Source organism: Peromyscus californicus, unplaced genomic scaffold, assembly GCF_007827085.1.
Source record: "Peromyscus californicus insignis strain IS unplaced genomic scaffold, ASM782708v3 Scaffold_6__1_contigs__length_162567912, whole genome shotgun sequence".
Lineage (NCBI taxonomy): Eukaryota > Metazoa > Chordata > Mammalia > Rodentia > Cricetidae > Peromyscus > Peromyscus californicus.
Genome location: NW_026294584.1, coordinates 141,872,345 through 142,015,463, shown reverse-complemented (window position 1 = coordinate 142,015,463; position 143,119 = coordinate 141,872,345). Strand labels below are relative to the sequence as shown.

The 143,119-nt window shown below is 49.0% G+C and overlaps 2 protein-coding genes across 13 annotated transcripts in view; one reads left to right on the top strand and one right to left on the bottom strand.

Annotated features, from left to right (window-relative positions):
• Positions 1-13,680, top strand: part of Tspan9 (tetraspanin 9) — a 185,477-nt gene extending 171,797 nt beyond the window's left edge. For all 9 annotated transcript variants that reach the window (XM_052720237.1, XM_052720234.1, XM_052720236.1 and 6 more), the window contains 6 exons: positions 7,586-7,777; positions 8,025-8,099; positions 8,327-8,428; positions 9,076-9,207; positions 9,615-9,698; positions 10,509-13,680. In XM_052720237.1, the coding sequence (XP_052576197.1) occupies positions 7,586-7,777; positions 8,025-8,099; positions 8,327-8,428; positions 9,076-9,207; positions 9,615-9,698; positions 10,509-10,580 (657 nt within the window). In that variant the 3' untranslated portion in view covers positions 10,581-13,680. The remainder of the gene's footprint in view (positions 1-7,585; positions 7,778-8,024; positions 8,100-8,326; positions 8,429-9,075; positions 9,208-9,614; positions 9,699-10,508) is intronic.
• A 12,510-nt stretch (positions 13,681-26,190) lies between these two features.
• Positions 26,191-93,853, bottom strand: Tspan11 (tetraspanin 11). 4 transcript variants are annotated; one of them, XM_052720429.1, is made up of 10 exons: positions 93,559-93,852; positions 67,614-67,673; positions 67,174-67,268; positions 56,531-56,722; positions 40,551-40,625; positions 39,631-39,735; positions 37,181-37,339; positions 36,766-36,852; positions 36,572-36,607; positions 26,191-30,496 (listed from the first exon to the last, which is right to left on the bottom strand). In XM_052720429.1, the coding sequence occupies exons 2-9, from the start codon at positions 67,651-67,653 to the stop codon at positions 36,584-36,586; spliced, it is 777 nt and encodes a 258-aa protein (XP_052576389.1). In that variant the 5' UTR covers positions 67,654-67,673; positions 93,559-93,852; the 3' UTR covers positions 26,191-30,496; positions 36,572-36,583. The 4 variants fall into 4 exon arrangements, with proteins under 4 accessions (XP_052576389.1, XP_052576388.1, XP_052576391.1 ...); XM_052720428.1 differs by lacking the exon at positions 36,572-36,607 and having other exon boundaries at positions 93,559-93,850; XM_052720431.1 differs by lacking the exons at positions 36,572-36,607; positions 36,766-36,852 and having other exon boundaries at positions 93,559-93,853.
• Positions 93,854-143,119: the final 49,266 nt, after the last annotated feature.

Below are 143,119 nucleotides of genomic sequence, written 5' to 3'. Positions count from 1 at the left end.
TTTGGAGGAGAATTAGGCTTAGAAATATGGGTGTGATCTTCCCGTCACCTATAAGCTGGGGACTGTGAAGTGGAGCTGTGAAGAAATTGGAGGCTTGTGAGAAAAACAGCATCCAGTGAAGAATGACCAAGGAACTGTTCTGTTCAGCTTGAAATTCTGAACACACTCAACGTGAGGCAGAGCTGCTGTGGTTACCGGGCAAACCTGGGACTCAGGCTGGGTTATGAGAAGTGTGAGCTGAGTGTGGGGGTGGGGTGGGGGAGAGGTATCTTTGTCTCTGCTGGCTCCCCCTAGTTAGAGTGACTTTCAGTGTAAGACAGATGAGCAGCAGAGGGTGACTTAGAGGTGAAAGATGTAAAAGCCCTTTCCTAGGCCAGGAGGAGACTTGGGAGAGAGTGTCGCTAAGTACACATGTTCAAATATTTAAAGGCCTGTCACACTTGTTCCTGGTGAGCTTCTTGGAAGTGAGGACTGATGCATGTTAGCCACAGGGAAGCGGGATCTGAAGTTACTAGACTCCTTCCCTGGAGTTATGTGGAGGGACTGGAATATGCACCGCAGGCCAACGCTCAGATCCTGGGGCCTTGCATGGCCGCCTCCCCTCTGGCCCTACCAAGCTGCCACAGCCAGCCGTCCTCCTGCCGGCTGGGTGACTTTGGCAGAAGTCTCTGACTTTGTCCTTTCTTTTCCCTGGGTATGGAATTGGAAGCGTGCTCCACGGCTCCCCTCCACACCAGCCACCAGCCCCGTCTGTCTCTCTTTATGGCTATGAGAATGAATGAGCTGCAGAGCCCTTGGAGGGAGGGAAGAGGGCCGCTTGCAATACAAAGTAGCAGCCCCTCTTCCACCCTGGTGGATCCGCTCTGCTCCCCACTGCAAAGTTCTCAGCAGGTTGGCATCGCTCAGGGCCAGGCAGGCTCCTAAAGGAGCCAAGGTGTCAGGCTGTGCAATTAAAACCATTTTGATTGCCTCTTTTATTTGCCATATCTGCTAATTTATTAAATGCCATTATGCCTTGGGCCTGGCCCCAGCTCATAGAAAGCACTGAGGAAGCTGTGAGCCCTTGTGTTCTGATGTCTTCTGCTGGCCAAGAGGGGTTGAGGAGGCCTGGGTATGGTGCAGGGCCACCGCTGGTAATCTGTTCTAGAGCCCATGTCTGGGGCAGCTGTCTTCAGATGTAGGAGGCAGTGGGGTTTAAAAGGCTCGTGGTGTGGAGGGCTGTGCTAGGCTGGGGCAGGCGAGCACACCCTGACCAGGATAGGAGTAGCTGAGGGGGCACTGGGCCTTCTAGGAGTGGAGAGAACAGGGTATGTAGAGAGCTTCTTTTTTGAGTGGGAGTGCGTGTGTGTGCGTGCTCCTGTTCCTGGGCTGTGGCCTGCTCAGGCCTCCCAGCTACCCATCCACTCACCCACTCACTCATCCACTTACCCACTCACTCACTCACTCTCCCACCCATTCAGTTGCTGAAGAAAAATTTAGTACCCCGAGCATTTTCTGGACCCTAGGGTGGAAGAAAATAGAAGACAGTGAATCTAGTCCCTGAAAAGAGCTATGGTTTTGGTGAAGCCTGGTTTGGGGGCTAGCATGCACTCAGGGGACTGTCCTGGCTCCATCTACCCTGGGAGGGCCCACATTTTCCCTTGTGAAAGGCTGGAAAGGTGGAGATGATATGGATGGTATCTGTCCTGAACCAAACTGGATGGGGATAGAAGGCCCAGAGTGAGGTGAATTTGGAGAAGTCATGGACCTGGAGAAATGGGATGCCTGTGTGAACGTCCTACCTGGGGGCAGAAATGTATATTAACCTGATCTATCAGCATGGACGCCACTGAAGATGAGATGTGGCATGGATATGTCAGGCCAGTTATTACTGATGCTGTGTATGAGGAATTTGCTGGCAGGGCTATCTTGGTGTGGTCACATGCTGCCTGGACCTCAGTTTACCTGCCAGACATGCTGGGTGAGCTCCTGTGAGTTGAGGATGCCTGAGACAGCCATGAACCCATCTCCCCTATGCTATAGGGCATGTCCTTTCCTTCTGCAAGACTTTACCAGGGCAGGTTCCAGGTAAAATGGCCCTGGAGAAGTGGCCCCAGTGTGTGGACAGGGTTGGGGTGCTATTCTAGGCCATGGAGATGTAGAATGAACAAACAGACGTAAATCTCAGCCTTGACAGGCTGTGTACAGACATTAGGGTAGGGTGTCTCTTACCAACTTCATGTGGGTTTCTTTGCTGCCCTGAAATGAAACTCTTGAAAGGCTCTTGATTGAGGGAGTTACAGAGGAAGCTTGTAACATAGGAGCCTCCTCGGCTTGCCCTTGGAGGGTTGGAACCTTGGAAATAGGTTCCAACCAGGCCTGGACCACATGAGGGGGCTGATGACCTCCCTTAGTTGGTGCTAGTATTGGCTGGATCCTGATGCCCCTGAGTCACTCTGCCTCGCCCCAGATTCTTCGGCCTTGGACTGTATGGTAGCTCGGTCATCTCAGCTGAGATAACCCTCTGGTTTTAGAAGGGAATTTTCTCGAATGCCACTTACTAAGCTCTCTGGCACCCAGCTTTGGCAAGGCCACCAAGGCCTTATGCTTCCTGAATGGATCCCACCTTAGGGATGGAGGTGGTTCCCTGCCCTTCTGCTGCCTTACCCTGGCCATGACCCTGCTCTGACATCAGAGCTGGCTTCCTGTCTTCATGTCCTCCTACCTACCCAGGGCAGGCCTTGTTCCCTGACTCCACAATAAACCTGTGTCTGCAGTCACCTCCTCTCTCTTGCCCACAGCCATCAGCTCGATCTGAGCTCTGGCCTGCTTCTGCCCCAGCTTGAAGCCTCCCAGAGAGCGTGCGCCGCCGCTTCCCCATCCTTTTCTGGGTCAGCAGGGAGAAGAGGAGCTCTCCGTAGTGGCAGTCAGTGTTCTCGAGGAGTTAACTGGCACCTGGCCGGAGAGGGGGCTCAGGACAGGGTTTCCCAGTCTCTTTGGTACCGGGGGCCAAATAGTTCCCTGTGGTGGCCTGTCCTGAGCACTGTGGCTTGGTCAACTGTGTCCCTTGGCCTTTGTCCTCTACATACCAAGAGTATTTCCTCTGTCCTCTCCTACTTCAGTTGTGACAACAGAAGTGTCTCCAGACATGTCTGAGGTCCCCAGTGAGCAGGACCTCTCCTACCTGAGATTCACTGGTCTAGGAGGTGAAGGCAGCATTCCTGAAGCTTGGCTAGGCCTAGGCTAGAAGTGACCAGAGCAGTGGTCCAATCTGAACCACACAGTTTAAAGGGAATCTGGCCTCAGAGGCCTACAGAATATTAAAGGCACATAGACCCATGTGAGGAAAGAGGCATTTTGGAAAAGGGGTCCTGGCAGCTTTCTATAGCACAGACTGAAAAGCAGGGCCAGGACAGAGGAGTCTAGTATGGGTAGGGGCTGAGGCAGGATGTCTTGGTGCTTGTCAACTTGGCAGTTAGGTCTCCTAGGGAGTAGCAGAAACAGGAAGAGCAGCACCTGAGTGTCCCAGCCTGGCAGTGTCTCTCATGCCTTCCCCAGTGTCATTTGCTGTACGATGAAGCCCAAGTCTTTGTTTTCTTCTTGCCTGGAGCCTCAGGTGGGGCTGGGTCATCTGTAGCCACTAGTGGAATGTCAACTGGAGACCCCGAGGACGTGGGTCACACTGTGCATGCCCTGTGGCACAGCAGGTTGCCCGAGAACTAGGGGTGGGGGCCTGGTGGGAGGTGAGGAACTGGTATGGGGGTTTTGAGAGTCAGGCTCGGGTTCTGATGTGCTGGGACTGCCTAGATGTCAGCCCACTGGGACCTCAGGTGGGAAGGAAGACGAAATGCAGTGTGGCGTTCAGCTCTCATCCTCTAGGTGGAAGAAGGTCCCTGAGCTGACATTTGTGAAGCTTAAAGACCATATTGACGGACATGGAGTGTGAAGTCAGAGAACCAGTTGGGAGAAACATGGCCCTGGGAGGCTCTGAACTGCTGAGGTTTCCCAGGGAAACGCTCCTGGTCACCATAGGAGCTCCCCAAGATAGAAGTGACCCTAGTAGCTTGCTCCTGATGAGTAGGATGGAGAAGGCTCTGCCTTGAGGATTCCAGGCCTGGGGTATAGACACCATGGAGGCTGCAGCAGATGGGGGTGGGGGCATCTTGTAGCCCCAGGAGTCCCCAGGCCAGGCTCCTCCATCTAAAACGAATACCTGCCCCGGAGGGTTTTCTGTTTCTCATTCCAGGGTCCTATTTCTAGAGCCATAAATCTTTGGTTCAAAATCGTGAATTTTCCAGGGTATGATTAATGAAGGAAAAATTGAGATGGCAGCACCGAAAACTGACCGGATTGAAGAAAGTCAGGGTGACAGGCTGGATGCAAGTTTAGGGCATCGCAGGCCAACCCCACAAGCTTCTGAACCAGGCAGGAGCACCACCTAGTGGTCACAGAGGGCATTGGCACACACTCATTCTCTCCATGGCTTTGAAGGGGTGGTAGCTCTGGGCCTTGTGAAGGCCAGAATCCTAGGATCCTTGACCTGGGTCTCACTTGAGGTCACTCTGGTGCAAAAGCCATTATGTGACCTAACTCTGGTCCCTTACAGATCCTTGAATCACCTGTGGCTTAGTAATAGAGCATGTGTGTGTGTGTGTGTGTGTGTGTGTGTGTGTGTGTGTGTGTGTGCCACCTTTCTGTTTTCCCATTTATCAGAATTCTCTACGGTCCTCAAGGCCAGCTGACTTCCGACACTGCCTGTCTCCCACTGAACCACGTTTCATTGCTCCTGCACAGTCACCTGATGTGTGGCCATCAGCTCTCCCCAAGTCACTGCCATAGTCTCTGCATGTGCTGCCTGTCTCTTGCCTCAGTGGCCTCTTCTGGGAACAGCAGCTTTGATGATTGTCAAAAACATTTGTTGGATCATGTCATGCTCAGCCCTGGGGCAGAACACCCGCATTTTCCTACCTTCCAGGTTCTGTCCTATCTGTCCCCTGGCTGCATGGCCTCTTTTATCTTCTGCCACATGTCACCACAGTCATTCTGTGGCAGCCACACAGCAGCTTACTCCTCCTTGACAGACAGGCTCGGTCCTAACTTGAGGCCTTTTAACTTGATCTATCCTTTTTCTGAACATCCTTGCATCTTTACTTATATGGCACACTGCATCTTTTTATTTTATCTGTGCTTGTATTGGTCATGTGTGTGCGTGCCCATGAGAATCTTCTTTCCATCAGGCAGGCGTTGGCCAGGACTGTTCACAGCTTTCTCCTTGGCCTGGCATTTGAGAACCATGTGCCTGGTTAGAGTCTGTGGGCTGTATGAGTGAAGGAAACGTAACTCCTGGAAGCCGATGCCCTTTCCCCTCACCTTGAGTGCCTGAGCATGGATTGCCTTGTCTGTCTGTGTTCCTTCCCCACCGTGAGAGCAGCTGGCAAGTGGGAGCTGCACTCACTTCAGACAGTCGGGCAATCAGCACAGTCCCAGCACCCAGTAGCTGCTCAGGAAATGCCTTTCAACAAACAATGCTCCATATTTATTAGTTTTATTAGTTAGGGTTCTCTAGAGAAACAAATTATAGAACGAACACATACATACACACACACACACACACACACACACACACACACACACACACACACACACACACACAGGATTTATTAGAGTGGTTTATAGACCATGGTCCAACTATTCCAATAATGGCTGTCTTCCCCAAGAATCCAGTAGTTGTTCAGTCTTTGAGGCTGGCTGTCTTTGGAATACACAGCTGGTCTTTAGTATACACCAGAATCCTGAAGAAGTAGGCTCTAATATCAGTGAAGGAATGGAGTGGCCAGCAATATTGAGGGCAGGCAGGCAGAGAGCAAGCACTCCTTCTTCCATGTCCTTTATACAGGGATATAGGCTGCCACCAGAAGGTGTGGCCCAGATTTAAGGTGGATCTCAAAAGATCCTCAAAAGATCTGGATTGAGAGGGAGTCTTTCCACTTCAAATAATTCAATCAAGAAAAATCCCTTGCAGGTGTACTCAGCCTCTTGAGTTTTAATCTTGATGTCGTCAAGTAGACAATCAAGACTAGCCATCTAATTAGCCCATGGAAGGGCACCTGCACCCCTGAAGTTTGTAAGGTCACAAAGTCAGGGCGGGCAAAGCTGAGTGGTAAGTCCACACCTGTGACTCAAGTCCTTATCATTTACCCTCTCCCTGTGTGTGGAAAATTCTTGTCTTCCACCTGCCTTGTGTCCACCCAGCCTTTGGTGACTGCTCCCTCCAACTGGTGTCTCTGACCAGGACAGTGATTGCCTCTTCTAAATGCCTGCAGCTGTTATTTGGCACCACTGTATACTGGTAGATGCTGCTTTCTCATTGCTCCCATTCAGCTCCATTCAGAATGGAGGCCCCTGGAAGGCAGGTCTCTAATGTGGCTGTAGCTTTTCTGGTATAGGACACTGTGCTGTAGGTACTCAATAAATATTGGCTGACTGATGGATTGGCTCCTCAGACTCAGCACACTTCCCTGGAGCTCGGAGGGAGCAAAGAGTGTCGATTAAACAGAGCATAAAACAGTGCAGGTGTGGAGGCTTGCAGCTGTGAAAGGGATGCTTTCCCAGGTTTCAGTCAGAGCTCCAGGGGTGCTGGAGAAGAGGGTCGGTTTACAGGGCCATCGTGCACACAGTCGGCTTAGTTCCGTGGATGGTGAAGTGTGTCGACCTTATTGCTTTGAGAAAATAGCTGACAAAAGCCACTGTAGGGGATTTTTGTGGCTCACGGTCTGAGGGGACAGCCCATCAGGGTGGGGAAGGCATGACGGCGGGAGCATGGAGGCAGCTGATCACAGTGTGCCCTATAGTCAGGGAACAGAGAGAGAGGGATGCCGGCACTCTGTTCCTTTCTCCATTTATTAACCTCAGACAGGAGGGTGCCGTCCACATGCAGAGTGGGTCTTCCCACCTGAGTTAAGGCTCTCTGGAAATACCCTCATAGACCCACCTATAGGTGTGCTTCCATGGTGGCTCCCACAAAGATGACATTGAAGATTCACCCACACGGGAAGACAGCATGGACTCCTGTGTCCTGCCACGTAGCCAGCCCATGAGTACCTTTTGTTCTTTTACCCATGGACTTGCTCTTCAGACTTCAGAGAACAGTGGGTATGTGGCCCTTCTGTTCAGGGTAGTGGGAGATACCCACCGAAGTCTTGGCTCTCTGAGCCAGTGCCCTGGGTCCTCTGCCCTAGACCAGCCCTTCCTTCTCCAGTCACAGCCCCACCCCCAGCCGCCATTCTGAGCCTCCCTCCATTCTCTGCCCAGTGGAGAGTAAACTGAGCTGCATGTTTGTGTATTTTTTGTTTTGTTTTCCCCTTTGTCTTATTTAACTTGCTCTTCAGAGAGACTTTGTGAGGTTTATGAAGCTGCCTCGTCCATGTATAGGAGGGGAAACTGAGGCATGCAGTGGCAAAGAGGGTGTGTCACAGGCTTTGGATCTCTGACAGTACCTGCCTTTTTACAACCTTTGTGTAGCTCAGCATCAGGGGTGGGGTCTTGGGGGGTTCTGGGAGATGAATGCAGGAGCAATGCTGGTCTAACTGGCTTCTTCTCTCTCCAGCTCTGTGGCTGCGGGCTGCTTGGAGTGGGCATCTGGCTCTCCGTGTCCCAAGGCAACTTTGCCACCTTCTCCCCGAGTTTCCCTTCGCTGTCTGCAGCCAACCTCGTCATCGCCATAGGCACCATTGTCATGGTGACAGGCTTCCTGGGCTGCCTTGGGGCCATCAAGGAAAACAAGTGTTTGCTCCTCAGTGTAAGTTGGACCCCATGCTCCTTGCTTCCTGGGGCTCCCTAACCTAAGTCTGTGGAAATTGCTTCTATAATGTTCTGTCCCTCTCACTCTGTGACATGTGGTCTGTCTGGGTTTGCTTAGGAGTAGGTGAATCCTCCCAGACCTGAGAACCCTGCCCATCCCTTGTCTCCCTCCCCTCATGCTCTGTTAGCACCTGCCCCTGGCCATTGCCACTATCCCGAACCCATGTTTGGACTTCCATTTCCAGTTCTTCATCGTGCTGTTGGTCATTCTCCTGGCAGAGTTGATCCTGCTCATCCTCTTCTTTGTCTACATGGACAAGGTAAGCCTTCAGCGGGGAGCAGTGTGGGAGGTCACACAGCCCCGGGGATGGGCCAGGCCAGGGGAGCCATGGCTGCAGAGCCTGCCGAGTGCTAGGCAGGAGGCCTGAGGGTCCTCCTCTAGCCACTTCCCCTCCCCATCTGGAAACACCACTCCATCATTTCCTCTGGGGAGGAAAGCCAGTGGCCTGGTCTCAGCCACCTTGTGGTGTTGCCCCTGATCTACCAGGTGAACGAGAATGCCAAGCAGGACCTGAAAGAAGGGCTGCTGCTGTACAACACCGAGAACAACGTGGGGCTCAAGAATGCCTGGAATATCATCCAGGCTGAGGTGCGGCTCGGGTCTCTGCATGGCCTGGGATGGGGCAAGCCTGGGGTACCCGGGCTGTTGGGGAAAGCACTCCCACTGGGGCATTTGCCTAAACTCGAAGTGTCGGACAATAGCGTGGGATAGTACTGGGGAGGGGTGAGTACAGGAGGTGCCATGACGTGCACGCAGGAGTGGACAGGCCTGAGGAACTGTAGTGAGTGGTTAAGCTTTGTGATGAAGGATAGGAGTTACCAGATCGTGTTTGCTCAGGAGACAGCTTCTGATGTTGACTCTATTCCCCAATGCGTACCCCACATAGACCCTCGGAGGGAATGGCGGGTGGATGGGCTGGCATTCGGCTAGGGTCCATACCACAAAGCAAGGAACTTAAGGTGGTGGTGAGCAAGTATTGGGCCAGGCTCTCTTGCCCCACATAGTGCCCAGCCCCAAGGGACAGCAGCCTTGCCCCACCCCACTGGTCTAGGAAAGAGGAATGGCGTATTACCTCTGGGGGAGCTTGCTGCAGCTCCAAGAAGAGACAAGAAGAAGCTCCTTTTCTCCTTCCTGCTCTGCTCTTGGGTGGCTGCCTTGGTGGAGTTGGCCTGAAAGAGGAAAGCCTCGGAAGATGGGGTCTGCAGTGGCATATCCGGCCTCTCTTCCTCCCACAGATGCGGTGTTGTGGAGTCACCGACTACACAGACTGGTACCCAGTGCTGGGGGAGAACATAGTTCCTGACCGCTGCTGCATGGAGAACTCCCAGGGTTGTGGGCACAACACCACCACCCCCTTGTGGAGAACGGTGAGGCTGGGGAGCCGTGCCTCGGGCTCACTGATCCCAGAAGCCTGTGTACTGGATGGGCCGGGCTGCAGGAGTGATGGGAGTTAGTTACTGTGGGATGGGGAGAGGGGTACGCTGGAGTGAAGCCAGTGGCTCTGTGTGTGTGTGTGTGTGTGTGTGTGTGTGTGTGTGTGTGTGTACACGCACACACGTGCATGTGTGCTGGCACCACATTTGGGAGGGAATTAGATGGGTTGAGGCTATGCAGCTGAGTTTTGCAGGTGGAGCCTGGGGGTTGGAGGCTGATACTGGGGGTGGGGGCTTAATGGAATTAAGAGCACAGACAGGGACTGGGGCAAAACATGTGGGGCCAGGCTCCTGGGAACTCAGCCTTGTGCCAGGACCTTAACCCGTGGTTCACTCCCCAGGGCTGCTATGAGAAGGTGAAGCTGTGGTTCGATGACAACAAGCACGTGCTGGGTACAGTGGGGATGTGCATCCTTATCATGCAGGTGAGGGCACTCCAGGCACACCGACCTCTGGGCGGGTTAGAGTCTGAGCAGGGCTAACCTGGTGCTTACACAGCCTTCTGTGTGAGGGAGCAGAGTGTCCAGGCCCAGCAGTGAAGCCATCCCGGTGCAGTGAGCGAGGTGGCACTCAGTGCTAAGTGGGGACCCTGGACTAGATGTCAGAGCCAGTGTCATCCGACATGCTTTCCATGAGAGCCAAAGATACGCAGTGCCCTGGGTCATCAGCTTTAATAATAGGACACTTGGCACCTTGGGTGACGGCACAAGTGGCCTCTGCCTGCACCTCTGTGTCTCCACCTGCTTTCAGGATTCTGCTTGAGGAGCATAAATGAGATTTAATGTCGTTTAAGATGCCTATGCCCAAAGAAATCACTTCATGTATTCTAGAACCAAACAAGGGGTTGGCATGAGTTCTAATGCCTCCTACCACTCTGTTTCCGTCCTTGCTCTCCTACCTCAGCTCCTCTTACCATGTGGAGGGTCAGGTCCTGTATGCACTCTGCCTTCTCCCCAGGCCTCTGAAAGGTTAGCATGTGAGTAGCCTGGGGATGTGTGGCCTTCTGCACATCTGGCTCAAAGGGATTGAACTATATTCTCCTATGTGGAGTTTCAGCTGGGCGTCCAGGAGCGTCTCCTAGACTATGCTTTCTCTGTTTCCCAGCTCACTTTCCAGTACACTGGGTTATGCCCACTCTTACATTAGATTCTCTAGAACAGTCCCAAGCTTGTGAAACTGAGGTCAGACCCCAGGCCACTAGAGCATCCCTTTAAAGTCCTTTCTTTGTCTTTCAGATCCTGGGAATGGCTTTTTCCATGACTCTGTTCCAGCACATCCACCGGACGGGTAAAAAGTATGATGCCTGAGCGTTTGGCAGCGCCTGGCCCCACCCGGACACTGTACGTGCCAGGGGAGAGGACCTGAATCTGTGTCTCCTGTCTGCCCTCCGATGGCCACCCTGCTCCATCAGCCAGCCTGCCCTCCCCTGCCCACATCCTTGACCTTGGACCTTTTGGAGGGCAGAGGCCCAGGGAGGAGGCATCATGCAGAGACCTCAGGGCTTGGGCGCCTGGATTCCTGTACCTGCATATTTGCCAAAGACACCAGGGTGGGCAGGGTGTCAAAGAGGAAGCCCCTGCATTGATGGGCTTCTGCCCCTGCCCTTCCTCACGCTGACACTTGTCCCTGTGTGGGGTGGAGAGTCTGCCCCACCAAGGCCACTGCCGTCCATGGCTGCCCAGCCAGAGAGCCGGCCAGGGTGCAGTGTGGCACCACCAGGTTGGGCCCCCTGGAGCACCCTGCCTGGGTTTTTATACTATAGTGTAACTTTTTTATTTTACTCTGATTATGATTATTCAGGAATATTATCTCTCAGATAAGTTTAGGATTAGCTTTCTGATTTATAACTTTTTACTGTGTTGATTTCCATAACGGTTTGAGTTTCCTTTTCCTGTGGGTGGGGATGGGTAGGGAGAAAGGACCCCCATCCACTTTCAGTGAGGACACATCACTGTGCAACACTCATGAGGCTCTAGGGTGAGAAGTGCCAGGTTTTCCCTCCCAGAACTCACCTCAAAGAGAGGGTGCAGCCATGATACCCAGGCCTGGCAACCATGGGTAGGGCCAGAAGAGACAGGTGTGATATAAAGCATGGTGGGACATCCTACTCAGGAGTGATGGGGTGGTGCCTGAGCTGGGGGGGTCACATCTGTAGGGGATGCTTAGGACGGGGTAGTGAAATGCTTTGCTGGGGGGCGGCAATCCGACCAGTTTGTGTCATTTCCCTCCTCCTCTCTCAGTCCTCTGCAGGCTTCCTTCCTGACCCACATGCATCCTGCATCCCAGATGGTCACTCTCACACATTCCTGCTACGGATTCCTCTGGTTCAGATCCCACTCTGCCCACCCTGTTCTGGGCAGAGGAAGCTGACGTGTTCAGCTTCCCAGACTGAAACAGAGTCTCAGGACTACCAGGAGGGGAGGCAGAGTTGGCATCTGTGGTCAACCCCACCTGACTCACTCAGACTTCCCTACTGAGGGGAAGGGAAAGGGCCATAGGTCTCAGGACCCTCCCTCCTTAGGATCCATTGCTGTCCACATTGGGTGGCAGGCATCACATCCCACGTAACCTCAAAGACAAGACCCAGAACTCTGAGAAGTCAGGCTCACATGGCCACAGCAGTACTGGGGAGAAGGCCCTCGTTTTGGACGCCCCGTGCCGGGCGGAGGAGATGGAGGCAGGCCATATTCCCAGCTGTAGCCGCAGTTCTGCCAGCACTGATACCCAGTTTGCCCTTCCGTGAGCAGAGTAAAGGCAAGGCTGTGGGACTGGCCCAGCAGCCGTCTGGGATCCAGAGTGCCACGGGCTTCATGTGGCAGCTGCTTTCCCCCTGCCATTTGACTCCTTACCACTCTTTCCCACCGGGCCAGGTCTTCCCCCACCTAGCCACACCACCCAGCCAACCGATAGCCTCTCTGACTTCCTTGAATAACAGACAAGGCAGGGCAGGGATGGGGAACTTTCAGTGCGTCCAGGGTTCACGTTTTGGGGGTGAGAGAGGATACCAGGGGGCTCTAAGCAACTTGGACAGAGTTGGCCAGTTCCAGGAGATGGACCTGTGTTATTAGGGGAACAACAGCCACCTCCCTGGGGACCCCAGGATACAGAGTTCAGGTAGACCCATTCAACAATCGGAAGGAAAAAATGTGGCGCCTGCTGCATAACAGGTTTGTGTGGGCGGAGTGGGCGGGTTTGTTTGTACCTATCAGTGGGATTTTTAACTTCCATTAATATCAACAGTACATCTCCCGGGACACCGGGAAGGATTTAGCCTCCCTGCCACCTCAGGTCTCTAGAGTGCTTCAGGGTGGTGCTAGTCCCCAGAGGAGCCGCAGCCGAAGTTCCCCACCCTCAGCAGCCCCACCTCAGCTGTCTGTTCAGCAGAGCCAGACCACAAGTCCCAAACTGCCTTCTTGCTTTAGCTGGGTGTGGCTGTGCGGTCATCTGCAGAGTCTACATGGGACAGAGGTCTCCATGCACAGGGTGGGTGTCCTGAACCCCTTGCCTGTCTCGGGGAATGGCCCCCATACACTAGACGGCCACACCAGGTGAGGCCAGCTCTGATCCTCTTGGCTGTGAGTTCACTGAGGACAATCCCGCCATGAGACCTCCCTCACCTGCTCTTGCCTTGCCTGAGGCAAAGCTGTTTCCACTAGGTCCCCCACGAGCAGTCTGCAGACCAGACTCGGAAAGTCCTCTTGGTTTGCAGGTGACTTCAAGGAAATGCCCGGCGTAGCTGTGGCGTTTCTCCACAGCCGGCTAGCAGAGGGCCTCAGTGGGCAGGGTCTGGAAACGGCTCTCAGGTGCCTGACAGGTGTCAAGGCGCAAGTCTCCTTGTGCCTCTGCTCTTGGAGCTCGGACAGTGTCATCCTGTCTCTGGGCCAGTCTGGGCCAGCACCTCAGCTCTCCCCCTCGCACGTGTTCTGGCCTAACTTAGAACTGAGTGGCTAAGCCTCCAGGCACTTGAAGTGGATGGAATTGTTGCCCCCTTCTCTGGCCCCCTGCCCACCCGCTGGTGGAGGTGCTAAAGCAGGACATGGCACAGGAAGGGGAGCCGGGTGCCAGGTGCTCGGGGTCTGTTCCGTGCCCCTCAGCCCCTTGGTCCGGGGTCCCCTCCCATGTTCCTGTTCTCTCATTTCCCTTCCCTCCTCCATGATGGTGGGGTCCTGGCCTCCTCTCCCTCAGTGGGCATTCGGAGGAGTCCGGCCTTTGGGCCTCCACATGCCTTGCTGTCCCCGGGTGGCCAGAGAGCCAGGAGTGCACGCTTATTGGTTTCGAATGCACTTTCTGCTTGCAATGCCTTGTCCGCATCTCCTACATCCCAGGCCCTGCTTTACCGAACACCATGTTTTTAGCATGTTTTTAAATAAAAACCAATAATGTGTCAAAAGCACAAGCAGACTGTTACTCAGTGGTGTGTTTTCTTCCCTGAGCCGTGACCTGTTTCATGTAGCTGTTGGTGGAGGGACCCAGCAGAAGACCAGACAGTCCCCTGTAAGAGGACCTCATCTCTTTCTCATGGCCTGGGTGTCAGATTTGTCAGAGTGAATGGATCTCTGTCCCCTCTGTGGAGACCTGGAGACTAATCAGGGGTTTCCAGTGACTCAAAGCCTTCTGCATTCCACCTCAGTGACTGGTCACCCACAGTTGGCTGGTCCTGTGGTCAGATGTGGGAGGAGTGAGAAACAGGTCCTTCCTTCCTGTGGGGAAGGCTGTCAGGATAGGTACACCCTTGCCCCAACCCCTCTGTTGCTCCTGAAGGTTCCTTTGAGCCTGCTGTCTTTTCCAGGAGTGTGGGGACCTCATGATGCCATTTGGCCCAGGCAGCATCCTTCCAGGTAGCACCAGACAGCCTCCAAGAAAGCCTGGACATAAGAGTCTGTGAGGATGGTCACGGGGGAGGCAGAAGCATAACTTGACTGGCAGGCATGTCAGCCAATCCTGCGGGCCTCCGTGCTTCCCTGGTGTGGGAGTCTCCTGCTGCCCCAGTTGGGTTCTAGCTTTGGGGCTTTCTTAGACTGTTACAGTGAGAAATTGCGGATGAGGGCAGCCCAGAGTTCTCTTTGCCCTGGCTCACTGGGTGCCATTATCTCCAGTGAGGAAGCAGAGATGGAATTAACAAGTGCAGGAGTCTAGAGGCTGAGATGGAGGTGGGGCAGCTTCAAAGCCCTCCAGATGTGTATCAGTGTCTCCCTCCTTCAAGAGAGTGGCCATGTTGACACCAGATTGTCCCAAAGCATCAACCTGCAATGGCTTGCTTCCAACATCTCCAGGACTTTATCCCAAGTTTTGGATAAAGTCCAAAGGTCCAGCTAGAATGGCTTCTTGTGAACCTCCCCAGACTTATCCAGAGCAAGGAGCCAGATAATCTCTCAACTGTCGAGGGCCGACTGGGTCATTAGAATTGGCAAGGAAGCCACTTCTCATCTGTCCATTTGCTCCTACACCTGCCCCCAGGGTGTGGCCACATTTGCTGGTATCTGCCAGGTCAGTGTGCTGTCTGCTGGTGGTTCATAGGTTGTAGACACAATAACCCCTTGGTTAGTACATTGGGTAAATGAGCCAAGCCAGATTAGTCAGGGGCCTTCTGGAGTCTTCTAATGACAGGTCTAAAGTTAAGAGGATGGGTCCTTGTAGATGTAACTGTCTTGTTAAATAAGAAACACAGAGCCAATGCAGAGATGAAAGCCCAAGAGGTCAGAGTGATAGCTAAGCGCTAAAAGCCTTACCCTACACTGCTGCTCCTGTCCTTCCCTCCGCAAGAGAGGTACTGTGTGTAAGTTTGAATTCACTCTTCCTTTGTGTTTGTCCTTTTTATTGACTTTCTATTCTGCCTTCTCATTGGTTGTAAACCCAACCACATGACCTCCTCATCACTGCCCATCTATACAGACCTCCAGGTCTTCTATGGTTGGTATTGAGATTAAAGGCGTGTGTCTCCATGCTGGTGGTATCCTTGAACACACAGAGATCTGCCTGTCATGTGATCGGGATTAAGGGCGTGTGCTACCACTGCCAGACTTCTGCTATGGCTTGCTATTAGCTCTGACCCCCAGGCAACTTTACTTATTAACATACAAATAAAATCACATTTCAGTACAAATAAAATATCACCATAGGTCCTAGCTCTTCTCTCCATGGGAGGGAATGGCTTAGATCCCTCAGAGGACCCCTCAATTAATCCCCCATTAGCCTTTGATGTGGGAGAACAGCCTCCCATCTGTGCTTAGTGAAGGCAAAAAAGGACAGCTCAGGATCAATAGCTAAACAGGCCTGACAAGACCTTCTGACAGACCTCAGAAGCTAGACCAGGGTGGCACAGAAAGATGTCAAGTCACTCACAGACAAGAATTCAAACTTACACATAGTACCTACTACAAGGACTGGATGTCACAGAGCTGACCTTTGCCCACAGAGCCAGACATCTAATGGGGCCACAGGAGAGGCCACACGATTGCACTTCAGTACTAGTAATGGTATTCTCAGGGTTCAGGGTGGCCATGGGGGTCAGGCAATGACCCCCAACTTGCCTAGTGAGAGCCCTTCTAGGGGATACTGTTGAGGCTAATTGAGGGATAGTTAACTTGGCCAGGAGTGCAAGGGGGTGTCTGAGCACAGTGGGTAGAAGGAAAGTGTCTGCAGGGACAGACCCCTCTCCTCTGTACAACCTCATGAACAAGCTCAAGAGCCCAGACTTCTATGCAGGAAGAATAGAACTTCTGAGGTTTTCAGACCCAATAGAGGTGTTTAGCCTTGGCCTCCAGTGAGATGTCTGGCTGCAGATGGAATGTGGTCAGAGGGAGAGAGAGTAACTACAGGGGTGTAGATGGGAGATGAGCCCGGGGACTAATTAGATCTCCTAGAGGAGAAACATCATTCACCCTACAGCGCACTCAACCGGGACAGGCGGGTGACTAATTCTTTGCACTGATAGGTGCGTGTATTAGCTACCTGGAAGGAGCACCTTAAGGAAGGAAGGGTTCGTTTGGGCTCACAGTTTGGGGGTGCAGCCCATCGTGGCAGGCCAGGCATGGCGGCAAGATGTGAGGGAGTGGGTCACATTGTGTTTGTAGTCAGGAAGCAGAGAGAATGAATGTTGGTGCTCAGCTAGCGCTCTCTTTTTAATTTGATCCAGGATCCCACCCATGTAATGGTGCCATTCACACTCAGGGTGGGTCTTCTCTGTTACATCCTCACAGACATGTCCATGATTCTAAATCCAGTCGAGTCGACACTAAAAGATGAACCATCACAAGAGATTGTATCGTCTGGCCCTGAGTGCAGGAGGTGGTAGAAGTTCTTGTGTTGTCAACATAGTTGGATCTCTAGCCCGGCTAGCTCAGTCGGTAGAGCATGAGACTCTTAATCTCAGGGTTGTGGGTTTGAGCCCCACGTAATGCAGGAAAGGAGGTCGGGATAAAGTCAGGTTTTTTCAATACAGTGCACTCACGATACAGAAACGAATCAGTGACGCTGCTGCTGAGCCAGCTGTTACCGCCTGTCACTCCAAAAGGAGATGGGGAAGGTCCAAAGAAGGTCACTGAGCTGTGGCTTCAGCAAGCCCTCCACAGTCCAAGGTGGGGGGGGGCACCTCTTCTCCCTAGTTTTTATCCGGTCACATATCTCCAGAGAAGACCACGCCCATTGGACCAAGCTGCTTCAATACAATTGGTTATTGGACTGAATTCCCACATCTCTCCATGTGTCTGTATTGAACTTCATACTTACAAAATACTCCCACAAACATTCAGGATCCTCCTGACCCCAAACATCTTCCTTGTCTTCATGCCTTAGTTTCACCACTAGAGATACACCATAAAGAGTGGCAGGGCCATAGTTTGGGAATTGGGAGACCTGGATTCACTTCCTGCTCGGCACCTGGTGTCCATGGGAGCCTCAGCCAATCTCTGAACTTTTCTTGATCTTTGCCATCTGCTAATTGAGAATAATGCCCATCATACATAGCTACGGAAATGACATAAAAAAATCATATTCCACCAAGCTTTATCCAACATAAAGAACAAAATCATGGGGTTGGGGGAGATGGCTAGTAGTTAGGAGCACTTTCTCCTTTTGCAGAGGACCCAGGTTTGGTTGCCAGCACTCACATGGTGGCTCACAACCAGCTGTAATTTCAGTTCCAGGGGATCCAACACCCTCTTCTGACTTATGTGGGCACCAGGCACACATGTGGTGCACATACATTCATGCAGGAAAAACAATCATACATGCAAAAGTAAATCAATCTTTAAAACATGTTTAAAAGGACAAAACCATGTTCATTGGCAGGAAAATGATTAGATCATCATATTAAATGAGACAGGGTCATACAAATGTCACACATTTTCTCTGGTATTTGGGATCTAGATTTGATTAAAAGATATAAAAATATAAGGTGGACTCTAGAAAAAGGAAAGGGGCCAGTGAGAGGGAAAAGGGCCCACGAGAGGGTGATGGAGGTATGACCAAAATAGGACCTAACCTCTCTTTAGTACAATGGATGCACACTATTAAAATTAGAGGGGCTGGAGAGATGGCTTAGTGGTTAAGAGCACTGGCTTCCAGATGTCCCAGGTTTGATTCCCGGCAACCACATGGCAGCTCATAACTATAACTCCAGCTGCAGGGAAACCTAGGCCCTCTTCTGGCTTCTGCAGGCACCAGGTATGCACATAGTGAACAGACACATGCTGGCAAAACACCCACACAAAAGAAAAATAATAAGAAAGGTATAAAGGCATTCAGCTTGTGCAAATACTGAGTTCCCAAACTAAGGCAGGGTCCATAGAAAAGCATCATCCGGGCTGAAAGCCAGGGACACAGGAGGGTGATGTGGAGAGAGGAGTAGGTGCTTTTAGGGAGAGAGAGCTGAACAGACCTCAGTGGATAGGCGTACTGGGCCTCAACTCAGTTCTAGCTGGCTCAGCACCGCTACTCAATAATCCACAGAAGTCAGATTAAATAAATGTCATTTGGACGCAAACGTATTGGCATTGCACTCGTCCCTTCAAGCATTCAGCAAGATTGGGAGGCTTCTTCAGTCATGAGATGACCTATTGTCTCCTTAGCCAAGAAAAAGAACAATGTTCTGCAGGCCTGCAGGCCCAGCTCTCCTGCCTAAAGATTCCGCCTTGTGCCCCAGGGGCCAACAGAGCAGAACCCACGGGGGTGACCCAAGACATGGGCCAGTCCCTCTTTGGAGCCCTTGGCACAGAATAGAGAGACAAGTTGGTTGAGAAGCTGCACGGTGCTCCTGTCTGGGTCTTGTGGTTAGCATCTGTTGCCCAGAACTTTTTTTCTAGGTACAGAGTTTTGGAACTTAGTCTGGGCTGATGTCCAGTGCAGTCCTGTACCATGTGGTTAAAGTGAGAAGCGGCTCATGATTTGTAGCTTAATGACATCAGGAAGCCCCCCCCATCTTTTGTCTGATTCTTGTCCTGACTTTCTACACAGAATTGGGATATATCCTTAATATATAGAAATATAGTTCCCCAGCAAGGCCCACTGCCCTTCCTGAAGGACTACCACCTGGCCACCCAGAGCAAGTATGCTGAATGTGGTATCTGGTCTTTAGGGCTTTTTAAAACAATAAGGGATTTTGAAAGTCTGGTGGAGGCCTGGGGTTGTGGCTCAGTGTTAAAGTACTTGCCTAACATGTGGAGACATTGGGTTTCATCCTCTAACACCATAAAAACAGAACAACCCAGAGTCCGGAGTGGTTTACTAACCCTCTTGGCTCTGGTTGGCTGTTACGGTTTGAATCTGAAATGTCTTTCACATGTTCATGTCTTGAATGCTTGCTCTCCAGTTTGGGCCTCTATTTCAAAGGCTGTGGAGCCTTGAGGAGTTGGAGCCTGGCTAAGGGAAGGACAGCAGTAGGGAGGGGTCTTGAAGATCAGACCTACCCATGGTGTCAATCTTGGTTTCCTGTTCAGTCACCATGTGAACAAGCTGCTACCACATGCTTCCACTGCCACAGACTCATCTCTGATCTGATGAACTGAAATCCCTCGGAACTTGGGAGCTAAAACAAACCTCTCCTCTCTTAGGTTATTTCTGCCAGGCATGTTGTCATGGTGATGAGACAAGTAATGCACTGGCTTTGTTAGATTCTTACTGCAGTGATCATGTTTGCACCTGGCTGATGGACAGGATGGATGCAAAGGCTCTGCCTGGGCCCACAGCTGTGTCTCCCTCCTGATGAAGTCATTAGGGTTTCAACCAGAGGTAGAGACAGGAAAAGGCAGAAAATGCTTCCTATGTGTTTATGTAGCTTCGGCCTCCATGTCCATCTTCCATACACAGCCTGCTTAGCCACTTCAGAGAGGCAGTGGGAAGCAGGATCCCCAGACATGACAAACTAGGGCCGCCATGAGTACTGGCATCTGCTAGGAAGTAGTGGCATGTGACAGGCTGGCCTGAAGCCTGCCCCCAGGGAGATTTTGACATTGCTTCAGTAGCAGCCTCATGCTGCCTGCCCTCCTTGTCTGCTCCCAGGGCCATTTAGATAGTAGCTGTGAACCACCATAGAGCTGCTTGTCTATAGTAGGGAAGAGTGTGGAGTGCTCCTTACTTTTCCTTGGGTATGTCTGTGCATTTGTGTGCACACTTGTGCATCCTCATAGTAATACTGAAGGGTGAGCAGAGATCTCACTTCAGTGGGATAGAGGACAATAAATATGTTGTGGTGGTTTGAAAGAAAATAGCCCCCAAAGGGAGTGGCACTATTAGGAAGTATGGCTTTGTTGGAGTGGGTGTGGCCTTGTTGGAGGAAGTGTGTCACTGTGGAGGTGGGCTTTGAGGTCTCATATATACTCAAGCCACACCCAGTATCTCAGACCACTTCCTCTTGCCTGTAAGTCAAGATACGGTAGACTCAGCTCCATCTCCAGCACCATGACTGCTTGCATGCCACCGTGCTGAACCATGATGATAATGGACTAAACTTTGAAAAGCCACACCAATGAAATGTTTTTCCTTTATGAGAGTTGCCATAGTCATGGTGTCTCTTCACAGCAATAGAAACCTGAGCTAAGACATATGTCTTAGGCCAGGGCCACTCCCTCTAACTCTCAAATATCAGAGGGCTCTGCTGTGATTGCTTGCTGTGATTGGCCAGGCCCTGGAGCTCCTCTGCCAGGTGGATCCACATGTAGGGATTTCCTCAGGTGGGCCAATAAGATCTGCACACATGGCGAGTGGCCAGACACCTTCCAGAGCTCACAGTGAGCATGGAAGCCTCTTCCTAGGAGCCTCTCAGGTCCCGCCCTTCACCCCCTGGAGTCCCTAAGTCTTAGAGTTCCCAGGGCTCAGCTTACCCTCACCAGACTTCAGCAACTTCTAGAAAGAACAGTGGATTTAGGAGACTGTGTGGTTTTTTTGTTGTTGCTGTTTGTTTTTGTTTGTTTGGGTCGTATTATCCTTTACCTCTTCACTGGGCAAACTGGTGCTTGAGCAAACATTCAAGTCTGGTTTTCCTTTGTGTTTTTGTGTTTTGTTTTTTAAATTATTACATTTGTGGGAGGGGACATGTGTGCTGTGGCTTACATGTGGAGAGCAGAGAACAACTTTTAAGAGTCAGTTCTCAAACTCATGGAAACTCTACTGAATGTAAGTCAGTCCTCTACTGAATGAAAACTGGGTCAAGACATAAATAAAGGAATTAAAGACCTTCTGGAATTCAATGAAAATGAAGGCACAACACACCCAAACTTACAGGATACTATGAAAGCGGTGCTAAGAGGAAAGTTCACAGCACTAAGTGCCTACATAAAGGAGTTGGAGTGATCTCATACTAGTGTGACTTAACAGCACACCTGGAAGCCCTAGAGCAAAAAGAAGTAAGCACACCTGGGAGGAATAATCAAGCTGAGGGCTGAAACCAATAAGATAGAAACAAAGAGAGCAATACAAAGAGTCAATGAAAGAAAGAGTCGATTCTTTGAGAAAATCAACAAGATAGACAAACATTTATCCCAAATAACTAAAAGACACAGAATATCCAAATCAACAAAATCAGAAATGAAAAGGGGAACATAACAGACACTGAGGAAATCCAGACAATCATTAGGTCATATTTCAAAAACCTGCACTCCGCAAAGTTGGAAAATCTAAAAGAAATGGATAGTTTTCTCAATAGATACCACTTACCAAAGTTAAATCAAGGTCAGGTAACAACTTAAATAGATCCTATAACCCCTAAGGAAATAGAAGCAGTCATTAAAAGTCTCCCAACCAAAAAAGCCCAGGGCCAGATGGTTTTAGTGCAGAATTCTACCAGACTTTCAAAGAAGAGCTAATACCAATACTCCTCAAATTATTCCCCGAAACAGAAACAGAAAGAACATTGCCAAATTCATTTTATGAGGCCACAGTCACCCTGATGCCCAAACCACACAAAGATTCAACAAAGAAAAAGAATTGCAGACCAATCTCCCTTATGAACATAGATGCAAAAATACTTGCAAACTGAATCCAAGAACACATCAAAAAGATCATCTACCATGATCATGTAGGCTTCATCCCACACATGCAGAGATGGTTCAACATATGAAAATATGTTAATGTAATCAATAAGCAAATTGAAAGAAAAAATATGATCATCTCATTAGATGCTGAAAAAACCTTTGACAAAATCCAACAACCCTTCATGAAAAAAAGTCCTGTAGGGATCAGGGATACAAGGGACATACCTAAACATAATAAAAGCAATATACAGGAAGCCGACAGCCACCATCAAATTAAATGGAGAGAAACTCAAAGCAATTCCACTAAAATCAGGAACAAGACCAGGATGCCCACTCTCTCCATATCTATTCAGTATAGTACTTGAAGTTCTAGGTAGAGCAATAAGACAACTTAAGGAGATCAAAGGGATACAAATTGAAAAGGAAGAAGTCAAACTTTCACTATTTGCAGATGATATGATAGTATACATAAGTGACCCAAAAAATTCTACCAGGAAACTCCTACAGCTGATAAACACCTTCAGCCAAGAGGCTAGATACAAGATTAACTAAAAAAAAAAATCAGTAGCCCTCCTATATACAAATGACAAACAGACTGAAAAAGGAATCAGGGAAACAATACCCTTCACAACAACCATGAACAATATAAAATATCTGGGTAACCAAGCAAGTGAGATACTTGTATGATAAATACTTCAAGGATTTGAAGGAATAAATTGAAGAAGAAATATCAGAAAATGGAAAGATCTCCAATGCTCATAGATAAGTAGGATTAGCATAGTAAAAATGGCCATCCTACCAAAAGCAATCTACAGCTTCAATAAAATTCCCATCAAAATTATGACACAATTCTTTACAGACCTTGAAAAGACAATACTCAACTTCATATAGAAAAACAAAAAACCCAGAATAGATAAACCAATCCTGAACAATAATAGAACTTCCGGAGGTATCACCATCCCTAATTTCAAGCTATATTATGGAGCTATAGTAATAAAACCTACATAGTATTGGAATAAAAAAAGACAGGTTAATCAATGGAATTGAATTGAACACCCAGACAGAAATCTGTACACCTATGGTCACCTGATTTTTGATAAAGAAACCAGAAATATACAATGGAAAAAAGAAAATATCTTCAACAAATGGTGCTGGTCTAACTGGATGTTGGTATATAGAAGAATGACAGATTCATATCTATCATCCTGAACAAAACTGAAGTCCAAGTGGATCAAAGACCTCAACATAAAACCAGGTACACTGAACCTGATAGAAGAGAAAGTGGGGAATAGCCTTGAATGCACTGGCATAGGAGACGACTTCCTGAACAGAACACCAATAGTGCAGACACTAAGATCAACAATTAATAACTGGGACCTCATGAAACTGGAAAGCTTCTATAAGACAAAGGACACTGTCAATAGGACAAAATGACAGTCTACAGAATGGGAAAAGATTTTCACCAACTCCACATCTGACAGAGGGCTAATAATCCAAAATATATAAAGAACTCAAGAAACTAGTTATCAACAAACCAAATAACCCAACTAAAAAATAGGGTACAGATCCAAACAGAATTCTCAACTGAGAAATCTCAAATGGCTGAGAAACACTTAAAGAAATGTTCACCATCCTTAGCCATCAAGGAAATTAAAATAAAAATGACTTTGAGATTCCATCTTACACTTGCCAGAATGTCTAAGATCAAAGACACAAGTGACAGCTCATGCTGGCAAGGATGTGGAGTAAGTGGAACACTCCTCTATTGCTTGGTGGGGGTGAAACTTGTATAGCCACTATGGAAATCAATATGGCAGTTTCTCAGAAAATTGAAAATGGATGTACCTTAGGACCCAGCTATACCACTCTTGGGCTTATCTGCAAAGGATTCTCTACCATACCACAAGGACACTTTCCCAACTATGTTCATAGAAACTTTATTCTTAATAGCCGGAAACTGGAAACAACCTATATGTCCTTCAACTGAAGAACAGATAACGAAAATGTGGTAGATTTACACAATGGAATACTACTCAGCTACTAAAAAAATTATATCATGAAATTTTCAGGCAAATGGGTGCAACTAGAAAAAATCATCCTGAGTGAGGTAACCCAGACCCAGAAAGACAAACATGGTATGTACTTACTTAAAAGTGGATATTAGCTGTAAAGTAAAGGATAATCATGCTACAATCTACAGACCCAGAGAGGCTAAGTAACAAGGAAGGATCAAAGGGGAACACATGGATCTCCCTGGGAAGGGGAAATTGATTTTGTGGGTGGATTGTAGGTGGGTGGGGATGGAAACAGAAGAGATCAGGTGGCGGGAGATGGATGGAGGGAGAGTACTGGAAGAGATAACTGGAATTGGGGGTATTTTGTGGAGTGAGGTAGAAATCTAGTGCAATGGAAACTCTCTGGAATCTATGAGAGTGACCCTAATGAGGACTCCTAGTAATGGAGGATATGGAGCCTGAGCCAGTCACCTTCTGTAACCAGACAAGGCTTCCAGTGGTGGGACTGGGACACCAACCCAGCCACATAACCTTCAACCTACAATATGTCCTGCCTGCAAGTTGTGCCAAGGCAATGGCACAGAAATTGTGGGAGTTGCTAACCAATGACAGGTCTAATTGGAGGCCCACACCATGAGAGGGATACCGTGCTGGACACTGCCTGGATGACCAGGAACCAGAGGCTGGATAGCCCAGAGACCAAGGGTAGAACCAAGCATGACTGACAAAAAAAATCAATGAAATGATTCCTAATGATGTTCTGCCATACTCATAGATCGGTGCCTTGTCCAGTCATCATCAGAGAGGCTGCCTTTGGCAGCTGATGGGAGAAGATACAGAGACCCACAGTCAAACATTAGGTGGAGAGAGAGCCCAGGATGGAGGTCTCCATCAGGTCCCTCCCCTCCTCAGAGCTCAGAGAACCACACTGAAGGTAGGAAAGAAGGAAGTGTGGGAACACACTGGTAGAGCGTAAGGGCTCGCAGAGACGGAGGCAGCAATCATGGAGCCTACCTAGGTCTGCACTAGGTCATCTGCATATATGTTATGGTTGTTGGCTTGGTGTTTTGTGGGGACTCCTGACAGTGGGAGAGTGGGTGTGTCTCTGGCTCTCTTGTCTGCTCTTGGGACCCTTTTCCTCTTACTGGATTGCCTCGTCCAGCCTTGATGTGAGGATTTGTGTCTGGCCTTATTGTATCTTATGCCATGTTTGGTTGATGTCCCTGAGAGGCCTGCTCTTTTCTGGGGTTGGGGGAATGGATCTGGGAGAGAGGAGAGGTGGGGTGAACTAGGAGGAGCAGAGGGAGGGGAAGCTGCAGTCGGGATGTACTATAAGAGAGCAGAATTTAAAAAAAAAGACAGTTCTCACCGTCTACCGTATGAATTCCTGGCACTGAACTAAGGTCATCAGGCTTGGCAGTATGTGCCTCTACCCACTGAGACCTCTCACCAGCTCCTGTTTTGTTTTTAGTAACTTTTTAAATTTTGTTACTTCTATTTTTGGAGGCAGGGTCTTACTATATATATAGATCCCTGGCTTGCCTGGAGTTCACTGTGTAGACCAGTCTGGACACAAACTCGTAGAGATCCACTTGCCTCTACCTCCTGGGTGCTGGGATTAAAGGTGTGCTCCATCACACCTGGCCCGTTTCACCCCCCCCCATGTGTGTGTGTGTGTGTGTGTGTGTGTGTGTGTGTGTGTGTGTGTGTGTGTGTGAGAGAGAGAGAGAGAGAGAGAGAGAGAGAGAGAGAGAGAGAGAGAGAGAGAGAGAGAGAGAACCTGTGGTCCATGGTGCATGTATGGAAATCTGGAGGCAGACTTGGGGACTAGGTTCTCTCCTTTCACAGTGGGTTCTGGAGATCCAACTCAGGTTGTCAGGTGTATGCACTAAGAACTTTTACGTGCAGAGTCATCTCACATATCCTGAATTATTATTATTATTATTATTATTATTATTATTATTATTATTATTATCATTATTTTTAAACAGACTTCTACACTAGCTCGGGGTGGCTTGGAACTCACTAAGTATCCAAGCCTGGCCTCAAACTTTCAGTAATCCTCCTGTCTGTACTGCCTGAAGTACTGCCACAGGAGGAGGCGGATTCAGTGCCAGCTCATAAAGCCGGCAGGTGGCAGGAAAATACAAGCATGCTCACGGACTGAAGACAGGAAGCTGTGAGCACAACTTTCACACTGGTTTCAGATCAGCCCTTGTTAGCGGCCCAAAGTGTCAAATTAATGACACTCACGAGCAGAAGAGATCCTTCCAGACAAATAAATTGTGAGATGGTAAATGAGGGGGCAGCAGGCTTCTGGTGGCTGTGGTCAGCACTGTAGGGAAGCCATGACCAACACAGAAGTGTCAGTGTTTGTATTTGGCGAACAGAGGACCCGAGGCCTCCCCACAACACCAGATCAGCAGAAGGCACTCTTGGGTATAAGTCCTTTATTATTGAGTCCACTAGCACAAGGCAGCGAGCTACATTGAGGTCAGTGGAGAGGTGCACCTCACATCTGAAGTTTCACTGTAAGCAGGTTTAAGGCAACTTCTGTCTTTGTAGAATATCAGACGTCTCACATCCATGGGCCTGCTAGATCCAGGAGCCCGTCTGGACTCCTAACAATGGGCTCCTGAATTTCTGTCAGTACTGGCGTAGAGTAGAAGCAGGCTTCACAGGTATGTAAGCAGGAGGGGAAGGGTGAGGGAGGCTTGATGTCAAGCTAGATATGCTGGAGTGACCAGGATGCAGCAGGGTCACCTAAAGACACACAGAAGAAGGTGGTATCTGGGAGTATAAGGGGCCCCCTTCCAGGAAGAAGACCCAGGCATCTGGCCCACTGGCCAAAGTCATAGTCTCAGTAGGGGCAGGAGTGCCGAGCATGCTCTGCCAACAGGCATGTGTATGTAAACCACTGAGGGGTTGGCTTCACCTCACCCTCTCTGTGGACCCAGTGGGAACAGTCTCAAGCAGCTCCACATGTGACTTATGCCAAATGGCCTGAAGTGACTTTTGACCTTTGAGGGTTCAGACATCTGAAGGAAGGTAGCAGTGGCCTCGTGGGGTCCACACTGTGGTTTAGTGTGGTTGCCAGTCAGTGGCATCGCCACCACCTGGGAACTTAGCAGGAATGCCAACTGTTGGATCTGGCCTTCCTTAGAGCAACTATGGGGAGGTAGCATCCTGTTCTGAAGGCTCCCTTGGAGGTGCTGAGGGGAGAGAAAGTGTAAGACACATCTCTCCAGCCATGGAGGGCATACATGCCACCTGGCAGTCACAAAGATGGCTGCTTTTCTTCTGAACAGCTTCAGCCGCCCTCCCTTCTCTTGCCTCTTTGCCCCAGCCCAGCAGAGCCAATAGGCAGAGGGCACTTTCAAAGCTGGAAGGGTTCTAACTGATCCATTCATTCCCTTGACTTTAAAACCTTGGAAGCTGTCCAGAGTGGCAGAGTCTGAGCTCAAAGTGGCTCATCACACTGACCTGCTGCACATCCTCCCTACAGCCTGTACCTTTTGAATATGAACCTCTGTGGCCATTCAAAGGGTGAGAAAGCTCAAGACAGAAGTCACCCTGTGTCCACTCCAGAGCCTAGAAATAACGAATGTTTAATATAGCAGAGCGGGAGGGGGCAAGAAGACAGAGAGGTCCTTGCCTGAAGGGGAGGCTCAGCATCACCAGCCAGGGCACCCCCATACCTGGGGTGGCTCTAAGAGTGGATATAATCTGGGGTTCCCTCCTGACCTCCTTATGGGGCAGGGAGAGACATTTCACATCCCAGCCAATGATCTTCACATGGTGTGGTTCCCATCCATGTGGCGGCCGAGCACTAAAGATAGTCCCTGCTCTCACTATAATGGCTGCGATGCCCCCTCCCCCGAGTGTGGCCTGGACCATTTCTAGGGGCTGTGGCCTCCTTAGCTTCCAAAATAAGATAGGTGTCTGCTTCAACTGTGAATGCAAGAAGCTGCTGGTGTTGGACATGCTGGATGGTTCCATCCAACCTGGGAGAGTTAAGGCTGCCACTATTCGGCCATACCACCACTGTTCTTGAATGCCAACTTGACGGCTGGTGCTGGGGGGAGAGGGGCTTCTAGTCCTGCTTTCTTTGAGTCCACCTGGCTGGTGCCATGGCAACAGCCATCACCACTGATGTTCAACTTGACCAAGCCTTAGGTTCTTCATCTGCAGAATGGGGACGAGAGCACATCCCATTGGTTTCGCTGTGGATAACACATTGAAGGAGGCATACAGGTCCTTAGTGAACATCCCCGAAGCAATGTCAGAGGTGCTGTGGGGACACACCACTAGGAGGGAAAGGGACAAATGCATGTAGACACCCCATCTTCTTATCATAGACTAAGGTTCACCCTTGTTCCCCAAACACTGGCCACCTGGGGCATCTGGGGGCATGCTGTGTTTTTGAGGTAGTCACTTTGAGCTTAGGGAAAGGTGACTCATGCTCAGGGTGAGGATATGCTGGCTTCAGCCATGCTAAGTTCAGGGCCTGGTGTGGGACCCCAGTATGTCTGTGCTGACCCAGGACTGAGGATGACACTCTATAGGTATGTCCTTCCCTCTCTCTAAGGAACTCAGAGTGACACCCTCTGAATAGGGACCTGTCCCTAGGGCTAAATAGGAAGAAATATCCTGAGCACTGGACATACCTCACTACAGATTCCATCCTTGGCTCCAGCCTTTGCAGCACCAAACCTGGCCTACTACGTGTTTCATGTCCTCTAATCCCATCTTGTCGCCAAGGCTGTTGTGATCAAGGGAATCACATTTGGGGCTGTCCACTCACTCTGCAGCTCGGACTGAGGCCAATGAGCCATGCTCTCCTGGGCTACCTCTGCATCAAGGCTGTAGAAATGGTACCTACTTGTCACCTCTGTCCTCATTTCCCCAAGGATTGAGGGAGTCTACCAAAGCAGATGCCTGAGGCCAACAGTGTCCCTTTGTACACTATCGATTCCCTCAGCGCCTCTTCAGGAGGAACATGGTTTGGGTCCCACACCTTTTTTGTCTCCAATCCTCCCTCTATATGAGTCTATGGAGTCTATAAGCTTGGAGATCAAAGCTAGTCTTTTAATATCTGCAAGAATCTGGGAAGACAGAGGGCAGCTAAGATTGTCTCTTGGCCATGATGTCGTCTGGAATTGTTGGGAGTGTTTTCTTTTTACTGAGCTTGCACAGACAACCCAGGGCCCTTCAGGCAGATGACATGAGCGAGCCTGGGCTTCACGTAGTCCCTGGAGAAGCCCAGAGTGGAGGAGGCTGACCCGATGAGAGCCTGATGTTCCCTCTGTGGATGCAACTACCTGCTGCCCTGCGAATGGAATTTCAAAGCAATGCTGGTGACAGCAACCAGTGCCCGTTAGTCTACCCATGTATGACTGGGAGCTCATCTCTCCCCAACAACCGACCCAGCTCAGCAGGATCCGGATGCTCTGCAGTAAGAACTGGGTCAGGTATAAGGCAAGCTGTGAGTGCTTTTGGTCAACAAGATGCCACTGGTTCATGGGGGGAGCTGAGGTTTGTTATTGTGGAGAGATGAGCAGGACCCACGTGGAGCAGCAGCTGGATTGGAGTCCTGGTATGCAAAGCTGCCCGAGGCAATAATCACCGGAGAGGGGATCCCCTATGGTTGTCTCCGAGTTGATACCTGCTCCCAACCTTTACTTTTTTCTAGGATTTTCTTCTGTCTCCTTTAACGCCTGGGGAGTTCTTCCTGAATAGTCTCTATTTCATTCAGTGACTAAAGAGAGAGGCAAAGGAGGGAATGGTGTCTAGTCCAGGACAGTGGAGAAGGACGCAGAGAGCACAGTGGGCGGCAAACAGTGGGGTCGTGAAGGAACCGGGAAATGGGGTGCAGGCAGAGTAACTCCCTCCTCACAGCTTCCTCTCCTCGGCAGCTCTGACTTACCAGTCCGAGGTGTGGTCCACGGGACAAGAGTTTTACATTCACTAACATTTTAAACCTGGCGTCCTGGGAGTCAAGACTGGGAACAGGACATATCCCTGGGGGCTGGGACTCGTGACCATCAGGTGACTCTCTCTAAGGTGCCACACACCCTGCTGTTACCAACCTGCCTCCTTAGTGCCCTGTCCTGGTGGCTCCAACAGCCTGGCCTTAAGCTGCCCCATCTTAGACCACTCCTGTCCTAGGCCCTACAGGAAGGGCATGGCCAGCTACTGTATGGAAAGATCCGGAAACCAGCTAGGTTTTGGGAGGGGGTGAGCTAACCCAGTCTGCCCAAAGTGGAGAGCTGGGTGGGATCCTCTGCCAGTGGGAATCACACACCAAGTCCTACAGGAGTCTTGGAAGGACCCATCTTCCAGCCTTCTATCCCAGACTCAGGCAATGAGATGGTACAGAGGATGCTGAGCTCTGGCTCTCCTGTCGTCCAGTGTTTCATGCCTGGCAAAGGACTCTGGCTGCCTCTTGCCAGGACCATCCCTTGCCAAGGATCCTGGCAGTGAATGAGTGCTAATAAATGGAGGAGTGAGCCGAGGACCCTGCCCAGGTGGGACGTGCAGGAGCCACAATCACAGGCACTTGGTGGGTTCTGCATAGGGTGGGGGCAGTCCATGACCCAACTGCTGACTCTGCAGGCCTGGTTCAGGATGTGGGGACGAGGGCCCTTGTGCGGGGTAGTCAGCAGGCTACAGGGGCCTCCTTTAATAAAAGTGTTGCTGGAGCCTTCGGTGGAAGCAGCAGGTGAGAACCATCCCGCAGATCTGCCAGATGGAAAGAACAGAGAGCACGGAGACATGAGAAGCCTATAGGCTGCTGACTGAACGCGGGAGGCAGTTGCTCACACTGGAGAGGGCTGGATATCTACACCCCTTCGAACGCTGCCCACCTGGAAGGGCCTGTGTTTCTCGAAGGATCCCAGGAGATGCTGATGTGGTAGGGGGAAGCTCTGAGAAGTGCTCCCCAAAGAGTATGACTGTGCTATAGCCTAGTTACACAACACATTTCAGTTCTGTGGGACTGGTTGGGGTCCAGTGGCTGCCATCCTTCCCAGTACTCACCCAGTCTGGGCTGCTGGCCTGTGGGCCTAGAGGTTCTCTATATACAGCTCTGCTTATCTGACTCTTCTGTGACGACATTGCCACTCACAGCAGAGCTGTCTGAAGCATCTCTACTTCCTGCTGCCCCAGGGTTCCAGAACCAAACCAAAGCCCGCCACAGTTCTGGGAGGATCGCTCAGTGTTCCTATGAGCTCATTGTGGAGACTCTGGCATCCTGTCTTCTGGTACCCCTACTGGAACCACGGCCTGAACAAAGACACAGAGGATCCTACCTGCCCAGTATATAGTTTCCGTTCCCAAACTACAGAGGAACTGTGTTCTCCACCCCATGCTCTTTGCTCTCCCACCCCTGAAGCTACCCTTCCCCTCTCCTCCTTCCCATCTAGGGATGCCTTGGGGACAAGGAGATGGGGTTGTGTCAGAACAGGTGCCCCATTGCTGTCATCCTGGTCCTGATGGTGATGGTGTAGTGGCTTCGTCTCCACTCTGTGTGTAGGACAGGAGCCCTGTGTAGCGGTCCCACAACTGTCACAGGGCACAGGGGATGAAGTTGAGTGCTTCTAGGTGAATCCTGTCTTTCCCTGGCTTATTCTACAGATCTGGCCTTGGCTGTGCAGGCCTGGGTGCTGATGGAGCTCCAGCCAGAGTGGGACTAGACCTGTGAAGATGAGCATAGCCTGAGGCAGCTGCCTGTTTTCTCAGGTTATCTTCTGGTCATCCTGGACAGGTTTATCTCTTTACCTTCCTGGCCACTCCCCTGCTCTAGGCCCAACAGGGTGAACAGCAGCCGAGGCTACATGTGCTGCTTTCGGCTTTAGCCTCATGCTAAGAGCCTGCTAATCCACCTCAGGGGCTCAGACTCAGAAGCCCAGAGGCAGCTTAAGAGGTTATCTCACCTCCACTGGCTTTAAGCAGGCATGGTCACAGCAGTCCACAGACATGCACCCAGGGATTGTGGCATGCTCCTGTCTCATCTCATGGTTGGATGCTTTCCCCATGGGTTATTGAGCAATCCATAGACATGCACCCAGGGGTTGTGGCATGCTCCTGTCTCATCTCATGGTTGGATGCTTTCCCCATGGGTTATTGAGCAATCCATAGACATGCACCCAGGGGTTGTGGCATGCCCCTGTCTCTGTCTCATGGTTGGATGCTTTCCCCATGGGTTACTGGGTTCTTTTTGATGCACACAAAGGGGCAGGCGGGAGGAACCTCTTGGACTGGTCTAACTGTGTTGTAGGCTGTATTCAGCTCTCCTCCGTAACGTATGCAGTTACTCTAGATGGTCTTGCAGGAGTCAAACTCCCTGACATGCATTATTTATTTGAGATGGGTGTCTTTAACAATCGTAGCAAGTGCATGGGGTAAGCACTGTCATTAAAACATGTCCATGCACACATACATGCATATGCCTACATACTTTAGTTTGAACTCTACGGGATGATACACTCATTAGTGTTTGCACACATGCATGCATACATGCACATGTTACACACACACACACACACACACACACACACACACACACACACACACAGGTGTATACACATCCACCCTGAAGTATCCAGAGGGTAAAGGATAGCAGCCCATGAGGTACCAAATGAGTACCAGTTTCTCCATTTTGGCAGAGGTCACAGAGAAGCCAGCATGGGAGGTCCGAGCAGCCAGCAAGGGACATGAAACAAGAGAGAGAATGCAACATAGCCAAGGGTAGCCTGTCTCCTGGGTTTGGCTCCTGCCACCAACTCCACTTGCACAGGACACAGGGCTCCCTTGGGGAGCTACTCGGGACAGCACTTGGCTACATGTGGGCATTTTTAACAGGGAGGCTGTGATGCTCTTGGTTTCTTAAGAGGCTTCTCAGCCAGCACTGGTGGTCTCCAGACAGCACAAAAGAAGGGGTGTGGCCCACGTGACCTTTCCATCCCAGACTCACCTGTTTTCTAGGCTCTAAAACACATCGACGTTCTACTTGTGGGCTGTCAAGGTAGGTTCTGTTTCATCTAAGCACCTATAGGCTGCGTGACCTTGGGGTGGTAACGTCCCTCTCTAAGCCTGTCCCAGTAGACAAGATTCTTCCCAAGTTAGAACGTCTCATGTCTGAGAGAGGCTAGCAGGGCCTCCAGGACTCAAATGACTGACCATGTGAGGCAGTCAGGCCTTTCACATGCTGGCTGCTCCCGACTCCCCACTCACTCTGTAGCCACTTCCTGCTATTTCTTGTCAACCCCCCTCAGAACTTAGTACCCATCGCCTCCAAGAATGCTCCCTGGCCTCAGGGATGGCCAAGGCAGCTTTCATTTTTCTCCTGTGAATCCAGCGCACGAGCGAACGCTGCTTGACTGCAGGGCAACGTCCTGTGTACTTGTCCGTCCCTCCCCCACAGGGATGAAAGCCTCCACACCTGCCCTCCATGGACAGAGCATGCCTGCTACAAAGCCGACGACGCAGAGTGTGCCGCTGAGCCTCCTCAGAGTGTCCTCTGGGCGGGAGGTGCGTCCTCTGTGTGTGAGGACAGCCAGAAAAGATCCCTGAGCTACTATAACCTTTTTTAAGTTTCCCAGATAGAATATTCTATAAATTACTTTCTAAGATTACGCCGGAGTGGAAAGCCACCCACAAGAGAGGAAGCCGGTGGAGAAGAAAGAGCACCCGGAGTAGGAGGCCTGGCTGGCGCTGCCACAGTGGCTGTGTGATCCTCAGCGAGCGACTTTCCATCTCTTGCACTAGTTAGTCATAGTCAGCGTGTATGAATAAGATGGGGGGCCCCACAGCCCTCTGCCCTGCGTGAGCACAGGTTTGACGGCCTGACAGGACCCTTGGTGTATGGAGCCACACACTGAGGCCATGGCAAGCCTGGGAATGCTAGTGAGAGGAGCAAGTGTGTGCCCAGAGGACAACCTCTCTGAGTGGAGGGGCTCCTCCCTTTAGCATTCCTGCGCTCAACTTCTGCTCCAGCTTGCAATCACAGAGACAGTGCTCTGTGAAGGTCACAGCTGGGCCATTCCATCTGCATTCAGAGGCTTCTGATGGGCCTCTTTGTACATTCTACCCACAGTTCCCATCTTGCTGCTAGACTCCCAGGGACAAGTCCCCATGTGACTTTCTTCTCGCACGTCCTAAGCCCCCCATAACTTATCTTTAGCTCCAGTTGTCTCCGCTGGAGTCCCTGAAATCTGAGGAAATTTGAAGACATACCGAGGTCTGGCGGCTGCCTTGGTCATTGTATGTACACATACTGGAGCATAGCCCTGAGCCTTGGATGGGTTCAAAATTTGTCAAGGGACCCTACATGTGGCCAAGGCGATAATTTCTCCTGAGCATGCATGTCATGGTGCAAGTGTCATGACTTCCCCCGAGCATGTACATCTTGGTTGACATGTCCGTAAGGCAGTGATGGACAGGCCACCAGACACCTGGCTGAGATTAGAGTGAATAGCCCGGTACTTCTTGCCTAGTTTCCAGAGTTCACAGACCATCTGTCTAAGGTGGCTGGTCAGTGAGATAGGAACCTTACCAGAATGTCTGGGCCATAGAAGCATAAGTTGCTAAGGGATGGGATAGAGCAGCAGATTCCAAGCTGTTTTGGAAACTATATGTGTACCTCAGGGACATGAGAGCAGTGGGTGGTGGCCCTCATATTTGGCCTCCCTCCTGTTTCAATGCCAACAGCTCTGCCTTCTGAGCCTAACAGACCAGTCTCCTCTGTGCCATTGCCCATTGGTTGCTGCTTTATTTGTCCAGCCTCTCTATCCTACTGATAAGGACACCAAGGGATACTGTCTTAGGATGATATCCTGACCTTGGTGTTTGTGTGTGAGTGTGTGTGTGTGTGTGTGTGTGTGTGTGTGTGTGTGTGTGTGTGTGTGTGTGTGTGTGTATGGCTGGTGTCTGCTCTGGAGGAACACTACTCTTCTGGGGAAGGGCTGATTTGGGCCCTTTCTCAAGGCTGCCTGGAGGACCGGGTAGTTAATGTCTGTATTTGGCCAGTAGAGGGCACTCTAACCGAGGCTTGGCCATTATCAGCCTCCGCTCAGTGACCCACAAGGGAGAAACCTAGGCAAGGGGTGAGATGCAGAGTCATAGTATGGAGCGGTGTCATGGTCTGCAGGTACATTGCCTGCCCAGTGGCCTGGCCCCTGGACATTCGACTTACATAGCAGCACTGATCTGCTCTGACTTTGGTCTCTAAGCATTTGCAATCCTGTGCCTGGTCCTCTGGTTCATTGTCTTTGGCTACAATTTCTGCAGACAAAGGCCAGGAAGAAGTGGACAGAGGTGGACCAGGTCTGGTCAGTGTCTTTCTAGGGCAGTCCTCTAAAAATCTGTGTGATGGGTCTCAGGAAACCTCAATGAGCCAGAAGCTGGAGTGACGGGTAACCCCTGCCTGGTCCCAGCAGCAACTCCTCTGGGTTCACTACAAGGGAAATGCAAAGAAGGGCTCTGTAGTGCCCCTGGGTTCCCTAGTCTAGCATCAAGGAGACCAAGGAGCCACTGGGGGATTTTGGAGAGATGATGGACCTGTGTAGAAATAAAAGCTATGAGCATCTTTTACGGGGTACCTGCATCTGCTTGGCAATGAGGCCCACGATTTGTACGTGTGACCAACCACCACAGGAGGCAGAGGTGGTTTCATTTTATGAACCACTGAGGCTCAGAGATAAAATAATTGGCCCTAGGTCATGTGGTCCAGCTCATCAGTGGCAGAATCAAGAAGGCTCTCCCCTGAGAGGCTGGCAACTGTCCTCCCAGCATGTGAGGCTGTAGCTGGCGACCTCCAGTCCCCCTGGGAGGGGAGTGGAACATGGTCTGGAGACACCCTACACTGGGAGTCTCCTCCAGCCAGGTGACATTAGTCTCCTATGCATTTCCTCCCCACAGGCCTCTGTGTGGGGTAATGCACTTGGGAACGCCAAGGGCCAAAGCCAGGAGCTATGGCTGCTGGTTTAGGTGGGAGATCTGTGTATAGTCTCTTTGGGTCTCAGTTCTCTGGTCCAGGAAGTGTGGAGAGTACTTTGTCCACCTAGCTTGGGTCTGGGGTGAGGATCCATTAGAAAGAAGCATCTGGAAATGCTCTGAGACCACAGAGAATCAGATAAAGCCAGCTCGCACCTACCTAAGAGGCATGTGTGTGCACCAGGTACCCTGTGTGGGCCATGTGCTCTCCTGTGCACCCCTAGCTCTTATGTAGGCAATGTGAGAAGAGGAAATGGGCCTCATTTTGCAGATGAAGTTGAAGGACAAGGAAGGTAAGCAGTGGGTCAAGGTCATGTAAAGCCAGAGCCAGACTGGGACCCCAGTGTCTGACTGTTCAGCCCCTTTCCTTCTTGGGATGCCACTTTACAGTGCTGGGGTGGGAGGGGCAGAACAGGGCAGCAGGATGCCTAGGTCCTTTTAGAAAGGCGGGGCCACACAGCTCCCACTATCGGAAGGAAGCAGGAGTATACATGAGGGATGAACCAGCTCAGCCTCTGAGGACTCCCTCCCTCCCTTGATTGGAGCAAATGATGGCACTGATGCTCCCTTCTTGGATGGAGGCTAGAGGAGGGGCGTGTAGGGAGAGGCATTGAGAGTAGAGTGCAGCTTTGCCCATCTTCCTGAAAGCATACATGTACATACATGGAATGACGTCAGGTACATGCATGCATATGTGCATAGGCAACTTAATCACACACGTGTGCACACACTCCATACCACGTACACACAGACACATGCAGCCAGTCAGATGTTTACAAACCCAGCAGGCTGTGCTGTGCACACAGGGCACAGGCTACATACCTGATCCAACACTCAGGTCAAGTTGTTCAAAGCTCTCTGGGGAATGAGACCAACAATGTGGTTCATCCTCGGTTGGAAAGGGAGGGGACAAGGGTGGGGCCGGGCCCGGCATGCATGGGCGAAGCATCAGCTACTTTCCCCAAGACCAGTGTCTGAGACGTCGGCTGAAGGGAGACATCCCCTACTCCACTTACCTGAAGACAGGCCACCCCGATGCCCACTGCACCCATGAGCAGCAGGTGCTCAGCCAGGAACTGCTCCAGCTTGGCCATGCAGCCTCCCTGCAAAGTGGAAGTGGGTTGCCCAGGCCTTAGCCCAGCAACAGGCAGGGGGAGGGGGGAGATGAGTGGCTGTCATCTCGGGTGCCGCTGAGACTGCGGGATGCCAGCCTTGAAATTCCTCCTGGCCATTTGGAGAGCCTCGGGGGCCAGGCCACGGTGTCTGAGACCTCCAGGAGGACCTGTTAGCTCTTAGTACTCTGTCAGACCTCGGAGTGCCCCCGGCTCTGTGATCTCAGGCCAAAGCTTGTGTTTTACTTTTCCACCCCTGCCGGCTGAGCTGGACTTGCCAGGGGCCCTCCTCTAGCCCCTGGGGGACCTCAGCACTTACCTCTACCTTGTAGATGTTGGAGGGGTGGGCCCGCTGGCCACAGCGCAGCACCACTGTCTTGCAGCAGCTGTCCGGCACCAGGCGACCCTGGGCTTCCTGAGACAAGATGTATGCGCTGTGCTGCCAGTCGGCCGAGCTGTTACTGCCGCAGCATTTGAACTGAGAGGAGGAGATGAAGCCGGGGTGAGAGGGCTCTGTGTGGCACTCCCGCCCCTGTGCTCCAGGGCCACTATTCAGGTTTTATAGTCCCTCTTTCCTCTGTGATTTCCCTTTGGAGAGGGATGGGGTTTCTCTGGGACCTTTCTCTGCAGGACACCCACTGGCGACCTTGTGCCAAGTATTCTAGGGGCAGGGATTATCTGTGAGATTGGGGGGCAGACAGATGTAGGGCTCTCACAGTTGTGAAGATGGGTGCCATTAGGGTGTACAGCCAGGATCCAGGGCAGGGGGAAATCACAAGGGAGATGTTCCCTGCTCATCCAGGAAGTAGTAGGACTTGGGGACAAGGACTTAACTTGCCAGAGGTTTCAGGATGCCTGTTTGGATTTTGAAGTCCAGAACCCCAAGACTAGAGGGGCATAGAGTGTGTTCCAGAGGCCAGGCAGGACACAGGGCAGTCAGCACTGACCACAGAGGCTGGTGTGAAAGCCAAGTACAACCCAGCAGGTCTGCACTTTACCACATTCAGAGTGACTCAAAGAACAAATGGTGGTCACTTGTCCCCTCTGTAAGTCAGGACACTGAGGTCCCAAGACCTTGCACAGATACGTGACACAGATACATTGAGTCTGTCTCCTGGGAATGGGTGCAGGGACATTTGATTCTAATGGTAGCCACCTACATGCCAGGAGTGGTGCCGAGGACCTGGATCTTCATTTACCATTTCTTGTCCTCCAGAGGGGCGCAGAGGAGGAAGGGGAAGTGGTTTGCCTGGGATCAGCAAAAACCTCTAAGTGTGAACAGAGAGCCTGCACGTACCTGTGCACACTAAACACGCTCACAGCATGAGAGAGCACCCGCAGGGCATGCACAATGTAACAGCAAGATGGGAGCACACACACGAGAAAGCAGCTAGCACACGGAGAACATGAACACTGCATAATATCACACCCAGAGCACACCCAGAATAAGTGTGAGAAGAGCATGACCACTGCTCATGACAGCACACACAAAGCAACCACTGGGGTGGACTGTGCTGAGAGTCACATGCAGTTGTACACTGTGTGTACTCTGTGTGTGTATGTGTGTGTGTGTGTGTGTGTGTGTGTGTGTGTGTGTGTGTGTGTGTACTGGTGCCCCTGAGCGCTGCTACATCACTTATAGAATGGGGGAAATAGCCTCTGTGGTGGGAATGTGTAAGGATGGACAGAGCGGGTGCTTGGAGAGCACTTAGCATCTGCGCAGAGCCAGCAGATACCGAAGTGCAACGGTCACCACCCTCACTGTGTGAGGGGTGGTCCGTGTGCACATGTGTCGTTTATGTACATGTGGCCCAGGTGAGGTCCTGGCTCTGATCCACCACTGTCTCAGGCTCAGTCCTTCCTGCCTGGATGCTGGCTGGGACACTCACTGCCCTAGCTTGAGGGAGGCCTGTGTTACACATATTGATGCCGTGGAGGCAGATCAGTGGCAGGCTTTACTTGAACCTGTCCCTGTGTTTGCCCACCTCGCACTTAGGCAAGCCTTGCCCTCCTGCAGGCCGCCTCCGGCCCCATCCCCCCTACTTTCTAGTCTGAGGTGCCCAGGAAAAACTGCTTGGTGTCACCTTTTGTCCACAGTTCCATGAGTGAGACACCCCAGTCAAGGCTCCTGCCCTACCTGTTGTCTCACACAGCTCCTTACACGTGGGATCCAGCAGGTACATGCTGCTTGCAATAGGTCACCCACAGTGTGGGTTGCCCCGTCCCAGCTCGTGGGCTAAGTATGTGGGGCATGACTGCATATGTCATGCGTTACCTATGTGTATACACATGCCCCTGGTCATTTTCTCTGGGATCTGCTGAGTATTCTTGCAAACAAGACTTTTTCTTGTCCCTCATGTACTGTTCAATGGCTCACAACCAGAAAATTCTTTCTTGCTCCGAGCCACAGTGGCCTGACACAGAACACTGGGGCTTTGGTGTCCATCTTTCAGAGGAAAGATGAAATTAGTTCGTAGACAGGAGGAGCTGAGAGCAGCTTTCTGTCTCGGTAGACCCAAACTGGAAGGCAGCAGGGATGGGGTTTGGACAGAGTGGAGGGAGTATGAGGAGGCCAGGGTTCACTGAGTACCCCCCATGGTGTCAGGGGCACGTCTGGAGGTGATCCTCACTGCTGCATCCCTCCACTATATGGCTTAGGTTAGGGATGTGCAGCAGGAGCTCAGAGAGGGTGAGTAAATTGTCCTGGGGTCACACAGACGGGGAGAGACAGAGGCAAGATGTAAACCTGCGTCTCTCTGTGTGGCTTACGTCCTGCTGCAGCCGGTCCATGGAGGCTGTGATCTCTGCGGCCCTCGGCTGCCCGTAGCGTTCAGTCAGGGTGCTGTTCAGGTGCTGCTTCAGCTCATCACTCAGCTGAGGAGGGGCGCATGAAGGAGTGTCAGCAGACCCCCCGCTCCGCCCCGCCCCGCAACCTTCCTCTATTCCTCTAGGACCCAGGTGTCTCTGAATCCTCCCCAGCTGGCGTCAGGACACCTAAGGACTCGGGCAGTGTTGTGAGCTGACAGGAAGACAGGTGTGAAGGGCAGAGAGCTGACAGGGGGGCTGAGGCTGACACAGCTCATGCTGTGTCACGTGGGAGCTGCTTTCCACTTGCTGTGGATTTTAACTTTGATTACAAGATGAGGCTCAGTATGTGGGCACTTGTGACCCCGGGCAACTGTGTGCACACTGGCTTCAAATGACCTGCTTGATGGGGCATACGGTCTATTCCAGCCCAGTGTCACCCTGTTCTTGCCTTCAGATCCTGAACCTGCAGCTGTATGCGTGGGAAGAGAGAGATTCTGATTCTGACTCTCCCCCAGCCAGGTAGGCAGGGCCTGCTCTGGTCTTTTCTGGTCAGTCTGCCATTTGACACTTTCTGATCCCTTCTAAGTGGCTGTCTTAGCAAGTGGGTTCCTTGTTTCGGGATCCCTGGAGGGGAGAAGGACGAACTACCTCCCTGAGAAACTCTCACCCAGGTTCCCTCATGGAACCCAGCAGTACCAAGAAAGGCAGAAAGATCTATTGGATCTGGGACAGGAAACTGGGGTGCAGAAGAGCGTCATCCCAGGAAACAGAACTACCTGTCTAGACATCTGCCTCGGCCACTAGGGCAGCATGAACCCCAGCATCTTGCTGTGACTCCCTCGGGGCAGCAACAGAAAGCTGCAACTGGACCTGGTACTTACTCTCTGGTAGTATACGTGCGCCAGGACCCCTGCCACCAGCTCCACGAGGAAGATGACCAGCAACAGGCAGAAATACTAGGAGCAAAGAGAGGAATGGTCACCCTGGGAGCCAGCGCTCCCCTGTAACAAAAGTCTCTACAAAGAAGCGGGAGGTGGCAGAGACACCTGCCAGGACTCCTATCACCCCCACCCTCCTCTTTTTACCCACATCTGGACATCACAACCCCTGCTGGCTGCCACCATCAAGTTTCTTACTCATCCCTCTGCTCACTGGTCTACAGATGTCCCAAGAATCCAACTGCCCATCCAGACTTGAGTGGACACTGACTGGATGCCAAATGCCAGGCACTGTGGATAAGATACTACCGGCTCATGAGCGAGCGGGGGGGGGGGGGGGGGGGGCGCGGTGGGGGGAGTAGGGGCAATATGAAGTTACCAGAGTGCTGTATTGTCAGTGTTTCTGTGGGGTAACCCTAGAGGCGCCTGATGTGGTGGGGAGTCAGAGCAGGCTCTGTGGAGGTGGTGGCACCTGAGGCACCTCTCTGAGAGGGGTACAGAGGCACTTGCCAGGCAGAGAATGGGAGGACCACATTCCAGGCAGGAGAAAAGCACCAACCCAGGAAGTGCAGGGGCATTTGAATTTGGACAATGGCAAGCTGGAAAGGAGAGGCAGGCTGGGCCCAGGAGCTAAGGCTCTGGAGAAGGCAAAGACCGAAGTCCCTGGATGGTGATTTGAGCGATACCTTCCAGCCCTGATACCTGCTTCCCATTCTTCATAGCTTCCTCCCGGACTTTCGGCGCCCTCGCCATGCCTGCCTCGCCCAGGCTCCCTGGGGCCAGCCCTGAGCTTCAGATACCTGTTTGTGCACTTCTCTCCTGGCTCCCACCCTGCTGTGTACTGCGAGCAACACTCCTGAGCCTTGTCAGAGTCAACAGGTCAGGCCCATGTGGTCTGGGAGAGGGATGGGGACATGGGGGGAAAGCAGACCACAGGCACCCAAGGGACAAGGGACAGAGGAGAGGGTGGAGAGAACAGAGTGAAAGTGAGGGAGAGGAGGGCTATTAAGAAGAGCATCTCTCCTCTCCCTGGAGCCCCTTCTAGCCACAACAGGGCAGCAGCCAATGGGTATTGGGGTGACAGGGCTTGGGGAGGTCACCTATGGGTGCCATTTGAGATGCCAAGCTCATGAACAAGGGAAAGGCGAGTGAGCAGGAGGAGGCAGTTGTCATGGGCCCTCAGGAGAGCAACACAGAGTCTGTAGACCTTTCCTAACCTTGAGTCTGGACCACTAGATGAGGGAGACTACATGGATAGTGCTTGGGAAACACAAGGGGGTGGGATTTCTTTTAACTCCTAGGGAAACCTGGGCAAAGCTGCCCTTTAAATTAATAGACAGCTCTCAGTAATATAATTGCATCCACTTCTTTCAGCACTGTGACAGGCCATCATCGATGATCAGGAAAAGTTGCTAGTCTCTGTAGATGGGGGTTTAGCCTGCCTGTCACCCATGGAGCCTGAGGAAGAGAGAATAAAAGATGTTCCTGATCACCCTTCCTTTTTTCTACTATGTTGTCATAGAAAAGAACACACAGTCTGATATCCAAGCTCTGTCTGTTCCTCTCTCAAGCCACACGCACCTCACCACTCCATGGCTGAGGATATGGGGAAGACAGAGTGGGATGCTGTGAGGGGTACAGGCTAGGGGCACACATTCAGTGATCCCATCTGCTGTAGGCTTTGTCTGGAGCTCTGTCCCTGTCTCTCTGTCTAAACAGGGCTTTCCAGACTGTGGGTGTCAGGCTCAGGACCAGGAATATGGCAAGGGGTGTAGGCTTCCAGTGCACATTCCTCATCCCTAGGACTCTTTAACCTGTTTGGGAAGGTAGCAGTGAATGGGATCTAGAGTAAGCTGAGGTGTCTAAGAGGTCTGTGATGCCTGCATCTGCTCTCAGGAATGAGTCTGAAGACATGGAGAAAGTTGGTAACAAGCCTGGCATCTGGGACAAGCCCAGGTTCTTGTGCTCACTGGGACTGACTGGATGGGCACCATTGCACCAAACACCTCAGACAAAGGTGGTGTGGTTCAATAAGAGCTTTGCAGGAGGGATGCTATGGTCCTCATATGTAGGATATAGGCTTTGGGGTAGTCTGTGGTAGTCCTGACCTTGGGGTTGGGTTTTTGTTTCCTTGTCAGTGGCAATGGTGGTGGCGTCACCTACACTGCCCACCCTGACTGGTTGGAGAAAACTGGACTGTCCAGAGCTCTGATCTGCTTCCTCCCAGAGCACAGCCAAGGGTAGGCTTGAGGTAAGCAGCACTTATCAGACAGTATCAGGGACCAACAGCTTAGATCAGTAGAGGACAGTCCTGGAACTACCTAGCCCATCACAACGTGTGGCTGCACTGTAACCCACTCAGGAGACTGTCCCACCACCTCACAGTCCTCAGGGCCCCAGGGCTCCTCTCTAATATGTGCCTTTTGGTTGGATTGAAGTTGTCCTGCACTCCTCTTACCCAGATGTAGTACTGAGGGTAGCCTTTGTCCTGCCACACAGGACCTATAGGCAGGGACTACTGGTCAACCCAGGCCTCTTGAATGCATATCAGCATGTCCCTAAGACATCATGGAGGAGGTGATGGAGTGCCTGTCCCTGAACAGCGGGATTGGGCTTCTGGCAGCTAGGAGACCATATCTTGCCACCTGCTTTCCTGTCAGCTGTGAGTCACTCAGACACCAGTCCTGAGGAGGTGGCCATTTCATATTGCTTCCCTGGGGAAATCACTGCTGTTGTAGCTCCTGAAAACAGGTGGGGAAGGGGGAGGAGAGAGACATGAAACCATGTCACATCTCTGGACTCCATGTCAGGTGAAACTAGCACATGCTGCCACTGGGGACTGTTCAGAGGATCCCACAGGTCATTTGACATGTTGGGTTGTTCTGCAGAAGTGGTACATTTATAGTGTGTGGAATGCCCAATGGAGCAAGAAGTGATACTCTAGCATGAGCAGGTGTCCCGTGAATTAAGGGTCGATGGAACCTGGTGCTCCAAGGGAACTGACGTGGCCACAGGTGACAGTTCAGGCAGCAGTTTTTACCGCAAGAGGGTTGCAGGTGTGTGACTCACCTGGGCGGGGGAGGCCCTGAGTCACAGCTTCCCGTGACAGATCCCAGGAGGCAGGCGAAGGTCTCAGAGGATCCTGCAGCTCTGAGCATGGGACTCATTGGTTCCAGAAGGCTGCTGGATTTGTGACAGGAGGCCATGAGCCCTAATAAATGTCTCACTCATTTCACTCAGCTCTTGCAGATGCTCAGCCCCTCTGTATGCGTCAGAGAAGCTCTCCTTGCAAACCTGTGCAGTTCCCACACCAGGCCATCTGTCTAGCCTTCAAGCTTTGCCCTCACCAATCTCACTGGCAGTGCCTACATGTCCTTCATTCCCCAGTTCAGCCCTGGCTCTATGATGTCAACCCCTGAAGATATCCTTAGCATCATTTGCATAACATCTGCCTGACTCAGCCTTGCCTGCTTGGTCCTCTTCTCTGGACTCAATTGCTTCTGATTCCTCCACTGCTGGTCTGCTGCTCTTCTGCTGTGGGTGGGCCTTCACTTGACTCAGCTGTACTCATGGCTGTCTCAATTACTTCTGCTGCATCTATCTGTCCTGTCTCACCAGAGTAACTGTGAGCTTCTGGGGATCAGAACCACATCTTGAAGTTCCCTGGCTCTTTCCATGGTCCTGGTAGGGTTGGATATATGCTCAGGGAAACAACCCTGGGCTGAAGGAGGAGTGCGAGACAGCAGGAGCCGGCAGCAAGGTCAGCCCCATGCTGGCGAAAACAGTTGAATTTTCTATCTGTAGACGACACAGCTGCTACCTCAGTTCAGGTTACTCAGTGGTTCACACAATCTGGAAAGGTTTTGCTCCGGGGTCAGTTGGCAAACTCTAGAGACATTATTCTGTTATCACAGCCAGGACAGAAGATGCTATGGACTTCCAGAAGACAGAACCAGGATACTGCTGACCATCTTTGAGACATGGGACAGTTCCCGCTGCACAAAACTACCCAGCCGACATGCCAGTGAGTTAGAGGTTGGGAAAGCCTGAGACAGACTCCCCTTCAGGTTCTCAGGCTGATGCTGAGCCTTGATTTGCATATGTGTCCCTAGGCACTCTGGGACACACAGAGGAAGACTGGAGAAACCGACTCACTTGCCAAGAAGTCAGAGATGGAACCCAGAAACACAAGCATTAGAGGGATTTGATTCTGCCTGTCTGGAAGGACACATCTGCACATGAAACTAGTCAGCTTGACCTAAGCAAGGGTCAGGAGGCTGGAGTGATGATGCCCTAGTGTTCCTTTATACTGAAGCATTTTCTCATGGCGCAAAGAAGTTACAAGATTCATGGCCTCTGCCCAAGGTTACATAAGCAGGAAACAAGCGCTGGAGAGGGGGACCTTTGGGTGGAGCACTCTGCAAGCTGTCCAAGGAGCACCAGGGATTCTGCCTCCTCTGTGCTGGGGTGGGCTTTTCAGTCAGAAAGCTGCTTTTTAGTCACCCATGCTCCTGTAAGGAGAGCCAACCAACTCACTGGTTCACTAAGCTGGACTTGAGTGGAATCGTTTCTTCAGTCTGTTGTTGGTACCCTATGTAGGGTGACTAGACATGTGTTCACATCTCCCAGGAAAAGCCATTTAACCCCTGGGAAACTCTACTCTCTGAAGCAGTGGGTCCCTCTGTTTGCTCTTGGTGACCTGGGGAGAGGTATATTGCCATAGGGATTTCATAGGAGTGGCATTTGCCTGGGTCCTGGGGACCCAAACTCTGGTCCCCACGCTCACATAGCGAAGCCTTTATTTCTTGGAACAATCTACCCAGCCCCCTTGATAGCTCATTCATGGAACAGTTTTAACTAGAAACAAAGTTGGATCCTTTCTAAAATGACAGATCTGCAAGGAATCTGGGATTGCACAGTATTCTCTGAAACAAACCAGCATATTTTATAATGAGAGGCTCTGCAGGAAATCTACAGAAATATGTGTCCCTGGGACATTAGGGCAATTAATTAGAAACAGGCTTCAGCTGGACTCACCCGGCACTGGGGCAAGCTGAGTGCCAGGTAATTTCTAGGTCAGATTCGCAGGGGCAAACCACACCGGGAAGCAGCAGTTCAGCATCTATTTTGCCATCTTGGTGGTCAGTTTTCAGAACCTGATAAAATTGGCATTTCGGACTTTCTCTGTTACATGGACTCTGCCACAAAGAAGGAAGCCGTGCCAAAGCGCTCCTCTCTTGTTCCTGTCACCCCTCACCATTCTGCACAGGGGAGTAAAACAAAAACAGTTTGCAAGGCTTGCCACTCGGCCACTATGTAGCCATTAAGGTGCTGGTCCAGGAGGGCTGGGACAGGTGGAGATGCCAGGCTATCTTCAGAATAGTCTGGAAGAATGAGCAGCATCAAGACATGGCCAAAGTTAAGTGGCAGTGGGAAGGGCCTCACAGAAAATCCCAGCAGCTGAGTGTGGGGAGATTATAGCAGCCGAGGGAGGGAGGGTCAGGGACTTCAGACCAAGCCAAACTGGAAAAGTCAGAGCCAGCTGTTTAAGCAGCAAGCGACCTTGGGGCAAATTATTTTCTGACAATTACCCACCAGCTGGAGGCATTTGGCTATTTGCAGAAGAGAGAGGATGTGGACTTGGGAGCATCAAGTCATTCCTCTAACAAGATGTCACTGTTGGAAGGTCGAAGGTGACCTCTAGGCCTCCTGGAGCCAGTCCAGTACTCACAGACTGGGCCAACGGACCACAGCCTAGCCTTGCTGGATGCTGGGCCTCAGCCATCCCACCTGGAGCCGTGAAGTTGTGCCAGGAGGTAGCTAGTTCTCACAGTCAGACTGCTGGGGAGACTGGGCATGGACAGCACCAGGGCTGGCATGGAGATAGCTGACTGACAGCTTGTAGGGAGACTGAGACGCAGCAGGGAGGGGGCTGGTAAGCCCTGTGGAGGAAGGAGGTGTTCCAGAAACACGTGAAGGAAGTGTGACAGAGGTCATCCAGGGTGCAAGGCTAACTGCTGGGGCCAGAGAGGATCACCTTGCATGTGTTGGGGCAGCATGGGAGCAAAACACAGTTCCTGTGAGACAAGCCAAAGACAGATGTCTACCAGGTTTCATTTGGGGACTTCCCAGGGTTCCATCCCAATGGGCTGAGTGACAACAGGATCCAGAATGGGCACAGGGCCTACAGCTGGCTGCAGGAGAAGAACAGGCTCCCCATGGGGGCCACATAGCCCAGGGAATAACCCAGAGGATGCTATTGCTGATAGACTCATGCATGAGGACCTGACTAATCACTGATACTATGAGCCCCTGGAATGGCCTGCCTTTCCCATTTTCTTATAGGCTAATGGGGAAATGGAGTAGCATGTACCACCTGTGCATGGGTAGAACATGATGAGGGCATGGCAAAGACGGTGGCCAGGGCCCATGATGGGGCCACAGTGTGGTCTCTAGTGGTGAGAATTCTAGGACAAGACGAATGATGGGGAAAGGGGAAATACGGAGGAGAAATTTCTACCAAGAACAAGAGAGGGGAGACCTTAGGCTCCAGGGAACAGATAGCCTGTGGGTTAGGAAAGGTCCTAGGCCTTGGAGGGCAAAGTATCAGAGAGGAACTCTTTCAGCACAGGGTCCTGTATTCCCCACTAGACTTCAAACCAACAGCAAGGTCACAGTCCTTTTTCTTGTCCCCTCACTGTGTCCAGAAGAGAAGGAAAATCCGGAACAAATGTGCTGCAAATACCTGTTGAGTCTGATGGCTCAGCCTCAACCCTTCCCTGGATAATGAAGCATTGGCTGCAGAAGTTTGGAGGTGAGGGGTGCTGGAGGAAGGTAACTGGCTGGCTGTAAAACCAAACCAACCCCCCCCCCCAAACTGCTTCTATAGAACACGATGCTGGAGGTGGCAATGATTGGGTACAGAGAAAGGTGGACTGGTTTGGGAGGTAATGGCACAGAAGGTGGCCTGTCTTGGGAGTCCAGTCCTAGCTTGCCTCTGTGATAAGATGCTGTGTGACCGGGGTGACGTTCCCACCCTTTGGTGTTGTGGACTATTTTATGATGTAAAAGATGGATTACATGTGTTTATGCTTCGTAATATTACTTTAACTGTGTAAAGGTGTGCTACATTTGCTTCTGCTGCCTTTGTGAATGAGTAAAGACCTGTTACATTTGTTTTTGCTACACTTGTTTAATTATGCAAAGATGTCTTGCATTTGTTTCACTTTGCCTGCCCAAGGTTACTAAACTGAATGGCCAATAGCTAGGCAGGAGAGGGATCGGCGGGGCTGGCGGGCTGAGAGAATAAGTAGGAAGAGAAATCTAGGCTTGATCGAGAAGAGAGGGGAGAATGAGGGAGAAAAAAAGGGAGATGCCCAGGGCCAACCAGGCAGCCAGCAGACATAGTGTAGGACATAAAGAAAGAAAGGTAAAAAGCCCGAAAGCAAAACATAGATGAAGAGAAACAGGTTAAGTTATAAGAGCTAGCAAGAAATGAGCCTAAACTAGGCTAAGCATTCATAACTAATAAGAAGTCTCCATGTGTTTATTTGGGAGCTGGTTGGTGGCCCAAAAGCAAAAGCCTGGTACACTTTGAGTCTTGCATTAAATGCAAGCTGAGGTGGGAAGGGTGTGTTTGTGCAGCATGCTCACAAAGCATGCCAGGAAGAGTGTGATAGGGCCTCCTTCCTCCCTTGTACATCCTGCTGTTGTACATAGCTTTCCACAGCAGCTCCAGCTCCTCTCTGATGAGTAGGTCTTGTGTCCTTGCTTTGGGACAGCCTGTCCTTGGGACATCACATTCTCTACTCTAGTGGGTTGAATGAGGCACATAAGCTTGTCGAAACTAGAGAGGCTGAGGCTGCTGGCTGCAGATGGAAAGCCATGTATTTTAGGCAGCTTTATGAGTTATTATAGAATGTTCCAGTCCCAAGACCTCTAGCTTCAGGGTGTTACATTTCAATTGATTGAGGTATCACTTAAACCCCAGTGTTGTTTAGGGCACTGACCACCAACAGTCATCATGAAGGCTTTTCCACAGTCAAGTCCAGGACTTAGATTGAAGGGGACGCAGCCAAATGTCTGCTGCCACCTCTCCTGGTCCCAAGGCAGAGGGAACCTCAGCCCCAAGGCCCGCTGCGATGTTTCTGACCTCAGGAGGAAGGCAATCTTTCTCTCTTGTGTCGCTATTTCCTCCAAATTGAAGCCTTCCCTCCTAAAGGGGCGAGCTGACTCATAAGAGTCCGGAAGCTCAGGGAACTTACAGGGATCAGGAGACTCAAAAAGATTCACAATGTCGTTCCCCAAGGTTACAAAAATAGTATTTGCGAGGGAGAGGAGGCTCTTCACTGAGCCGCCTGCGAGTTACAGGGAGCTCAGACACACAGCTCTTTCCAGTTGGCATCCATACTGGGATGGGTCCTTCGGTGAAGCAGCTCCCTGAGGGTCACCTGTGTTCCTGTAAGTACCTGGGATTCTTGTAACAGTAACAGTAAGTTACTGGGGTGCAGCTACTGCCTCCACAAGGTAGGGTGAATTTATTTCTCTGGAGTGTCATTGGTGACCATTTGGAATAGATTCTTGTGTCTCTAGGAAAAGTAACACAACACCTCTGTTTGTGCCTGCTTCCCAGGGTGGGTGTGCGAAGACTCAGTGGCTTGGATAGAGCCAAGTCGGGGAGGGGGTACAGTTCTGTAAATGACCCCTTCTCTCCACTGTCCACCGCTTCCCTGCTGTTCTGACATCTTCCCTGGGGTGCTTTCTACAGCCTGGCTCATGGGCTCAGTAACGAGAGCCGGGCACCCAAAGAAGGGAGCTATCTTTCAGGTTGCCAGGCATGGGGACGTGTGCAGGGATGTGCACCACTGCTGCCCATGCTTCCAAGGCTGGGCTGCAGCAGTGGTGCACGGAGATATGGTTAGGTACAAGAGGGCTTCTTGCAAGGTCCAGCCAAAGACCTAGGGGAGGAGGCAGGAACCTGGCTACAAGATCGAGACACATCTAAGGGCTTTTTTTTTGCACCACCAGAAGTTAGGTAGAAGTAAACAACACTCCTGGGTTGATGCACACTTGGCTAGGAGGGACCTGAAGGTGTCTAATACCCATCCAGAGACTGTATGTTTCAGAACCTTGCCTGGGAGACAGTGTGGGTCAGTACTGGGAACAGAGTTCTTGGCATCTTAGGAGACCAATTTGTCATAAAAGCTGTCCTCTAGGCAGTCTTACAGGTCAGAGGGAAGCCATTGACACCTGACTCTTCACTTCACACCACTGTTATCAGCTCCTCCTGCTTCCTCCCTTCTTTCATGGTTCACACAACCAACTGTCCAACCATCCACCCACCTTTTAGACCAAGTTCTCCAGCCTCCTCAAGTACAGTCTAACTGTCCCTTGGTCTAGACTGCCTTCCCAGAAGGGGACCAGAGTCCATAGATGGTTGTGCAGGAAAGATGTTGAAACTGTGAAGCCAGTGCCCTGTGCTTGGAGGTACTCCTTAGGCTACTTCGAGCTTCAGGGGTCCAGCCAGCAGCTTTGTCATCTTGGAACTTGTCGACAAGAGACTAGGGCCCAGCAGCTGTTAGACATGTCTGTTTGATGTGTCTGCTTTGTCACAGATCTGCATCATACCCTCTGTAGACACCTGCCTGCTTTCATGAGCATCCCACACCGTACTAGTGATTTCCCTGGCTCTGAGCCACTGTTCAGTGAGGACAGGAAAAGTGTGTGTGTGTGTGTGTGTGTGTGTGTGTGTGTGTGTGTGTGTGCTCGCGTGCACACCGTATACAAACACGACTGCTGAGATTCACATCTGCACCAGCAGGCTCACAAGCACCACAGCCCAGAGCCTCCTCTCTCTGTGTTTCTGCCCTGCCTAGTATAGAAGCAATGACTAAGGTAGCCCAAGGACAGATGGGGACAAGTAGAGCACCCAGAGTCACCCCCTTCCTGGCTCACTATCCTTTCAAGCATTGAACTCTGACTTGTTTAACCAAGAAGTTAACGTCAGTGCTTTCTTGAACTAACACAAGCAGATTTAAAGCCCAGCTTTGGCTTAAAGAGATGGATAAGTTACTTTAGAAGTGTTCTGTTTTCTGCACATGACCGCCTTGCCTTTATTCATCTCCCCCGCCCCCACCCCGTCTTAACTTCCTTGTGAAATCTTGAATCAGATGAAGGCGGCAGGAAGCCCCAGAGGAGAAACACAGCACAGCCAGCTCTACACAAAGTGGTCCCAGAAGAGAAAAGGGAAAAAATGAAAGACAGGCATTGGAGTGATGGGCACCCAAGTCGGACTGCAGTGGGTAGGAGTGGCATCGAGCATTCCCAGGAAATGCCTTGAGAGGGGCTAGCCTACTTACACCGAGGCTTGCTATTCCTCCCTCCTGCACCCTTTGTCCTGGCATCTCTGCCACCCCTAAAAGTCACTTTCCTAAGAAGCAGACACTCCTTGGAGACAGGAATAGCTCATCCTTTCGGACGCTGAGGCAGTGATCGGCTTGGCATGAGAACTCTGCAGAGGGGAAAAGGGATGGATTTTAAATTATTCACACCAGGTCTTCTATTTTAGCTAAGACTACAAGAGAGAGACAGATAATTCAGGCCATCTGAGCTGAAAGCTGATGACCAGGACCCATGCCATCCAGATCAAAGGAGGGGCCTATATTTAGAATTTGGAATGTGGGCCCCGCAAACTTCTATCCTCAGCCAAATGAAGAGCATGATGGATGGCTCAGACTAAACTGGGTCTTTGTCAGGAGCTTTTTTTATTTTTAGGGAGGGGATGGATGAAAAAAGTAAGTTCTAGAACCCAGTTTCTGAAAACCAGGGACCCAGAATCACAACGCTTCCATCCGGGCTTCTGAGGCTTTGTTGGCCGGGAGGACAAAGTCTAGAATTCAGGGCAGATGTATCTGGGCTGGGGCTCAAAAGCAGTTTTTACAGCAGCTTGTCCACCTTGCTGTGCAACCTCCAGCCTGGATGAGTCACCCAGCTTCTCCTAGCCACTGTAGTAACCCCACTGTTACAGGGGAGACGGTGTGAGGATAATGAGGAAGAATAAGATCCAGGGAAGCCACGTTATGTAAAGATCATAAAAACATGGCTCCAATCAACACATCATAGCGGAACTCCTTTGAGAAGGGACCTAAATTAGCAGTTATTTTTAGGGCCACTATTCCCAGCGTGCCCACAGCCTGGGTGAGGCCACATCCTCCATAGAAGCTGTAACGGGAAGATGTTTGGAGGGTACCAGGACCCAGCCCCCACAGCCTAACTGTGACTCCCTAAGTTGTCTTGCTCTGCCCTCTACTCAGCCACAGAGTAGTCCTCTGTGCACTTGAAGTCAGTGACCTAGGAAGTCCCCAAGGATCCGATCCTATAGCTAAGGCTCTAGTTCCCAGCAGAACTGGAAAGTATTTCCCTGATCAGCACACAGGCCCCAAAGAGTAGACCTTGCAATGGTTTTGTAGAGACCGAGTCAACACAGCTGGCTCTGTTGGGCTCACTAAGAAAGGCCCCCAATTGAAATGCACTCAGATTGCAATGAGGAAAACCTCACAGTGGCCTGCTGGGATGAGCCCTCCTCTTCTGAAGCCCCAGCGCACTTCCCTATCAGCCCCTTCCTATAGACATTACTCTCCATGTCTTTCTTAGCTAGAGACACTTGCCTGGGCCCAGAAAGTCTGGTGAATTCATAAGCTCCGGGGCCTTGTCTACTGCACAGACAGGCTGTCTTCTCCACCTATGTGCCTCCTAGCAGGTCTCAGGCTCATGTCCTTCTCATGACTCAGGACCTCTGGTCTCTTTCCAAATGAAATGCAAAGAGTGAGGGTGATTTCTGGGGTCCTGTCCCTGGCAGCTCGTTCCCTGATTCACTCCAAAGTGGAGCTACTAGCCATGTGGTCAGTGCTGCTGGGGTGCCACAGAGAGCATGCGGCCTGGTGAGGAAGGGTGGCTCTGGAATGTGTGGGTGGGTGATCTTTGAAGGGGGCTCCTACATCCCACCTCAGGTGGAGCTCTGATAAAGCTTCAGAATGTGTTGAAAAAGAAGGTTCAGAATGTGTGTGCAAGTGTACGTGCATGCGAGAGTACGTGCGTGTGTGTGCGTGTGCGTGTGCGTGTGCGTGTGTGTGTGTGTGTGTGTGTGTGTGTGTGTGCATACATGTGTACACGCACATGCAGTCGTAGGTGGACAGACAGCCTGCCACATTTTGTATCTCTGATCTGAAAGCATATCTGGAGATCATGCTCTGTTTAGCTTTCTGGGCAGACTCTAGACCTGACTGTAGAACCATTAAGCTTAGGGGAAGTGGAGGGGGTCCTGCGTGCTGGGTTCCCTGTCACTCCACATCTCCAGGCCTAGCTCCTCAGCTGTAAAGGTGAGTGAATCTTGCCTCTCTGGAGATAGATGTACCAGGTCAGAGTACAGGAAATGGACCATTTGCCCCGGCCTATAGGTGTGCGTTGTATGTTTTCACTGCCTCAACTCCTCAATTGTGAGCACTCCAATAACTAGTGACCAGGTGGATCAGACAGGTAAGACTGGGCCCTGCCATAAATTTCTCTTCCCAACTTCCCCACTCTGACCTGCTGACATTCAAAGGCACCAACGACATCCCTCTGGCCTTTCTTTGTGTGTCCCACCCCTCCCTGACAGGTTGATTGCTTCCTGTCTCCTTCATGCCCCTCCCAGTGACCCCTCTCTAGGCAGGTCACTTCACCTGTACCTGCTCCCCGGCTCCTGTCAAGTGCACATCATGAGTCTGAGTGTGTGGGCGTGTGAGGCCTGAGTGAGTTAGCCTGCACCAGTGCTGGGAACAGTGCAGATGGCCATGCCTTCGCAGGGTTGGTGGAGTGTGAGCAGCAGCGGGTGGTGCTCAGTGAACAGTGGCCATCTGTGTCGTCAGCAAGCTGTGCCCCTGAGATGGATGGCTGAGTCAGAAGCTGGGTCCCCAAGGGACAGTGTCTGCATTCCTTCTTAGTGTGACAAAAGGGAGCCCTGGTCTTCCCAGCAGAAGGCTCCTCCTCTGTTTCTTGTTCCCTGAGATGCCCTGTAAGGCAGAGGCCATGGTAGGAAGGAAGGAGGCACAGGGCTTAGCATCCTGTTTTCCTGGGACAGGTCCCAGGGGCCAGGGCAACAGCTCACCTAGATCTCCCTGCCTCTCTGAGCCCAGCAGGACAAAGACCCAGGAGCTGAGTCTGCAAAGGAAAGAGGTCTTTCTCTAAGACTCTGTCTCCATGAGGTCTGTGTTGTTCAAATCTTAGATGGTATTTTAATAAAAAGCCCAGAGCCAGATGTCAGGGTGAAAGCTGAAATATCAGAGAAGCAGAACAGCCAGCCACTAGTTCTTACCTCTATGAAATCCTCAGCCTAAAGAGAGTGAATTCCTGTTTCCTCACGCCTTGTATACCTTTCTCTGCCCTGCCATATTACTTCTTGGGATTAAAGGCGTGTGTGCTTCCCAAGCAAAGGCATGGTATCTCAAGTGCTGGGATTAAAGGTGTGTGACTCCACTGTCTGACCTCTATGTCTAATCTAGTGGCTGGCTCTGTCCTCTGATCCTCGGGCAAGTTTATTAGGGTACATAATACATCACCACAGGTCTGGTCTGTGAAGCACAGGACAAGTCTCTGCTTGAGTTCTTAGCTATAACCCAGTGTCTTCTTCCAGCTGAAATGGTCAGATCTGGGACATACCAAAGACTCTCATGGACCTCAGGTGGCCAACTCTTCACGATCTGTTGGAGACAGAGTTGGCCCTCTACATCCATGAGGTCAACCAGCTTTGGGTGGCATGTGAGGGAGACTGGCCTGCTATGGTGTGTCTGTACTTAGTGTGTACAGAATGTCACCCTTAGCCCTTAACAATAAGACACAATTATTTACGTGGCATTTGCATGGTGTTTGGTATTATAAGTAGCTAAAGATGATTTTAAAGAGATGTATAGACTATATGGGAATACTGCACCATAATGTATAAGGCACTTGAGCATCCCCTAGCTCTAGCTGTGTGTGTGTGTGTGCATGTGTAGGGCAGGGTGTGGGGGCTTTTCCCAGGACCCATTCCTATGGGCTTCAAGAGATGACCCTGCTCTTGCCAGGCTGCATGAGAGATAGCCAGGCAAGCTGTGGCTGCCTCCCAGCACCTCCGCCTCACTGCTGGAAAGAGGCTTAGAGTACACACCCTGAAGGTTGATCCCCCATGGAACTTTACCCTATATATCACCATGTACCCTGCCAGCACCCTGGCTCCAGGCTCTCCCTCAGAGCAAAATGAAGGAATTCTTCAAAATGGGAGCACCATCCAGCTGGGCCTGCACAGAGCGGCTTTTATATCCAGGCCAAAAACTAGGTCGCTGCTTTGAAAGCTGCTGCAGGGGCCAGGCCTCAGGCTCCCCACAGCAGCCCCTACCTCCCACTCCCAAGGACAAGTGCAAGACGGAGCTGCACAGTGTATGGTGGATATTGGGAGGTGGGGTGCAGAGTGGATATAGGGAGCTCAAGAGTCCTGTGGGGCTTCTTTCCATTGCCTGCTTCCTTTCAGGCTCACCCTGATTTCTCTTTGAAATCTGGATCTATTTTTTCAGCTTAGGTTTCCTTGCAAAGCCCAGGCATTTGTCAGTCTTCTCTGTTTCTTCTCTTTTGGACATCAGACTTGGTCCTCTGAGGTGGGTCCAGAGAGACCTCTAGGTTATGGGAAGTAGCCACAGACAAGGGTACTGGGTGTTAGGGGTGGTCTCAGCCTCGGAGTCTGTGTGGATTCCTCCTTGGCCTTTTTCCTGACCCCGAGCAGCTCCTATGGGTCTCCCCCAAACCCTCAGGAAAAAGTGTCATGGAGTCTATGGTGCCTACAAATGCCAGCCATGAAATACTCTCTACAAATGACCAAATCAGTTAAGCCTGATCAAGCCTTTCCAAGGCACTAACTGCTAGGAGTGTATGTTAAATAACATACAAGGGCATAGCAAAAAACAAAAACAAAAACAAAACCCAAAAAACCTAAAAATCCATAAAATGAAGCATTGGATCTTTCAACAAATCCAGAGGTAGAAAGAGACTTCAGAGACAAATCAACACATGGGCTAATTAAACAAACTTAAAAAGAAACACCACTTTGTGGGTCAGCTGGGGGAAGTCAGAAGCCACCTCATTATTCCTGACGTTAAGGACTGGCTATTGATTGCTTTTAGCTGTGATGAAGGACCCTTAGGCTTGAGAGACGTGTGCTGGAGTACAGATGACGCAGTGTCTGGGGCTGCTTCACAACAGAGTGCAGGACATGGGCAGGACATGGGCAGGACATGGGCAGGACATGGGCAGGGTGGGTGTGCACCCGATGAAGGCGACCATGAGAGGACTAGATGAACTCTGGGTGATGGGACACAGAGGGTCACCATAGCCCTGTTTTCAATCTTGGCATCTCTGTGAAAATTGCCTGCTAAAGTCTGGAAGGGGAAGGAGGAAGAGATGGGGGTGTGGGGGAGAAAGGGGAGGGAAAGGCGGAGAAAGGACAAGATGGAGGAGGAAGGAGGGACAGAAGAAGGAAGAGGAGAAAGGGAAGAAGATTTGGGGGGGAGAGGAGGAGGAGTTAAAGAGAGGAAGAGAAATAGAAGAGAGGAAAGGAAAGGAGAAGGGGAGGAAGAAGAGGAAGAGGAAGAAGGAAGACTCTAGAAACTGCCGTGGGAATTGCTAAGGCTGACCTCCTGGCTTAGGTCCTACGTACCTGGAGAGCATAGCCACCACAGTCCCCATAGCAGCCACCCCGCTCTGGCTCCCCAGGATCCCAAATGCCCTACCTGGGCCCAACCTGGGGGACACGTGTGATGCTTCCCTGCCCCCACAGAGCACAGGCCTACACTCGCTCTCCATGCACGAGTCCTCACCGTGGAGAGACAGTCTCCACAGAGGGACAGAGGGACACTCACCGTGGAGAGACAGCTCTTCTGCTCCCGGATGATGGCCCCGAAGCCCAGGAAGCCAGTTGTCATGACAAGAGCACCAGCGAGGATGAGGATGTAGGCAGAGGCAGCGAATGTGCTGGAGGCCAAAACGCTGAGGTAACCGCTCTTCTCCACCAGTGTCCAGATACCCACGGCCATGACAGCTGCCCCACCTACCTGCGGAGACACAAGGGGGATCAGGTGGCACCTGAGGCTTCGCCAGCTGCCACCTGTCTAGTGCCCACTGGGCACCAGACCCTTTTCAGTCACCTTGTCAATTAGTTTCCCAGCGGGCCTAAAGGAAGAATTCCTGTTAGTTTCTAAATGAGCAAATGGGGGCTTCAGGTGTTCGGTGGACTTGCCAGGCCACACACCCCCCAGATGCAGAGAGATTTCGAATCTAAGCCTGAGTTCAAATCTATGCCTCTTACCGACGAGGGGTAAAGATCCTTTGCCTTCCCCATGCCATTCTGGGTGGTCTTTTCCCCTGAGTGCTCCTTGGTCTCTCCAATTTTCCCAGAGGGCCTTTTATGCTGGTCCATGCTCACATTTGGACAGTGGGTAAAGAAACAGGCTCACTAAGGAAAGGTGCCCTGCCTGAGGCCTTGCTTCTAGGAGGGACAGATCCAGGAGGGATCCCTGGAAAGGGGTCCATGTTCCTCCCACTCTTACACAGGATTGGGAGGGAGCTGGGTTTCCTTCTTTGCTAACTGGCATACTCTGGTTGATCCTGAGATGGGGCCAGATAGGAGCCTGCTCACTTGCTGGTCTGAGAACTGCTTCTGAGGAGGGGTGTCACGGAGCACAGCCAGGGCAGCCTCCAGGGATTATGAGGCCGAAGAGCCATCTTGGTGGGTGTGATGCTTAAGTAGAATGCATGTATACACCACACGTGTATTCCAGGTGCCACACATGGAATATGAAGACCATTTGCGCAGGACTCACACACCTCTGTGAGTTACCTCAGCGTTTTGGACTCCAGTACATTCAGCACATTCAGTTTTGCCTCCTGATCCTGGGAAGGTCAACTTCTCCCTGCCCCTAGTTTCCAGGTCTCCATTTCAAAATGGACTCTTTACTCCAGATGGATAGTGGAGGCTTCCTTAGAGGTCTTAGCATGGTTAAAGCTAGAGAAACCTGCTCTTATCCCACTCCATCTCTGCCCACACCTTGGATGCTCATCCCTGCAAAAGGTTCCACATCTGTACCACAGTGACTCTGTGGTCACTTCCACACTCTCTGTTCTGTGCAGTCACAGACCTCAGTGGAACAATGCTTGGGGGTTCTTCTTAGCAATTAACACACACCAGGTACCTACATCATGCGATTGGCATGTACTCTGCCAATTTCTTGTCTAAATATTACAGCCATCCTGGGAGGGTGGGGAAGGCTGTATTACCTCTGTGTAGCAGACGAGGGAAGAAACTGAGGCTTACAGAGAACAGCAGCGTGCCCAGGATGACACCATTAGCTTCAGAACTGATTCAGGGCCAGGTCTTTTGAGGACAGAGGCAGGACTGTCCTTGGATCCCACGGAGTGGGTGTGCCTGCTCCTCCGCTTCTGCTGTTCAAATGGATGACTCCTTCCAAGCACTCTTTTATCTCCACTGGTACCTCCAAGTGAGAGAAGCCAGCAGAAGGGCACCACATAGGACCACAGCCGTGCTGTTAAATGGAACTGGAGAGGCTAACAGTCTCTCCATTGTGTGATGCGTGGTTTCCCCCTTCTGCTTTTACCTCTCTAAACTTAGGGTGTATCTCTTGATGAATGGCACCTTACACTGTACTGGGAAACACTTTTTCTTCCTGGAATAAAGAAAGCAATGACAGCCTACAAATGTCAGGAATCCCAGGGCACAATTGACTTTTAGAGTCCCTGTGAGGGGAGGTAATCGAGGCCCCACACAAATTCTGTGAACATGGGTTCTCTGAGTCTGGGTTGTTGTAACTGAACAACAGATGTGACTGACTGACTAATGGATACCCCTGTTGGTCAGCTTTCATGGCCACTGGGAACTTAGAGTAAAATATTACCCCCACCATCCCCTTATATAACTGTATTGGCTAAAAAGCTTGAGTGAGGATCTCAACTTTGAACGATTTGGCTGGGAAATGACTCTTTAATCTCTTTGGCCCTCAGTTCTTCCATCTTTCAAGTTGAGGGGGCCTCATTAGATTGGTGGTTCTAACCTACAACTACTAAAGTCCCCTTGAGTTACTTTCTTCCAAGGATCTTACATTTTGAGGTCTTTGCCAAGCAAACACAGTACATTAACTAAGAACTTACTAATCTCTCTCTCTCTCTCTCTCTCTCTCTCTCTCTCTCTCTCTCTCTCTCTCTCTCTGTGTGTGTGTGTGTGTGTGTGTGTGTGTGTGTGTGTGTGTGTGTGTGTGTGTCTCCTCTCTCTCCCCATTCTCCTTCAAAACAAATTATCTAAAAATAAAGGATACTGCCAAGCAGAGATTCCGAACATCGTAAGACAGTCAGTGTGACCATGATGAGTTATAATGCCATTAAAAAGCTGGGAAACATAGCGTTTAATGGGTGCAATCTCTGTATGGAAATGGGGGCACATTTTCTACTAGGCAGGTTAAATTTGAGCCCCCACTCTTTCCCAAGTCAGGGAGTAACCTGAGCACCCATACCTTGGACCCGCAGAAGGATAGACTCAGACTGGCCTTGGGACAGTTAATCTGTTGGGGCACAAGAAGCCACTCAGAATCTGATAAAAGAATCATTTAACGGATAAGGTAATGCATTTGGGCAGGGCTGGAATCTGCTCATACACCGTGGGCAAGGCACACATCCAGGTAAGTCTCCAAGTTTTCACCAGATCCTCAGAGTTGTGGCTGCATAATCACCTGGCGATCCATGAAACACCAGGGCAGGGACCCAGTCCAATCAGCACCACTGGGAGTAAGACCCAGGCAGGGACATTTTATAAAGTTCCCAGAAGCCCCTCTGGAGAATCACAGCATGGGTTTAAGCATCCCATCCTTCTCTTCCCAGTAGGTGGCGCTGTGTGAAGTACTGCAGATCACGGCTGTGCCCTTCCCTAGAAGTAGGTGCTCTAAGAGCTGTTGACTTAGGTTCAGGGCTTGAGCAGAGTGCTTTGCCCCAGTACTCGCAGATCTTGCAAAGCAGCTGATCCTGTAGGGAAGCTGGGTCCCCAGCCACAACACAGGGTCTAGACAAGGTCTAGAAGACAAACTCACGCTAGGTCTGATGACCTGAAGACAGCAAGAGAATAGTCTGAATCAATGGGTCTGGGACCCCAAGATCCCCCTCCCCAGGGAATTCCAGCTAATAGAGTAGGGTAGTTACTGAGGGGCCAGTACTGTAACTAGCCATGAGGAATGGAACGAGAGGGTCTTAAGTCCTTCGGGGCCTTTGATTTCTTGTATGGGACTTGGTCACCTCTGAACATGAAGTAAAAACGTTCAGTGTCGGGATGGGTTACCAGAAGGTGTCACCAGAGGGCAGAAGCCAGCAAGACTGGGCCAAGTTCTTTTGGTTGCACAATTAGCTGTATGGCAGCTGGACAGCAACTTCTTTAAGTCCTGTTGTGTTTATCTGAAGAGTGAGCCACTGGACAGGGCTGTAGGGGTGGGGCACTGACCCCAGAACCCATTTCTCCAGCTGTTTGCATCAAGTTGATTCTGTAGCATTCAGCTCTTTGTAGGACAGAGATGGTCTTCTGTCAGATAGTTACTGAATTTCTCAGCCATGGCCTGTAACCAGTGGGCCAGAAAACACTGTGGTAGGTGAGTTGGGTGGGGAGTGGGGCTGATAAAGACACGGCAAGACAGGAGGGGCAGAGATGGTCACCCACACAGGGCCACTGAAGAAACTGTTCATTTATAGAAGAGTCACATTGCCAAAAGGCTGTTTGTGTGATCCAGGGCACTTGGTCGAGCGGGAACAGCCATCCTTGCCCAAGGCCTGATGGAACTAAAGTGCAGACCTGTAGGGAAGCAGGTGGAGGGTGTGAGAGCAATTACAGAGCTTTTCTTCCTCAGGATTTCACAGGTAGGCTTTCTCTGCTGTGGATACAGGAAGAACTGTGGGGCCTCTAGGGAGAAAGCCTTGGGCAAAGTTCTCTGCCCTGTGCTGGGCAGCCTGCAGCATGGAAAGGCAGAAAACACATAGGGTGATGGCATGTGGGGTATGTGTGTGTGTGTGGGGGGGGGGGGGCAGAGGCAGAGCAGGGCTGCTTACTACCTACTCTGTGGCATTCTTTAAAGGTTAGATAGGGCCCATTCAGGACCACAATCCTCATTCATGAACAGCCCTTGGGTAGCCTCTTCAATGGTACCATCACTCATATACCTAGCAGCCCTTGCAAGGGCACTGATGTGTCTCTGTGACATTTACACACTGACTCCACCTGCTGTTTGGCCCACCTCCCTGTCCTCACTGTACTGTCCACCTTGGCTCCTGTCCCAGGTCAGCCTCCAGCTCTTGCTCTACCCAGAGCTGCACCAGGCTACTTACTGATGTGTGCACCTTCCCCCAAACCAGAGCCTCAGGTCCAGACTCTCCTGCATGCCTGGAGGCCTTTAACTATCAGCTCTCACTTTCCTTCCCCTGTACTCTGCCTTTAATGGCCACGTAGGAAATGTCCATTCTTATTTTTTTAAAACCTGTTGTTTTTTAATTTTTGTACGTCTGTGTGGTATGATGTGTATGTGGGGTGTGTGGGGATGTGCGTGTGTGAGAGCATGGCTCCACAGTGTGTATGGAGGCAAGAAGCCAACCTCGGGTGTTGGCCCTCCTCTCTCGCTTTGCCCACTGTGCGGAGACATGGTCTCCCGCTTGCCACTGCACACACCAGCCTAACGGGCCCTCTAGCTTCCGGGGCTTTTCTTGTCTCTACCTCCCCTCTTGCTGTAGGAGTGGTGGTATTACAGACTGCGCTCTACTGTAGTGATTGGCTTTACATGGGTTCTGGGGATTTGAACTCAGGGCCTCATGTTTGTGTGCTTGCCATCTCCTGATCCCTCTCCTAAATGCATGACTGCTGCTCTTGGACCCACTGTCAGTACTTCTAAAGTAAAGCTGCGCCAGTGAACAAGACTGTGAACTTGGGCAAGGTGACAGTCTGGGTGCCTGGCGTCGTGGCGGTATGTATCCAGACACACTATACTGCCACTCATCAGGCTCCACATTTCTCTTCCCTCTTTCTTTCTCATCCCTCTTACACTATTCTCTTTATCCCAGCAAACTTCTTCCAAGCCCATCACAAGTGTGCACCTACTTCCAGCTCTGCGGGAGAGCTCTGAACTCCTTACTCTGGCAGCCCTCTGCCCACCCCCTCCTGGCATACAGGAGCTCCGTGATGACACTTAGGTGGAGGGCTGTGCTCACATCAACTGGACTTTCCCCTAGCCCACTAGGAAGCTCCTAGGAAGGCCTAGGGGAGTGCCAATATATAATGTCAGATCAATGCTTTATCATTCTGTCTTTTCACTAATGCCTACTGAAATCTCTTAGGGCCAAGCCTGCCATAGCCCCTGCCCTCGGGTCACTGCAGGCAACTGGGTGGAGGGACTGTGACTTTAATTACTAGAGTCTCGTTTGAAAAGGAGATAGATGTAACCTGAGGTTGGGACCAGGCTGAGGAGACAGCTGGGGTGCCTGGTCTGAACCAAGCTTAGTCTCCTGGGCTACTTGGATCCTTTTGCTTTGGGGTGCATGCTGAGATGGAGCTCAGGGTCTTGCAGACACTAGGCAAGTGCTCTACCTCCAGTTCTGCCACAGCCCCAGGGGGGCCACCTTTAAAACGCAAACCTCCACTCGCCCGTCTGTAGTCAGCTGAGTCTCTGGCTGAAGCTTCAGTTCTCACAGCACTGGTTGAACCCAGAGCACACAGGTCAGCAGCACTCCAGTACTGCCTGAGGCTGGAGCCTCCTGGATTGCAGAGGGCCAGAAGGCTGTTCTGCATCCTGTTAATGAGCAGCACTTCTCAAATACCAGGTAGGCATCTCTCCTGGCTCTGTCCACGCGCAGGTCCTATTGGCTGTCGGCTCTGGAGCAGTTCTGTGGGATCACCTTTGTAAGGACGGATTTGTTACGCGCAGGCCTAGGAGTGGCTTTCTACCTGCAGCTCTTCACAGCTGTTTGGTTTTAGATACCCCTAGATGACATGAATTAACGCATCGCTGACCCTCTCATCTTGAGCCTCATCTGTCCTGATGAGTGCAAGATCTCACAGGACGCAGAGGGTTGGAGCTGGGAGGAAGGGTCCCGACGCTGCCTCACCTTCCCAGGAAGCCACAGGAAACCTTGTTTGGAGTCGGGCATACCGAACCGAACACCCAGCCCGTCATGCTATCCCCCCTGCCAGCACCGAGCCTTGTGCGTGTTTCTATAGTTACGCTCCTCACAGGAGGTATGTTTTACTCACTACACCGTCTCCCCACTAGCCTCCTGATTAATCTTCGTTTACCCTGGTATCCCAGGGAGAGTGCTAGAGTGAGGGCAGATGTCGGGTGTTAGGGAAGGAAGAGAAGAAAGGAAGGAAAAGAGAAAGAAAATAAGGAGGGGAGGAAGAAGGAAGGAAGGGAAAATAGAAAGGAAAGTTCACATTCTAGAGGGAGGAATTATGGCCCAGACAGAAGCGGCATTTCCGTGGTCACGCAACTAGAGAGATCCAAGAATCTTACTGTCCCATTGGATGATGTTGCATTGGGAGATGTGAACAAACTCACTCCAAATAGGGCCTTGACACCAGACCCAAGGGCAGTTCCGCCCAATACCCTCAAACAGCTGCTTCACTGAAAAGCCTGCCCAAGTACGGGAGATGGCTCCCTCATGGGTGCCTAGATGGAGACCCTTTCAGGTAGCTTTCCACCCTCCATGTACTCCAGCACCCCAGGCCATGTGGGGCTAGGCAGGAGCGAGTAAGTGCTGGATCTCAAGTGAGGGTCTCCTGAGGGATATTCTCCGACCTTCCCTGTGGGTGGTGCTCAGTCTTCCATGTTTCTTTCAGCTCCCACTCTCAGCCTTGAGTCAGTCTCTCTCTCTCTCTCTCTCTCTCTCTCTCTCTCTCTCTCTCTCTCTCTCTCTCTCTCCCCCCCCCTGTGTGTGTGTGTGTGTGTGTGTGTGTGTGTGTGTGTGTGTGTGTGTGTGAAGTGTGTGTCAAGGCATGCATGCCCACACATACTCGGAAGCCACGGGAGGAGTCTGGATGTCCTATGTACGTGACAGGATTTCACATTGAACCTGGAGCTAGCCTGCACCCAGCAAGCTCAATGATCCTCTTGTTTCTAGCCCGTCTCTCTGACTTTGTCATAGTGCTGTGGATTTGAACTCAGGTCCTCGAGGTTGCACAGCAAGTGCTCTTATCCACTTGGACATCTCCTTAGCCACCTATGTGTCTTTAAAGAGGTCCCCATTGGTAGCACCAAGGCCTGGGTGGACCCTCAAGGCAGGACAAGCTGTGAGCTGAGGCAGCATTCCCAGGCTCCTCCCATAGCCTGGCAGAGCTTCTGGGAGGTTGGGAACATTTTGATTATTAACACAGCCAAGCAGCTAATTAAAATAATAAATTAAAGAACAACAGAGGGGTGACGGGAGCTCCGTAAGGAAGCGGGAGGAAGAAAAGTGTTTCTTTGGCAGCCATGCAGGAAAGCTGGGGATGTTTACTTTTCAGCGTCACCCAGGAGGTATGTCAGTGGTGGCTTCAGAGATCCCTGACCAGACTCATCCAAGGAGGCCTCAGGGACAGGGTGATGGGAAGGCTGGTGCCTGAGTCCTGCTAGGCGTGAGTAGAGTGGGGTCTGCTCTGTTTTTCTCAGATGTGGGAATGTGGTCTGCTCAGGCCTGTGTATAATAATGTATGTAATAATGACACTGTTATTGACAAAACAGCAAAGTCCCAGAGACATCACACCCTATGCAGGCAAGTTTAGCTTCAGAAAGCAACATTTCATGTGAACATTCCTTGTTTTCTACGCAGGTCATGATGCCGGAGCTCTAAGCCCAATGCTAGGAATGGAGGAAACTGCTGAAGAGATGGCGATCACTGGTTCATCCCATCCCATTAACAGCAGGGCAGCAATACAGACCATCAGTTGTGCTAGACATTTCTGTAATAGCAAGTTCTAGTTCTTACAGTTCTAGCATTCCTATTCTACATACAAAAACAAAACAAAACAACAACAATAAAAAAACAACAACAGCGTGAGAGTAAGTGATTTGCCTAGCAGCTCGATTGCTGTGGGTGGTTTGAATGAGAAAGTCTCCCATAGGCTCATAGGTTTGAACTATTTAGTTGGTGGAACTATTTAGGAAGGATTAGGAGGTGTGGCCTTGTTGGAAGAGGTGTGTCACTGGGACTGGGCTTTGAGGTTTCAAAAGCCCACCCATTTCCATTGAGCTCTCTCTGCTCCATGCTTGTGGATCAGGATGCAGCGCTCAGCTACTGCTCTAGAACTCTGCCTGCCTGCAGCCATGCTGTCCACCATGATGGTCATGGGCTCACCCTCGGAAGCTGTAAGTCCCAAATGAACTCTTTTTCTATGAGATGCTCTGGTCATGTTGTCTCTTCACAGCAATAAAGTAACTAAGACAACTGCCAGTGGCTGACCTGGTGAGCCAGGTCCCCATCTATACAACAGGGACACTGGTAACACTGACTACTATAGTTGAATGGAAGGTCACTGGGGTGTCCTATGCAGAATCCTTCAATGCTGGGAATTATGGCCACTGAGATGGCCTCCTGGGCTTTTTGCTCCATGCTGGCTTTTGGCAGAGCCCTGCAATGTGGACCTGCACTCAAGAGGTGCTTTGCGTTAATGAAAGAGGACTTTGTGCTTTATTGCACTCGTAGCCCGGGTGGCTGGGCTGTGCTCTGTGTCCGTTTCTGTATTTGGAAGGTAAAGGGGCAGTGGGCAGCAGGCTGGAGGATGTGGAAAGATAGTATTGTATGTAGTTCTTTCAGGAAGGCAGAAGCCATGGTGACCCCAGGGGTGGGAGACATGCAAACACTGATCTCTCTTATGACTGGGGTTCAGGTAAGCCACAACAATTGGACTTTGGAATGTGTCTCACATAGGAAGGGACCTTCTCTGTGGGGAAGGAGTTCACTCTCAGAACATTCCCTCCCTGGTAAATTCTGTTCAATTTAAGGGACCTGAGCATCACGCTGGGTCATGGCATGGACTTCTAGGCCTAGAACAGCGAGTAAAAACCATTTCTGCTGGTTAACGCCACCCCGACTGTAGACTGTGGTGCTCTGTCCTGGTCACCCTAGGAGACCAACATGGTAAGATGTGGGTAATTAATTTTTTTATACTTGTCAGTCTTTTGGAGATTATCTGAGGTGGGCACAGGAGACGTTTATGGTCAGGAAAAGGAGTCTTACAAAAAAAAGTCTGACCCAGGCAGGGTGGCTTATGCATGTCACCCCAGCTAAAGCTAAGAGGATTGCCACAGGTCTGAGGACAGCCTGGGTTACAGTATGAGATCCTGTCGAAAAACAAAACAACAACACCAAACCTTAAAAATACCCAAAAAAGGAAGAAAGGGGAGGGGAAAGGAGGAAGAATGATTGCTCTGCTAGAATTCTAAACACTGGAAGTGTTTCCTGGGACGATCAAAGCAAGTTATTTTGTTTTTAGGAACTTTATAGAACATAATTAAGCAAACACCATGTCCACCATTTTAACAGATAGTATCTGATGCCTTCAGTCTTCCCAATGCTTTGAAACCACCCTGAGCTTGGAACCAGTGACTCTATGGTCCCTCTGTGTTTCTGAGATGGGGGTGGAGGGGTTGTTTTTTGCCTGGTACCTGGAACCCAGCCCTACCTCATCGGGATGTTGATTCGGGGTCATTTTCAGGCTAAAAGGCTAGAGATGATTGCCAAACTAGAACATGAGAAACAGACTCAAAGATCTGGATTAAGTCGCCCCGGACCACAGCATCCACAGCTGCCAGGGCCCCTGCTGGCTGCAAACCTTCCCTCTTAGTCTTTCCAACATCCGGTGAGACCACAAAAGGAAACACACAATCAACAAACACCGGATGTGATGGCAAGCCCCTGTAAGCCCTGCAGTTGGGAAACTGAGGCAAGAGGATCACCAGTTCAAAGCCATCCTGCACTACATAGTGAGACACCATCTTAACAAATGAATTAGAGTAAAATGCAACATCTCTACAGGCCCTCTGGGGATTGATGGTATCGAGTTTCTAATTAAACAGATAAGCCCCTCTGAGAGACAGGCCAGACTGCTGTGGGAAACCTGTGTCAAGTGCCATAGAAACCATCCCTGCCACAGTGCAGCTCTGAGACCATGGCCAGGCAAGGCTAGTGGGTTTCAGTGCAAGGGGACATCATTTCAGCACTGAGGATAACATGGGCATGATGTTCTGGAGACAGGGAGGATAGATGAGGTTGCACACAGACAGTTTGACTTGGGTCTATTGTGATGGATTCCATGAAAGCTGCAGCCTGGATTCTACCCGCCTTCATAGCCAGGGCAGGGCTGACTCTGAGCAGCAGGGCAGGATGGGTCCCAGCATGGTCTTTGACTTGGAAGAAGTCAACCCTGGTACAGTGACTCAAAAGTGAAAGTAGCCAGTCTGCAGGTCTGGGGAGGGGTATGACATAGCCTCCACTTACCCAGAAGAAGAAGTTGAAGATGAAGAGCAGATATTTCAGGTGGGCCAGAAGCCAGTCATCCTGCTCGGTCTTGCAGTGTGCCATGGTAGCTGGGCCTGTGGAGGACACAAGGATGCTGGGTAGGGGATACCACGGGGATTCTTGGTGTCGTTCCCACCAAAGATCTCCAATGGCTTCACCAGTCATTGCTTCCCAGTGAGTCTGAGGCTGAAGTGCTGGGTGTACATGTGTGCAGCTTGGACCCCAGATGAAGTTGTACAACCACGGAAGGGTGATCTGGGTGGAATTTTCTAGACGTTCGGATCTCAGTTTTGTTATTATGATACAAGGCTAACCCTCGGGTCTCCAGAGTCCTTTGTCTCCCTGTCTCACTACCATTGCAGGACATGTTTTCTTTTCACATGAATGCACACACGCCCACACTTGCTCATGATACTCACACATTTGGCAAAGCTGCAGATCTGAGCAGGACTTCTGCATGCGTCACTGTGCACAAGTACCTGTTCGGAAGAGGAAGAAGCAGGTCCAGTTGGCTAGTGGCTCTGCCAGAAGGAGTTAGGAGGCTCTGTGTGCTGACGGCCAGCTTCAAGTCCTCAATGTGTACTGTGGGAAAGTCCACGCCCTCCCACCCAGAGACCTCATCTGTAAGCACAGAGGTGATGCTCTGCTGCAGGACCCTCAGGAAGATCTGAGAGATCCTCCTTGTTCAGGGTCTAACTAGGCTTTGGAACATAGTGTGTGCTCAGTAAATGAGAGCCCTACTCCACTTCCCAGATGTCCCATTTCTGACTCAACACCATCTTGTCTTGTTCTGACCCCTGGATGGAGGATCCGAGAACTGTGAAATCAGTGGGGCTCCAGAAGGCCTGCTGGGCATCGGCCCTCTTTGCTTCTCAGTAGGTACACACCTCAGCAGGTTGTCTCTGCTCCCGGGCTCTGGCAGGTCACTTAACCTCTCTGTGCAGCATCACAAAGTGAGGAGGCTTGGCAGTACTTCCTGGCTAGAAGGCAGCAGGGGAGGTGTACTCATTCTGTTCTCTTGGAAGAGAACCTTTCAATTTTAGCTGGGGACTTCGCCACCTGGAGTGTGTTGTTATATCCCAGCCTCTCGGTGACGTGTGGTCAGGGTTAGCCACAGGCAGGCAAATGATAGGTGAGAAGAAGGGGCAGATAGGTTTCTTGAGGCATTGTTTTTTTTTTGTAGGGGAGGGGGCTCCCTTGTACTTGGAAAGAATGTGGATCCATTTTTAGAGGTGAGTTTGTTCTGATTCTGTGTCGGCTTGTTTCATTGGTTATTGGAGGGTTTTGGCAGACTCCTGCATTCATATGAGATTTGTCAAGCTCTCTAACTCTGCTGATTTTCAGGTCATATATCTCCAAGCAATGTTGTGAAGTACACACAGATTTGGAGCTGTGACATCATTCTGATAGGTCAATCTCTCTGCCATTAACAAGCACCATTCCCTATCTCCGACAAAGTCAGGCACATCTGTAGACTGAGAAAGGCTGTATCTTTCTTTACCTGGTCCTGATCACTTAGCATGCTGATGCTATTGCTGGACTTCAAGCAGCCACTCTGTGCCCCAAACTGTAAACCCTGGGTTGAAAGGGCAGTGCAGCATGTCCAAAGAACTCAGGGCTCTGATAATTTTGGAGCTGCTATACTGTCCCTGGGCTGGTCACCTCTAGCAAACTTGGAGTTTCTTTAAACCACATGCCTGAATATATGATAACTAACAGTTACTTCTCTGCTCTGGTAGGACAAACAGTAAAGACCAACGCATGTGCCAGCATGTGCCAAGTGTGCTACAGCTGAGTTATGCTCAGAGCATGATGTTGGCTGTGGCCACCGAATATCTCATGCATGTATTTGCCTATGTGTTTCATTCATAGACCTCATACATATGGATATTTGCTTATACATTTTATTTGTGTATCTCATACATATGGATATTTGCTTTGCATTTCATTCATGTACTATCATCAATGTGCACTGGAGATACTAATCACAGACTAATTTTGCCACTGTCGAAGACCATAATGGTTAGGAGGAGGAGTTCTAGTGATATCTGCCTATGCCCAGGGGACTGTCAGTGTCTCCTCCAGTGTATGAGAAGGATATGGGTGCAAGGCTCAGGACTGAAGGTCCATAGAGAGCAGTGGTCCCAGCATGGTTACTACATGCAAGTTCAGGAGCTTGGGAATGTGTCCAGGAGTGTTTAGTGGGTAGTTCCACATTTCCCAGAGTTCTCCAGTAAGGGTGAAAATGTGTATCTGGCACTGGAGTCCATAATGTGGAGATGATATCAGGATAGTGGACAGGAGACAGAGTACTACTACTGAGCACAGTGGATAGTTCCCTGTGCAGATCAGAAGCAGGGAGAAAGAAGGAAGGTGTGGCCTGGGAAGGAAAGATCAGAGGAATGGGAAGCAAGGAGGAAGTTAGTAGGCAGAGGTGAGGAGAGGGGCTAGAGGGTGAGGACACAGGGCCAGGTTCTCAATGAGGGTTGACCTCGGCTTTGCTAAGCAAGGGTGCATATTGGAAGGGGCAAGAAAGGAGATTTTCAGTTGGGCAGGGGGAGGGTTGGGGGGTGGGACAGAGGGTACCAGTGCCATAAAGGAGAGTTGCTTGGCTCCCTGGAAGGTTCCTGGCTCATGCACTGGCTCTCAGCCCCTGTGAGGAATGGATGAAACTAGTCCCATTGACGACGAATGCCCCACCATCCTGTCCTGGTGCATTTACCTCTATGTGTCTTTATTTTCCCTAATCAGATAGTGGGAGCAGAGGAGGGAGAGGGGAGGGTAGACATGGTATCACAGAGACTCAGCTCCCAGCAAGACTGTGGATAGTCCCTGCCAACCACTGGCATCCTGCTCTCACTCAGCTTCCAGTTCCCAGGAGACAGGCTGAGTGCCCACATACATTTCATTTCTGCTCATAAGGGTTGGGAGCTGGACAACCTGAGCCACTGGGAGAATCTGTCACCAGGGGTCGGGTCAGACTGTGGGCGCATGTAGGACTCCTGGGGATGAAGGGATCAAACAGGGTATCTTAGTTTCATTTATGTTCCTGTGATAAAACACCCTAACAAAAAGCACTTTAGGGGAGATGGGTTTATTGTAGCTTACGGTTTCAGGTTAGAGTCCGTCATTGTGGGGAAGGTGGAGAAGTGAAGGCAGGAACTTCAAACAGTGAGTCACATCACATCCAGAGTCGATAACAGAAAGGAATGAATTTGTGCATGTTCACTTGCTGGCTTCTCTGTGCTCAGCTCTGTTTCTCCACTCTTATATAGTTCAGGACTCACTGACTAGGGAATTGTGCTACCCATAGTGGGCTGGTTCTTTCCACATCAACTAAGTCAATTAAACAATTTTCAACATGTCAATCTAATGTAGACAATCCCTTCTCAGATGATTCCAGGTTGTGTCAAGTTGGCAATAATGATAACCATCACATGGGGTTTTGCTATATCCCAGTCTAGCCTGGAATTCGTAATCCACCTGCCTCTGCCTTCCTGATGCAGATATTACAAATGTGTCTCACCATCCCCCTATCAACCTCTGATGCAGAATCATAAGCAAGCATCTGAGTATGAAAGAGGCAAGTGTTCCCCAGACCTCCTGTTTCATCAAACTGCTCTTTAGGGTTGAGACAAGACTCAGGCGGGGGGTGACCAATGACCCCGATTTCCTAGGACAGTGATGTTTCTTGGAAGACAAGGCTTTTGAGTGCTGGATCAGGAAGGACTTACGTCATCTTGATACAAGATGCTGCTGATCTCAGGACCTGACCTTGACTCAGAGTCTTGGGAGCCATGTCTGGGGACAGTCAGGCATCACCCAGTCAAGTGTGGTGGGAATCAAGCATTGTGGGCATGTCCTCTCATGGAATTCACATATAGGACAGTTTCCACCAAAATGCTAAAGCTTTTCCACTGATCACTGGGGCGCAGTGGCTTCAGGCACCTTCCCTGGGTCATCAGTGTTGATAGAGGAACAAAGATGGATTCAGGGGCTGCTGAGGTCACAGGCATGCCACAGGCCATCTCAGAAAAGCAAGAGCAGATGCTTGGGTGGTGATGTCATGTTCTGGGCCATTCCTGAGGACTGGATGTATAATGTCATCAGCTGTGAGGCTTGGGGACTACTATCTCTCTGCTGCAAGTCCCGCCCCCTACCCCCAGGAAATGAGTCTCAAAGAGCTCAGAAGAGGAGAGGCCATAGAAGGAGCCCAGATGGGTCTGCTGTCCTGGTGAGCCAGGTATGGTTCTGACAAGGCCAAGAAGCTAGGAGTGCAGGGCTCTTAATGATTCCAGAGCTGAGAGCTGAAGGGGCAGCTGGAAGGACCCACAAGGACCCCTGGCTCTGTTCTCTCTCTCTCTCTCTCTCTCTCTCTCTCTCTCTCTCTCTCTCTCTCTCTGTGTGTGGTCAGAGGACAACTTTAGGTGTTGATATTTACTTTCCACCTTTTTTGAGACAAGGGCTCTGATTCACAGTTGCTAGCCCTTGAACTTACAGCAACTCTCCTGCCTCTGTCTCCCATTTGTCAGTGTGAGCACGCTGAGATTACAGGCCCATGTGCTACTCTCTGTTTCTTTTTACGTTGTGGGTCCTGAACTGAGGCCACCAGGCTTTCAGGGCAAGCCCCTTGGCCACTGTGCCCTCTTTCTGCTTCCTTGAGAACTGAAGCCAAGCCCTGGGTGGCAGGAGAAGCCAGAGGTCATGCTGTGGCTTTGTGGTCTACAGAAGGCCTCCACTCCTGATGGGCAGTTCTGACTGAGGGCTAGAGAGGGAAGCGAAGCTAAGGGCCCATGTGTGCCCCTAATTTGCTGCTCAGTCCCCTGGTGGGAATATTGAGGGTGATCCCTGGCAGGGCAGTGTGTCTTGACCTGAAGCTCTAATTTTGGTTTCTTGCAGATTCCTTCAGCTTGGTAGTCTCATGTGAGAGCTAAGAACATGGTGTCTGTCTTGGGCACAGACTGTAGTTGGGTCTGTAGGAGGCAGCAGGCCCCTGAATCAAGAGAGCTACCATGCTGTGCACTACAAAAGAACCAGCTGATGTTCACAGAACCTTCTAGAGGGAACCGCATCCTTGTTTCTGGCTGCCTGAGTTTGAGGTTTGGAGTCCTGTGGTTGTGAGCACCACAGTGAGGCATGTTCTTGAGTCTCTGGGGAGGCTCCACTTTGTCAACATGTTGATGTCAGCTACTGCACACACGTGGATGGATGTGGGCCACTGTTTGGATCAAACTAAGGGTTGATGGCTAACTATAGAGTCCCGTGGATGGTGCTGTAGGTGGACCTCGAATTAAGATCCTGGCAGTAAGAATTCCTAGCCTTTTTGTCCTGAGCAATGTTTTTGTAAGCACAGGACGGGACTTTTTTTTTCTTTTCCTGTTTCTGGCCTCATTTGCAGCATCAACATGCATTATATGCAGGAGTCCACCCTCTGCTCTGTCTTTAGCTATGTGCTCTCATCAGGTTCCAAATGCAAAACATATGCACATGTACACACACACACACACACACACACACACACACACACACACACACACACACACACACACACAAGTCTCCTCAGGATCTGTTTGCTGTCACTTTCTAAGTGCTTCTGATTTTTTCTTTTTCCTTTTAAAAATTTCAACCTGATCTTTGAAACGGAGACTTCTTGTACACATGACAAGAGTCAGTGAATGAACAAATACAGCAGCAGCACTAATTGGGTGTGAACACCAGTTGTCACCCAGCACTGTGATCCTTGGCAAGCCAAATGACCTCCAGGTCTCAGATTCCTGCTTTGTGAATTGGAGATGATGCAGGGCCAATTCTGTCTCCTTCGGGTAGTTTTGAGGATCAAAAATGGGCTGGAGAATTTGCAAGAACTTTGTGTACTGAAATGTTTGAGGGATGATTGAACCCAGACCTCCAAGGCCTTCCTCAATGAAGGTGAGTGGAAAGTGGGTGGCATGTCAACTCTCTGTTGCTGTGACAAAATGCCTGAGGAAAGTCGGCTTACAGGAGGAGAGATTAATGCAGCTCATGGTTCTGGAGATTCCCATGCACAGATACTGAAAGGCAGGCTGCAGCCTGGGCGACCTGCAGCCAGGGCTCCAGCAGCGGCTACTATACTATACGGCCTCGGCCATCACAGTGGGCAGGAGGCCATCAAGTCCAGATGGTAATATCTGTCTTGGTGCTTACATCAGCTTCCCCAACCCCTGTGACTTCAGGAGGGCAGGCTTAAGGAGACCTGGGTTCTAGCCCCAACCTTGTGTCTAACTTTCTCTGTGATGTCAAGCTGTAATTTTCCTGTGTATTCAGCTGCAAGTATGACCTCCCTTACTGAGTCAGGCAAGGTGTCATTTTTAAGTCCTTTGTCCACATGGTCATCTCTGACCATTTCTGGATCCCAGATGGAGTTGCCCAGCAGCCGTCATGGCTGTCAGACACACCACATTTACTTCATAAGTAAATCTCTTTAAGGCTCACAGACACCCCGTGAGATGGGCTTCAGAACCATTTCCTGCCACAGATGCAGAAAAGGCCACAGAGGTGCTGTGGATATCGCTCTGTATGCTGTGAATGTGTTTCTCTGATTGGTTAATAAATAAAATGCTGATTGGCCAGTAGCCAGACAGGAAGTATAGGCAGGATGAGCAGAGAAGAGAATGTTGGGAACAGGAGGGCTGAGTCAGGAGTTGCCAGTCAGACACAGAGGAAGCAAGATGTAAAAGTACTGGTAAGCTACAAGCCACATGGCAACTTATAGATTAATAGAAATGGGTTAATTTAAGATATAAAAACTAGATAGCAAGAAGCCTGCCATGGCTATACAGTTTATAAGTAATATAAGTCTCTGTGTGTTTACTTGGGTTTGAGTAGCTGCAGGAGCTGGGTGGACACAGGAAAACTTCAGCTACAGAGGTCACACAGTTAGTAAGCTAAGGGTGGCCAGGCAGTTTTAGCAGGTGACATGTTCCTGTGTGCCCACACACCACCCCGTTTACACCTATTGTGTCTGGGACAATGCCAGTTGATATCTATTGTCTTGCTATTGTAATTATTAGTAATGTTCTGTTCACTTAAAAAATGTCCTGGCTAGATAGATGGGTGGATGCTAAATGCAGGCTCATCACCACTGTGTCAGGCCATCTGTCTGCAATTGTCTTCACTCCCCAGGCCTCTGTATCTTCTCATCCCATCCTTTCCACCTCAGTGGGTTTCTCCAACTGTGTACTGCTCTGAAATCCGTGGTCATCAAGCCCCTTTAGTGAAGCCCAAGCTGCAACCCTCAACTATAGTCATAGTTGAAACTGGAACTCAGTTCTGGATTCTGAGCACAGAATAGGGTGCAGAAGGTGTGAGCATCAGTTGGTGGAACCATTGGGCAGATCCACTGAAGAGTCTCCTGAAAGCTCTCAAACTTCTTGAGAGTTACTCAGATACTTCTCTGTCCTCTCCCACAGTTCCTCAGGGGAGTGGAGCTGAAGATCACAGAGGGGAGAGAAGTATACTTTTGCATGGCTTCTGTGACCCATGCCTGTGTTGTGCACAATGGGAGTTCCTGCAGAGATGGCTTCGTGAAGCGAGGGCTTCCCAGGACAGCCTCACCCGGGCCAGCTCTGGGGACTCCTGCCTTCCCCTTGGGTATTCTCTGTCCGTCCCACAACATCCTCTTTCTCCTCTCAGTTTTATCCTCAAATAAGAAATCCAGACCTATGCCCGCCACATATCAAAATAGACAGCCCTTTTAAATTGGTCTTGACAAGACCCCCTGGGAACAGGGCATTTCCCATTCCACAAATGGGAAACATTGTAAGAATGAACAGTGCTTCCTGAGTGAGTCAGACCACAGAAGAACCCTAGCTGGGGTCAGGCAGCTGACAGACCTTGAAAATGTATGTACAGTCATCCCCCTGCCTCAGCTCCTGAACCCTCTCTATCTGGCCATTGTTATAGTCGTTAAGCTGTATCCACAACAAAAGCTGGGGAAGCCTAGGACACTGACAGCTTCTCACAAGGGACACTCAACATAGATAACAGAAAGGGCTCCCTTGTGTCTTCTGTCTCCCTTCCCATCCTTCCTTTCTCTTCTGTATCCCAAGGTTAGAGATATCCTGTGCTCGCGGAACCTAAAACAGCCCAGGATGTCCACAAATGCCAAATCCAAGGTAAGTAGGTCATCCTACCTTCAGCTCAGGAATGTATGGTTCCTTTAGTCTGCAGACTAGGGAATTAAGGGCCTGAGAAGCCATGCAGACTGCCTGGCCAGGGGTCTGGATCCTGAGCCTTCCAGTTTCAGGTACAGGACAGCAGCTCCCCAGGCTAGGGGTCTCTTGCACTGTCTCAGTGAGTGAGGCTGGGCCACAGTTTCTGTTTTATGTTCAGGGTAGATCGAGAATCAAGTCTGGGTGATGTTGAAGCAGTGGCCTCTCAGGCTTGGAGGAGAGAACTCCCACACATTCCCTTCTTGGATCTTGAATCTGGGAACTCAGAGACCCTCCTGTCAAGCCCCTCAGACCAGAGTGATGTTTCAGGTGACCCCTTTAGGACGCACCAAGGATCTGTAAGGTGAAAAGCATTGGCTACAGGAAGACCCAAGAGCTTGGGGTATATTGGGTTAATCAAGGGAGTGAGACAGATCCCACAGCTCCATTACCCAGCTCTGGGAAGAGACAGCCTCCTCATGGTTCATGTGCATAGCTACTCAGGATATTGTGCAGTATGTGGTCCATACAGCTGTGAAGTTAACAAGCTCCCCACCTTCCTTCTCTCCCCCATTTCCAATCAGCCAGCATTGCTCCATACCATCCATCATTTTCTGCTAAACATAGGTGCCCTCCTTCTGTTGCCAAGCAGAGGCTGGGCAGTGTAATCTATAATGGGTGGAAGGAGTCTAAGACTTGGGCTGTGCAGTCTCAGGAAAGATTGGAAGACAGTTGGGGTTGCTATATTTGACAAAACAAAATAAACACACAAGCAACAACAAAATGAAAATAGAAGACTACAGATACCTTCAAACTGGGCCTGGAGAGTGGTTCTTTCTTCCAGAGATGGGTAGTGGCATCAAACGTACTTACGTTTGAGTCATAATGTGGCCTAGAGGCCTAGGACCTCTAGAAGTTGCTCTCCCCTTGTCCCATTATCATGGGTACACAGCTGCCCAACCACAGTGCTCCAGGCTGAAAGTTCTGGAGCTGGAGAGAGTGGATGTATGGTGTGGCCTGAATCTTAAATGTCCAACAGAGGCTCACACTTTGAATATGTGGTCCCCAGCTGGTCTCTGTTTTGGGCAGCTGTTTAACCATTAGGAAAAGGAGACTAGCTGAGGAGATAGGTCGCTAGGGGCAGGTCCTTGGAATTTGTATTCTTGGCTTTCAAGATCACCCTCTTCTTTCTGGTCTGTTAGGATGTGAACAGCGTCTGCTACTCACTCCAGAAGCCATAGCTGATTTTCTCTGCTGTGCCTCACCCCTCATGATGGACTGAAATTCTCAGAGAAGTATCATTCCTCCTGTCTTAGTCAGGGTTTCTATTGCTGTGAAGGCAACTCTTACAAAAGAAAACATTTAACTGGGGCTAGCGTAAGTTCAGAGGTTTAGTTCATTATCATCATGGCAGCATGCAGGCAGACATGGTGCTGGAGGGCTGAGAGTTCTACATCTGGAATGGCAGGAAATAGAAGAGAGAGTGCCACCAGGCCTGGCTTGGGCTTCTGAAACCTCAAAGCCCACCTCCAGTGACACCTGTCTTCCCGCAAGGCCACACCTCCCAATAGTGTCACTCCCTGTGAGCCTATGGGGGCCATTTTCATTCAGACAACCACACCTCCCTAAGTTGTTCCTCTCAGTTTTTTTCTGGCATTTGGATGCAAAGGTAACACATACAGAATATACTCCATGCGCTCTGTGCCCAGGCACTTCATAACCTTTCTTCCTAAGAGCTGGAACACACATACCCCTGAAATCCAGTTTGAACTGCCCAGACAAAGGTAGGAGAGGAAAGTGCAGCGGCTCTCAAATTCAAGGGCATTTTAGAATTGTCTGGGTGGTTGCAGAAACACAGGGAGATCTGGGCATGTGGCTCTATGCCCATATGGTGGTTTGAAAGAAAATGGCCCCCAAAGGCAGTGGTACTATTAGGAGGTGGGGGTCTTATTGGAGGAAGTGTGTCACTGGAGAGGCAGGCTTTGAGGTCTCATATATGCTCAAGCCATGCCCAGTGTTTTAGAGCACTTCCTGTTGCCTGCAAGTCAAGATGTAGGACACTCTACTACTTCTCCAGCACAGTGTCTGCCTACATGATACCATACTCCCAGCACCATGCTCCCCACCATGATGATAATGGACTAAACCTCTGAACTGTAAGCAAGCCACCTCAATTAAATGTTTCCTTTATGAGAGTTGCCTTGGTCATGGTGTCTCTTCACAGCAATAGAAACCCTAGCTAAGACACCCCAGAACTGCAAAAGCCACACAACTGCCACCGCTACTCCTTGAGCCAGACCCTTCCCTAGAAATCTCACTCAGAAAGTCTTGAGGGGAGCAGGGAACATTTGTGTCTAGCTGATGCTGGTGCAGCTGGTCTGGGCACACACACAGTGCCCTTTGCATGACAAGGAAAGGAACCAGACCATGTGTCCCTGGATCTGAAATGACCGTGTGCAATGGAACTACCTACCCATCTTGGACTGCTACACCGGAGACAATTCTTTATTTTTCAAGCTATTGCCCTGCTGGGTTCTGGTTCAGCAGCTCAATATTTTTTTTTTCTTACTGGATTGCATCTCTGGGAGTCAATCTTCTCTGGTTAATGTCTCTCTCAAAAAGAAGAAATGAAATTCTACTGTGGCTCTGCCTCTAGATGTGAGGAATTAGACTTCCATTAGAAATAATGACAGCCATGGTGTGAGCTCAGGTATAAGGTTCAAAGTTGTGTCTGGTCGCAATGCTCCCTGTATCTCAGGTCTCCCAGGTGGCCCCAGGCCCTGCTTCCCTCTAGTATTCCATGAGGTATCACGTTTCCTGTTGCTATGGTGACATATCTGCCAGAAGCGAGTCAACAAAGGAAGGGGAACTTGGGTTCGAAGTTTGAAGGATAGACTCCATCATGGTGGAGAGATATGGTGGCAGAAGTATGCGGTGATTGGTCACACTGTGTCCATAATCATGAGGTGGGGGGAGGGGGAGGGCAAGGAGAGAAAGAGGGAGAGAAGGAAGGGGAGGGAGGGGAGGGAGAGAGGGAGGGAGGGTGGGAGAGAGGGAGAGAGACAGAGTCTAGCTGGCTTCCTCCTCCTTTCTCCTTTCATCTTTATTCAGCCCAGGACTTCAGCCCACTGGATGGTGCTGCCCACACTCAGGGTGGGTCCTCCCTCCTAAGTCAAGCCTCGCTGGAAACACCCTCAAAGACACACCCAGATGCATGTCTCCTAGGTGATTCTAAACCCAGCCAGCTGACATTGAAGATTAATCCTCCTGCACCACTGAGGTCGGAGGTCATTCCCTCGTCCAGACACTCAGAACTCACTGCTGTCTGAAGTTCACCACTCCATGATTCCCCGAGTTACATCTAACAGCCAAGGAAGTGACTTTTCGGTCTTCTCTGATGGAAGTGAGACACCGGCACACCTTCATTTCCCAACCCCTTGCTCTTGTGTGTGCTGGGGATGGAACCCAGAGTTTCATGAGTGCTGGACTCGCTGTTTAAGCCACTGAGCCACAACCCGACCACACCTTCCTTCTGAAGCACCCTCCCTGGGGTCCGCTGAAGCGGCCTGTGGTAGTTTGAATAAGAATGGCCCCCATAGGATCATGCATTTGAATGCTTAGTCGCCAGGGAGTGGCACTCTTTGGGGAAGACGAGAAGGATTAGGAGGAGCGGTCTTGTTGAAGTAGACTTGACCATGCTGGAGGAAATATGTCTCTGGGGGTGGACTGTGAGGTTTCAAAAGCCAATGCCAGGCCCAGTATCTGCCTGCTGTCTTTACATCCGATGACAGGACAGGTCTCAGATACTGCTCCAGTGCCTGTTTACATGCCACCATGCTCCCTGCCATGATGATGACAGACTAAACCTCTGAAACTGTAAGCGAGCCCCCAATTAAGTGCTTCTTTTTAGAAGAGTTGCCTTGGTCATGGTGTCTCTTCACAGCAACAGAACAGTGACTAAGAGACGTCCTCACTGGTTTCATGATTCCATTTTCTTCAGAGGCTTCTTGTTTGCCTCTAATAAGCCTTAATTGCTATGGTTTGAAGATGGCTCCAAAGCTTATGTGTAAGAAGCTTAATCCTCAGTACAGCGGAGAAGGACCAGACAAGAGCCCATTAATGGCGTTCTCACAGGGTGGGCTAATTTTCTCCTGTGGATTTGTTGTGAAACAAGATTGGGCTTCCTCTTGCTCACTGCCCCTCATCTCCTTGTACCCTTTTCTCTGTGGCTTGAGAGGACATAGCATAAAGGCCCCTTCCAGAAGCCATCGCCATACACTTGAACTTTCTACCTTCCAGAACTGTGGCTAAATACATTTCTGTTCAGGGAAATTTAGGGACGGCTATTAGAGCCTGCTAAGATCCAGGCTCACCCAGGACCACAATCATTCAAAATAGAGTCATTGGTTTTCCCTGCCACCCCTCTAGCCCTTTGGTATCCTCTCAGAAGGGACCTTCCACCTACCTGTCCAATGTTCATCCCTCATCTTCACAGTCCCAGCGCCCCCCTTTGCATCCTCCTCAGTGAGCATCCTGGGAATCCGCCCTTTCACCTCCCTGCCTCAGGCCTCTCCTCACTTAGCATGGGGAAGTTATTTATGTATCCGTTTCCCCTGAGATTAGATAATTAGTCTATTAACTCACCAAATGTCTAAGGTCCCCATATGTGTACATATGTGCTAAGGTGGTAGAGATTGAAAAGAATTAATGAGGCAGTCTCTAATAACCTCCAAACACTCAAAGCTGGGGCAGCGGGCAGAGTAATATCACTTTAGCAGAGTGTAGGAGGTTCAAGGCCAAGATGTACTTACAGGGGTGCTGAAGAGGGAACTTTGGCGATGGTTTATAGGAGAAGGGGCTGGAGAAGGGTGTATACCAGGCTCAGAGCCCTGACCTGGGTTTCATAAGCAATGGGGATCTGTCACCTCTGGTCCCGGGGTAGGAATCAGAATCACCACTTAGGAGGGTAAGGTAAATAAACTCAAGTGCCTATCAGAGTCCAGGGGTGGGAAATGAGCATTCATTTAAATGAGTTCTGAAAAATACTGTTATCTGAAGGGACCATCAGGCATACGTTAATCGACATCCCGTGGCTCTGCTGGACATAACAGAGAGCCCACAAGGGGCTGTCCAGCCCAGCCTCGTGCAACCACATCAGTCCCTAACAACTGCTCCAGGCTGGCAACTGCATGTGTAGATCCAGCCAAGGAAGTGGAGGAAACTTAGGATGAGAAGGCAAACTCTGACCCCCACCTAGAGAAACTGCTGCACAGCAGACTGAATTTGAACATGCCAAGCTTCAACCACACTCCGGAAAGCTTAGGAGCCTTGCCATAGACTGAGCACTCTTAACAAACCCAGCATCATTCAAGTGAAGATAGAGCCTATGCTTTCCCCCCATTCAGAGAGGTACCTATGCTATAATATCCCTGACTGTCTTCACTGGAAGGAGCTACATCTCCTTGGAGGAAAAGCCACTCTTTTCTTTGTCCAGGCTGGGCAGGGTTCAAGCCCCATACCTACAGGAGCTGCTTGCTTCTTTCTTTGGGTGAAGTTTGGGGTGTGTGTGCTCCTGGACCCCAGGAGAGGGAAGGGGCTGAGGGAAGTCCTCACTTCACAGGATTACCAAAGGAAGGGACTCCTTATGGGACTGTTTGGAAGTCCACTGACCTCACGGCAGGATGGGGGTAGGCAAGCCGAAGGCTGAGTATCAGGGGTTCCTTCTGCTCTATACTGGCTAAAAAGGGAGCGGGGTGCTATCCCTTTCTCTGCCTCAGTTTGTTTATTTGTACCTGACAAAACCTGGTTGGTGTTCTGGAAGTATGTTCTTCAAACAACTTTTTCAGTAGACTTCAATATATAAGACTAAGTCAGGTGGAGCCTTGCTGGTGGAGGGGGGGTGTTGAGCACCCCTCCAAGTTAAGCTTCTCTTGTCACTATCTCCTCCTCCCCTCGCACTTCCCCCAAAGCCGGGATCACAACACAACCTCAGCTCTAGGACTCTGAGATCCTACCTTCTGATTCCTTAATGAGCGTTATCACTGCATATTGTCCAAGGTTAAAATGACTCCGGGCACAGCACGAGCTGAAGGACACCTATGAGGTCACCTGCGAAGCTGCTGCTATTATCTCTGGGCTTCAGTCACACCCACCTCATCCATTTTCATAGTGACAAAATCCACAAAATATAAAATTGACCACAGTAACCATTTTAACACATACAATCCAGGGACATGAAATACATTCATAATGTTGAGTAGCTATCATCCTCTTACATTTCTAGAACTTTCTCATCACCCAAGCTGGAAACCCCACTGACATGGATTCACAACACGCCCCCACGGTTAGGCATGGTCACGCATGCCTGGTGGGACCTAATCACTTCCGCCTAGTCATTTCCGGGTCAAAATGTCTCGCGTGACAAGGACCCTGTGGCTTTGCGTGGTTGCCTAAAGCGCACAGCGCAACCATGTGATCTACGCGCATGCGTGGAATAGCCACATGGGCCTGTGTGCACAGGTGCAGCCCAGCCTTTATAAGCCAGCATGATTCCTGGCCCCACTTCACTCACGTGTCTTTCCTGCAGGCCTGTGCACATCTGTCCCTCTCCCTTATCTTAATAAAACTCTTGTTAGTGGATTCTGTTGTGTTTCATGACGTTTCCTTGCAGGGTAAGAGCACCGCAAAAAAAACCAACACCCACACCTTGAAGTACTCATTCCTCAGCTCCTCCTGTAGCCTTTGGGGTCCTCTACTCGGCTTCCTGTCTGTGATTTCCTTAGTTTGAGTATTTCCTATCCACAATGTCCTATGTCCTATGGTCTGTTGCATCTCGCCTCTCTTACCGTAACATTTTCAGGACACTTCTGGACAGCCATCCCTTGTGCTTGGCCCTCAGCTTGGACCCCAGCACCAATAGGCTAAGGATGGGTGCTGGATCACTTCTCTTTCCCAAATGCAGCCCCTGGATGGACCCACACTGTTGCCACATTTTTCTGGACCCTGTCCTCAGCTGAGGGCACTGAGTGGATTGACTCTTGGGGCCCCGAGCTCTGAGTCCATGTAACCACAGCATGATGGCTGTTGGGCGCCATTCCAATTGTTTCTGCACTGTTCTCTCGAGGGCAGAGTTTGCAATGAAGCATCAGAGGCAGGAGTTCCAAACCCTGCAGCCAGGTGTTAACACCTCCTAGAAATTTACCAGACCCAGAATCCCCCCAGTTTCAGCACAGCAAGAAGGGGCCCCAGTTTCTACGTTATGTGCACTATGGTGCTGTGGGATGTTCTGTATGTTAAATGTGTTGCTCTGATTGGTTAATAAATAAAACACTGATTGGCCAGTAGCCAGGCAGGAAGTATAGGTGGGACAAGGAGAGAGGAGAATTCTGGGAAGTGGAAGGCTGAGGCAGAGAGACGTTGCCAGCCGCCACCATGAAAAGTGAGATGTAAGGTACCGGTAAGCCACGAGCCACATGGCAACTTATAGACTAATAGATATGGGTTAATTTAAGATAAAAGAACAGCTAACTAGAAGCCTGCCACGGCCATACAGTTTGTAAGCAATATAAGTCTCTGTGTGTTTACTTGGTTGGGTCTGAGCGGCTGCGGGACTGGCAGTGAGAGAGATTTGTCCTGACTGTGGCCAGGCAGGACTGGAGAAAACTTCAGGTACACTATGGGGAGAAGGAAGGCTAACCCCACAGGCTTTCATCATGTATACATTATTCCTTGCTTAAGTGTACTCATAGCCTGCTGGCTGTGAATTAGATGGGCACACACTCTGGGTGATAGGAATTGGACAAAGTGTCCCAATGACACAGAAAGTCATCTTTCTTCCCAGACAGAGGGATTTGTACAATTTCTCATTTACTTTCCAAATAGTGTCTGTCTTATGTCTGGAATAAAGCACTATGGCTTAGTGGTGAGCCACAAGACCCTTCCTTCCTAGGAGTGTGTGTGTGTGTGTGTGTGTGTGTGTGTGTGTGTGTGTGTGTGTGTGTGTGATTGTTCAGTCATGTGAAAAATGTTACCACTGATTGGGTTCTGAGGGATTCCACAGAACCAAAGGCTCCCTTACCTGAGGTTAAGGGTCACTGACACTCTTCTCCTTTGAGGGGCAATAGACAAGCCTTCCCATTCCAAAGAGAAGGCCCATGCCTCAGGGACAAGACCAGACCTGGCAGGTTCAGGGGTGCTGCCGAGTCAGGGTTACCTCTTCAGCCAAGGATCCCACGAATCCAGCTTCCTGGTTCAGTTCGCTGTCTCCTCACAACATAGATTCGTGAGACTGTGTCTGTGCATGCAAATGCAAGAACAGTCTTGTGTCTAAATTTCAATCTGAGTGTTCACTTTGGGACTCAGATATGAATCTTCTGGGTCTAAAGTCCAGAAGATGCTGTGATTCATTGAGATGAGCGTGGAAACTGCTTAGGCTCCTGGTAAATAAACCATGGTGTTCCATCTCAAGTCATTGGAAACGTATTTTCTAGGGACTTTGTAACTCCTAAGAAAAGTATCTGAATCCTTTTATTGGTGAGCCAAGCATATAGATATTTGTCTTTTAAAAAGATATTTGACTTCTCTGGGCAAGGAAATAACACATTCTCCTGGCCACTGGCCAAAAACAATCATAGTCACCCTAACTCTACCCCAAAACAAAAGACATGGCTTTAGAACACCCTGGCTATTGCTGAAATCTGTCCCCTGATCATGTGTAACCCACCATCCCTGCATCATCATTACCCACTGCTTCTAAGGTTTAGGAAGCTACCTGCATGTCCCAGGTGAGGATGAAGCCCCCTGTTTATCTTTTAATTTACTAACTTGTGGGAGGTACTTATTGCTCAATGCTAGGGTTCAAACATAACTTCTAAACTCCCCTGAAATAATTCACATGCGTAGAGTACATGCTGAGAAGTAGGAGAATTGGCCTGTCCACTGGTGGAGAGATTCTATTCTCCTCCCTCCATGGGAAGGACAGATTCCTGACTCCCATCCTCCAACAATGTAGTTTATGAATCATTTATATGAGGATGTATGTGAGTATCCTTAGTATTGAATAAAGAAACATACAAACAAAGTGAGAGTTACTTGGCAAGGCAATTTCCTTTTGTAAAAAGAGTATGCCATGACTCAAACCAGGCTAGTGAGTGTACATGACCAAGATGCTGTTTGTCTTTCCTCCCTAACTCTGGTGGTTTGAGTAGAAATGGCTCCATAGACTCACATGTTTGAATGCTTGGCCCATAGGGAGTGGCACTATTAGGAGGTGTGGCCTTGTTGGAGTAGGTGTGGCCTTGTTGGAGGAAGTGTGTCACTGTCAGAGCAGGTTTTGAGGTCTCAGATGTTCAAGCTAGGCCTAGTGTGGCATTCACTTCTGCTGTCTGTGGATCAAGATGTAGAACTCACAGCTCTTTTTCCAGCACCATGTCTGCCTGCATGCCGCTATGCTTCCCACCATGACCATAATGAACTAAACCTTTGGACTGTAAGCCAGCCCCAATTAAATGTTTTCCTTTATAAGAGTTGCTGTGGTCATGGTGTCTCTTCACAGCAATAAAACCCAAACTAAGACACTAACACAGGTGGTCTGTGTCACATCCCATTGGTAGGATCTTGAAGGGGAAAGATGTGACAGAGCTCGGTAATGTTTAGTGGTTGGGCACATAGGCATGTTATAAGATGAGAGATATTTAGGCAATATTGATCCTTGGTAGGCTACCTGCCTTTGATAGAAAAAAATCATTTCTTACATGTATAATCATCATAGCCCTACAAAGTCAGTGTTTGTTTAGTTGATGGGTTTTGTGTTTTTGTTTACATTTTGTCTTTTGAGACAAGATCTTCCTATGTAGCCCAGGCTGGCTTTCAATTCTCCTGCCTCATCCAGAGGGCTGGGGTTATAATCTATCTCACGGAGTCTGCATCATTATGTCTGATGTTTAGAGCACAGTTATTATCTCCGTTTTGCAGATGGGGCCATGGCTTGCATGTGGAATGCCCCACAGGTCCATGTGTCTGAACACGTGGTGTGCAGATGGTGGCACTGTTTGGTAGATCATAGAACCTTTGGGGTGGGGAGAACATAGCGAAGGTGGGTCACTGTGGTGGACCTCTGAGGGTTACCACCTAGCCCCATTTCCTGCCTGAGCTCTCTGCTTCCTGTCTGCGCTATGATGTGACCGGCAGCCTCGGTCCTTCCACTGCCAGGGACAGGAGAATCTGCTGCCATGCTCATGGTCATGACGTACTACGCCCTTTGAAACATGAATGTTTGAGGGCATAGTCAAACATGCCACACTAGGCCTAGCTTGAGGATCTGAGACCTCAAAGCCCACCCTGACAAGACAATTAAAATGGACCTCTTTTCCCTTAAGTCACGTCTGTCAGATAGTTCATCACAGTGCTTAGAAAAGCACTTGAAACGGGGGCCCCGGTAACACGGCTTCTCCATGCTTAACTTGCACCATTTCTCTGGATTGTTGCCTTTTCTAGTCTTGCTTTCCTCTCTACATTAAAAAGGGAGGGTGCTCCCCCCTAAATCACACCCCCCCTTTCGCTATACTAGTACTTGCTTTCTAGAACTTGAATAGAATTTTAGTTTTGCCCTGAGTTGAAAGCCCTGAGCCACCTGCCCAGTGAGGTCATCACCTACCTCTGTTTCCCTCCCTTTCCTGTGTTTGTGCTCTTCACTTCCTGTATCATGCTTTTCTCCCCTTCACAGAAGAGTTATCATCTTCTAGAAAGCCAGCTGCTCTAGGGCTCTGTGTGTATACAAAGCACCCCCAAATTGAAGTTATGTGCTATTTTTTCATGGCCCCTTCTCTGCTCATCTCTTTTCCTTAACCCAAAGAATATTCTCTTGATGACAAAGCCTTCATCCCTCTTGTGTTTTCAGCCTTGGTGCAAAAGTGAGCATGCTCAGACAGGAAGCAAGTATCCTGAAGGTCAAGTGAGCATGCTCAGACAGGGAGCAAGTATCCCGAAGGTCAAGTGAGCATGCTCAGACAGGGAGCATGCATTCCCGAAGGTCAAGTGAGCATGCTCAGACAGGAAGCAAGTATCCCGAAGGTCAAGTGAGCATGCTCAGACAAGGAGCATGTATCCCGAAGGCCAAGAGTGAGGAGATTTTACTTTTCAGTAGGTTTCAAACCTCAGACCAAATGTACAATGCTGCTCACCTCCATCCCTACCCTTTATTGTTTTCTCTGGGAGCTTTGTTTTGAGAGAGGGCTTGCTATGATGTACAGCCTATTCTTGAATTCCAGTAATCTTACTGCTTCAACCTCCTGAGTAGCTGGGACTATAGGCATGTGCCACTGTACTGGACCTTCTTCTGAGTTGTGTATGTATTTTCTTGTGTATGTATATATGTATATGTTTAGTGACATTGAGGACATGCTAGGCAGGCACCGCCCCCGCCCCACACACAACACAAATGTAAGTAATGACATCGGAAAGGCAGAGACTCAGACATAGAAATGGAAGCACCATGTTCCCATTCTGCTGAAAGGGTTTGTTTTGCCCTAACTGGGATACCATCTGCCTCAGTTAGGGCTACTATTGCTGTGCTGAAACACCGTGACCAAAGCAGAATTTGGGGAGGAAAGGATTCATTTAGCTTACTCTTCTGTATTACTGTTCATCACAGAAGGAAATCAGAACACGAACTCAAACAGGGCAGGGACCTAGAGGTAGGAGCCATGGATGGGTGCTGTTTACTGGCTTGCTCATCATGGCTTACTCAGCCTGCTCTCTTATAGAACTCAGGACCATCAGGACAAGGATGTTACTACCTGCAATAGACTGGGCCCTCCCTAATTAATAATTAATTAATAAAATGCCCTACAGCCAGATCTTCTGGAGGCATTTTCTCAATTGAGGTTCCCTCCTTTCAGATGATTCTAGCTTGTGTCAAGTTAACATACAATGAGCCAGCATAGCATCTTAAAATATGACCCCAAACAAGGCCAAAGTATGGGGCTAGGCAGCTTCATGGCTGTGCAACCAGAGTAGGCTCACCATTGCCTTGGGTTCAGAAGGGGCCTGTGTTGGGCTCACTGCTCTGCTGTTGACACCTTGAGATGTTTAACAATGTTATCTTTGAACTTGTTCTTTTTTAGTGAAATCCAGTGATCCAGTGGGACATAGACATGAGAAAGGGACACATTTACACACATTCCACTCTTCCATGCTGTTCCACGTGTACAACATTGATAGCTGCCCATGAGCCCAGAATTCCAAGAGTCCATAGAAGATAAGACGTTTCACATGCAACAGAGAAAAGGTTGGGTTAGTTCTGAGATTCTGTGCTGGAACCAGAAACTGCTTCTAATGCACACGGCAAGGCCAGCATCCTGAGAAGCAGGTTACCATGCCCTGTCTTCCTTATGAACGGCTTCCTGTGAGAGCCAGCTATTTACACCACAAATGAAGCTGGCACAGACAGTGGGTGAGAAGACAGTGCCCGACAGATCCATAGCTCTCCTCAGCACTTCCTTCCTCCTCAGAGCAGAAGGCTGAGTGCTACCACCAACTGTGTCTGTAGAAGGATGTGAACTACAGTTGAATTGGTTTCATGCATCATTGCTACTCTTTTTTTTATTTTTATTTTTTATTTTTTGCTTTTTGGTTTTTGGTTTTTTGAGACAGGGTTTCTCTGTGTAGCTTTGCACTTTTCCTGGAACTCACTCTGTAGACCAGGCTAGCCTCGAACTCACAGAGATTCACCTGGCTCTGCCTCTCGAGTGCTGGGATTAAAGGTGTGCGCCACCACCACCCAGCTCATTCCTACTCTTTTGGTAAGAATGAAACACACCTATGATCTCTGAACTGTGGGATTTGGGTGAATCCACATACAACTTAAATGCTTCAGTGTTTGCCTTTTAAGTGGGCACTGCATAGTAGAAAGGTTGGTGGCAGGAGTTATGCTGGTCACTTACAATCAATCTTTCTTTACTCAATGTCATTTAGTACCAGGAAATAATAACATGACAAGCCCAGAGAGAGCAAGCAAGAAAGGAAAGGCTTTTGGTTTCTGTGCTTTTATTGGCGTCTCCTGCACAAGGGAGTAGACGTCTGTGTTTCCAGCCTGCACTGGCTCCCCCAGATTATATAGCTGGCTCTGATGAGTGAAAGAACTCTTCCCAAGACATATCTTCAGTGATGACTGGCACTCTTCCTGAAATGTCCGTGCCATGAGCATTTAGTGGATACTACCTCCTTGAGCCAAACTTTGTGCTAGTTGATAGGGCTAAAAGAACCAACCATCCGATCCCATCTCTAGCTGATGCTGAGGGACACAAGTTCAAAGCCAGGGAAGAGGACAGTGGTTTTCAAGTGCAGGGAGGTTGATGCTCTCAGAGAGGCAACTCTGAGAAATAAGCCTCGTTGCGGTATTTCAAGAACACTCAGAGAAACGGAGACCCTTACCCGCCAAATGGGCTTCACAGTCTGACCTAATTTTCTTCATTTTTGCAAGCCTCAGACATACTGGACAATTTCTTCTCTCCCCTCCCCATTTGCTTTTCTTCTCTTTAAACATCCTCACACCTGCCCTCTTAGTGAATGGTGTAAACTGATTGTCTAAAATGAAAACAATATAACATAGAAAAGAGAACAGACATAGTAAAATGAAACCACCAGGTACTGAATCTTTTAAGTTTTTTTTTAAACTAGAGAAACAAATATCTTGCATGTATTAAAAGTTGATTAACAAAGATCTTTTAAAATATGAACTCCATGTTGACAAAGGAAGAAAGAATCCCAAGGTTGGGGTAGGATTGAGAACCCCTGAGAGGTCATCCCACGGCTTTGCCAAAAAGGGAGCCTGCTCATTGCTCCAGAACACAGCAGGGACCTGCCAGAGAAGTTGCTCACATTTCAGAACCCTCTGTAAGAGGCCAGTTCCTGGAGATCACAAGCCTTCAAGAAGGGCTGTGGAAAAGGTGGATGGGGCTGTTGAAAGGCAGCTGTACCCCACAGGTGCACAGGAGTGCCTGAGGAGTAGCAGTGTCTTAGTTATTGTTCTATTGCTATGGAGGGACACTATGACCAAGGCAACTCTTATAAAAGAAAACGTTTCACTGGGGCTTGCTTACAATTTTAGAGGGTTAATCCATGATTATCATCCAGGAAGCAGACAGGCATGGTGCTGGAGCAGTAGCTGAGAGCTTTACATCCTGATCCTTAGGCAGCAGGCAGAAAGACAGAGACAGAGAGAGAAAAAGAGAGAGAGAGAAAGAGAGAGAGAGAGAGACAGAGAGACAGAGAGAGAGACAGAGACAGAGACAGAGAGACAGAGACAAAGAGACAGACAGACCAACAGACAGAGACTGGACCTAATGTGGGTTTTTTGAAATCTCAAAGTTCACCTCCAGTGATATGCCTCCTCTCACAAAGCCACACTGCCACATGTCCTAATTCTTCTTGAACAGTTCCACTAACTGGGGACCAGGCATTCAAACATATGAAACAATGGGGGCCATTCTCATTCAAATTACAACAGGCAGGGACCAGGGAAGATGTCCAGGGAGATGAAGACTGGTCTATGCATAATTCCCAGGACTCCATCGTTCCCATACGAGCCACAATGTACAGTAGTTGCCTGCCTCATCCGTCTACTCCACTGTGGTCACCCATGGGAACCCAAGCCCTCTGCCATGCTTTCCCTCTGTACTCCGCCATCCACACACCTCACTAGAGGAGATCACTTCTCAGATCTACAGATGAGAAAACTAAATAATCACACAGTGAGGTCAGGGGACACCCAGAAGGTCACACAGGAGGAAGGGCAGAGCCAGAATGCCTCTCTGTGCCCCAGTTGTGGCTCTGTGTGTGTGTGTGTGTGTGTGTGTGTGTGTGTGTGTGTGTGTGTGTGGTGTAGTTTCCACCCTGCTTGTTTTTCATCTCTTCCTGGGAGTGAGGTTAAAAATATGTCAGTGACTGGAGCTTAGAGAGAAGCAGCTGTGTTTTCACAGATCCCTTGGGGCCCAGAAGCTCAAGGCTCATGGTCGACACTTGATGAATCCATGTAATACATGTGTGCTATGCAAGTCACCTCCCCAGTTTTATCTGCCTTGTATGTGGTGTTTTATCTGAACCCAGAGGCCCACAAGGATCAGCTAGAACAGGACCAGGTACAAGGAGCAAAGTTGGCAGCCCAAAGGAATTCACAGAACATTCCAGTTCTCTTTGGTCAACTCCCCCTCTCTCAAACCACCCAGGATGAAACAATGCCACCTGCTTCTCCACTGCAGGTATGGCTAGGCGTGCTCTCCCAAGGAGTTTGGGAGAGACTCAACTTGGTGATGAGCCTATTCTGGGGGCGGGGTGGCGGGGTGGCGTTGGACATAGCGGTCACATCCTCATGTGCCATTTTGTTTTTAGGAAGAGAGAGTATGAGTGATTGCTTTATCCGGGGGTGAGAGTCGAGACACCAGGAAGCATGCTGATGTACCTGCAGGCCGGATTCCTTCCCATGGCTGGTTTAGAGTTCAGAGATGGCTCTGAGGAAAGGCTCTCCCTCCACTGCCCTCTGCTCAAAGAAAATGACTGTGGGCGATCTGGGCAGTGCGGCCAGGGAACACACTCAGGGAGGACAAGGGCAGATACAGCCACCCTAAATCTGTGAATAGTTCGGCCACCTCGTTGCTGTTCAATGCTTCCTCCCCATCTCATGCCCATCCCACATGCACCTCAATGCTGAACGTGTGCAGAATTCTTTTCATATTGATTTTGACTGAACATCCTAGGAACCAAAACCAGGTGTATAAAAACAAGCCTAGGATGGATGCCATGACCACCCCTGGTTTGCAGAATAACCACTCTGTGTGGGGAGGGGCTGCGTTGCTGCGTAGGTCCTCTTCGAAGGCTAAATAGCTATTAATGGCTAGTTACAATAGAATGTTTTAACGTGGAGCTGGGAACATGCCTGTAAGCCTTAGGTATGGTGTTTTTCTAGCTTGTGTGGTAAGACTCCATGGTCAAAGAAAATCCTACCTGGAAGCTGACATATAACAAACATAATGTATTTTTGTTATTATAATGTAATTATAATATACTGTATAATGTATAATTACATATTACAATGTATAATATGATATACATTATAATGTAATTCTCCACACTTACACTACAGCAAGCAGCAAAGGTAAGTTTAGAATGTGGTGATTGCTGTCAGTGGAATACACTGCGATGTTGGGGTCTAGCTGTAGACAGGCTATTTCAAATGGGAGACCCAGAAAGGCCTCAAGGAACTGGCTGACACAGGAGCCAAGATCCGAATGATGCTTGGAGATACCCTGATGTTGACCAATGGGAAGCAGACCCATAGATTGAAAGTGATTTTTTTCTTTTTTAAACAATACTTTACTCTGGGTTTCTAGGCCCCAATACCCAGGGTTCTTTCTTTTCACAAACATTAACTAAATAGCTACCGCATGTGAAGAGGTCTCTGCGGCAGGTGACATCCAGGGGCCATAAGCCACCTAACCATGTCTTGGTGCTGGTGCCGTCTGCATATCAATGCGGAGCTGAAACCCTCTCACTGCCTTACCCTGGCCCCAGACTGGACTTGGTTCTGAAGTCCCTGATCCACAAAAGTCAGAATTCTTCAGGTAATGCCCCAATCCTCTGGCCTTGGGGAACCAACTTCTTCACTTCCTACTTTCTGGGGAGCAAACTGTAGGGAGTTCTAAAGCCAAAAGCAAGATGGCAGACCAAATCACCCACATTCTCCTGGAGTCATGCTTTCTGAAGAAGTAAGGCTCCCAGGGGGATTTGAAGGCCATCAAAGCCAGCTTCTTTTCTGGGCTGCCAAAGACATTTACACAGAAACTGTGGGAAGCCTGTCTGTAGTTTCCACATTTCCAACCAAGAGTCCAGACACAGGCTCCAGACAGACACCCCTCTGGTGCTGAGCTTTTTTACCACCACAGACCAAGCAGCTGCAGACCACCAGGGCATTCCCAGCCACCAACTGGCACCTGTGTGCCCAGCACCATCCCCTTGCCTTAAAGTCCCATCCCAGACATTCTCCACACTGTTCCTCCAACCACCTAGGAGACAGCAGGACCACAGTTATTGGCCCCACCGTGCACAATAAGCCATGGAACTCTGATAATCTTTCTGGGACACAGCGCTGTGACACAGTCTTGGCAGCTAAATTCCCTACTAAGTTCTGGTCTAAACTCGGGGTGCCAAACTCCACCAGCTGTTTTCATTATGATTCATAAATTAAACACAGAACATGTAATCTGGCTCCATACTACCCCTCATTCTCTCCCCACCCCTTCACCACCACCCTATGCCCTGCAGTACATTTAGGAATTTTCTAGAAGTTGCCTCTTTTTCTGATGCCCCTCTAACCTCCTGCCCCAATATATGTCTCTTGCCGAGGCCTCTGGTTGCTTCTTCCTGTGCCCTCTGAGGTCTAGACCAAGTTAAGAGGTCCACCAGCTCTTCTCCCCCTTACTTTCCGGCTAGTTCACGAATGTGAGCACTGCAAGGTACACAGGGAACCCACACATCCCAGAATCTTCTTTATTCTCCTTAGCATGGGAGGCAGTCAGCTGCAGGCACAGGGGTCAGCATGTGCACACAGGTGATAAGGCCTGCTGAACTCCATTTCCACTAATGCACAGCAGGGCCCTGGGGCCTGATGGATAGCCCAGCCTGGGAAGACACACTGCCCGGGAACAATCCCCCAGTGTCCTAGACTCAACAGCTGCCAGCAGTTAGCAGACCCTGCTTTTCATGGGGTCCTGCAGCCTTGCCTCAGCTAACAAACAGGAGGCAGCCCCTGGCATTTGGGGTGAACAAAGAGGGGGACTTTTTCTGGAGAGACAGTTATGTAAGGGGCATGCTGCATGGCCCAGGCTCTCAGAGGCCCAGCGAGAAGTTAACAGTAATCCAGGGCAGAAAGGCAAGGCAGACATTTAGAGTAGTACCGACCTCTCCCCACCCCCTTCTGCTGAGCATAGTGTGACACCCACACAAGCACCCACCCCAGGTCCAGTGAGATCTTGTCCCATCCTCACTCAAGCCCACCGAGCCCCTGTGGGGGTCCTGCTGGAGACAGGCAGCTGAGCTGGGGGAGCCCTTCCAGGACATCCCCTTGGCACTTGGTGCCGGTCCCACCAGCGGCGCGCAAGTCTCCGTCGCCACCTGTACTTACCAGGCCACAACAGCCGGGCTGGATGTAGCGAAGGATCAGGAGCCTGGAGTGGTGACTGAGGCTGTCCTGGCCACAGCCGTCTACCCGTCCCCCGCGCTTCCTGCCTCTCCGGCAGGCTGCCTTGCGCCCCTCTCACGCAGACTGGCCGGCGGCGGGGGACGCGCCCACAGGCCCGGGGCGGGCGAGGACCGGCTGCTCTTTGTTTAGAGCTGGCTTTTCTTTTTCTTTTTTCTTCCAATTCAGAGCACACGGAGCTCCTGGTCCTGGCAGTAGTGCAGAAGTGGCCCCGGGAAACTTGTGGGGTGGGGGTGGGGCGGAGGAGGAGAAGGAGAGGGGCTGGCCCTCCATCCCTGTCCCACCCACTCACTCTATAATCCCCGTCTCAGACTTAGATTGGTCCTCATGAGGTGGGGGAAATCTCAGGATCCCGGAAGAAGTAAATCCTTGAGGGGTTTCATGGGTTGCAGAGACAAGCCTCCCACTTATCACTCCTTGTGGCACAAGAGACATCTCTCAAAATCCCGTGGACCATCGTTTTTACCCTCCTTGGAACCAAAGAAAAGCCAGATCTCTTCTAGATTGGAACACAATGGAAGAGCAGACAGCAAAGGCCCAGTCTTTGCCAGTGGGTGAAGGAGCAGAGTTGCTGACCCCAGCTGCCCAGCAGCGGGCGAGCACCCTGTGTGATTTACCAAGAGGAACAACCCGCACTTAGCCGGCCGGCCGTGACTGCAGTGAGCAAGGCTAGCCACTGCTTCAGTATTTTTCTTTTTGCTGTGTCAAAATACCCGGCAAGAGCACCTTCAGGAAGGGTTTGTTCTGGCTCACGGTGTGAGCGTGCAGTGGATCACAGACTGAAAGGCACAGTGACAAATGCAGAGGTGGCTGGTCACATTGTGTCTGCAGTCAGGAAACGGAGAGGGATGGATGGATGGGCCTGTGCTCAGACGGCTTGCTATGTTTTTCTTTGTTATCTGGTCCGGATTCCAATATTCCCTCAGTGAAACCTCCCCCGGAAACGTCCTCCTAGACACATCCAAAGGTGTGTTTCCTAGCTGATTCTAAATCCGGTGAAGTTGACAACTCAGTCATGCGAGGCAGGGAAAGCTTGAAAGTTCCTGGCTATTGAGGCACCGCACTCTAAGTACCCAGCTGGCTGCTAAGAATGGGCTATCAGAGGGAACATGAGTTGGGGCTGTGGTCTGGCCGTGTTTTGTCTCCTTCGAAACACTTCCTGAGATTTGGTGCCTAGGGTTGAGGACTGTGGGACCTTTCAGAGTGTTTGGGTGGTCAGGGCTCCTGGAGGGATTAATGCTGCCCTCACACAACAGGGTTAATTCTCTGGGAAGTCAGCTTCTATGGGCCCACCCTGGACTGGTTATCCCAGAGAGCAGGGTATATTTATTTATTTTTTATTTGTGTGTATGTCCATGTGTGTGGATGTGTTCATGTGTATACACGTGCATGAATGTGTGCGTGTGTGTAGACCAGAGGTTGTTATATAGCATGATGTCCCCCTTGTTTCTTGAAGGCAATAACTTTCTTCTTTCATTTTCTACCACATTGTAATAGTGTGAGGCCCTTGTCAGACATGACTGTCCAATTTTGGGCTTCTTGACCTGCAGAAAACGAGCCAAACAGACTTCAGTTCTTTCTATGTTGTTCAGTCTCAGGTATTTTGTTGAAGCAATGGACTAAGGCAGTGGGATGGAGGGGCTGAGAGGAGGCGATGACGAGAACATCTGTGAGAAATGAACTGGGTGAGTGGAAAAAGGAAAAAGTGCAAACAGAGAGGTCCTCAGAGCTGTGCTGCGGGAGAAGGAGCCTGTGAGGGAGAGACCTGGGGGAGCGGAGGTGCTGGAAACTTCGGAAGTCTGGAGGACAGCCTGGAGCAGGCAAAGCTGAGTTCATGGGGGTGGGGGGAGGGGGAGGGGGAGGGGGAGGGCGGAGCCAATAGGGTTTGAGATTTCTCAGAGGAAGGTGACCATCCATGTGCTGGAAAAGTGATTCTAGAAGTCTTAGGAGAGGGGTGGAAGCAAGAGATGGACTGAGAGAGAGGGTGAGATGGAGGGAGTGTAGGAAGGGCAGACAGAGCTGAAGACAGAACCCAGGTCTGAGGAAGAGATGGAGCCGAGGTAGGAAACTGACACCATCAATCGAGACCGTGGAGAAGGGCTGGGCCTTCCGGCTCACAGAACTTGAGTGAAGGTCAATGGCAGCTCATTGTACAGAGGGTGCTCAGGAATACAGGGTGTAAACCTTGACTTGGAACTTAGGATGCTTTTGGAGACTGAAAATAATTCCTTAGTGCAGGCTGTATAAACCAGATGGTCATTTATTTGTCATGGTTCTGGTCTTAAACATCCCCCAGTGGCTTGAGTGTCAAAGACTTGGTCCCAAACCATGGTGCTTTTGGGAGACTTGGAAACTTTAAGAGATGGACCAAGTGGAAGGTCTTTCGGGCATTGGGATGATGCCCTTATGGGGCTATTAGACATCAGGCCTCTTCCCCTTTCTTTGCTTCCTGGCTCCTGTGAAGTGAGTAGCCCTGCTCTACCACATGTTCCCACTGTAGCGTTCTGTTCTACCACAAGCCCACAGCAATGTGGTCAAGTGACCATGAGCTGAGAGCTTTGAAACAGTGAGCCTAAGGAAACCTTGTCCTGAGAAGTCGTTTATCTCGGGCATTTTGCCACAGTGATGGAAAACTGACAGATGCACTAGCCTCAGCAGAAGGGACATAGGGATCCTGGACCCAACTCACTGATGCAGGGATACAAAGGTGAATCTCTCAGTTCCATTCTAGAGGTCTCTCATTACACAGCTTCCCAAAGGAAATCCCGGTTCAAGTCTATCCTCTACCTAACCCTGCTTGCTCTGTCTTGAGGTGTTCTGGAAGCACCTTCTAGTGGACCTTCTGCATGAAAATCTCCATCTGTTGCACAGTATGGCAAGTATAGCTAATGCCTTAGTTTATTTTCTGTTGCTATAACAGAATACTCAAGATGGGGTAGGTTTAAAAAAAAGAAGTTTGTTTAGCTTTATGGTTCTGGAGGCTGGAAGTCAAAGATGGTAAGGCTTCATCTGTCTGGCTTTTGGATATAGGGTCACTGAGGAGGGGTTAATGTTACAAAGACCAGGATGTGAATATAGAGGTAAAACACCCTGCATGACCATGCGGAGTAATGGACAGTCAATAATGCCAGGAGCAAGGCTTGGGCAAGCATATGATATGATGGTCTTTACCTTCACCTTGACCTAAAATGAGGCAGTTCTGGGGAGTAGGGAGGGTCAGAAAGCATCAGAGAAGCTGGCAGTAAAACTGAAGGCAGACAGGGCTGGGGAGACGCCTCAGTGGTTAAGAACTCTGGCTGCTCTTCCAGGGGACCGAGGCTCTATTCCCAGCACCCACTTGGTGGCTCACAAACATCTATAATTCCAGTCAAGGGGATCTGGTGCCCTCTTCTGGCCTCCATATGCATGTGGTACATACATGTTGGCAGGGAAAACACACCCACATGAAAATAAATAAATGCAAAGCAGAAGTGGACAGTAATGGGAAGGGCTACTAAAAAGATGTCGGAATTTAGGGGCCAGGTCGGGAGAAGGGTGGAGTGGTCTTGAACAGGGAGAAGTGAATTATGTGGGGTAAGGATGAAGGGGAGTTGGCACTAATCAGAGTTATTAATAAGATAACAATAATTAGGAAAGATAAGATTATAAAATCACCCTTAAGGGATCTTTGAAAGACCTTAGACACCAGGAGATAAGGAAACATCTGGGCTAGCACATTCCTTCTCCAGTACTACCTCTCGTAACCTTGAATATCTAGAACAAGAAATACAACACTTAAGTTAAAAGTTGCCAGGAGCCATGTTTAAACATGAAAACAGAGTGGGGGGGGGGACAGTGGTAAAGGTCACAGGCAGGAGGGAGACATTATCGCTGGGAGAGGATCTGTGATGTGGCACAGTGGGTATAGCTAATGTCTAAGCTTCTTTGTTTTCCGTTGCTGTCACACAGTGCCTGAGACTGGATAATTTACTTTTGAAAGGAGGTTTATTAGCTCATGCTTCTGGGGACAGAAGTCCAAGATGATGTGGTTGTATTTGCTTGCGTTTTGGTAGAATGTGGATAGAAGGAGGTGGTACCTGAAAACGAGAAAATGGACAAGGAAGGGGGGACACTGTAGCATCATGATCTCAAAGAAATGGACACTCTTTCTCAAGAAAGACCAAATCCCTCTTAAAGGCCCTACTTGAAAACTCCTCGACACTGGCCATCAGATTTCAGCCTGAGTTGTGGAAAACTGTGTTCAAACCACAGGCACTCATTAACAAACACTGCATATTTCAATAATGTAAACAGAGTAATCTTCAAATGCTCTTATCACAAAAAAAGTCAAGTGTTGGGGGGTGATGAATGGGTGAGTTAATTCATTTGATCAAGCCATCCCACAGTGCATTAGAAATCATAACATCTCCTTCTAGCCTATAAATATATGCAACTGTGATTTGTCTGTGCAAATTCAGTACGTAAAAACACCAGGAGGAATTCATTTTAATGATGTGTTTTATTTAATGTGATGCATTTAAAATAGTATCAGTTCACACGTGTTAATATAAAAATTAACAGTGTGATCATTTACACTCTGGCTTACTCCATCTCTCAATTCTGCTGTGCACTGGTTAGGGGAGAGGGTAGTACGGGGGTGGGGAGGTGTAGCTAGAGTTTTCCTGCCTTGCCCACAGTCAGGACAAATCTCTATCACTCGCCAGTCCCACAGCTGCTCAGACCCAACCAAGTAAACACAGAGACTTATATTGCTTACAAACTGTATGGCCGTGGCAGGCTTTTTGCTAACTGTTCTTATAGCTTAAATTAATCCATTTCTATAAATCTATACCTTGCCACGTGGCTTGTGGCTTACCGGCGTCTTCACATGCTGCTTGTCATGGCGGTGGCTGGCAGTGTCTCTCTCAGCCTTCCGCTTCCCAGAATTCTCCTCTCTCCTTGTCCTGCCTATACTTCCTGCCTGGCCACTGGCCAATCAGTGTTTTATTTATATAGAATGATATCCACAGCAGGGAGGACACAGGACTTCAGGCGTACTGGACAAATGCTGTTTCACTGCTCAGTGGTCCCAGCCTTGGTGTGCCAGCTGTTTGCATTTACTGTGCATCTGAGTTCAGCCACTGTATTCACCAGAGCTTACATGCAGATCGCAGAGCCATTTGAAAACAAAGTGGAGTGACACTCAGAGAGGCAGCATAGATATTTGAGCTCTCCAGTTATGGAATCAAATAGTGAATTTTACATTAATGTTAAGGTTGAATGAACAAACCGACAGACAGACAAATCGTTGTCCTTGGCTTGCACTCAGCACCTGCTTCTGCTCACTGAGTATCCCAGCTGGCCTTGAATTTCTGGTCCTCTTCCCTCTGTCTCTCAAGTGCTGGGATTACAGGCATACACTACTGCATTTGGATCTTAACACATCTGGAGAGTTTAACAGCTGCATGTGCCTGAGAGCTGTGGGAGAGAGAGAGGGAGGGAGAGAGAGAGAGAGAGAGAGAGAGAGAGAGAGAGAGAGAGAGAGAGAGAGAGAGAGACAGAGACAGAGACAGAGACAGAGAGACAGAGAGAAAGACAGAGACAGAGAGAGACACAGAGAGAGAGAGAAAGAGGAAGAGAGAGAGAGAGAGAGAGAGAGAGAGAGAGAGAGAGAGAGAGAGCAGCAATGAGGAATGTAGCCTGTCACAGTTGGCTCTCTGAGTACATGAGGACCCTTGGCTTAGCATTCAAACGCTCACAGGTCAGGAACTGTATGACTTGCATCTCCACCCTGGAGCATCAGCCTGTCTTTCAGAACCATTTCCAACCACTACCTAGGAGACTTGTGAGGCAAAGAAGGTTTCCTTGGCAACCCAACTCCTGCCCTGCTGCCAGCCTTGCTTGGTTAAGCTGCTGATGTGCCCCCCCCCCCCCCATAGCTCTGTGTAGACTCCTGCCGAGCCACTCTAGGAGAAACAAGCCATGCACTGGAAGGTGGAGGGAGCAATCCAGATACACATCACAAACGACTTGCCTGCCTCAGTGGCAGTGCTTTCTGCTGACCTCGTAGAGCAGGAACTGGTCTTGGTTTCCTCATCCTCGGTAGAAATGGGACTGGATTGCCACCTGCTGGCACCTCCCCCTGTCCCAGAAGGCTTGGGAATGGCCAGCTGCTGACTGTTGATCAGTGGTGACCAGCGTGCCTGTATTTGACCCTGAACTTGACAGGCGAGGCTGTGCAGTTTTTCACCTATGCCTAATGCATAGTGTGTAAAGAAATGGTGGTGGAAATCAGCCTCACGGTGTTGGTGTAATTCCCAGGAGAGCGATATTACAGCAGAAGCTGGAGTTTTTGAGCTGCTGTGTGGTACACTTCTGCGACACCAGGAACATTAGTCGTACTAATTAGTACCTGAAATAATTATTGATCTTCATTAGCAGTATCAAGAGCACTGCACAAGTGTCTAATTTCTTGTTGTGCTTTCTTGGCATTCCACATGAAAGACCTCACAGCCCGCCTTTCCCCTCAGGAGAATATTCTCTAAAGCAAAACATAGAAAAACACATGTAGATACAGCAAACAAGACAGCTAAGCAAATGTATAAATAACAAGCAAAATGATCCTTAAATACGCGCAGCTGCAAGTTTTGGGTACATGGAGATGACGATGCTAACCCCCTCTCAGTTACTCTAGGGAGCTCCCATAGCCTGCAACTGGAGTCTAAGCTTTCTGCCTCCAGGGTCACACGCCTCCGAGTGGGGGAGAGGTGGAGAGAAGAAGAGAAGGACAGAGGGTTGGAGCAAAGCTTTTGCATAAACCCCACAAAATTTCCTGCAACTTTGTGCTACTTAACATTTTATGAGTGTGTGTGTGTGTTTTAAAGAGAAGGTTTTCAAAAATATTTTAAAATGTATTTATTATTCACAAATTTGTATACGAATACAATTTTTTTAGGTCATAACGAGCAGCATCTACTTCTGTGCATTGTGGGAAAGTTGATCAATATAAAATGTTAAAGAAGTCACTGGAAATTTTAGCACCAAAGATCATCGCTGTATTACCTGAGAAAATATCCTTTTAATAATAAATCCCATTGTAAATTTTATGAGATTGACAACTTAACAAGTATTTTTCAGATAAATTCCTAAGAATAGAAAGACAGAAATGCTTTGGTTTGGTTGATAGAGTCATAGCTGTATGTAAGTGTGTGTGTGTGTGCAATGTATACACACATATATACATGTATATATGTATATATATATATAAAATAGCACAAAATTGTTGTCCACTGACAGCCACACATCATCAGAATTAAAGCTTTCTGCTGAAAAGTTAAACACGACTAAAAGAATTATAAGTTACATAAATGTCAAAACTGCTAAAAGGAAAAAACCCACAATGCCTAAAATCTTACTTTTAGTCCGACAGGAGGGAGACATTGAAGACAGAGAAGAGTCAGCAGGAAAACACAACAACGAAGAAATTCACTCCTGTGAACAAAGTAAATCCATATGTCAACACTTAGGATTGGAATGGTATCAGTTCTGCTCCAGTGATGTATCAGCTTATTTTCCCTTGCTGTAACGAAATGCCTGAGAGGATGCTGTATCTAGGGGCCCGTGAGAGGGAGGGATCACAAAGCAAGTTACAGAGCTGGAGAATCGTTCATTATAGGCCAACTCTTCTATAGCTTCAACGGAAATTCAACAACTATGGCTGCACAAGTCAACACAACCAAAGGTTCCAGAGCACACCGTCCAGCTGAGCAGCCACTAGCCACAGAGCCTGTCCAGTAGCCGCCATGGTACTGAGCACATTCTATAGGGTGAGTTCCAATTGAGTTGCACTGTAGTGGTAAAACACAGTGAATTCCTATAAATTGGAACAAGTTTTTAAATTTTGATTAATATTTTAAGATTTTGATTACCCAGTGAAAAGGTCGTATGTTAGGTATGAGTTAAGTAAAACCTATTCAAATTAATCTCACCATTTTCTTTTTTACAGTGTGTAAGATGGTTACTAGAAATCGAAGACAAGACAGTTCACGTTTATACTTCTGCCGAGAAGTGGGAAAGAGCGTTTCAATTGACATAGGTGAGAAATGCCGATGAGGTGTGTGGAAGAACACTTTCCACTTGGAGATTTTCCATTATTTTATATGTGTAATATTTATAAATTGATCCATTACCTGACCATAGAATCATCTCAAAAACTTCTGAAAATAGCTCTTACATAGGCTATGGCATCTAACCACAATGCTTTTTCACAGGCTAAGTGGACCTTCCTGGTGTCAGTTCAAGGACTGTTACCCTCTGAGGTGGCTTTGGGGAAGGGTCTCTTTGGGGAGAGGTCTGTGGCCTGACCTTGAAGGGAGGGAGCTTTGTCTCTCTTGAGAACCCAGTTGTCTGAGGTTCTATGCTGTCTGGTGTCTCCAACTCACACGATTTGCTACTGCATCGGAAGACCACTGCGCAGAGCAATGATAGCAGGTTAGCCTGGGAGGAAAGGCCTGTCTGTGGATTTCTCTGTGCTTATGGAGGACTGAGGGGGTGGGTCCGGTGGCTGGCCAATGTGCTGGACTTATTCAGTTGATGACACTGAATTCTAAGGCTTTCTCTTCCATTTCAAACTTGGGGTGCCCTCGGACTGTTCTTCCCTTGTAGTTTACTCACATCGTGTTGTGGTTTTTTTCCCTTCATTAATCTAATATTACTTTCTAAATAGCCAACCTCAGTATTTCTAGACAGTAGTAGCATCCTTCCATGATTTCCAGCTACATTTTTGCACATTTTTTCTTTTCAAAAAGGATTCATTTTTATTTTTATGTATGTGTCTGTGAGTGTATGACACATGAATGCAATGCTGTCAGAGGCCAGAAGAGGGCACTGGATCCCATGCAGCTGGCGTTAACAGGTGGCTGTGAGTTGCCTGATATGTGTGCTTATTGCTACCACGTGTGCTGGGAACTGAACCCTGGAAGAGGAACATGGCTCTTAACCACTGAGCCATCTCTTTAGTCCCTACACATTTATTCCTTTTCTCCAATTTAATTTCTGTTCTGTGACAAGATGCCAATTTGGGTATTTATCTTAGAACCAGTCACTTTCTCTAATAACAGTTCTTGCAGCACAGGAAGCCCTGTGATATCATTAGGAACAGTGCAGAATACATGCGTGTGTTTCAGTGACAGCACTCAGAAGAACCACGTGGCTGCAAGGGCTTTTGTATCACAGAGCCCTCTCATGACAAAGAACAAGATTTTTGGAATTTCATCTAAAGAGAGGTTGTCTTGGTCACTGTTCTAGTGCTGTGATATGACACCATGACTAAGGCAACTCTTATAAAAATAAAGCATTTAATTGGGGACTGGCTTACAGTTTCAGAGGCTTAGACCATTGTCATCACAGTGGCACAGGTGGTGCTGGGGCAGCAGCTGAGAGCTACATCCTAATCTATAGGCAGCAAGAAGAGAGAGAGAGACTGGGCCTGGCGTGGGCTCTTGAAACCTCAAAGCCCACCCTTAGTGACATGCTTCCTCCAACAAGGCCACACCTCCTAATCCTTCTAATCCTTTCAAACAGTTCCACTCCCTGGTATTATGATCAATCCACATGAGTCTATTAAATGGATAACAGAATTTATTAAGATATAAATTGAGGGAATACACTCATGATTACAGAATGGAGTAGACAGCAGAAGTCATCCTCTGATCTGATCAGGAGCGAATCTACCTCGCAGGCAGGCAGGAGCAGGGAGAAGGGTCATGTGACCCTTCTCCAACTCCTTATAAGAGGTCATGTACAGTGGCAGGAAGCACCGCCTCCTTTGGGCTGTATAGCCCAAGGTCATGGGCGGAGCAAATACCACTACACCCTGGTGACAAAGTATTCAAATTTATGAGCCTACTGGGGTCATTTTTATTCAAACCACCATAGGTGTTTACTGATTTAGATCTCCCTTTCTCTCCTTACCTCTCTCTCCTCTTCCTTGCTTAACCAAATGTTCTGCCAAGGCCCCTGGTCTCCCTCAGCCATGAGTGATGCTGGTTTGTGGGTGTGTGGCCGCACATCACGTAAGGCTCCGGGCTCAGATGCACCAAGCACTTCACCGACTGTTCTGCTGTCACTGTCTTGAAATTCCTGGGAATTTTGAGCAAAAGATTTATGTTGTCATTTTATACTGCATTGTGATAACTGGATAGCTGGTCCCGAATAAAGGCTTGTGTCCTGACACAGCATCAACACACTTAGCGTGTCTCATGCGATCATTCTTTATCCCAGTGAAAGCTGCAGATGTGTGCTGGAGCACAAACCATCACAAGCTCTGCCTGTGGTGGGAATGTTGGCCAAATCTGGGAAAGAGTGTGTCCAGAGCCACTCCCACAGATGCTCATTGGTGACATTCTGTCAAATCTGCTGCTGAGGTCATAGTTTTCTGTCCTGGGTATGCCTCAGCAGGCCAATCAGAACACAAAAGTTATCCTTTCTTCTCTGTTTGTCTAGCTGCCTCCCATGCCTGGGAATACCCTTAATGCCTTGCCTGCCTGGCGATCTCCTACCCAGTTCTCTTTGACATTTTGAGGCAGAGCTGGGGGCATGCTTTTTCAAATCTCATTTCTAATATGAGTGTGTGGTGGGGGGAGGAGGGGAGTGAGAGAGTACATGTATGTACATTTGGAGGTCAGAGGACAATTTTGGTTTGTCAATCCTGAGACAGGCTCCTTTTGTTGGTTTTTGGCTGTGTGTGCCAGGCCAGCTAGCCCATGACCTTCTGGGGGTTCTGCTGTTTCAGCCTCTTATCTCCTCACAGGAGCCCTGGAGTCACAGGTGTGCACGCTATGTGTTCAGCTTTCATGTGGGGTTTTTGAACCCAGGTCCTCATGAATGCACGGCAGCTGTGTTTACCCATAGTTCCATCTCCTCAGTCTTGTAATACAAATTTACTTTATTTTCCTCTAGACTGACAATTCCCAGCATTGTGTGTGTGTGTGTGTGTGTGTGTGTGTGTGTGTGTGTGTGTGCACAATATTTCCCCTTCCCATGCAGCTCACTTGAAATCCCTAAAGTACTAGACCCACATTAAACAAGTCAGGGATAATTATAACGCCATCACTGCTGTGGAAGTGGGTCTCACAGAGGCTATAAGATGTCCACTTTGCCATATTATCCCTCACTCTTCCAGCCTTCTGTTCTTAGGTGTGCTCATCTCTCTCATGTGTTCTATTTTCTTATGTTCCAATCAGGTCAGCTCATCTAGCTACCCTCTGCCAGGTGACACATTTGGGTCTGTGCTCCACTGAACCACCACCGTTAACATATTCCGTCAGAGCAAAGCTGCATCTGCCATCTTGATTGAAATCTAGCAGGCCACTGTGATCAGCATCAGTTGCATAGGTTCTTAACTGCACCGGGGCTCTGAGTCACAGGAGAAAAGGAGTACTGGTGCTTAGTAGGCAGTACTGGTGCTTAGTGGGCTGTGCCCACTGGACTGCATCTGCCCAGAAGTGTCGTCTTTTCCTAATTTGTACAGGAGCGGCAAATTTCCTAATTTGTACTGAGGCTGCTCTGGCTCTGGGCACTCTGGGTACCACGGTATGTCAGCAGGGAACTGATGCAGAGTGAAGCCTGGGTTCTACTCACCTTTACTTGTTTCCAGTCCAGTCCTGGCTGGCAATAAACTAACGAATGTGGAATGAATTATAAAGTGCTCGAGTGGGCTCTGCTGAAACAGTGCAGTGTGACTGGGCTCTTGTTGAAAGTCCTTTTCCAGTCTGGTCTGCTGGCTCCTAAACAGTGTCTAGTACACTGATAGGATGTGGGAGATTACACTGTCCTCTCCACTCCCCAGCCTGCTCTAGCCCACCCAAGGCGTACATAGCCCTGGGTCCTTCATATCTGTGTAGAAGTTCCCAGAAATCCATGGCAGTATTCCAAACTCTCCATCAAGGTCATTGTTATGGAGTGAAAGGCTGGAGATGCTGCATGGACTAATTCTCTACCAAATCTGTTCTGAATCCCCACTCCATGGTCTCTGTTGCACACAGAGGTGAACACGGCTTTAGAACTAAGGTCTGTGTTAGTTACTTTTCTCACCGAAGTGGCTACATAACTGACAAGAAGCGATGAAAGGGAGGAAGGATCTGTTTCCAGTCAGTGTGAAGGGATACAGTCCAGCATGGTTGGTGGGGGAGTGAGCACTCGATGGTGGGGGAGCACTTTGATGGTGAGAGAGCACTCAGATAGTGGGGGAGCACTCAGATGGTGGGGGAGCACTCAAATGGTGGGGTAGCACTCAGCCACAGAAGCAAGAGTGTGAGGCTGTTTGCTTGCATCTGGGACAATTAGGAAGCAGAGAGAAAGAAATGCTGGTACTCATCTGACTTTCTACCCCCTCCCCACTTTATTTAATCCAGGATCCAATGCCACAGGGTGGTGCCGTAAACGTCCAGAGTGGGTCTTCCCCTTATCAGTTAAAACTCTCTGGAGACACCCCCACGGATTTACCCAGGGGTGTGTCTCCTAGGTGACTCTAAACCCAGTCAAGTCGATCATGAAGATCAACCACCACAAGCATCCATTGAGAATTTGGAAAATTTAGCTAGGGTAAGTTGACAGAGAGGCCACTTGTTCTAATCTCGTTTTTTATCCAGAAACAGGGCCTGAGAGAGAAAGGTGACAACAGTTTGTCATCCGCTGATCAAACAGCAACCAGCACCCCTTAGGGTTGCCAATCCCCTTCCGCCCATGACTAAGTATGATGGGTGGTGTTATTGTCAACTTGACAGAATCTAGAATCAGCCAGGAGATGGACTGCTGGGCACTGCTTCGGGGGATTGCCTTGATCACATTAGTCGATGTGGAAAGACCCAGTTTAACTATGGATGGGACCTGGGCTGTGTGAATGAGCGAGCTGAGGGATGCTGACACGCACACATCATTGTTCTCTGTTCTTGGCTCTAATGTAACGTGACCAGCTTGCTTAGGCCCTTGCCTCCAAGGCTCCCATGCTCTGATGGGCTGCAGCCTGGAACTGTGAGCTACAAGGCGCCCTTGCTCTCTTGGGTTGCTTTTGTCAGGGTATTCTCTCACAGAACCAGGAAGGAAGCTGACAAGTGTATGCCTTCATTTCCTCCTTTCCTTCTGGTCATTGCGGCTTCCCTGCCACATCTGGCCCAGGAGCTGCTCACTGACCTGTTTCCCAGTCCTGTTTTCTGAGATGGTGAGCAGAAGCCTGAAAGAATAGCCAATGGCAGCAGAGTTTGGCTCCTTCCCATCCCGCAGTGCCAACAGCCCTCTCAGTTTCTCTCTAGAGGCATTGTATAACATCATTTAGATGGGCCTGATAAATAGAACCTTCTGGATGGAGGCTGGGGAAAGGGAGGGTCAACTCAAGGAGAGGACTGCAAAGGAGACAGAAGAGTCTGAGGGTCAAGTACAGCATCCAGAAGCCAAATCCGCCCACTTCCCTCAGCCCCAGAACTCCCACAGCATGCCTCATCTCCTCTTGTGTGGCTTGAAGCCTTGATGGAGACAAGGTGGAGCCAGCACCCAGGCTTTGCAAGGCAGTCTGGGAGGCCTGTGCACATGGGGTCTGGCAGTGCTGTGGAACAAAGGCTGGAGGAGTTATATCAGGGCTCAGAGAACTTCAGTCTGCTCTCTGTCTCTTTGCTCCTAGTGGCCTGGGAGTTAGCTTGTTTGCTGGGGTCCATCCAAGGATATCTGCACAGGACAGTCAACTCTGGAACTTGCTTAGGGATTCCAGATACTGAACCTTCTGGAAAGAGGAAGTGATTCCCAGAGATCATAAATGCAATGTAACACAATGTGAAATTCAAAGCAGGGGCTCTATACTGCTGTCTGTCTGTGACCCAGGACATCCCCTATCTCCCAGCCCTTCCTAGGGATGCCTTACCCACAGTCTGTACTGAGAGTCACAAGTCATAGGGCTTAGCATGGACACAGGGGACTGAGAAGGAGGGATAACCAGAAAGGACAGTCCTAGGCAAGTATTTCTTTGGTAGATAGAGGGGAGAGGAGAAAAATATGTGACTGTGGAAGGACTTGAGCAGTCACGGTGGCCCTTGGCTGTCATAACGCCTCCCCAGAGGGCCCTACCCCACCCTCATGAGCTAACAAGACCATCTTAATTACTTCCCCCAATCTTTCCCGTTACTTATCATAATTCTTACTACATGATTTAAAGATTTATTTTTATTAAATCACGTGTGTATGTATATTAGTTACTTTCCTGTTGCTGCAATAAGACACCAAGACCAAGGCAACTTATAGAACAATGGGTTTATTTGGGTTCATGGTTCTGGAGGGCAGGAGTCCATCGTGGAAGCAAGCTATGCATGGCTGCTGGAGCAGCAAAGTGAGGGCTCACATCTAGAACTGAAAGCACTGAGCAGAGTGCAAACTGGAAATGGCATGGGTCTTCAAACTCTCGAAGCCAGCCTCCAGTGACATGCTTCCTCCAACAAGGCCTCAACCCCTAAGTCTCCCCAAATAGTTCCTCCAACTGGGGACCAAGGGTTCAATTAGCTGAGCCTATGGGGACAGTTTCATTAAAACTACCACAATTTGTGTTTTGGAGGTACAGGGGTACAGGTGCCAAGGGAAGACAGAAGAGAGCATGGGCTCCCCAGGAGCTAGAGCTACAAGTGGTTGCGAGCTGCTCAGTGTAGGTGTTGGGAATTGAACTTGGATCCTTGAAAAAGCAGCAAGCAAGCACTCTTAAGCACTGATCCTTCTCTTTATTACAATTTTTTGCTTGTTTGTTTGTTTATTTTGAGACTGGGTTTCTCTGCGTAGTCTTGGCTGTCTTGGAACTCACTCTGTAGACCAGGCTGGCCTTGAACTCATAGAAATCTACCTGCTTCTGCCTCCCAAGTGCTAGGATTAAAGGCATGCACCACCACCACCCAGCTCCTTTATTACTTTTAACTGCTTTTTTTTGACATTTCTTTTTCCTGATTGATGTATACTTAAGCCACGAAATTGCTAAGTCTGTAAAGATAGGAAACACACTGGTCCCAACAGTGTCTGTGCAGACCAGTCCACTCAACATATACTTTATTCCAGAACAGTCAAGTTCTTTTTCTATTGTTTCCTTTGAGACAGGATAGCCCAGGCTGGCCTCCAACTTGTGATCCTCCTGCTTCTAATACTCAAGCACTGGGGACAAAGGCATGCACCATCACATCAGTTTGAAGAATGATATTTGAACGAATTAGCATTGACTACTGTGGTAGTTAATACTGTTGACTTGCTTAGACCCTTCTAGAATCAACTAGAAGAGTTGGCAGATACACCCATTCGGGGTTATTTGGATTAGGTTAGTTTTTGGGCAGGTTGCTTGGGGATTATCTTGACTAGGTTAACTGAGGTGGGAAGACCCTCTCTAACGGAGGGTGGCACCATTACCTGAGTTTGGGTCCTGCACTGCAGAAAACAGGGAGAGCTAGCTGGGTGTGGACATTGATCTCTCTCTTCTTCCTGACTGTGGACACAATGTGACTAGCTTCCCCAAGGTCCTCCCACCCAGAACTTCCCCACCATGATGGGCTGTTTCCCCTCTAACTGTGAGTTGAAACAAACCCTCTCTTCAGTGGCTTCTTTATGGTGGTATTTTATTTGTACTGAAATGTGATTTTAATTGTATGTTAATAAATAAAGTTGCCCGGGGGTCAGAGCTATTAGAGCCATAGCAAGAGCGTGGTGGTGGTGGCGCACGCCTTTAATCCCAGCACTTGGTAGGCAGAGCTAGGTAGATCTCTGTGTGTTCAAGGATACAGCCAGCATTGGAGACACACGCCTTTAATCTCAATCCCAACCATAGAAGACCTGGAAGTCTCTACTGACAGGCAGTGACGAGGCAGTCATGTGTTTGGGTTTACAACCAATGAGAAGGCAGAACAGAAAGACTATATAAAGACAAACACACAGGAAGTAGGTCTCTTTCGGAGAGCTCTCTTGGCTTAAGAGGCTAGCTGCAGGGTAAGGCTCTTAGCTCTGACCTCTTGGCTTTCTTCTTTGCATTGGTTCTGTGTTTCTTATTTAATAAGACGGTTGGTTACATCTACACTTCTTATCTGGTGACTTGTCATTGCAATGAGAAAAGTGACGAGCACAACCACAGAACAGGTGCTACGTGCAAGTGCTCCTTGGGTACAAGTTTAAGGCCGATATCAACATGCGGATGATTTTTACTGATGGTTTGGACTGGGAAAGGAGTGTATTTTCCAAGAAGCACAAGTTGATGAAAGGCACAAAGTGGTTTAGATTTTGTATTTACTTCATCACAGAGTTAATGACCAAGCTGGGGGACAAAGTAGTTTGTAGTTTAAAGCTTATTTTACTTTTTGTAGAAAATTATGTCAACCTTGTTTTGCCATTTGCTGTTTTCTCAGGGTCTCTGATTCTTCCTCTTTCTTTTGAGGAACGAGACTGTGTGGATCTGGCCTTTGAGGCCACCCAATGTGGACCCTTCACCACACATGAGGCCAGCCTTCCCAGAGGACTGGGGGCTCTGGGGTGGTCGAATCTGTAGCTCCTTTATTTCCCATGGTCACTATAACAACCCGTCCACCAGATGCTGATGTTGGAGGAGATGCCTACAATTAAAAATAAATAAAACTTTTTTGGCCTAAAACGGGGAGCTCAACAGAAAGCAATACTTTTGGAGGCGGGAAGGCTCCAGACAGGCTGGTGTCTCCGCTCCTTGCTTAGCAGCTGGATGACTTGACCATTTTCCCAGTTTCTATAAGATCCAGTTTTGGCACATGTGATGCAAATATCCTGCTCACAGATCTACAGCAAGGCCCCAGTGACTTAATGCATGTGAAGTGGGATAGCTGCCCTCTCCCTTCCCATTGTCTGTGCTTGAGCACAGCACGGCACGCAAGTGGCCTCATGCCTGGGTTCCTAGTGCCAGCCCACAGGCTGTTCCCACTGAAGTTGGTGAGGCTGAGGACTTGTGGCCATCACAGAGCTGAGGTGGGAGCCGGGCTCAGCTTGGTGGAGGAAGAGCATGGCAACTCACGGTGAGGAAAGCCAATTCAACAGTTGTTGAATATTTTACCCCTGACTCTTCCAGTATGTAAGACTCGTGAAGTGGTTCTGCAGAACTAGGGAGTTAAGAAGGACTCACTGTTTCTTCCTGGTAAAGGTCATTTGCATTCCTACATGGTGCAGGCTGCAGTTTTCCCCAAAGTGGAGTCATTGGGAGAGCTGGCTTACCCTGCCCTGGCACAGATCATGTGCACTTACGTTTGTGTAATGTTTTTCATTGAGCAACCACTGCGTGCCAGAATGTGTTAGTGTTTTAGAGCACGGTGGCAGACATGATAGATTGGCCCACTCTGCCTCTCTCCCTTTCCTTCCTATTACATTTTTATTTTATATTTTATTTTGCAATGCTGGGTGGAACCCACCGCCTCGCACATGCTAGGGAAGCGTTCTATTCCCGAGAAAGCCCCCACCTTGCCTTCCTTTTTTATAGAGCCTAGAAATCTATGCTGTAAAGTCCCCAGCACTCTGCTGGTGGCCACATGATACAGTCCTGGATGGGATATAAGCAAACATTTATGAAAGTGTTTCTTCCTAACCCAAAAGAGAAAGTGTCGAGAAGAGCCAACCCTGGTGTCGTTCACATTTCTTTTTTCCTCCTGCCTGCAATGCAGATGTGATGCTTGAACATACAGCAGCCATTTTGCAACCACAAGGCCAAGGATGGAGAAAATCAAAGATCCCGTCTAGCTCCTGGTACAATCCTGGTTTTCATGGGAAACATAATCAGTATTGCAAGATATGCCATTGAAGGTCTTTCCTTGATATAGTCCCACAGGTCAGGAAGGAAAGCAGAGCCTTGTGAGCTGGTGGGGAGGACACATATCACAGGCTCTATGGGTTTCTTACTCACACAGGACCTTCATGGCATAGCTACGGGGTGGGATGAATGACTGGACAGTCAGTCACGTCAGTCACACTGTTACTCCTGACCTCCACTCAGAAGGATGCTCCCCCCAACTTGCCAGAACAGGAGATTACACCCTGTTAGGTACAGCCAGGCTCTCAGTTGTTAGCCACCTTGGCGACAGCTTCCTCACCCTCAGGGGACAGTGTATTTTCTTGTCTTACTCCTGCACTGTTCCACAGGACACGAGATCCGATGATGTGTAGAAGTCCATGCTGGTCGCCTGCAGCCTGCCGGCTTTCAGACCATGCCACCCATGAGTTAGAAGTATTTGTCATTTAATTTTAGTATTATTCCAAAAGATTTACTTCTGTTTTTTGTTTTTTATATATGAGGTTTTGGCCCGCAAGTGTCTCTGTATACTGAATGCTTACGATGGCCACAGAGGCCAGAAGAGGACATTGGAAGCTTTGGAACTGGAGTTACAGATGGCTGTGAGCTGCCATGTTGGTACTGGGAACTGGATCCCACTCCTCTGCAAGAACAAGTGCTCTCCATCAGTGAGCCATCTCTCCAGCTCCTCTCTTATTTTAAAATCACATCTATATTTATGAATCTGTGTGTGCATGTGTACATGACTGTAAGTGCCCATGGAACCAGCAGAGGGCGTTATATCCCCTGCAGCTGGAGTTACAGGCAGTTGTGAGCCTCTCGAAGTAGGTACTGGGGAGAGAACTCTGCTTCTTTCTTCTCACTATTAACTGTTGGGTCATCTTTCCAGCCCTATGAGTTAGAAGTTGGTAGAGAAGGAGTCCCTGGTCCCTGTGCCTCTTATTAATGAGTCCCTCTTACTTTGCCTGTGAATGTGACCTTTGAGGACAGCTTCCAGGTGACCCAGGGATGGAGAAAGGCTCAGGACCCTTTCACAGGCCACATCTCGCAGTTTGCTCTCTCTAACTCCAACTTCCATTTTTCTGAAACAGAAGGAGGTCAAGAACTTGTTAGAAGGGTATGAGCTTTCAGTAAGAGAGAACAAGCCGGGCGGTGGTGGCACACGCCTTTAATCCCAGCACTCGGGAGGCAGAGGCAGGCAGGCGGATCACTGTAAGTTCGAGGCCAGCCTGGTCTACAAAGTGAGTTCCAGGAAAGGCGCAAAACTACAGAGAAACCCTGTCTCGAAAAACAAAAACAAAAAAAACAAAAAAAAAAAAAGAGAGAGAACAGCGTTTTCCAAATAAATTGAGAGCCTTTGGAGCAGAGGCAATGGGATATTGGTGGAATATGGAAGATTGTGTGTGTGTGTGTGTGTGTGTGTGTGTGTGTGTGTGTGTGTGTGTGTGTGTTTGACTTGTAAAATCTCTTGAAGTGTCTGTGGGACACTTCAGAAGGATAACTGCCCTTGATGTGTGAATCAGGTAAAGTGAGTTAAAGTGGACGGTGTGCAAAGGCCAGGCTGCATGGGGTGCAGTGCTATTCCAGCTGCGGAAGGGGCATCTTTCAGGCTGGCCTGGGTGGACTGTGACTCAGGAGGCCTTGGGGCCTGGACCAGGTCCGGTGCAAAGGCAGGCATGCACAGGAACAAAAGAACCCCTGGTTTTCTTCTCAGGTCAAGGAAGCACAGAAGTGCTCTTTCTCTGAAACCTACTGAGTGGCTGCCTCTCCAGTTGCCCTCCCCCTTCCCCACCATCCAGCCTGCTGGCTGGAGAACAGGCCTTGGAAAACATTGCTTTTGAACTGCTGCCTCTCACTCCAACTCCGGACTGGCTTGGCTTCTCAAACCAAAACTTTCCAGTAAGCAAAGTTATTAAGGGGCTGCGAACACACAGGAAGCCCTCAGATTGCAAACACATGTGGAGCAAAGGGTCCAATTACCCAGGCTGCGTCAGAGAGGCCCTGTCTGCCCCAGGGAGGGGTGGGGCTTGTGTCTGACCCAGATCAGGCTTGGGATGGGTGCAGGCTGGGAGCGATCTCTAAGTCAGCTCTGTGGTGATGTCTTTGCTGCCTTCTCTCAGCAGGTGAGAACCGGGGCACCTGTGGTCTTGAAGCCATGTGATGCTGTTGTCCTCTTCGTCTCCTCCATGGCCTGTTCCTGTCTCTAAGTCCAGACTCCACTGCTGTGGGTTTCATGACTCCACACTGGTGGAGTTTTGGTTTTTTAATTAAACTTGTAGTTTTGAGATAACTGTAAATTCACATGCAAGTGTAAGAAACAATACAGCAAGGTTACATGGGTCCTGTATCATGCTGCCTACAGTGGTAACAAAAACATAGTACAACCAGACCAGTGACCTTGATTCAGTCAAGAAATAGAACATTTTTGTCTTGAGGATCTGTAACGCTGCCTTTTATAGCCACTCCCACTTCTCCTTATACGTCTCCCTGCTTTATCCTTGGCGACTTTCACCTGGCCATTTCTGGAAAGCTACATGTATGTATTACCTTTTCATTACTGTAACAAAATACCCAAGACAATCAACTTAGAAAGAGAAAAAGTTTATGTTAGCTCACAGTTTTGGGGGCTCCATGGTTGATGGGCCCTATTGCTTTGAGCTCATGGCAAGGGGCATATGACAAGGGATGAGAATAAGGGTGCACCCTCGGTGACCAAGGATGCCCCTCTCGGCTCCATTCTTGAAGTGCTACCATCTCCCAGTGCTACCTTGGGAACAAATCCATGCAGCCCTTGGGGAACCCTGGTCCAAACGCAGCCCTCATAAATGGAACCATGTGGTCTGGGACCTTCGGAGACTGGCTTTTTGTGTAAATGTCACTCATCCCACATATGGTGTGTGTCAATAGCCCTTTCCTTTCGAGTAGCATTCCAAGGTATGCTGTGGTTTGCTGAACTATTTACTCATTGAAGGGATCAGAGCTGTCTTTAGTTTTGAGTTCTTAAGAACTGCTAAGAACAGTGCGCTCGGGTTTTCCTGTGAACACGCATTTTTGTTTCTCTGGGATAAATGCCCCGGAGTGCCACTGCTGGGTCACACAGCAGTTACACTTTTAAAGAAACTGACAAATGGTCTCTGCAAGTGGCTGTACCGTTTTGCAAGCCCAGCAGTTCTGCACAGGGAATCTAACTTCTGTGTGTCTTCCTGGTTTTGTCCCTTGGCAGGAGTGTTTGCTGTGGTGGTTCAAATGAGCTTTTCCCAGTCACTGGTGAAAGCCTCTCTTTTGCTTGTTTTAGAATTGAGAATGCTTTTCTCCTGTTGGATTTTAAGCATTTTCATATAATTTCTTGATACTAGTCCCTTTCAGACAAGTGGTTTTCAAATGCTTTCTCTTTCCTCTTCTCTGCCTTCCTCTCTGTTTCCCTCACTCCTTTCCTGCCTTCCTCTATTCATCCCTGTCTCCCTCTCCTTCCTTTTCCTGATGTGTTGGGAGTCCATCAGAAGTGTCTGCTGTGTGCTCAACCGCGCATGAGGACCTGAGTTTGGATCCTCGCATCTACCCAAAAGCCGGGAAGGTTGTGTGCATCTGTAAGTCCAGTGTTGGGAAGGCATGGACAGCTGGGTTCCCTGAGTTGGGCATCCAGTCCAGCCATGACTTTAGAGTTCAGGGAGAGACCCTGGCTCACAACCAAGTTGGAGAGTGATTGTGGTAGATACATGATATCAACCTGTGGACTACATATGCACGTGCACACACAAACAGGTATGCATACTCCCTTGCACATGCACACATCCCAAACAGCACACACACACACACACACACACACACACACACACACACACACACAGAGTTGAGCTGTCTAACATAACTCTTCAAGATCGGTTTGTTCTTTGGTTCATGCTTTCGGTTTCATGGCTGAGAGCTTGCTTTTTCCTTCCTTCCTTCCTTCCTTCCTTCCTTCCTTCCTTCCTTCCTTCCTTCCTTCCTTCCATGTGTTTTTCACATCTTGTATCTTGATCCCACTCATTCCCAATCCCTTCACATCTGTACTCCATGCCTGCACTGCTCCCCCTGCCAAATAGAGCAACATTCAAGAGGAAAAAAAAAGAAAGAAAATAAAATGAGAAAAACTTAAAAAGGGAAGGAATTCAAAGAACGTCATCATGGAAGCTGCAGTGTGACCCAACAAGTCATGCCGTATACCCCTTTGTGCACACATGAGAGCTCCCTTTCTAGCCCTACAGCATGATGATTTCTCCCCTGGCCCTTCCTAGAAGCTTTGCAACTGTTCAGAAGCCTGTGGTACATTTCAGGTTAAATTTTATATGGCAAGATGCTTTTCCCCCCTGAAATTTTCCAGGTGCTCAGAACCGTGCACTGAAGAGACTTCCCCCCCTGCATCCACCTGCTCCCATACTCATTTCAAACTCACACACGGTACATAGGTCTCTCTGGGGTCTGTGAGGTTGCTGCATGCCTGTCCCACCGATGGTCCCATCCAGTCTCGATGGCTGAGCTCTCTATTTTGATAGTAAGTCTTTAAATTGTGTAGACTGATTCCTCCCACTTCATTTTTCCCTCTCAAGATGGTTTTAGCTATTCTGGTTCCTTTGCGTTTCCATATGAAAAGTAAGCTTGTCTATATTCATAAAAATTTTTCTGTGATTTTGATGGGATTTATGTTAAACCTGTATATACATTTGAAAGATAACTAACATCTTTCCCCTATTAAGCCTCCCAAGCTATAAACACAGCATGTCTCTGCTCTTATTTAGATCTTTGCTTTCTCTTAACAGAGTCTTACAGATAGCTCCTGGTACACAGATTTGCTGTAATCTGACCATGTTTTCCCACCATGGTTTGCATCTGAAGTGTTCCTCGCAGGTTCATGTTTTGAGTGCTTGATCCCTAGCCGGGGAGACTGTGGAGTCTTTGGGAGGTGAGGCCTGCTTGTAGGAAGTAGCTGTAGGGGCAGGCCTTGGAAGGTTCGAGTCTACCAGAGGTCCTGGCTCTGGCTGTTGCTCCTGGTGTGCTGTGAGCAGCCTCCGTCACTTGCCTCAGTTGCTGTAAGCACTATGTTTTCCCCACTGTGATGGGCTGAGACACCCTGAAGCATGAACCAAGAGAAACTGTTCATCTCTTAAGGTGTCTATGTCAGGTGCTGCAGTCACAGCAGTGCGCAAGTAACTAACACAGACAATTGGCTGGGGCGGGGAGCGAGTTTCTGTAATAAATCTGACTCTTTGGAAATGGTTCATGGAAGAGTTTGGAGGTGCAGGCTAGAGAAGCCCTAAGATGCTGTAAGCAGAGCTTAATGGGTGATTCTGGTGGGAGTTCAAGATGCTGGAACATGGGGAGAAATGTGGACAGAAAAGACCATGCTCATGAGGCTTCAGGTGGGAGCAAGGAGTCTATTAAGAAACTTGTGGCATTCATACTACACTCTGACAAAGAATATGGTTATCTGTAGATGAATTTCTAAACGGTCTTATTAAATAAAAAACATGGAGCCAGGTATAGTAGTTAAAGCCTGAGAGAGATCAGAGGAATAGGAACAGCCACAAGCTAACCTTACCTCACCAACACCTCAGCTTCCAAATGCAGTTTACTTCCTGTCTACTCACGCCTGTATGCCTTGCTGTTCGGCCATCTGATTTGCCCTCTCTGTCTAGCTACATCACTTCCTCTTCCTGCCTAGCTCTGTCACTTCCTGTCTGTTTGTACAGACCTCCAGACTTCCATGGTTTACTAGTGTTGGAATTTAAGGCATGTGCCACCATGCCCGGCTCTGTTCCCAGTGTGGTCTTGAACTCACAGAGATCCAGACAGATCCCTGCCTGCCAAGTGATAGGATTAAAGGTGTGTGTGCTACTGTTGCCTGACTTTTGTGTTGACTTGTAATGGCTGGTCTTTTCAGACACAGAGGAAGCAAGATGATAAGGCAGAACTGAGAAAAGGTACCAAGCCACATGGCTGAACATAAATAAGAATTATGGGTTAATTTAAGTGTAAGAGCTAGTCAGTAAAAAAGCCTGAGCTAGTGGCCGAGCAGTTATAATGAATATAAGCCTCTGTGTGTTTACTTGGGAGACGCAAGTGGGAGAGATTTGTTCCGACTGCCAGCAGGCCGGGACACAGGGAAACTTCTAACTACAGTTATCTTAGGGTTTCTGTTGCTGTGGTGAAACACCATGAGCAGAGCCACTGGGTAGGAAACAGTTTATTTGGCTTACTGTTCATCATTGAAGGAAGTCAGGGCAGGAACCTGGAGGCAGGAGCTGATGCAGAAGCCATGGAGGGGTGCTGCTTACTGGCTTGCTCCCCATGGCTTGCTCAGTCTGTTTGTTTGTAGAACCCAGGACCACCAGCTCCACAGATGGTACCGTCTGCAATGGGCTGGACCCCACATCAATTATTAATTAAGAAAATGCCCAAGTCTTGCCTACAACTTGATTTTTATGGAGGCATTTTCTCAACTGAGGATCCCTCCTCTCAGATGACTGTAGTTTGTGGCAAATTGACATAAATCTAGCCAGCACAATGGCTATGTTCTGCCTGTGACCTGAAAATTTCAGCTAGAGGCCAATTAATTTAATGGAGGAATTTTAAGACAGTGTAGTAGTTGGGCTGTAGCGTGATTACAACTGGATCCTTTGAGCCAAGTTTACAGTGAGAGTCAGAACAAAAAGCAAGCAGAAGGCTTTGATAAACACATAGTTAGGGAATGTGTCTAAAGTTGTAGACAAATCAAAGGTAAACACAGAGGCTGAGACTGCCAAAGAGTTTAGCACCATCAAACAAGGAGCCCTACACTTTGTATTGGGGCAATAGGCAGACCGCCTTCAGGGCAAGGCCCCTCCTACCAAGGGCTGGGATATAAAAAAGGCACACTCATTTGAAACTTTTCCTTTAAAAAGACTGTCACTGAGGTGTCCTTCTGGAAAAGGGCCATCTAAGGGTCCCTCTTCCCAGGTTCAGACATGCAGGCCCTCCGAGGTTGTGGCTGCTGTCTGTGTTGCTCTGGCTACATCTTGGCAGCAGAACTTGGCAGTATCTGTGTGGCATCACGTTTTTAGGCATGGAGAGGACACGAGTTACAGGGTCACAGAAGTTTTGTAGATTTGGGAGAAGCACCTAGGAGGTCAGGTACTGGGTGAGCAGGGCCAGAGTCCCTGCGCGGAGCACATAATAAGATGAATGAAACTGTGTGGGTGAAGCCTATGCCACAGTGGAGACCCGAGGATATTGGAGAGAGATTCGAGAAGCATGGGCTTTCTGCCAAGGACACTACAGGCACTGAGTAGAGCCAGCCCAAATGGGCTGTGGAGAACATAAATTGCAGGGAGGTTCCCAAACCAATGCATAAGTGATTCTCAACCTGTGGGTCATGACCCCTTGGGGGTGGAAGGACCCTTTCACTGGGGTCGCCTAAGACCATCAGAAAACACAGATATTTACATTACAATTCATAACAGTAGCAGAATTACAGTTATGAAATGGCAATGAAAATAATTTTATGGTTGGGGTGCCCACAACAGGAACTGTGTTAAAGGCTCACAGCATTAGGAAGGCTGAGAACCACTGCAGTGTACTCCGGATGCTAGACGTGAAGGTGAAGAGTTTGATGTTTTCCCTGCTGGGTTTTGGTCTTTTTTTGGTCCATCTTTCCTTGTTATCCTTCTTTTCCTCCCTTTTAGGATGGGAATGTTTGCCTTGTTCCACTGTAGAGCGAAAGTACACAAATTCCTTTGCAATTTCACAGGAGCTTATAACTTAGACTCTGAGCCCTAGAGGGCACCTTGTGTCTCAGGAGAGACTTTAAGCTTTCGACTTCTGAAGTGTCTGGACTGCCAAGGCTGTGGGGAGTCATGAATTCTTACTTGATGTGTTTTGCATTTTGAGGTGGCCATGAAACTTTGGATAACGAAGATGGTATGCTGTGGTTTGAATCTGGAAAGGCTTATGTTTTAATCTCTCATTCCCCAGCTGGTCAGATGTTGTTTTGGGGAAAGGAGAGGGTGGCTAACAAAAGTTAGTCACAAGGGGTAGACCTTTCAAGGGTATAGCTCTGCACTGGTTCTGGTACTCTTTACTCACTTCCTGGTCCATGGGCTGTGAGGATGTTTGCTAAATGCTCCTATTACAATGGAGTGAGCTACTTTGCTTTGCCCTCCCCACTGAAGATGAACTGAAATCCCCTGTAACCATGAGTCAAAACTAAGCTTTTCCTTTGAAGTATGTTTGCCTTAGCAACACAATAGACCCCCTCAAACTAATGTTAAAACCTGGTTTGCCATAGCAACACAAGTAAACAACAGACCCCTCAAGTTAATATGTTTAAACCTGGTTTACCATAGCAACACAAAGTAAACAAATAGATCCCTCAAATTAATATCTTAAAACTTGACTCCTGGCTCCCAATGTAATCATCTTAGGAAGTCCCAGAGGCTTCTGGGAGATGACTAGGTCATGGCTGGGATCAGTTCCTGGGATGGTTAGTCTTGGTTTTCAACTTGACTGGGTCTTCAATCAGTTGAGAGATGAGCTCCTGGAGGATGTTATTAATCAGGTTATTTGAAGTGGGAAGACCCGCCCTGAGTGTGGGTGGTTACCTTCCTGTGGCAGTCCAGATAAAAGCGGACTGGTGGGCACAGCCTGGTGGTTTGCCTCGTGCCTTCATACCTTACCTGTGAACTGAGTTCGCCTACCTCTTATTTCCACTGCTGCTGCTTCTTTTGTATTCCTCGGCTGATGTCAGAACCTGGCTTCCATTGCTGACTGAAGATTAGGCTCAGTCTGTCCACTGTGAAGACGGCTGCTGTTGGGCTACCCAGACTACACAGTGTAAGCAGAACTGATAAATGCCCTCTGAGTCTGTTCTGTCGGTCTTCCAAAGAACCCCGAGTAATACAGGAATAATAAGAACCCGATTAAACAGGACATGGGGAACTTGTTTACTGTCCCGCACGCGAGGACACAGCCGGAGAATGCCATCTGTGAAGCAGAGAGCAGCTCTCTCCAGACACCGAATCTGCTGGTGTTTTGATCTTGTACTTCCCAGCCTCCCAGACCATGAAAAATGAATTCCACTGGCTGATGAGTTTTATACTACAGCAACCCAAATGAACTGAGCCAAAGTCATGACCATGCTTTGTTACATTTACACCCAAATGTTTCCTTTTTAGTTTTCCTTGAGCGACTGTAAAGATAGCCTATGTTTTTTTTTAGATGGCCCCGGATTCTCCAGTAGTATACAGAAACGAAACACATTTATTTTGTCACTTGAAACATTGTTGCATCCACTGATCGGCTCTAGGGGTAGTTTCGGAAGTTACCACAATCATATCATATGCAAAGGAGACTTCTTTCTTTTTTCCAGTCTGACAACTTTTATCTCATCTGATTTGCTTGTATTGAATTGCTTCTAGCCCTGTGCTGGAAAAGAAGGGTGAGGGAAACTGTTTTCTCTGGGATCTGAACTCCAGTCCCCTGCAAGTGGACTGAAGTGCTCTTAACTGCTGAGCCATCTCTCTAGGCTCTGGGAGTATCTTCTTAATCAGGCTTACTTCATCTCCTCTCTGGGATCTTGTTTTAATAGTGACCTTAGATTGGCAGTGTAGCTAGAGTTTTCCTGCCTGGCCCACAGTCAGGACAAATCTCTCTCACCCGCCAGTCCCAAGCCGCTCAAACCCGATCAAGTAAACACAGACACTTATATTGGTTTCAAACTGTATGGCCGTGGCAGGCTTCTTGTTAACTGTTCTTACAGCTTAAATTAATCCATTTCTATTAATCTATACCTTGCCACATGGCTCGTGGCTTACCGGTACTTCACATGCGGCTTGTCATCATGGCGGCTGGCAGTGTCTCTCTGACTCAGCCTTCCACTTCCCAGCTCTATTCTCCTCCTTGTCCTGCCTATACTTCCTGCCTGGCCACGGGCCAATCAGTGATTTATTTATTGACCAATCAGCAACACATTTGACATACAGACCATCCCACAGTAGGCAGGGTCCTTGGAGATGACGAAAGTCCTTTTCCAGGCGAAAGCACTGAATCCGGCAGAGTGCGGGGCTGTGTTCCTGGCTGGTCAGGGGAGTGGCAGCACAAAGCCTCTTTCAGTTGAACAGTACACACTGAGTTCTCAATTGTTGTCTTTCCTTTCTTTTTAAAAATAGGTGCATTTAGTTTTATTTAATGTGTACGGATGCTTGCCTGCATACATGTCTGCGCATCACATGTGTGTAATGGAGGCCAGAAGAGAGTGCCAGATCCCCTGCGGCTGAAATTACAGATGGTCATGAGCCACCCTGTAGGTCCTCTGCTTGCTGCTCACAGAGTAAGAGTGGTAGTTTTTTTCCCCACTATGACAGATTACCCAACAGAAGCAGCCTAAGGGGTTTTATTTGACTCACGGACTCAGGGCATCCAGTCTGAGGTCACCCAGCCCAGGTGCTCAGATGGCAGGAACAGGTGTAGCGGAGAGTGCCCTTCACTTCATGTAGGCCAGGAGACAGGCAGCTGGCCTCCGTTTTCTCTTTATAGCCCATGGGATGGTGTCACTCACACTCAGAGGGATTCTCTCTTCCTTAGTTAAGCCTCTCTGTGACACACCTAGAGGTGGGTCTCACCACCTACTGGTGAGTCTAAAGCCCATCAAGTTGACAGCAAAGATTGCCACCACACTAAGAAATTGATGTTAAGACTAACTAGGTTGCCCAAGGTCTCATTTAGAATGGCTTCACTGGTTGCTGACTCCATTGCTTCCCAGTGAAAGAAGCTTTTATGTCTTTAGCGATCTTGCTTTCTGGGGGGCAGCAAGGCACTCTCCAGAAGCCACGTGACTCCGCCTAGAGTGTACGCAACCCCGCCCTCACCAATTTGAGGACCCATAGAGGGAAGAGGAATAAATTGACTTTGGGCTCTGTGTGAGTGGGGAGAAATGAAGAGGATGATTCAGCCATATTATTTTCCTTTTCCTAAAAGAAAACTCATTATTAGATCAACAGTTTAACTATTAGGCTATGTCTTAATTATAACCCAGGCTTTACAGTTCTTAGGAAAAGATATGATTACAACAAAATTAAGATATGGCATCCAGCATCAGTTTCTTTCTCAAGCATCATTTTAAATTATGCTGTGTCTAAGCTTTGGTTTTCTTTTGTTTCTCAACTGATTCCAGGAATTGTGAACCTCTTTCCCTGCGCAAAAATCCAGGAGCTACGACAGCCACTGTAGGTTCTGGTGTAGACATATGCGTTAAGGAAGCAATTCTCTGGACATTACCACTTAAACTATGTTTGGATTTGGAGTTACTCATAACCGACTCCCGTGGACAACTGTTCATCCATCCATCCATCCATCCATCCATCCATCCATCCATGCATCCATGCATTATCCATCTGTCATCCATCCATCCATCCATCCATCCATCCATACATACATACATACATTTCTATAATCCACCTATTCACTTATCCATTCAGCTCTTCTTTCATTAATCCATGCTTTAGTGGATACCTTTTTTTTAAAATGATTTTATTATTATCTTTTGTGTGTATGGATTTTTTTTTTGCCTGCATGTATGTGCACTACATGTGTGTCTGGTACCCATGGAGTTCAGAAGAAGATGTCAGATACCCTGGAAATAGAGTTACAGATGGTTGTGAGCCACAGGGGGGTACCGGAAATCAAACCTGGGACCTCTGAGAGAGCAGCCAGTGCTCTTACTGGCTGAGCCATTTCTCCAGCCCCAGTAGGTACTTCTTACTATGTACGTACTTACTCTGCTTTACATTCTACACAGTGTTTAGTAAGGAGATGAAATGGCTTTTCCATTTATTGATTATGCATTTCTTCCCTGCTAGGTTGTGATCCATTCTAGCAAAGACAGGAAAAGTTCTTACTGCTCTTCCTGTACCCCAAGACCTGGCATAGAGTGAACTATCTATTCAACCAGTGTTTATGGAGTGGTGTTGTCTATCCAATGGGGCCTAATTCTCTTTTAAAACAAACATTGCTTTTCTCTAGTAAAGCTTCATAGGACATTTAAATAGCACAGAGAGACGATACTTTTATCAGAGCGTGAAAGGGGATAAAAGAGAGTGAAAAGCATGAGGAGATTGCTTCCATGAATAATCAGAGGGTTTCAGTTTCATCACGACGGTAATGTGGGTAGATTTACCTCCACTTCTCCAATGATTTAATTTACTCCTTACACATTTAATCTTTCTTATCCTCTTATAATTCCTTTTCTCTTTGCCATCCCTTGTATGGTTACGATGGCCCCTTGTTCCACAGATGGGAAAACTGAACCCCAGAATAAACTAGTGGCTTGAGACACCCCATGTGGAGTAGCAGAAGCTGTGATGTTGGGAAGTGACAGGTGTTTTAGATTCTCCTAACATTAGCCCCACCATCGCCAGCACGTCCTATTACCACCAGTCCAGCCTTCAGGATGTGGTAAGAGCCTTATATGCAGTATCCCGCCTTTGAATCTTTATTTCAAAACCCCACACTTAAAAACAGTTGTAAGAATATACAAGGAAGTAGAGAGATGTGGTGAGTGGGGGTCAATCCACTCACATTGCTGTAACTCCAGTTCCAGGAGATCTGATGCCCTCTTCTGACCTCCGTGGGTACCATGCACACAAATACACATACACTCAGGCAAAACACCCATACACATAAAATGATGAAACAGATAAATCTAAAACAAAATCTAAAATATGAAATGAAACATCCAGTTCTAAATGCTTATTTTTACACTTTATATTTTGTTCTTTCCACATACCTATGTGCACACAAATACATATTAAATATGTATGTATATGTATATGTGTACACACACACACTCACACACAAAGTTTTTCTTTAAATTACCTACTCTGTGGTGTATGTATTACAAATAATGCTGAAGCTTGGGAACTCTGAGATCAGGGCACCACCTGGAGGGGTACCTCGAGTGTCTGTCCTTCATGGAGAAATGGTAGAAATGGGGGTGAGCTCATCCCTTCCTCAGGGACCCACTCCTGTGATAATTACCCTGTTCTCATGACACCCACACTAGTCCATCAGTTTGGGCAGAGTCCTCCTGACCTAATCACCTCCACAAGGTCCCCAGCCTTAACCTCTGCCTTGGGTTTCAAACCACAGTGATTCATATGCAGATCCTAAAGGTTTTCTCCACAGTCACCTCTCTTCTTTCTTCCTCCCTTCTCCCCTCTCATTCTTTCAGTTCAGAATGTTGCCATCACATTGTGTTTACTTTCCCCATTCCTCTGGCCTTCTTTCGTTAGAGCCCTTTCCAAATCCCCTGCTTTCCATGGCACTGAAGTTTCAAAGAAGGCCACAAGTGAGCCACCCTGCCAAATGGCTGTTTGGATTTGTGCGAAGCTGCCTCAGGACAGGTCAAGTCAAACACTGTTGTCAGAAGACACATGAGTGTTCTGTTCTCCGTGTATCACTTCAGGAGGTGTAAAATGTCACCGTGTCCCCTCCTTGATGATGTGGGACTCCCTGGGCTAAAGGATGGTTTCCCAGGAGCCTGCATGATGGAGGTGTTTTGCTTTGCAGTTAGTAAGTAGTCTGTGGACAGATGCTTGAGGCTGTGTGTCTGTCCTCCATCAGCCATTCCTTCAACAGTGTCAGCATCTATATATGAGAATTGTATACACTCAGCTTATTCTCGCACTATAACCCCTTGAAGTAGGTGCTGTAATCACTCACATTTAGTCACACGTTGCTTGATGACAGGCCATATTTTGTGATATACATCATTAGGTGACGTTGCCATAGAGTGTCCACACACAAACTAGCAAGGCTGTGATATCAGTATGGGATGTATTACCTCACCAGCCCTCCCTCATATACGCCCTTCATTGTTCTTGCTATATAGCCCAGGTTGGCTTCTAACTCAGGATACTCCTATTTCCAAGTGCTGGGACTACAGGTCTATGCCACCAAACCCGGCAAGAACATTTTTGTTTTCTTGTGGTGCTGGGGGGCTGAACCCAGAGTTTCACTCATGTTTGTCAAGTATTCTGTCACTGTGCGGCCCCCCCGTCCCCCCCCTGCAACCCACTCTGACCCCTTAGGACGAAGAGGCCAAGGCTCCAGGGCTGATGGAGTCAGAGCTGGGATTTCCTCTGCATCTGGCAGCATCTAATCCTCCCTCTCGCTACTGTATTATCTGGAGCCCTTTTCTCATCTCTTTTGCTCCAGGCAAGACAAGAGAAATACGATATTTGAGATCACATACGACACAATTCATTTCATCTCTCCGATCTCGTCTTTCTTGCTCCCCAGGTACTTTCCTCCCCTGAAGTACAGCGGCACTCAATTCTCTCCCCTCCATCACCCAGAACGTGAAGAGTCAGTTAAGCGTTTGTGCGAAGGTTTCAAAGCTGTGGAGTCCTGCTTGGATTTAATCCCAGGACTCTGCTGGCCAGTGTCATTCTGTGAGTGCTAATGTCACCCAGGGCTGTGTTCCATTGGCTCATAACTCAGTCTAGAGGAGTGATTGCAAGAAGCTTTGCCCTTAGTTGTCCCACAAGGGGAAACCCTTGGGCAATCTAAAATGTGGACAGGAGGTATATTTTCTAATAGTATCAAATTTGCCAGCCAAGAATTGGTTTGAAAGCTGTAACATACTAAATTGGAAGGACTCTGGTAACTTCTTGAAGCTGCCCGCTGCCTACTCAGGTGACAAAGCTGAGTCCCAGTGTGGCAACCCCATTGTTCAGAGTCATAGCCGGTGAACCACGATCCGGGAGCTTAGGCCTCCAGGCTCAACTGCCACATGGGCCCTCTTGGACCCTTGCCCAGGACACGAAACAACTCCTTTCCCAGACTCTGTTCTTCTGTCACTCTGTCCCCTCGCCCACCATTCCTGGACTAGCCCTTTGAAAGCATTCCCTCCCTGTCCCCCTTTCTCCTTCCTTCTCTTGTTTATCATAACCCCAAATTTACTATCCTCCTGTATACCAAACCTCATGCTAGGCACAGGAGCAAAAGGAAACAGTGCCAGCCTCTAGGGATTTCTGCTGAGAGGAAGAGAAATAAGTCCCCCTCAGCATTCACCAGACACTGACTCTTAGACAGCGACATCTGAGGACACTCAAGTCCCTTCTATAAAATGGCACAGCAGTTGCGTGTACACACACACACACACACACACACACACACACACACACACACACACACACACGTACATTTTAAATCTCTCTAATTATGAATTATGAGTATAATTCATAATACAATGTGAATGCTTGTGAATAGCTGTTACACTGTACTATTTAGGGAGAAGTAATGGGGAGGAAGTTTATATGTGATAGGTATAGACACTTTTCTAGAACCTTCAGATTCACGGTTTGGTTGAAACTACAGATATTGAACCCAAGGATCCAGTGGACCAAGTGTCAGTCCATAGCCACAGCTGTACCAAGTTCTGGATGCCACATATTTAGTGTTTTGGAGTCACAGAAAAGAAAGAATGCCACTTAGGAGCTGGCTGGGCAATGTGGCACCTCCAAAGGGAAGGGAGACAAGGCATGGGAATGTGCGAGCATGAAGAATGTGTGTGTGTGTGTGTGTGTGTGTGTGTCAGTTAGGAAGAGTCCAGGAGCAGTGCTGTCTGTCGGCTGTGGACTTGGCGGGGGAGGGGGGCACTGATTAAGCGGCTCCTGCTGCCTGCATTGGAGGCTCAGAGCTGATTGTTGGTTCAAACATTTAGGTGAGAGCTGGAACACTGTCCAAGGCAGTGTGTTCCTGTGCTGGCCTGGTGTGGGAGCCAAGAAAGAAGCAGTAAGGGCGGGGGAAGCCAGCAGAAGCCAGGCCATAATTGCCTGAGGGCACTAATTGCAGCCGCAGCCACAGGAGGCCCTGCAATCCTCCTGCCTGCAGGGCTGCACACTACATAATGGCTCCTTAGTTATGGGATCCAAACCATGCTCAGATCTTATTCTGCACAGGATGGAGTATACAGGGCTGATTAGACTGAGGCACAGAGAGTAACAAGTCCTGGCTGCATTTTCTCTGTCCCTGCTTTTGACGGAGGACACAATCCAGGGCAATTAGGGAACATCTGCTTACCTATGAAGCCACTGATGGAATGACATCCTATAGAAAGGCTGTGTGCTCCCCTGGATCTCCATGAGCAAGCCCTGCTCTTAACACAGTAACACTGGATGACATCCCACTGTGTATGTCACATGCTAGATGCTATTCTAAGCAGAGCAGTGGACAAGACAATCAAAATGTCTCTCGTGGAGCTTACAATCCACTGGAGGAGTGCATTAGTCGGGTTTCTTTCTCTGTGACAAAACATCATGACCAAAAGCAACTTGGGAGGAAGGGTGTATCTCACCTTACAGTTGTGGGTCTGTTATGAAAAGAAGTCAAGTAGGAATTCAAAGCAGGGACCTAGAGGCAGGAACTGAGGTAGAGACCGTAGAGGGGCTCCGATGTTGGGCTTGATCCTCATGGCTTGCTCAGGTTGCATATTTATTTATTTATGTACTTATTTATTTATTTATTTTTACCCATGGCCAGCTGCTCGAGGGGGTAGTACCATCCACAGTGGAGTGGATCCTCCTATATCAATCATCAATCAACCAACCAACCAACCAACCAATCAAAAAATGCCCTACAGACTTGCTTACAAGCCAATCTGATGGGGGCGTTTTCTCAACTGAGGTCCCCTCTTCTCAGATGACCTGATCTTGTGTCAAGTTGACAAAACCCAAGCAACATGAGGCACAACCAGCAAAAGATAAACAAATGAAATGCACAGTGTGTACAGCGGTGTAAGTGTCCAGGAAGGGGGATGGGGTGCACCAGAAAGTTAGGTGGATGATTGGTAGTGTTAACAGTCAACTTGACGGAATCTGGAGTCACCTATAAAGCAGGCCTCTGGGCACGCTTGTGAGGATTATCTAGATTAGGGCCAGCTTCTGAGACTGTCTGCAATCATATTGAGTGACATGGGAACACTCATCTTAATTGTGGGCATGAGCCGAATACTAGGCTGCTTGTGTACATCCCTCTCTGTTCTCTGATGGTGGGTTTGATACATCCAAGGCTGGGTAACTTATAAAGAAAAAAGGTTTTTATTTAGTTCACATCAACATAGGCATGAACCAACAGAGTGAATCTTGCCTTTCACCAGGCTGGAGGATTTGGACAGTTTCTCATAGGCCAGGCTAGCAAGGGTTAACATTTCAAAAAACCTGGTTGTTCTGAATAAGTAGATCTGAGAGAGTGTGGGGTTAGGGAAGAGCATCCGCTCTCTTGTGTTGTTTACCTAAAAATAAGGACTCTGCGGGTTTGGGAAGTGTCTTTTAAAGAATATGAGAAGTGCTCCACTTTGGAGATAGAAATGTTTGAGGCAAGTGAGGACCCAGGAGCCAGGACAGAAAGAACTTCTGGTGCCTTGAAAACAAAGCGGTTTAATACAGTTTAAAAGGGATTGGTGACCTGATCCTGGCTTCAGTTTCATGGGGGGAGGGGGAATGACCCGACTTGCTGCATCCTGATCCCACCCCACCCTCACAGATGGAATTAATCTTCCCATCCCAGGGGGGGCACCTGGAAAGGGACGTGGGGATGAAGGACAAAATCCCATTGCTTTGGTTTATTTTGCCTTCTGGTCACCTTGTGGGTGCTTTGCGAGCTTGAAGGGGAGCTAAGTACCAGTTACCTAATGTCATTGCACCTGAATTTTTTCTTTCTATAAGATGAATAAAAACAATCCTTTCTCCTTCGTAAGGTTGTGAGGATTAACTGAGTTAATTCATGTGCAAATACTTAGAACAGTTCCTGGCAAGTATCAAGTACCCGAGAAATGTTTTCTATCCCTTTTATGAGCTTTGGAGATGGTAGTCCCTGCTGTTCTGAAACCATTTCCCATCAGAGCGCTGGCTAAGTGTAGAGGAGCCCATGGCTGAGGCTCTCAGAGGAGGTGAACATCCATCAGGTCCTCGGTTCTCTGCTGCAAACACTCGGGAGGTTCTTCAGCCTTCTCTTTAGCAATTCACCTGTTTTTCTTTAACCCTGTGTTTCAAATCCTGGAGTTGATAGGGAAAATTTATGCTTAAAAAAAAAAAAAAGAGTTGGTGAGGCCTGGACCACGCATCGCTAAGGCAAATGTTTCCAGTAAGGCAGCCCCATCATTTTTCTGATGCGCTTCGAGTTCCAATGAGCCTGGGAGATGACCTCACTGCTGCTGATGCCAGGGCTCAAGTCAGTGACTGGAAAGAATGAGAGAGATGCTGAAAACTGTGTCCTATGTCAATCTTCATGCACACAGCAGGTGGGTGGGTGGGGGTTTTGTAAATGTTGACTTTGACTCTGACCCTGTTTCAGCTTCTCTGCTCCCCTAGTGGCGTCCTTCCTTCTACCCTCCAAGTTCTGTTGGAGCAGGCCCAGCAAGCCTTGCTCTGGTGGCTTTGGTCCCCTGTGGAGGAAGGGGGTGGGGGGACAGGCTGGTGGCTGGAGGAGAAAAGGATGCGGGTGTGCTAGGGAGCAGGTGATACAGAGATGTTGAAGTGGCGTGGAAGATGGAGTGTTTAAATGTTAAGGGGTGGGTAGAAAATGTACCAAGATATTTTGAGGGCTAAATTTGTTCTGGAAGTTAAATGCATAGATTGCAATGAATCAGAACAAGAGCCACTTAAGATTGTTAAAGCCACTGGGTTGCCCAGGTGATGCACACACATTCTGTGGATGGTTTGTTATTAGCAGTCAACATTTACACAGCCCTTCACTTCCTCAAATTCCACAGAGCCCTGAAATGTTGGCAACAGCTGGGAGACCAAGACCCAAGGAGGATTTATTCAAGGCTGAGCTGACAGAATCCAGGTCCACTTGGATGGTGTGGTTAGCTGCAGGGGACTTGCACCTTGCCTGCTTAACTGGCCGCTCATTACCCAGTAAATAAATAGGAGGCTGGTTGGCTGTGTCTTTCAGCCAACAAAGCATGTCCCAACTCACTGGGTGAAGCAACCTTAAGAGAGGTGACATTTCTTGCTGCCCTTGGGACACTGAACAATGAGACTGTGCCTTTTCACTTCCCTCCTGTTTACCTCACTGGCCTCTGTGTGGAAGACTTTCTGTTTGTTCTGGTTGCCTGGCATTTGAGCAGCCTTCCTATGATGGGGATCTCCACTGTATGAGCTGCTGCTGCTGCTGCTGCTGGTGGTGGCTAGGCCAGGAAGCCAACAAAGGCCCCCCGGAGGGCCCTGAAGTGATGAGTGAGCTGCCCATGTGAGATTGGGGTGGGGTGGTCTTTGGTCTGAGGGCAGCAGAGGCATCGGAAGTATGGAAAACGCCACTGTTGCTGCTCACTGTGCAGTCCAGGTCGGGATCTCCCTGCAGAATAAATGTAGTTTGTATTCTTCCTGTGGCTTGTATCCTGAGACAGGGTCTCACTATGTAGTCCAGGCTGGACCCAAACTTGTAATCCTCCTGTCGAGTGCTGGGATTACAGGCACATGCTGCCATGCCTGGCTCAAACTTGGCTTCCTTCCTCCGTGTGTCTGGTCAGTCCTGGGAGACACCATATTTCCTCCCCAGAATTCCATTTGTAAGCTGGCCAGAGTCAGATTCTGTGATTAGACCCAAGAGTCTTGGCTCGAATATTCATGGCTTTACTTGGTGTCAGGATGGGAGCAAGCTCTGTAGGTAGGGGTACGTCAGTGAGGTGTGGGCCAAAACTCTGGACCCAGAGCATAGCATCTATTGCACACGTATCTAAACAAAAAGCTGAAATGACAGTGGCCCAAATGAGCAAGTAAGCAGTCCTATCAAAGCCAGGCGAGGTGGTCCGTACTTCTGATTCAGCACTGGGCCCAGCACTTGGGAGGTGAAGTAGGAAGATCTGTGAGTTGAAGGCCTGCTTGGGCCACAGAGAGAGATTCTGTCTCCCAAACTCAGAACAAAGCTAAATAAAATGAGTCCATATCACACCCCAGGTATTCCACTGTGGGGCTGAGATACTGAGAAGGCTCTGTATGAAGGACAAGGAAAATGTAAGGCACCCTCCTTATCTTACCAGTAGAGAGCCCACCCACTCCTCCTCCTCCATGTCTTAAATTTAGCTTAAGAACACGCTTGGTTAAACCAAAATGTCTGTTTCAGTAGACTGCTGGCATAGGCACCAGCATTTATTTCCTGCAGGGGGACACTCAGGGACCTGTCTCTGCAGTCTCCCATGCCACCATTATCTTGTGGTCCAGAAGGACAGAAAGACACTCATCTGGCTGACCATGCTCCAAGCTCTGCCATGGTGGTACCCTTCTCACACTGAAGCATGGGTTCCCTAAGGGCCAGCTCTCCAGCCCTGTTCACCCTATGCATCCTTCCTGGAAACTGGGTGGACTCTCGTCCTCCAGATGCTCAGCACTGAGAACAAGCACAGCGCCAGCATGAGGTTGCTGTGGGTTTGACTGTCTTCAGTGGTGGGGCCTTTCCCAAGGTCCAGGTACTGCTTCTGACACTTCTGTTAGTTTCTAGGCGTAATCGTCAGAGGGGCATTCCTGGGGACAAATGGACCGTTGGGACTCCCACCCTGACACCCACCTTCCCTTCATTGCTCTGTCTATGGGGGAGACTCTTCAAAGACAGTATTTCATTCAAACATCAAAAAACAAAAACTATGGAGATGGGAGATGGCCCAAGGAGTAGGCACTTGTCTGTAAGCATGGTCTCTTGAGTGCAAACTCCTAGCACCCACATAAAAAGCTGGCTGTGGTCTCATGTTTCAGTAACCTCAGGAGACAACTCCTGAGGGAAGAAGACAGAAAGTGATGGGGTAGGACACTCAGTGTCCTCCTCGGGCCTCCGTGTGTACACAGCTATGTGCATCTGTGGACACATTTGCACATGCACCTAACACATAGACACCACCCACACATACACACACACGCACACACACTATACATGCACCACACACACAAGCACAGGTAGTACATGTGCATACTTATACAAACTATAAAGAACTTGTTGGCTTACAGAAAAGCAGAGGCATTAACTTCATGAAGGACTAAGCTGAGTAACCAGAGACCAAGGCCAAGGCTACCTCCATGGTGGGGCATTTAGAAGGTGTCTCTGTGGAAAACATCACTGAACCGTAGCCTAGGGAAGTGGCTTCCATCTCTTGAGGGGTGGTGGGGATGAAGAATTAGAGGCAGTTTGAGCTGGGGTACTGTCCATGGCACACTCATACGTGGAGTTGGGGTGGAACAGTCCTCCCTTAAGCTATGCGTACCTCAGTTTCCTCGTCTGGATATAACACTGTGTTCCCTGAGCTCATTTCTAATTCTAGTGTCTGTCTCTCCAAAGCCTCTGGAGTGTCAGACCGCAGTTCTGGGGTATGACTTTCTCCATCAGTCATTACAGTGATGCCTGAGGTCCCCAACAGGACCCGGGACAGATGCTTCAGTGCCTTTGGATTTATTGGGTAATGAAGGAATACAGCAGCAGCTACCTGGACATCAATTGACTATCTGCTGCTGCCTCAGACACAGATGAGGACCTTGGGATAGTTAGACTGCCTATGAGTCCCTGCTCTGAGACCATCAGAGTGCAAGGCAGCACAGGAGGGCCATTTTATTGACTGAAAATAAAGAAAAGGAACAAGAAAAAACAAGAACAGAAACAAATCCCTAGAAATCATCCCAGAAATATTCTGTTTTAATGATGCAAGTTTATTTGGTTATATGCATTAGTACCATTGAATTTAAAGACAGTGTGAAAGATCATTGGTTTTCTTCTAAGCAGAAATCGAAACCGAAGAAAGTCTGTTGTTAGTTCTGGACAGCCTGGGGAGGCCATATTTGCCTCATAGAAGGTAGTTCTGCTAAAAAATCTATCTGTTCAAACCACACTTAGGAACCTTCATCTTTGACACCTTGGGAAAAAGTGAAAGAAAAAAATCATTATGTTGCCTAATTAATGTCCATGAGTGAATCAGATACATAGGCTTGCTGGCAGGAACATACTAGTGATGTCTGCTGCTTTCATTTATGCCTTTCCTCCCAAAGCCTGACAGATACTGGTGCCCACAGCACTCTGTCCCAGGAGGGGTGTTGTGCAGGGACTATCTTCCCACACTTCTGTAGACATCTCCTTGTACATAGGCCAGAAAATCCTTCCTTGTAGAGAGCAGACATCGGACCCCCTTCTACCTCATGGGAGACACCTCTCTGAAATGACACCTCCAAACATCTCAAGCCCCTGAAATCACCATCACCCTTATTATTCTCATGGACGTGTCCCACCGGACACAGAGCTGGGCAGCGTGGCCTCTGAGTGGCCCACAGAACCGTGTCTGGATCTCTGTTAGCATGCTAGCTGAAATGTCTGGACTCTTACCAAGGCACTGACATCAGTTGCTGTTGACCTTTCTGCCTTCTCCCCAGCCCTTCAACCTTTATGGTTACTTAGGCAATCATGTGGTCTAATATGTTGGAAAGAGCATGGATATAGGGGCTTGAGCATGCACAACACGGGGCTGTGGCCATTTAGTTATGAGTCCTCAGTGAAAATATCTTTTCTATACTTTAATCCCAGATCTACAAAATGGAGAAAAACACTGATTGCACACTATTTAGGGTACTATAGATCTAACTCAGTGGCAGAGCACTTACCTTAGGAGCTCATTTAGAGGTTCTTCCAGGGGAATCCAGATCCTCGTATACCCTTGACCAAAGAGCGGGCCTCTTCCATTAGGAAAGATTGTCCTCTTCAATCGAGTGCAGCTTGCCAAAGGTACACGTGAGCAGTGAGAGAGGAAGGGGACACCTGCTTAGCTCAGCAAATCAGCCGCGTTAATCCTGATGATCAACGGGGTGACAGATATAACAGTTGGACAGCCCTTATCTCCTAGAGTACTTGTCTAGCACACAAGGCTCTGAGTTCTATTCCCTGGTACAGCAAGAAACAAAGCAAACAACCTCTTGGAGTTTTCCAGGAGTGATTAGATGCCATAGCATTTCCTAAAGATGCCTACTAAGAAGCCGTAAGTAGCTAGCCAATAAGCAGTCCATTTCTTTCCCAGACCTTTGTCCCTTCCCTTTTCTTGAACTTGTCAAATAACAATTTAAAAACATTTATCTGACCTTCCACTCTGACACCAAGATGTCACCATAACAAATATACTTGAGGCAGGTTTTGAACTACAGAGCAGAGCATTGATTCATTCATTCATCCAATATTTCTACTGTAGGTCGGAGCACTCTGAGAGCTGTTAGAAAAACAGAAGCGAAGGACAAGGTGTTTACACCCTAGTTGGGGGAGCAATCAGCGAGGTTCCAGAAGCACTGAAGAGAAACAGGGTCATGGCCTCCTGGGAAACGAGCAACAACCCCTCACCAGAGGCAGAGAGAGTGCAAGGATGGGGTATCAGAGCTTAGGCTGCCATCCTAACTGCCTTGCTGTGAATTGATTTTGAAGCCAAGGAATGGGCAGCCTTGCACAGAAGGGTGCTATAGACTGTTGTTTGTGAAATAGCCGCTTGTCTGCATTTCAGAGACTGGGTGGGGGAAGGGAAGAGCAGAGGCTGCAAGGGCAGTTGGGGAAATTACAGCGGCTGCTCATGGGCTCTTGTCAACCACAGTGACAGTGGACTTGAAGGGAATGGCCACCTTAGAGAGGGCCAGCTAGATGCGAGATTCAAAGTAAAGCACTCTGAGGAGGATGTGCAGAGGCAGAAGTCCAGGGTTACAAAGTCACTGTGGAGGAGTGCTGAGGGAGTCAGGATCAAGAGGCCACAGAGGGCAGGGTGGAGCTGAAGACTTGGGGGAACACTCCTGCTTAAGGGTTAGGAGGCAGGAGAGGCGGGAGAAGACATTAGCCCACCAGGGAACAGTCTCTGCACACACTCAGTGCATAGCCCACCATTGTATACTGTGCGACCTTGTGGACCTCACAGTTTTGTCTATGAGGAAAGAAAGACCTCCCAGATAGCTTTAGAGAGTTCTGTGGGGAGAGATGCCGAGGACAGAGAGGGTTACGTGGAAGGCAATGGAGAGTGGAGACTCCTGCCCGGGAAACCTGGTGGCTTTGGGCAGCCAGTGCTGGACAAATACTGCTTGAGAGATGCCTGCAGTAATAGCGTAACTTGGAACTTTGGAACAGACCCTTCCATCTGAGAATGGAGGCGGCCTGGGGCTTCGTCACTCTCTCCCAGGAAAAGACAGACAGCTGTTCCTCACAGCGAAATCTGTGTGTCACCTGGCCTTTGTCTCCTCCTAAAATTGACTGCCAGAGACACAGCAGTGACAGAGTGGGTTCTTTCTCTCCCCCGTTTGTCCAAACTCTAGAAAATTCACTTTCCTTTGCCACTTTCTGTTTCTGATTTCTTTTGGAGTACAGGGAAACCAAGATAGTGGACTATGGACTCAAGTGTCAGGTTACAACATGGCTAGAAAGAGGAGCAGAAAAGCTGAGCAAAACTCTTGTGGTAAGAGGCCACAGGCCACAGGCTCTACCCAGCCTTCCTTCCCAGGTCTCATCTTTAGGACTTGGCAACATCATCCGGATTGGTCTCTAGCTCCAGAAGGGACCTTGATTGACAGGTAGAAGGAACCACCTCACTTCCAGAAGAAATGGCCAACAAGTCGAGATGCTGGCCTTTGTCCCCAGTGCAACTGAAGATGCAAGCAAAAGAAGAAACTTCAGGTAGAAATGATGTAGAGCCTGTGCAGAGATGAGCCCAGGCTGAGGGAAGGAGGGACTTTCCGCATGAGACGGTACCCTTTTTTTGTCGCCCTGGATGGAAATGTAGCTCTGCAGATATAGATATACTCCAGTCTCTGGATTTAGGTCAGCACCAAGACAGGGGGAAGTGAGCTGGACTGCAGCAAAGGCAAGAGGAACAGGGCTGAGTCCCTGTATCAGTTTGGGTTTCCATGAAAAAATACCCTTGACAGAGGCAGTTTAGAGAAGAAGAGTTGATCTTGGCTCACAGTAGCAGGGTGCTGTCCATCATGGCGGGGAAGTCAAGGCAGCAGCAGCCTGAAGCAGCTGGGCATTGCCCCTGAAGTCAGGAAGGAGAGTGGTGTGCGCTCAGGCTTAGCTAGTCTTCTCTTTTCTCTCCCTCAGTTAACCTATTCTAGACAACCCCTGCACAGGAGGCATGCTCAGAGGCTAGCTGAATAATGCCTTATAGGTGCACATGGAGGCTGTCTCTCAGGCCATTTCAGATTCTGTCAGGTTAACAATGGAACACTAACCATTACTTTCTCCCATTTTGATTCTTCCCCAAGCCCAGGTAAAAGCGGTCTGAGAAGGAGAAGCACCTAGCTGGGAGATTCCTTGAGAGTGGGGCTCCTGCGAGCGCAGGGACACCTCTGAGCCCAGGTGGCCCTGCTGGAGGCTCTGCCCTGAGACAAGGACCTCTTTGCCTTCACCTCACTGATGAGGACACAGCTGTGGAAACCCAGAAGTACACCTTCCCCTGTGGTTGTCCCTGGCCACGTGGTCCGTAGGGAAAGGAGCCAGCTGTTGGATAGTGCTGGAAGGAACAGCAGTAATGTGCTGAGCAAATAAGAATTTGGAATGAACACTGTGTCTTCAAAGAAACACACCAGGATGTTGTTAAGCAGGAAGCAGAAAGAGCAAGCAGTTCTAAAGACCCACCAGCTTGGGTAGAAGACTTAGCACCAGCGTGGGACAGAGGAGCCAAAGGCACCAAGAACGTTTCGACGAGCCTGAAGGTGGGGTTTGGTCTCTGAGGGGATTAGCGAAGAGAGATGAGGGGAAAACCCAAGAAGGAGACTAGGGGGAAAAGAAATGCCAAGGTCCATGAAAGATGTCTCAGAAAGGGAGATACAAATGTGTAGAATGACTAAATACTAAAAAAGGAAAGAGCTGGGCGGTGGTGGTGCACGCCTTTAATCCCAGCACTTGGGAGGCAGAGGCAGGCAGATCTCTGAGTTCGAGGCCAGCTTGGTCTACAGAGCAAGTTCCAGGACAGGCTCTAAAGCTACACAGAGAAACCCTGTCTCAAAAAAAAAAAACCCAAAATAAATAAAGAAATAAAGAACAAGACTTCACATTGGAAGAGGTCATAGGTAAAATTAAAAAAAAAAAAAAACTTTCTAGATACCACTATGGTAAAATTTAGGAATATGAACCTAGAGAAAGAAAAAGCAAACAACCCCATTCCCCCCCCAAAAGCAAACCAAAACAACAACAAAAACTCTCTGAAATTAACTAACCAACAGACAGAAAACCAAACAATGGTCTGGAAGGATGACTCGGTGGTTAAGAGCACTGGCTGCTCTTGCAGAGACCCCACTTCTGTTCCCAGCACCTACACTGTGCCTCACAACTATCCCTAACTCCAGTTCTAGGGGATCCTACACCTTCTTCTGAACCTCTGAGGGCACACACACACACACACACCGGGGCACAGGCAAAACACGCATACACATAAACCTTAACCCAACAACAAAACCCAACATAACAAAACTTCTCAGGCTCTGATTGTGCACATTTGTAATCCCAGCACTTGGGAGACTGAGGCAGGAGGTTTGAGAGTTTAAGGTCAGTGTGAGCTCCATAATGAGACCTCGCCTTAAAAAACAAAACAACAAACAACAACAAAACCTCCAAACAAAGCCCTAAGCAGCCAAACAAAGATGGACAGCAGCAAATCTCTATTAAGCTACCACAGTAACGAGGGTACGGAGAGCCTCAGATCACAATGGCATGAATCAGTAATTACTAATAGAGGTTCCATTTATGGGGATTCTCACCACTCTGAAAATAATTCGTAGCTAAAGAGGCGTTTATATGGAGGAATGCAAGACAGTGAAGAAGAGTAAAGAAAGAAACCTGACCTGACATCTGGGAGAAAAGAGATCAGTGCTTAGATGGATGTGTGCCCATCACCAGACAAAAAGACAAGTCACTCAACTGAGGTTGCTAGAAACAGGACAACAGAATTACAGGATGCAAGCGATAAGAAATCAAGCCATGAAAATGGGGACATAAATTAACGAAGCAGAGAGTAGGGACGTTGAGACATTTAGCCAATCTAAAACAAGGCATCTGCAAAAGTGACCAGGAATAAGTGACATAGAAACAGAATGGAGGGTTGGGAAGGAGCAGGGGCTGGCTCACATAACAGATTAGAAAGACTGAAAGAATATAGTAAGGAAGAAGGCAAGCAAGACCTTTTAAACCCCTGTGTGATTTGGAGAATATGTACAATATACATAATGTAGTCTACAGCACAGAGCAATGAAAAGAACTGAAAGCTAAGGCCATGCCTTATGCCCTGGATAAAAGGCCCATATCTGCATTTGCACTGGCTAGTCTCAAGGAGCCAGAATATTTCAGAAAACAGAAAACAGGAAGAGGACTCTGTTTTATGGTGCTGGTTGATATTTGGCTTCAAGATCTGATAAGGTGGTAAAAGAAAATTATTGTCTACCTGATTTGGATTTCCTAATTAAATATTAACTCCCTGAATCCAAGAGCATATTTTAAAGTATATAATGGACAGGTAGATTAACTCTAGAAGTAAATTCATGAACAATCAAGTGTCACTCAAAATCATGAAATCTATTAAAGAAACGGCCATACAGCTGGGGACTCCTTAACTTTGATAAAGTTTATATATCACAAATTTGCTATGAATATATATATTAATAGGGAGGCTATTCATAACCTTATTTTATGATATGGAACAAGACACGGTATTGAGAAAACACAGTTGCTTAATATAGTCCAAAGTCTCCTTCAGACGTGGGAACGCAACAGAATCAAGAGAATAAAACACCAGCAAAGTCGTTAGCCACGAGGATCACTTGTGAAAAATCCAGTGTGCTTTACAGCTCACTAGAATGCAGAATAGGAGAAACAGGCGCTCCTTTCAGGGCTAAACAATATGAGTTTGTTTCCTTGGGAAAAGTCTGACAAAGAATGTGAAAAACATTTAATGACAAATTCTAACTTTTATTAAAGGCGATGAGACTTAGGACGATGTTCATTACAATATGGAAAATGTAAGTTCTCCCCAAACGAAACCACACATGCGGGCCACTTTAAGAATAATGAACAGCAGAGTGTGGGAGCACTGGCTTAGCAAACAGCGAGGTGGTTAATTTTGTGTGTATGTGTGTTTTGCCTCATGTGTGTATGTGCCCCATGTGTGTGAGTGCCCATGGGGACAGAAGAGGTGTCACATCTTTTGGAACTGGAGTTACAGATGGTTCTGAGCTGCCATGTGGGTTCTGGGAACTGAACCCAGGGCCTCTGCAAGAGCAACAAGTGCTCTTAACCTCTGAGCACCTTAACAGGTGTTGCAAACTGTATGACATAAGAGAGGTCCATTGATTCCTAGGACAATCTTGAAGTAGAAATGAGATTCTCCTGTCATCCACTGATGTACCACAGAGTATGGAAGTATGCTGGTGACAGCAGAGGGGGCATGGCCTTTAGTGAAGAGTTAGGATGACTCGTGCACAGGTGACATTCTCTGACCTCCAGAGGTAAATGTGAATGTCAAAGTGATATTGAGAGGGACATTTTGTTGTTGTTGTTATTAGTGGTGATGGTGGTGGGCTCTCTCTCTCTCCTCTGTGTGTGTGGCATAAATAAAACACAATAAAATGATATTTAATAAAGGACCAAGGCAACAGATTGGTGGTAGATGTGAAGGAATTTCAACTTTTAAAACTGAAAGCTGGATGTTGTAGTACAGGCTTGTAATCCCAGCTACTTAGAAGCTGATTCAAGATGATCCAAAGTTTAAAGCCTGCCTGGGCTACAGAGTGAGTTCAAGGCCAGCCTAGACAACTTTGAGAGCCTCTGTCTCAAAATACAAAAGGGACAGAGCTATATTTCAGTGACAGAGCAACTCCCTAGCATGCACCTTCTTCTCCCCAGTACTGCAATGAAAAACCAACAGGAAAATTTACCTGGAGGTTTCTAGAACACAGCAGCAACTAGGACAAATCGGGAAGGAAGAGGCAGGAAACTGGTTAGAGGTCAAGCAAGCGACCTGAACTCATGGGAACCTAAGAGACACCCAGAGAGATGCTCAACCTCACCCGTGTCCAGAGAAGGCAAACTAAACCAGACGCCGTGTCTCAGCCACCTGATCACCAGCCTTAGAAGGTAAGCTGCTACCAAGTGGTGATGATGACAAAGATCCAGGGCTCTCAAGTCAGCTGGTGGAACTCCTGCCACAGCCGCCCAGGAAGGACAGACAAGTTCTCTCCAGGGAAGTAGCCTAGGTGGCTGGAGCTGTCCCGATGCTTGAGAGCGGCTGCTTCATCATTCGGAAATTATTCAATACCCCTATGGAGTGAGTGAGCCAGAGGAATTCATGGACAATCACCAGAGGACACTTAGTGAGGATGTCCACAACACCCTGTGTGAGGTTACAGAGAGCTGCCCAACCGATACACCCATCTTCAGCAGGGGAATGCAAACGCAGTAATACTGTTAGCTGGGAGGTTCGTTTGTTTTAGCACTTCTCATGACCCAGGCATTTCTCAAAGCTCTTCCCATCACAGAAGCCCATTTAATGGTGCAGTGTAAGCATGCTGGCTGTCTCATGATCTGCATTGGGAACCTGAGACACAGGGCGATCAAACAGTTTGGATCACACAGCCTAGTAAGTGGCGGAGCTGGTGCCGTGGGCTGGCTTAGAATGGGGTACAGTGCCCTTTCCTCACCCACAATATTGCTTTCTGAGGACTTTGCTCACCCTAGGTTAGTCACAGTCTGAAAACATTAATATGGAAGATTCCAGAAGGAAACAGTATGTGCATTTTAATTTACACACCGCCCTGTAATGCCCTTCCTGGGAAGTGAGCCTTGCCACTGTTCAGCTTGTTCATGCTGAATACACTGCCCATTATTCAGCTATCGCTATCTGTCCTATCCCACTGACAGTTGTGGTATTCAAACACTTGTGTTCAAGGGACTCTTACTCACCGCCACCCTTGTCTCAGCACTTTGTCCACACTGAACTCTCTATTCAGCATCATCACAAGATGGAGAAGGCGAGTGTAGCACAATAAGATGCTTGCTGAGAAGAGACTACACTCATAGAGCACTCACTCTATTGTCGTAATTGTCCTAGTTTACCGCCAGTGACAACTGTCACTCTCTTGCTGTGTCCAATACCTAAATGAAGCTTCATGGAGCTGGAGAGATGGCCCAGTGGTTAAGGGCCCTCATCAATCTTGCAGAGCACCCAAATTTGGCTCCTAGCCCCCATATCAAGTGGCCCTCTTCTGGCCTCCATGGACATCCACAGTCATGTCCACACATCAACACACAGACACATACACGTAATTAAAAATAAATACTTAAAAAACAAAATTGAATATTTTGTGTATTAGTTAATTTTCTTATTACTGTGACAAAAATACCCGAAAATTTACTGTGAGGGCACAGTTCTTCTTGGCAGCGAGAGCTAGGGCAGCGGGAAAGTGAAGCAGCTGGTCACATTGTACCTACAGTCAGGAAGCAATCGGTGATGAATGCCCATGCTCAGCTTGCTCTCTCCTTTCCCCTCAGTCGGAGATCTCAGCCTGTGGGACGGTGCTGCCCATTCAGGGTGAGTCTTCCTGCCTCAGTTCAGCTTTGGTAGAAACAAGCTCACAGACAGAGCTTTGTCTCCTGGGTGATTTCTACATCTCAGAAAGTTGACAGTCAAGATTGACCATCACAGTGTACATGAAAAAAAAAAAAAAAAACAAAGCAAAACACAGCATATGTAGGATTCAGCCAGAATCTGAGTTCTTAGCCAGTCATTCTGGGTGTTGGGGTGTGAACCCCTTAGTTGGAGAATGACTGTGCTCTGTGCCATCAGAAACCAGGAACCAGCTTTAGCAACAAGACCTTGAAATCAAAACGTGAAGTGTGGGCTATTGAGTTGGCTCAGCAGATAAGGGTGCTCATCGCCAAGCCTGATGACCTGAGTTGGATCCCCTGGATCCATATGATGGAAGGAAAGAACCATGTCCTGCCTTCTGACTCCCACCTGGAGGCCTTAGCACACACCCCTCCCCAGGGAATGGGAAAGAATTGTTAAGTGGCAACTTGGCGTCACTCTCATCTCATAATCAGGTTAGAAATGTGTGTTGACTGTCATCCGCTGGCTGGATAGACTTCCAAGGACATTGGATGAGTCCCTGGAGGTGGTAGCTAGGAGAAAGATGAAAGGAAAAACCAGGGCTTTCATACAACGACTTGTGTATCTATTGTGGCCTAGAGGGCATGAGGAACTCAAAACTTGGGGACCATTTGGGATGTTGAGGGACAGAGGAAGGTAGTCCTTAGAGGAGGAGACTGACAGTACAGGAGTGTTACAGGGAGACCACCCGCAGTGATCGACTCCTTGCCAGGCACAAAAAAGACAGCAGTAAGGGGACACACACCTTTGTCAGTTCTGGTTCACTTGGTGGCCCGTCCCTGTACACACAGAGAAAAGCAGGCCAGCATTCCCCCTGCCGTCTAAAAAAGGTTTCTAGGCCATCTTCCTCATTGCTGTTTCCTGGGCATACTAATTTTAACATAACCCTGAACAACACAAAATTAGGGAGCAAATGCTATTTAAACATACACGACACAAAATGGCTCAGCTTCCAGATGCTCACCAGCTCCATGGTGGCTTTTCCTCGCTCACTGTGGAGCGCAGCTGATGTCCCAAGTTCTGAAAGGACTGTCTCAGGA

What these genes read in the sequence shown, in the direction of transcription:
- Tspan11 (XM_052720428.1), bottom strand. Translation starts at nt 67,653, where the DNA reads ATGCAGAAGTCCTGCTCAGATCTGCAGCTTTGCCAAATGT. An exon ending in TCTGCAGCTTTGCCAAATGT is followed by an intron (nt 67,269 to 67,613) that starts GTGAGTATCATG and finishes TGTCCTCCACAG; the next exon opens with GCCCAGCTACCATGGCACAC. An exon ending in TGGACCGGCTGCAGCAGGAC is followed by an intron (nt 37,340 to 39,630) that starts GTAAGCCACACA and finishes TCCTCCTCTCAG; the next exon opens with TTCAAATGCTGCGGCAGTAA.